This window comes from Marmota monax, unplaced genomic scaffold (genome assembly GCF_021218885.2).
Source record: "Marmota monax isolate L192 unplaced genomic scaffold, Marmota_monax_Labrador192_F-V1.1 WCK01_AAM20220418_F8-fsc00095, whole genome shotgun sequence".
Classification (NCBI taxonomy): Eukaryota; Metazoa; Chordata; class Mammalia; order Rodentia; family Sciuridae; genus Marmota; species Marmota monax.
Window position 1 is genome coordinate 172,895 of NW_026695244.1, and position 113,283 is coordinate 286,177.

Sequence of the window (113,283 nt, forward strand, 5' to 3'; positions counted from 1 at the left end):
GTTTGATAAGAGAAGCCGGGTCCAGAGAAGGTGATTTTAGGGACTAATCCTATTTTTACCGTTTCTCTAGTAGGGTGAATGAGGACACAGAGGGAGACAACTAAGGTACTGAAAATAAAAACATGAGGCCACATCTTGGAAATGTTGTGCATAGAGTTGTGTGTGCAGGGCTTTTCATAGGCACTGTGTTATCTGATCATTCCCTGGTCCCTGAAGATACATCCCATGACTGATACGCAAAGTATGGTTCCTAGACCCGCAGTACCCACAGAACAGAGAAAGTGTTAGAAAGGCACATTCTTGGGTTCCACATCAAACCCATGGAATCTGAAATTGCAGACATGGGACCCCCGCAATCAATTTTAACAAGTCCTCCAGGGGATTTTAATGCTAAGTCCTGACATCCATTACACGCAGGCGACAACGATAGAGACCACGGTAAGACGTGGCGGCCTCAATCGGTGGGCAGAATTTCGATTCTGAAGCCTATGCCTAGGTCTTCCATTTCTGAGAGGAGCGGTGCACGACCCCAGGTAGCCAGCACTGCAGAGTAAAGTCACCCTACTTCAGGGTTGGCCTAACATACTAGACTGGGGCAGTGGAGAAGCTTAGCTCTCTTTATTCAACCCAAGCCCTTGTCCCGCCCCTGCTTCCGCCCACTCATGGCCCGAGCACCCCCACCCTCAGGCTCCAACTTCCGGCGCTGGAGAAGTGGTAGGCAGGGTTGGGACTGGGGAAGGATGTATCCAATTTCGGGACTGGCGGGGGACGCCTTCTTTCACTCAATACCCCTATTTGCTAAGAGGCCGGATGACGCGGCGGAGGAAGAAAGACAGGCTAGTCTAGGACAGGTATGTAGGCAGTCTGGGATCTAACAAGGGAATAAAGGAGTCTGAAACTCCTGCTCTCTTCCTTGCTTTACTTTCCCACCCCTCGCTTCCAGGAATGGAAAAGACGGAGGATTGCGGCTGTGATAGGGGCGGGGCGCGGGGTGGTGCAAGGAGGAGAAATCTCGCGAGAGCGGAGCGACCGGGGAGGGGGTGGCACCTCTTCCCTCCTCCTCTTCGCGTTAGTTCCGGTCGCAGAGGAGACACCGCTGCAGTTGCCGCCACATCGGGGATTTCTGGCTCTTTTCTCTTCGCCTTAAATTCGGTGAGGCCAGTCGCCCGACTCTTGCTGGGCCGAGATTGCGGCCCGTCGTCGCCGGGCAAAGGGCAAGGGAGGCAGCAGGTCGGGTGCGGCGAGGCTTGGTTGGGCCTAAGCGGAGGCCGCCGCATGATTCCAATCGGATCCGGGGCCTGGATTCGAGGGTCGGGTCCCTTTGGCTGGGAGGCCGAGAAGCCGGAGATCGAGCCAGAAGTAGGGCCCGGGAGCGTGCCGCGGCGCCGCAGGCGAGGCAGTGGCCGAAGCGGCCCACCTCTGGACGCTGCCCGGGCCTGGGTAACAAAGCCGCCGCGGCCTCTGTTGGGTGATGTACGCGTGAGGGGTTCCGGCGGGCGGGGCGGAGGAGCCGCCACCACCACTGAGGCCGCCTCCTCCGCCGCTGCTTTCGCTGGAGGGCGGGCGGATGTACGGGGCGGCGGGGCCCCCGGCGCGGAGCGCCTCGGCGCCTGTGGTCCGCTCGTTGCGGCGGCCGCCACCCCAGGCGACAGGGTCAGTGGAGAAGGGCCCACGGGACCCCACGGCACCCGACTGTAGTCGAGAGAGGGTTCCGGGACGGGGGCGGCTTATCTGCTGCTCTTGTGGGTGGCTAAGGAAGAGTGTGGGTTGGGAGGCACGTGCCCGGGGACGAGGCTCACTTAGACTGTAGGTTACAGGGCAAAGGAGGCTCGGCCGTCACAGCTAATTTTGCAGGCCGGAGTTGTGCAAGCTTCCGTTGCGATCACAGGCATGCCTTTGGGGTAGGGTGGTACTGCTCAGAAGAAGGGATTCCCCTTTTGACGGCGTCTCAGTATTGAAATACATATTTCGGTGACTAGTGGTAATTTCGGCGTTCTGTGGTGCTTAGAAGTAGTGGAAGATGTAGGCGAATTTAAAGAGGAATGTGGAAGAGACTTAACAATTATGTTTGTGATGGTGGATTTGTCACTGGTCACTGTGACACTGTAAAGTCATCCAAAGGTGTAGTTCCCAGGATTTCCTTAAAGTGCTTCTTATAGAGAGAAATGCAGATTTTGAAGTTAGATTTAATTCAAGTGAAGGTAATTCTTTGTGCCTGCACCTGGTATATTGTCAAGTTGAAAGTGTGTTCCATGTGTTTTATATGTGACTAGACTTAAGTTTTTTCTATGCTTCGTTTTTAAATGACTGTTACAATACAGATACTTTTAAGGCCATATTTCTGTTTTCCTAGGGTGTCTTTTATGAATAATCAAAAGCAGCAAAAGCCAACGCTATCAGGCCAGCGTTTTAAAACCAGAAAAAGAGGTAAATATTTATGTTTTAATATCTCTCTTCACACCAGATATCTTTTGTATCCTGGTTCCTCTGACAGTCATTGCATAGTACTAAAACCTCAAGAGAGAATACCAGAAAGGAACTTGAATTTCTAGGTAACTTCCATTTCAGATGTGCCCCTAATACTTCTACTGCTTTCTCAAATTTGTGCTTTTTAATTATCAGCATATCTCTAAGCAGGTTATTTAATGTTGTTTTTAGTGTAAAAATAAAATACCTTCTAGGACTGGGGTTGTGGCTCAGTGGTGGAGTGCTTGCCTACCATGTGTGAGGCACTGGGTTCAATTCTCAGCACCACATATAAATAAATAAATAAAGGTTCATCGACATCTTAAAAAAAAAACTTTCTAAAAAAGGACTTCACTAGCTAGCAGTTTCATTTAAACAAACTTTTGCTTGAGCAAAGAGGTTAATTTGTAAAAAGAAAATTCTTAATGTCATTAATTTCACCCAAGTTATGCCAAGTTGTGTGATAAGGATTGGGGTTGTAACTTAGTGGAACAGAGCTTGCCTTGGGTATGATCTGTAGCAGCACACACATCCCCCCCACCCCCCAAAAAAAGTGTAAAGAGAAAAGTAATAATTTACTCATAAAATGGAAGTAAATTATGGAGTAAGAGTCACATTGTAATGTGTAATGAAATTAAATATTGCTTACAGATTTAGTAAGAAACTAACTACTTTTTTTTTTTTTTTTGTATTGGTGTGTACTTAAATGAATGTTGACTTCAGTAGCAAGGAATTGTGCTAGTAGTACAGGAGCTAAATAAGATATGGTATCAGGTTTTTTATTAAGCTTAATATTTTCCCAAAACACTTTCAAGTATTCTTGCTTGAAAACACATAATCTGTTTTAAAAGAAGTTTAGAGAAATGGGTCAATTAATGGTAATAAGTTCTTTTTATTTTTCTTTTCTTTTTTTTTTCAAGAGTAAAAAATAAATTTAAGAAACAGAAAGGAGAAAGGGAGAGAAAGAGAGAGAGTGACTCTTCCAGAGAAGAGGGTCTCCAGAGCTGGCTCCCCAAGGAGTCGGGATGTCTTGCCCCTTTTTATAGATTTCAGGTTTCCTTTCTTCTCAGGCCTCCTCTTCCCACTCAGCCTATGTGACCAAAATGGCTGGAACAGAGCTTGGGGGAGGGGGCTACCATTCCCATGTGGGCCCAAAAAGGCTGGAAAGGAGCTACCCTGGTATATTCTTTAGCAGTTTCTTGCTAGATATATTCATTAGCAGCTCCATGCTGGGAGGAATAATTCCCTGGGGGCAGGTGACCTTGGCAACTGGTGGCCTTGGAGGGGGAGTACTCATTTCTTTTTGGATCAGCCACCATCTTCCTGACCCAATCATTCATTATCTATAGGGACTATGTAAACCCAGTCTCTTTCCCCCTTCTGATTAAGGGAAGTGAACAGTGAGAGCTCTGGCTGCTTCAAGCTGGAAAGGGCTGACATGGAGCAAGCAGTTTGGGTTTCCCTTTTAGGAATGTTTTGGGTCAGTCTAGGGGTCTGTGCTAAAAGTCTGGTTTGAAGTCTTCTGAGAGGTGGGTGCTATTTGGTGACAATTCCAGATGAGCCCCCATCTGAACCTGGTCTTGAAAATCAGGATCTGGTCCTTGTTCCCCCAGTGTTGAAGATTAAACACCTGAGAAATGCTAAGGCAAGAGCAAAAGGTAAATTTTATTTAAGAAACAGACTCCTCCAGAGAGGACGGGGTCCAGAGCTGGTGCCCCTGTTTTTCTTTTTCTATCTTGAGTAATACACAACTGAGATATGTTACAGTCTTTTATAATCTCTAGTATTCTGTTCCCTTGTAGAGGTGGTGAGGAGAGCAAAGTGTGATTTGATTCTAGTCTTTGCAGGTACATTTAGATTTAGCCAGTTAATTTTCTTAAGGAACAGGAGTTATAAACTAGAACAAATAATGCTGGTCAATAATATGCTTTCCAGCTGTGTGTTGTGGTGCACACCCATAATCCCAGCAAAGCAGGGGACTGAGGCAGGAGGGTCGAAAGTTCTAGGCCAGCCTCAGCAACTTAGCAGCAAAACCCCAAATTTTTTAAAAAGCATTCCTGTGTTCAATTTCCAGTAACTACCTCTCAAATAAACAAACAAAAAATTTAACCCTGGGAGCCAGCTGGGTGTGGTGACCTGCCCGAAATCCCAGTACCATTAAAAAAAAAATACATATACACACACTTTCCAAAGATTACTTTAATAAATACCAAATGAATGGTTAAATTAAAAACCAAATTGTTTGTGCATCTAAAGAACCAATACCCCAAGTATTTGGACAAATTTTCAAAGGGTCACTTAAGGTTTGAAGGATAGTCTAAACTCTGAAAAAGCCAAGATGCCTTAGAACATTCCAGTTGGAATTGTCTTGTGGCAGTAGGTACATGAAACATGAGTGCAATTTAGCTCACTTAATGAGATTTATTTGAAAGAGTGGCAGGAGAAAAGCCACATAATTTGTGTGACTAGGTCATCCTGACTTACATTTGCAGAGGGAAGCTTGCAAAGGATATGAATATAGTCTCTTTCCTCTTGTGTTTATTGCAAGTATTGGGTCATGTAGCTTGTGTTTGCTTTTTTCCCAGCTGTTGAAATAAATGAAATTAAGAGGAATTTGGTTAACATATTATAGTTTGATGGTACAATAAGTCTTTTGGTAAGACTTCAAATGATTTGGGTTTTTCCCCACAGATGAAAAAGAGAGGTTTGACCCTACTCAGTTTCAAGACTGTATTATTCAAGGCTTAACTGAAACTGGTACTGATTTGGAAGCAGTAGCTAAGTTTCTTGATGCTTCTGGAGCAAAACTTGACTATCGCCGATATGCAGAAACACTCTTTGACATTCTGGTGGCTGGTGGAATGCTGGGTAAGTGTCTGGGTTTTGTTGGTTTAGGAATTTAGGGAAGTGAATGTACAGAGATTATGGAGAATCCAGAATATAGACTATTGATGAACCTATTGGGTGGGGTGGTATTTTGGGCTGTGTTGTATTTATTTCGTTTCTGCCCCCATAAGTTTTTCCATTCTTTTTTTCTAATTCATAATAAGTTATCAGATTTCCCTGTTCTGTCAAGATTCATGTTTGAAGTCTAATTTCCTACAACATCCCCAATTGATGATTTTTCCAATATATGTTTTGAATACTACCATTTTATGGAGAAACTTCTACCCTTGTTTTGTTCTATGAATGCTCTAGTCCTGTGCTGCTCAGTACAGTAGCCATTTAGTCACATATGCCTATTAAGTACTTGGGATGAGGCTGGTGCAAATTAATATATGCAATAAGAATAAAGTACACATTGAATTTTAAAGATATAATAGAAAAGAGCCAGACATGATAGTGTAATCCCAGCTACTCAGTGAATCTAAGGCTGGATAATTAGCTTTAACGCCATCTTGGGCAATATAACAAGGCCCCATCTCCAAAAAGACTTATTTTAAAAAGATAACAGAAAAAAGAATGTAAGACAAGTTATTTCAAAATGTTTTTAGAGTGATACTGTATTGCCAGCCAAGCTATGAGGCTTACCTGACAGAGTGAATTACCCAGTAGTAGACCCAGGAACTTAGAACTCGTACCATTTTGGGGAGTGAAATTTGCCAAATTATATTGTTATGTTGTTTACATGTTTAAATATATATAACAACAAATCCCACCATAAACTATAATGCACCAATAAATGAGGGAAGAATTCATCCCTTTTAATGCCTAGTCAAGTGAGTATTTCTTTTCATTGCATTAGCCAATTTGTAGTAAAAAATATGAAAGATTTCTATTCATAATACTGTTACCAGTAAGGTTTTGGGGAGGGGGAAGATCTTTAAAAAATATTTACCAAGGAAGCCAGGTACATGTCTGTGATCCCAACTGTTAAGGAGGCTAAGGCAGAAGCATGGCAAGTTCAAAACTAGCTTAAACAGCCTAGGAAGACCCTGTCTCAATAAAAAGGGCTGGGGATGTGGCTCAGTGGTAGAGTGCCCTGGATTCAGTCCTGAGTACAGATTTTAATCAAAATTGTTTTTCTAAGGAACATTTAAAATACATCATAAAGAGAATAATATAATGAACACATCTGATCTTTTACCCAGCTTCAACAGTTATTAATATATCTGTGCTTTTTTCCTCCTTCCCCCGATTTTTTAAAGCATTAAGTTTTCATAACAGAATTTGTTTTTATAACAGAAGCTTGAAGGATTACTTTCTTCATGGAAAATTACATGTAATCAGAGCCATCTGTGAACATCTCCATTTGACAGATTTGGCACTACTGAATGGTTATAGTTACTTTAGGGTGCTAAGATTGTTCTATGTATTCCTGTGTACATTTTTACTCTTCATTCTTATATACTGAACCCACCAAACACACTGGTTGATTAATTTTGCTTTTAAATTTGTCTTTTAGGATGTTACCATCTTATTTTCTATTGAAAATTCTTCTAAAAAATATTTTTTAAAAAAATGGGGCTTGGGCTGTGGCTCAGCAGTAGTGCACTTGCCTGGCATGTGTTGGGTACTGGGTTCAATTCTCGGTACCACATATAAATAAATAGAATAAAGGTCTATCAACAACTAAAAAATATTTTAAAAATAATAAAATAAAATTGCAAAATTTGAGACTGGGATATAGCACAGTGGTAGTGCCCTTGGTTCAATCCCCAGTGCTGAAAATAACTAAAATAAGCAAAATTCTTTGTAAAATATTCTTTAGCCCCAGGTGGTACACTGGCAGATGACATGATGCGTACACATGTCTGCGTGTTTGCAGCACAAGAAGACCTAGAGACCATGCAAGCATTTGCTCAGGTAAGTAAGATTTTACTTCATGTTTTCAGTTAGCTAATGTTTAAGGAACATTTTGCTTTAAAGGGAGGGACATGTAGTTGGGTGTGGTGTTGCAGGCCTATAATACCAGCCACTCAGGAGGCTGAGGTAGAAGGGTTTCAAGTTCAAGGCCAGCCTCAGCATTTTAGCAAGACTTATCTCAAAAAATAAAAAGGACTAAGGTGTAGCTCAGTGGTTAAATCTCCTATACCACAAGCGTGCTCATGCACACACCCAGCAATACAAATCTATAGAGAAGTTGCAATTAAAGCATTAGTAGTACTGGTATATTTAGGATTGAGGAGCTGATAAAACTCTTCCCAAGTTGATATAAAGTGTAAGCTTTTGCCTTTAGTGTTAGGACTTCCTTCTTTGCTGTTCTGGAAATAACTTTGGTGTTCTTCATAGGTTTTTAACAAGTTAATCAGGCGCTACAAATACCTGGAGAAAGGTTTTGAAGATGAAGTAAAAAAGGTATGAGGAGGGATTGGGTGTAGCTCAAAGGTAGAACAAGAATAGGGTCAGGAAGAGAATGTTAAATTCTAATTCCCACAGATTTGATGTAATTTTAAATACTTAAGTGAGCTGTAATTGAAATCTAATTTTGGAGTATATTATATAGTTTGTTAAAATAGTTCTAACTTGTGCACTGTTGCTTAGCTGTGTCCAAACAAATGGCAAAGTTAAAAGGCTAAGTGGAGTTGTTCAAAATATGGAGGGCAAAGGATCAGAGCCTAAAAAATTGAATAACAAATTTAGCTTAGCTTACTTGATATTTGAGTCCCAGTGTGAAATATTTTATAAACAGGTGCAAAGAAAATCTGATAACATTAATATTTATTGAGTGCCAGGTTTTGTTCTAATTATATCAACTTATTTAATATTCATTGAAGACCCTGGGAGCCAGGTGTAATAAGATGCCTGTAATCCTAATGACTTGAAAGGCTGAGGCAGGAGGATTGCCAGTTTGAGACCAGCCTCAGCAATTTAATAAGGCCCTAGCAACTTAGCGAGGCCGTGTCTCAAGATTTAAAAAAAAATAAAAAGGGCTGCAGATGTAGCTCAGTGTAAAGCACTCCTGTGTTCAGTTCCCAGTTAACCCCCATCCCCTAACAAACCTGGGGAGGTTGAGGCAGGAGGATCACAAGTTTGAGACCAGACTCAGCAATTTAGCAAGATCCTATCTCGGGCTGGGGCTATAGCTCAGTGGCAGAGTGCTTGCCTAGCAAGCGTGAGGCACTGGGTTCAATCCTCAGCACCACATGAAAATAAAATGAAAATATTGTCTCCACCTATAACTAAAAAATAAATATTAAAAAAAGGCAAAAAAAAAAAAAATAAAGGCATTCTGTCTATCTACAACTACAAAAAAAAAAGGATCCTATCTCAGAATAAAAAGGACTAGAGGTGTAGCTCAGTGGTAAAGTACCCCTGGATTCAGTCCCAAATACAACCCTGGTAGGCAAATTTTATTATCCACATAAAGTGTGAGGAAACTGAAGCACAGAGATTAAATACTTTGCCCAAGATTATTTAGCTAATCAGTTATTATAGCTAAGATATAAACTTAAGTGGTTAGGTCCCAGAGCCCACCCTTTCAATCAATAGAGTGAGTGTACCTTGCTGTTTGTCTTAGTGTAAAGCAATTGCTTTTCTGACTCTAAACTATTTACTTTTACAGCTGCTGTTGTTCTTAAAGGGTTTTTCAGAGTCGGAGAGGAACAAGCTGGCTATGTTGACTGGTGTTCTTCTGGCTAATGGAACACTTAATGCATCCATTCTTAATAGCCTTTATAATGAGAATTTGGTTAAAGAAGGTAATTAACCTTTAGAATAGGGTAGTTTTTGAATGGATTAGAGTGGAGTAGGTGTAATTAAAGTAAAAAGAAATGCTTTGGGAACCCAGAAAGATTGGTACCAATTGGGAGACTTGGGACATCTTTAATGGAGATGACACACCAGAAAGATGTCAAGCTGAAAGGAATAATTAGTTCCCACTTGTGGCTTCTGTATTCTGACAGTGATTTTTTTTTTTTTTTTTTTTTTTAAGCTAACTTGGGCTGGGGATATAGCTCAGTTGGTAGTGTGCTTGCCTCACATGCACAAGGCCCTGGGTTCAATCCCCAGTGCTATAAAAAAAAAGCTAAATTTTTTTCTTCCCTTATATGGGGTACTAAGTATTTAAGGGCCTTTTAAATTCCTGTTATTGTAGGAACTGTTACCCTTAACTTACATTACAAAACACTAAGTATAAAGTTGGCCAAAAATATGCAACTAGCAAAGGATGAAATAGGTGGGGCTGGGATTGTGGCTCAGTGGTAGAGCACCTGGCGGTCGGGGTGGGACCCGGTTCCATTCTCAGCACCATATAAAAATAAAGGCATTGTGTTGTGTCCATCTACACCTGAAAAATAAACATTTTTAAAAAAGGATGAAAATAGAGACATTGGAGTGAAAATGTAAGCAGTGGTAAAGGAAAACTGAGGGTTCAGTTTAGAAAGAGAATGAATAATCCTGTGTGGTTGAACTGTGGAGGGGGGAGCACACGGAGATAACAAGATTAAAATCTGAGAAGGTATTTCTGTTAGATGAGCTTTTTCTCCCCCCTTTCCCCTTTCACAGGAGTTTCAGCAGCTTTTGCTGTAAAACTCTTTAAATCATGGATAAATGAAAAAGACATCAATGCAGTAGCTGCAAGTCTTAGGAAAGTCAGCATGGATAACAGACTGATGGTTTGTAACTTTTTTTTCTTTCTTCCCATTCCTACCAACCCTGGAGGTATATGTAAGAGAAATTTTATTTTGAAATCTGAAAGGGGACAATATTTTAATTCTCCTTTCAGGAACTTTTTCCTGCCAACAAGCAAAGCGTTGAACACTTCACAAAGTATTTTACTGAGGCAGGCTTGAAAGAGCTTTCAGAGTATGTTCGGAATCAACAGACCATAGGAGCTCGCAAGGAGCTCCAGAAAGAACTTCAAGAACAGATGTCCCGTGGCGATCCATTTAAGGATGTAAGCAGTTTTTCTTTGAAGCATCTTTTTATGGCTAAACTTCTGGCACTTTCATGCATTTGAGAAACTTCAGAAATATTTCACCAGAGTGAGTGAATTAATACTTAGAGAATTGTACTTCATCTTAGCCATTTTCATATAATTAATTATTCAGTACCTTACTGATGTCCCAAAATGATGAAACTTGGGTATTTTGTGCAGTCCATTTGACAGACCTAATTCTGTTTCCTTCTCAGTCCCTACTAGCTGGTTTGTGTGTAAAGTGAGGCTGAAATTCACGACCACTTCCAATTCCAAAGGTTCTATCTATATGTGGTACATATGTGATTGTTGCTAATTGCATGAAAAGGTATTTTTATGCTTTCATAAAATGTCTAAGTTTGATGTGTGAAGTATATATATCAAACTGACTTCCTTTACTAAATTTGGATTGTTTTGCAGATAATTTTATATGTCAAGGAAGAGATGAAAAGAAACAACATCCCAGAACCAGTTGTCATTGGGATAGTCTGGTCAAGTGTAATGAGCACCGTGGAGTGGAACAAAAAAGAGGAGCTTGTAGCAGAGCAAGCCATCAAGCACTTGAAGGTATTAGAACTGTGCCTGACAAACTTTTCTGCTTTTAAGTGGGGATAAGTGAACTGTCACTGTACTTTTCTAAGCGGATATATCACATCTTTGGTTCCTGGGGATGACCCTCCAGTAAGTAGACAAGTAACATATTAACTACTGATAACACTTTTAAGTCTGACTTAGGCTTTATTTGGTTCACAGGTTAAAAAACAAAGAGTTTAAAAGTAATTTAAGCCTGCAATTTGATGTTTGTTTTTGAGAGAATATTGGAAAATACCCCCCACCCATATTAACTGTTCAACAGTTGCCTGACATGCTTACAGAATTATTTGATTTTGATGCTTAGTAGGTTTATGGGAGTTTGTTTTGCTTTAATATTCTTGCTTTTAATTTCCAATAAATATATTTCACAGTGATTTTAAAATATGGGTTGTGTTCTGTGTTGTAAGAGTTTTGTAATGGTTGGTTATTGTATTGAATGACTAAATAGTCTCTTCCTTTAAAAGCAATACAGCCCTCTACTTGCTGCCTTTACTACTCAAGGTCAGTCTGAGCTGACTCTGTTACTGAAGATTCAGGAGTATTGCTATGACAACATTCATTTCATGAAAGCCTTCCAGAAAATAGTGGTGCTTTTTTATAAAGGTAATATAAATTTTGAATGTTGTGAATGTGTTTTTTTATATTCTTGAACTAGAGGAGCCAGGTGTGATGGCACATGCCTGTAATTCCATCTACTCAGGAGGCCAAGGCAGGAGGACCACAAGTTTGATTCCAGCCAAACTTCACAAGATCCTGTCTCAAAATGAAAAGGAGGATTGGAGGGTGGCAAGTCCTTGAATAGTCCATTGTTTTCAAAATGAGTATCTGAACTTGGGCTCCTTGAACTGTTTTACATCTAGGCATCTTTGATTAAGTTGGGTGCTTTTTAGAATTTTCTGTCAGAATATCTTCCTATTCACAAGTTAAAATCCAAAGCCATTGTGATGGAGTCTGAGAGTTGACTCTTAACACTTCTAACCACACCACATCAAATTCCCCCAGGTCGGGGGCTGGGGATGTGGCTCAAGTGGTAGCGCGCTTGATCCTCAGCACCACATACAAAGAAAGATGTTGTGTCCACCGAAAACTAAAATAAATAAATAAATATTTTTTAAAATTCTCTCTCAAAAAAAAATTTCCCCTGGTCCCTTCTCCAGACATACTTCCTACCTCTAGTCTTCTGCCTGTGGGAAGCCCATCACTCAATGTTGATTTTCATTTGTGCTTTAAGACTAGTTTAGAATGCTTCTGTAACTCCCCTATTGCAGTTTTTGCTTCTTTCCTGAGATCTGAGTTATAGAAACATGCTGTAAATTTAGTAGTAAATGCAGGCCTCTGTTGGGAGAGAACCCATGCAGGCAGTTAATTTATTAGTTGGTGATAGCACTTTACAGTTCCCCATTTATTTATCAGAGCAGCCTGAGTCCCAGTAGATGTAGATGGTGTGTACATGTGTTCTCTCTCTAGTTCTCAATGATGATCTTTTTAGTTCTGTGTATTCTAAACTTAAGAACAGGAATCAACCCTGGTCTCTAAAAAATGTTTAAAAGGAAAGTATGGAAAATGGGTAGTACCTATGCTTCAGTGATTGTCATCTTGTATTTAGGTTTATTGAAAGCATTTATTCAAATCCCTACAGTTTGGGTAGTTTCATACATGGGCAGCAAGTTGAGAAAAGTCTTTTAAAAATAATGATCCTTTCATCTTTTTAACTTCTTGAAATTGTGAAGAAACCAGTGTTTTGAATAGATTTATCTTACAACCAACAAAAATAATGTTTTTACTTTCTGTAAAAATGTTGTTGCCAAGTAGGCATTGATAGTTGATAATTTTGAACCACCTTAGGTAGTTGTAATTCTGCCTCATGTGGAGAAATACATTAAAACTCCTAATGAAATGATTTATTGCTCTCTATAGCTGAAGTCCTGAGTGAAGAGCCGATTCTGAAATGGTATAAAGATGCACATGTTGCAAAGGGGAAAAGTGTCTTCCTTGAACAAATGAAAAAGTTTGTTGAATGGCTCAAAAATGCTGAAGAAGGTAAGTCTTTCCCTTTGTGCAGATGGTTTGGAAACTGATTTTAATATTTAGGCTATATGTCCACATTTGCATTCTTCTCATTCTCTTGCTGCTTTGTACCTAGGGAGTACATACTTTGTTTACTTATGACAAACTTGCAAATAGTCATTTGATTTAAGCCAGTTGGGGAAATTAGGCTATAATTATTAAAGTATTTCGATGGCACAGCTATAATACTAAAGATTCTTAGAAGGGATATTGATTTTTTGTTTGGTACTGGGGATTAAACCCATGGGTGCTATACCACTGAGCTACATATATACCCCCTGTCCCTTTTTTTTTTCATTTTGGGATGGGTTCTTGCTAAGCTGCTGAGGCTGGCCTCAAACTTGGAATCCTCCCTGCCTCAGCCTCCTGAGGAGCTGAAATCACAGGTGTATATCATCATGCCTGGCAGGAAATTGATAAGTTTGAGAATATTTATTTATTTTGAGATTTATGAATGAATACTTTTTAATGTCTTCATATAAGTAAGATATTACTAGTGGAATTCTTCTTTATAATTTTAAGTGTTTTAAAGTAGAAAATGGGAAATTTTGCTTTCTGACATATAATGTTTGACTACATTTTCCCCCTTTCTAGAATCTGAGTCTGAAGCTGAAGAAGGTGACTGAATTTTGAAACTACATCCTCAGTAAAGCAAACAGGAATTGTAGATAAAATGTCATGTCTCATGTGTCCTGGTTCTTACATCTTCCTACCTCCCTATATCAAGCATGATATAAGGGCTTTCATGGCAAATTTTATTTTAACTGTTTCTATGGTTACTGGAAATGTTGGGTTTAGTTTCTAAAACCATGTTTTAAGTAGCTGCAGGAGCTATAGATTTGAATCTAATGTTGCATTAGTCTTTTCAGTTATCTTCTACCTCCTGTATTTTCTACTGTAATAATGTAATTTAAGGCCTTCCACAATGAACAGTTCACTTTATTCCCTGGGTTTTCTATATATAAACAGTTTTCAAGATATGATTTGGTTAAAAATAATTTGTTATAAAAATTCTGTTTGCAAATTAAACTGTAAAAGTATCCAAAGTCTCAAAAGGCAATGGTTTGTGTGATAATTTGGTATGCCTAGAGCCCTATTCATCAATGAAAGTCTCATACACAGTAATTGAACTCATTAACATGATCCTGAGTATTTGGACCATTGCTTGCATGTTAACATTTACTTGTATTTTTAATCCCAGATGTCCTTAAGTTCAATTGTTTGCTCTCTGTTTTTCATCATTAGTGAAGCTATGGAGAACAAACTTGAAGTTTGAGGAATCTCATATGTCAGAGATGGTAGGAAGAAGAAAATTGAACTTTTTCCCATTGAGAAACTTCTGCATTCAGTTTGTATCTTTCTAGGCAAAACAAATGGATACTCTTTTCATATGAACATTTTCAAATGTACCATAGAAGTCTTATTTTGTGCTCAGAATACCCTTAGATTGATATGAAAGGACTTCTAAAAAAGTGTGAATAGAGGAAATGACTGTTATAGACCCCCATAAAATTGTTGAGAATGTTAAGAGTCAGCATGTTCTAATTGGGGATCTGAATTTAACATATTTCCTTTTGGCTTAGTGCATTTGTTCCAAAGAATGGAGTTCAATAATTATATATTCTCATTTGGTCGTACTGGACTGGCTTCATTCTCTTAGTACATTCAGTAATGACTCAAGCATCTGGCTGTTAATGTACCCTAGTTGCCAATTCTTAATTGCCATGAGCCAAATATTTCTTCTATGTGATTAATCCATTTATTTTAATGGCTGCCTTTTAATTTTTCATCTTTTTATTGCTGCTGCCCATCCATGTATGTAGTCATTAATGGGAAAATATTACAACATTGGGTGGAAAGCCATTGTTATAAGTGAATGTTTTGAAGGATTTTTTAATAGAAAGAAACTAGCCTGGAATAATGCCACCAGAGATTGAGTGGAAATTACCCCTTTTGAAGGTGCCATTCTTATTAGCCAAGAAGTTGGTATTTAAACATTCATCTTGAGGGAATAACATGTAATATAATTTGAAATAAAGTTATAGTGACCTTAAGAAGAGCATTATAACAGATAACATTGTGGGAATGGGGTGATTTTGTTAAATGAATAACTTTGATAAAGTTTTCATGTGCAGGCAAAATGTATTCACTAGATTTCTACATAGTGATCTGCTTTTACTTTGCAATTTGTAGTCCGCAAAATACTTTTTTTTTTTTAAATAAAGTCCATCCTTACACTTAGGTTTTATAGATTAGCCTTTTTCTTTGTTTATAAATTTCATTTTAATACCTAGTAGTGTACTGTATGTTGTGTGTTTAGATGTCTTTACTGTATAAGCATTAAATAATTCCTCCTTTCATCCTTAAAACTCCCAAATTGTAAACACCTACACAGAATTATGATGTAGCTAAAACTACATTGACATTTTTACGACCAAATCATTGCATGTTATTGCCGTACAAAGTGTACCCTGTTCTATTATATACTGTGTATAGTGAAAGAGTGTGTAGTCTTCCAGAACTACATTATGATCTTTGATCATAGTTTTTTTCTTCATAATGACACAGTAGTGTTTACTTACTACAGTATTTAGTAAATGGATAAGTCATCTGTGAGTATGATATGAAGAAAGGGAATGCTTTATAAAACAATTGCAGATTTTCATTTTGAATTTTAAAACGCAGCTGCCAGTGCCAACCTATGGCCTCAAATATGTAATTCTTAATAAAGATGTTAAACTTGTACTTTTAATTTTATGATTGGATAAATGTTAAGTTGATTTTCCTAGTTTGGTGTCAGTTTCTAAGGTTAAGTTTCTACTTGGATGCTATAATTAAATGTGTGTTTAGAGCTGATAAATTTCTTAGTCTTCCTCTAGGATTATTGTCCTAGAAATTCTTTTTGTTCTCATAAATATTCATTCCAGATACCAAAACGGCCACGGGGTTTTTTAACATGATTATGATGGTGATGAGGGGAAAATGCACATTTAAGAGATTAACCTCTGGTTCAGTGTTTCTTCTACGTTTCCCCCCAAGAAATTTATTTTTTTCCTAGTGGCATCCCCAATAAATTTTAATATCATAGATATGGTGTGTATGTACTGTGTCTGTGCTTTATATATGAAAGGAGTAAGACTTTTTGGTTCCCCCTTGGGGTGAAGTCACCTCCATAGAGAATGTACACTTATATACCTTATTTAAAAAGGAGTGAAAGCTGGGTACAGTAGCTTATGCCTGTAATCCCAGGTACTTGGGAGGCTGAGTCAGGAGGAATGAAAGCTGGAGATACCAGTTGAACAATTTAGACTGTCTCAAAAGTTGGGATTGGATGTTGCTCAGTGGTCAAGGCTTACCTAGTGTGTGTGAGGCACCAGTTTGATTTCTAGTGCTGTGGGGGCGGGTGTTGGTTTTTTTTAAAAGAGGAGTCCTAAGGATATGTGTTTATGCATGTCCTTGGTGAGAAGCAGTATTTTTTTTTTCTTTTTTCCTGTCAGGATCACTAGGAAATGAAAGGAATTCCCATAAGTCATCTTTCAACAGTTTCCTTTGTACCTTAGCCCACCAGGCAAGGCATTTCCTATTGGCTTTTGGAGATTCTTACTTGGTTGTAAATGTATCAATAAATAGAATCATTTGGACTTCTAATATGTAAAAATGTTTGAAAATCTTACAGATGACTGATTTATCTCAAGGTTGTGGGGACAATGCTAATGAATTTTTACTGTTCACTGAAGTAGGCTGCTTATAGAAAATAACGCACCACCACTGTGGGTTGACTTTAAATGTAGATGCCAACGTTGGCATATGTACATTAGAGTATAAAATTTGCTTTGTAAAAATTCCTCGGTTGCTATTCACAGTTGCCATGTAAAGTAGATTAATAAGCATTTCTGTGAGAAATCTGTTAAATTGCCTTACCATGATTTTTTTAATATGCAATATTAGTCCTTTAGTATCAATATGAGGTATTTCTATTCACCAGCCTACTGAAGACTAAAGATTTAAAATATTGGGAATAAAAAGGGTTTTCAGTAGGCTTGATTTTAAATGGAAACTGAAAAATCTGATAAGTACTATGGTCTTGACTTTTGTCTTAGAAGTTGAATTCCAGTGGATTATAATCTGAACACAAACTTAGATATAATTGAAAACTGGATGAGAAAAGCTTCCCAACTCTTCTCCCCACCCTATCCCTATTTAACTATGGGCAGTTTAGGAATCTGGCAAATCAGCCATTTTCATTCTCCAGTGCACTTATTAATGAAGTGAAAGAATGAGAGCACTTTACAAATGTACTTAAATCACTGTCACTTTAGTCCCTCTTAATCAGAAATTTAAAGCTCCACTGATGTATTATCTAGATGAGAGTGGTAAAAAGCTGCAGATTCCTTGCTTTTGTAGACTGCTCAGAGACCCATTTTGTAAAACAATCAAAAGTTGGGTGGGTGTGTGTGTGTGTAGATTTATACAGCTCAGTGGCAGAGTACTTCCCTAACATACACAAGGCCCTCGGTTTGATCCCTAAGACTACAAAGAAAAAAATAATGAGCTAGGAGCCAATTCATGCTAAAATACTAAGGACAAAAGAATTGAAGGGACAAAAATTGTTTAAACTATTTCTTAAAATATTGAAGGTTGTGCTTAAAATTAAGTTCACTTAAATAAATTAGTTGGAAATAAGTGACCTGGTTATAGACTGAAGCTTTTATTACTTAAAAAGATGTTCTACATTCTATTTTAAGGATAAAATATTTTCTCTGTAAATACACCTCATTTCTATTCTAGTTAGGCATAATGGAGCCGGGCACAGCAAACAGTTGAAGAATGGAGGAAACCGGATAGCTGGTAACCCAGATAGCTCTTGGCACTCTGTGAACAACCTCAAGTACAGCCATCTAAGCCAGTGATATTGCTGCATTCATTATTTGTGTTTAACTGTGAAACTTGCATCTTGTCTGTACTCTTGAAATTGAATAAAATTTCATGAGACTTGTTAATGTAGAGAAAAGCAATGACTGTTCAGTTGGTTGTACACTAAAGCCTCAGACCTTGACCTTATTTCATGGTTTAATTAGGAACCAAAGGGCTTTCTCAGACATGCTTTTCTTCTAGATGGCACCTTTGCATTTGTATGGCTTACATATTTCAAACTTGAGTGTGGTGGTGTATACCTATAATCCCAGCAATTTGGGAGGCTAAAACAGAATTACAAGTTTGAGGCCAGCCTGGGCCACCTGGCAAGAACCTGTCTCAAAAATAACTGGGGGTGCAGCTCAGTAGTAAAGGGCTCTGGGTTCAATCCAAAGACCCCAGCCAGTGTTTGGTTTTCAAAGATACCAATTCCATTTATTCTCTCCAGAGTAGGCTGTAGGTCCCTATCAGCCCGCATGTCTAGTGGATCAAACTCTGTCCACTCCAGCTCCAAAATAACCTATCAAATACTGTCACCTTAATTCAAGCCACCAGTATCTTAAATGGAGAAGTGACCTCTGCATACACTTCGTACACATCATCTGTTAGCACAGTAGCTAGAACATTCTTTAAGTACACTTTAAGTTCAAAAGCTTGGCTTCCCCTAGAAAGCTCTACATGATCACTTCAGTTGAATCTGCGTTTCCCTCTTACTATATGCCCAATATTCCTAATGTCTGTGGAAAGTTATGAACTCTACCTAACAAACTGTATAAGGAGGACTCCCGTATTTACGATCAATGTCCATCATACAAGGCTGGATTCCCAGTGGATAAAATACGTAAGGCCCATGGGAACATTAAGTGTAAACACAGTGGCCTCATCACTCCAGCAGCCTTGGGACACTTCTGGATGAAAGGTGGTTCTAAGCATAGGACAGACACTTCACCACCAGGGTCCACAGTAAGGATTACACTAAACCTAAAGCTACAATTGCTGCCTGATTATTTAGGGCTTTTTTTTTTTTTTTTAAAAGGTTGGCCACCAGCCAAAAAAAAGGTGTCAGTATATTAGCAGCAAAATTGGCCTGGTTATTATGAAAGAGGGTTTGTAGTACAAGGCAGGATATTCAGGGCTTTGGGGTCTCCCTTGGGCATTTCTTAGGATAACAGTTTCTTGACTATTAAAAGTGGATAATTACCACACTCATCACCTTACAAGGGCATAGTAAGCAGTGACTCAACTCAATTTCCCCACAAGGGATGAAGAAGCCTGGCACAATGGTGCATGCCTGTAATCCCAGCCACTTGGGAAGCTGAGGTGGAAGGATCATGAGTTCAAACCCAGCCTCAGCAACTTAGCAAGTCCCTATCTCTAATAAAATATTTTAAAAGGGCTGGGGATATTGCTCAGTGGTTAATTGCCCCTGGGTTCAATCCCTGGCACCAAAAGGGGGGGTGGAGGATGAAGATGTTGATACTATGAGGAAAACAAAATTCAATTAATAATTCTAATTTCCACATGTGTGGGGTTTTCCCAAACTCAGTTCTCTGGGTGTTGTCATGGCCACAGCCCAATTATGCCAGGTCAGTGTGGTAGGTTGTTGGAAAGCCAAAGTGCCTGGACTCAGTGAGGGAGACATGACATTGGGGCAGATCAGTGACTTCCAAGAAGAGTTCAGTAGCAACAGGCTGAGCAGATGGCACCTTCAACCTTCATGGTGTTTCACCAAGCACTGCCTCCTCTAATGGTGTTAGTTGGGTAGTGGCCAGCTAGATACGTGGCACATACCCTTTTTCACAGTGCCCTCCATTCCACATCAGGCCCCAAAGAAGGGTTTTACATTAGGCTGCAGAAGCAGTGACTTCATCAGCATTAGCTTGCTTGTATGACCAACATTCCAAGGAGTAACTGTCCAGATGTACATGCAGTAAAACAGCTTTCTTCAGATGACACTAACTTGCTCTGGTTTTCAGCATGTACAAAAGAAAGCCAGTGTCTTTCAAGGTAATATGTATCTGCCATGTGGTGACACAGAGCATAGCTGTAATCACAGCCATTTGGAGGCTGAGGCAGTAGGATCACAATTTCAAAGTCAATCTGGGTAATTTAGTGAGACCAATCTCCAGTATTTGCATACGTATCTAGACTTTCTGGTCTAGGTTTGCTCTCATTTTCCCTTTGGCTAGGGTTTTTTTGGCAAAAAGGGGCACTCAAGGACATTTTTTCCCCTTTTTAACTTATTGTCTCCCTCTTTAGAATTGAGACAGGTGTTCTAAAACTCAAAATACAATCCTTATACTACCTGGAGTTAGCATCAGATCTCCACAGGTTAGTTAAGGATTCAGTCTCACAAGACTCAGTCCCCACTCAAATGACAATCACACATCTTTGTTGTTTTGGGTTTATGTGTGATTGATAGGCATCAAATCCCCTTATATGTATGCCAGGCAAGTGCCCTACCACTGACCTATCCAGCAGTTTTTAAATTGTATTATGAGAAGGTCCCAAACTACATTGCCTAGGCTGGCCTCCAACTTGAGGTCTTCCTATCTCAGCCTCCCAAACACCTGGATTACAGGTCTGTACCACCAACACTAGCTGGCGTCTGGTTATTTATTTAGTGGTGTTGGGGATTGAACCCAGGGCCTTATGCATGCAAGGCAAGCACTCTACCAACTGAGCTACATTCCCAGTCCTTTCTCAGATTATTTTTAACTGACCAGTTAAACATGTCATTTATTGGCTTGTAGTTCTCATATCTCCCTCTTCAAGTTTGATAATTTTGTAGAGCAGCACACAGGATTCAGGAAAACTGTTAGGGTCTGTAAACAAGTCAGGATGGCGCCTGGCATTTTGCCAGAGGGAGTAGTTTGTGAAGTAACACCAGCGAGCCATTAAGTGTGGAGATTCCTTATTGGTTGACTGCTCTATCTAGTTTATGTTAATTAAGATAAGCTGTGTGGAATGTATATATATATTGCTCCTGTCCTACAATAAACGGCTCCCACTGGCTCCAGAGGCTGGGGCAAAATTCAAAGCCAGCCTCAGCAACTCAGCCAGGCTTGTCTCTAAAAGGACTGGGGATGTGACTCAGTGGTTAAGCACCCCTGGGTTTAATCTGCTATACCAAAACAAACAAACAAAAAACCCCTAAACAAAGCAGATGCTCTAATGATGAGATGGAAGAACTACATAGAGCAAGATCACATGGAAGGGACACGATTCATTCAATAATTGGCCATTGGTAAGTCAATCCCAGCCCCTTCTTATATATAACCTCAGAGATGGGGAAGTGGTGTGAAATTTCCACCCTCTTACATGGGTGGGTTTCCTGGTAAATAGCTCCTATACTGAGAGGCTTTTTAAGTCACCCTTACACTAACATAAAACTCCAGTGTGGTTCAAAGGTGCTTGTGATGAACAAAAAATGCTTGTTTCACCTGTTATCTCCCTTATTCCTCTTCACCTAGGAAATCTAAAGGGTCCAGTACCTGGCACAGAACTCGAGACAGACAAATAAATCTTTTTGTCATTGTAATGCAATACCACAGTATCCCATTAGGGACAAGCATTCTAGACCAGTAGGGTGAGAATCAGTATTAGCCTCAAACCATTTACATCAGTAGGGATGTTCCACCTCGATGTATTCATCTTCTTGTTTGTGGTACTTGGGATTGAACCCAGGGGTGCTCTACCACCAAGCTACACTCCCAGGCCATTTTGGGACAGGCTCTTGGTAAACAGCATTATGTATAAGATCTTGGGATATGTAAGACTGAAATGCCTCTGATATCATGACTTTACCTTCTAGAAAAGCATAAACAAGTAAAGTATGTAGTGTTGTGCACTTGAAATATTCAAAGTCGTTTCTTGGCTTGGTGCTTACTGGATGGTGATAGAACCTTTTAGAGGTAGGGCCCAGTAGACTTTAGGGCACTAGGGCTAGGCTCTCAAAAGGATTCTAAGGCAGGGTGATGGTGCATGCCTATAATTATAGAGGCTCAGGAGGCTGAGGCAGGAGGATCAAGGCCAATCTCAGCAACTTGAACCTGTCTCAAAACTTAAAAGGGCAGGAAATGTAGCTCAGCGGTAAGGTTCCCATACCAAAAAAAAAAAAAAAAAAATTAAGTTTTTTTGAGGGGGGTGAGAGTGGGAGTGAGTAAAGGGTTTGGGATTGGGCACAGGGCCTTACATTTTAGGCAACTACCCAACCCCCCACCTTTTCCCACAATACCTTTATTTTTTTGTGTGGTTCTGAGGATTGCACCTAGTGCCTCACACAGGCAAGGCAAGCACTCTGGTGCTGAGCCACAACCCCAGGCCCTCCAATCATCCCTTTTTAACATTGTTTTGAGACAGGGTTTCGGTTATCCAGCCTTAAATTCGCAATCTTCCTTCTTCATCCTAAGTAGCTAAAAGCTAGGATTACAGCTGTGTAGTACCACTGCCCAGTTCCAACTGTTTTTCACATAAAATAATTTATACTTATTATTGAGACATAAAGAAAAGCATAGAAATGTTCTATGGCTGAGGATATGTCAGTGTGATAGTGCTTGACTAATATGCAAGGCCCTGGATTTGATCGCTAGTACCACATGAACACACATGGATCAAGCATAAATAAAACCATAGACAAAATTCTGCTGTATTATAGTTACTTGATAATTCAGAGACCTGGCTGCAAAGGATCCTCAGGTTTCTTCTGTAATTCATTATTAGTTCTGAAGGAAGTCAAGGGTCTGAAGTTATTTGTGAAATCCTAAACTTGAACATGAAGGGAGAATGAACCCTCTTGGGTAATCATTGTGTCCTTTAATTTTGTTTCATGTGTAGTAAGAGAAGGAGGGCCTAAGTCCCAATTTTTACAATCCGTAAAAATGAAAATAAAGCTAAGTATTTCCAAAGACTCAAGGAAATAGCCAAGAAGAGAAATATTCATTCTTTAAAGTGACAAAGGTAGGAAGAAAAACAGTGCTAATAACAAACTCTAGATTCATGTGAATTTCATTTAGCAGTTTATTCTGAATAAATCACTTTATAATTACTGGAAAATGTTACTTTACTTAGCTATGTAATTAACAAATCAAATTATCGAAACAAAATGTCAATACAAAAAACTTAAGAAATTTACAAAGCTGTACAAAATAATTTAATAAACTAGACTGATACAGTCTATAAGATCTCTTTGAGAGAGAGATAAATTCATGTACTTTTTTTAAGTGAGTAAAAGAATGGGTGTTTTAAGGCTTCTTTGAGAGTAATTCTTTTGGCTGGATCATACTCCAACATTTTATGAATAAGGTCAAAGAGAAGCTCATGTTCAGCATCCTGAGAGAGCATGAATTCCTGAAAGGAAAAGAAAAATATATTCAACAGCCTTTTCCACTACCATTTATTTCATTTTTCCACCAAGAACCGGAGAGTGGAACACAAGGCCCTGGATATTCAGTACTAGCATCAAAATAAATCTGTAACAAAAAGGAGGGGGAACGTCAACTTTTGGATCATTTAAGCAACATCCCAAACTTACCTTCAGAGGTTTGCAGCGCCTTGAAACGTATCTGCCAGCAGAACTATGTTCATCCCAGTCTAATCGGTCATGATGGAAATATTTACGTTTCCTAAAAACGAGTCAAGATCAATTTATTATTTATGTTGATATTGAAACTTTAAAAAACATCTAGCAAAGGTGATTGGTTCTACCATTTACTACACTTTAGAAAGATTAATGCTTTTAAGAGATTTAAAATGTAGCTAAGGTACAGCGTTATCCACTCCCCACGAAAGTCATCTATTACTTAACTGAAAATGCATTAGTGTGATTCGTTTACTAAAGTTCTCATCCAAACAATTAACCAAGTTAAGTTATAAAAAGGATGGCACTCCTTTTTTTTTTTTAGGTACTGGGGAACTCATGGCCTTGTGCATACAAGATAAACACCTACCAACTGAGCTATATCCTCAGCCCCACAACCTCTTAATTAACTAAAACATACCTGGTTTTCTGTATCATATGTTTTGGTAGGGGTCCAAGAATCCTTTCCATCATTGCCAAGTGCTCCTTACTATCATGTGTCTTTAAAACAAAACAAAATATTGTTAACTATCTTTGCTTACACATTGTGCACTATTCTCATTTAACATCAGTGTTAATTTTCTAAGTCAGGACATGAGTAGAAGGTTCAACAAAGATGAGCACCTAAAAATACTTTTCAGTGACTACATGGTGTGTTTTGTGTGTGTGTGTGTGTGTGTGTGTGTGAAAAACAACCTTGAATAACCACTTCCAATAGCTTGGCAATGACTTCCTCAAATGGACAGGGATAATCACTTATAAGAAGATGATATAAATCACAAAATTATATATAAACCTTAAATTATTCTTATAAATAGGCACTCTTCTAGTGTAAAACTGCTGAAAAATCATTATAACTTACTGGAAATACTGTAAACCCAAGATAGTATTCAATAAGAATACATCCTATACTCCAGACATCACACGGTTGGGACCATCCTAGGGCTGCAAAACAAAGCACAATGTTAGGGGAGAAAAAACCTATTTCTTAAAGACATTAAAAGTCAATTAATGAAGAATTGGTGTAAAATACAATGTATACAATGAGAAATATGAAAAATTGTGCTCTAATTGTGTAATAAGAATTATAATGGGGCTGGAGATTTGGCTCAAGCGGTAGCGCGCTCGCCTGGCATGCCTGCGGCCCAGGTTCGTTCCTCAGCACCACATACAAAGATGTTGTGTCTGCCAAGAACTGAAAAATAAATATTAAAATTCTCTCTCTCTCTCTCTCTCAAAAAAGAAAGAAAAAAATAGAATTATAATGCATTCTACTATCATATATGCAATATAAAAAGTATTATTGGGAATTAAAATTTGCCTTCCTGTTTTTTTTGAGAAATATATAAAGGACTTCCATTATTCTGGGGGAAAAAAAGGTCAATTAATAACTGGGCATGGTGGCACATGCCTGTAATCCCATTGCTGAAATGGGAGAATCACAATTTCAAAGCCAGCTTCAGCAATGGCGAGGTGCTAAGCAACTCAGTGAGACCCCATCTCTAAACATAAAATAGGGCTGGGGATGTGGCTCAGTAGTCGAATGCCCAGGTTCAGTCCCTGGTACCCAGTACCCCCACCCAAAAAAGTTATTAACAAGTTCAATACTCTCTTGAAAAAGAACACATACTGTGAACTAGAAGGAATCATCTAATATAAGGTTGGGCTTTGGAGACACCTGGGTTCAAGTCAAGTGTTTTAACTTTGGGACCATTAAATTTATCAAATTTTTTTCTGGGCCTCAACGCCCTAACCTGTACAACAGGAGCTAACTGGACCACGCAAAGAGACTAAACATACTGATTCTCTGGGATATAATGTGCAGTAAAGAAACACATTTTTTAAAATTAATTTTTAAAGAAACACACTTTTAAACCCTACCACATAGTCCATGCACTGAATGATGATTCTGGTCAACAGTAAGCTGCAAAGATACTGGATTATAATGAAGATGGAAAATTCCTACCACTTAATAACGTACCTGTTCTAACATCAAGGCACAACTTGCATTGCTCAAGTGTTATATAATTCTGGTGGAAACATTCATGTGCTGGCAGCTTTTTAAAAGTGTAGCAAATTTATGATTCAATACTTGGCAATGTTAACAACTATGTTACTGATTTATGTGTTTAGCAACACCACAAAAACACATATTTGCTGTAAAGCAGTATGCAGTGTTTTGCTGACAGTAGCCTCATACACTTCCTGTTTACTAAATCTCTTGATTGCATCATATTTTTTGTGCTTGATAATATACAGTTTAGGTGTGTAGAGTTCACCAACACATTTCTCAGAACATATTCTCATCATTTAGCAACACATGAATTCACTACAAATGTGTAACCAATTCCAAAAGAGTTAAGCTACTTGTGCAAGTCTGAGAGCTACTGAGTCACAGAGCTTAAAATCCTTAGTGTATTTTGTAATACTGATTCTTTAAAAAAAAAAAAAAAAAAAAAAAAAGATTTTTTTTGAAAGTTCTATATTGGGGCTGGGGATGTGGCTCAAGCGGTAGCACGCTCGCCTGGCATGCGTGCGGCCCAGGTTTGATCCTCAGCACCACATACAAAGATGTTGTGTCCGCTGAGAACTAAAAAATAAATATTAAAAAATTCTCTCTCTCTTAAAAAAAAGAAAGTTCTATATTGAATAAGACCTAAAACTGAATTTTTACAACAGCTTCAAAATATACACGTTTTCAGAGCATAATTAACAAGTACTAACCTAAAATAACTTCAGGTGCTCTATAATGTCTTGTAGATACCAATGTACTGTGATGTTCATCATCATAGGTTGCACTGCCAAAATCTACAACTTTAATATCTGGATTTATTAAGGTACGTTCATCACGTTTCTGAAAATCATAAAAATGATAGTTATGAAGACAAAATAAAAAACAAAAAAAAATTCACCCTAAACTATGAAGATTATACATTGAAAACTTACCATTTTGGGATTATATACCTCTGTGTAGTCAGACTGCACAAATAAGATGTTTTCAGGCTTTAAATCTGTGTGAGTCAATTTATTGCTGTGCAAAACTGAAATGAAACAAAGTTTTACTGTAACCTGATAATAAAATGAAAAAAAAAAAAAAACCTTGACCTCCCCAACTCTATAGTAAAAATCAGATGCATTTCCCACATACTCAAATAATCAATCAGTAAAATTTTAATCAGCTAGAAAAATTACCAGACTCTAAAAGGTACTACCCTTCTTAAAAAGTACCAACAGCACAAGGTTAATATTTTTAGGAAACAGTTAAATCAGTGTTCAATATAAACTATGTTAGATAATATCATATGTCAAATTAAACACATGCTATAGACTAACATAATCAAGTAAATCTTTACTACCTACCTACCCAATTTGCCCTCTCCTATTTGATAGGATCTCATCTTACCCAAGCTGCCCCAAACTCCTGGACTCAAGCTGACCTCCTGCCTCTCTATCTCCCTACTTTACCCAGCTCTCCTTTTATTTTTAATTGACAAAAAACTGTACATGTTTAGGTCTCGTTTTTTAAAAATCCAGACCAGTCTGGCATTGGTTTCAAACTCACAGCTTTTGGAAGACAGGTCAAGAACTTACAATTCACAGACTTGCATATCTGATATGCCATCTTCCTGATATGATCCAGTCGAAATGGCAGAAAACCATTTTCCTTAATGAAATCATAAGTACTAAGTCCCAGTAGTTCAAACACAATGCAAATGTGACCATGATGCTCAAACCACTCCAACATCTGGACACAGCGGCTGTAACATATGAAAAAACGCCTGAGTATACCTTGCAGTTCAAATCTGCCTTAGGCCATTTTCCAAGTTTTACTTTACTACTTACAAAGTACTGTTGGGGTCTGTTGTATTTAAGTGTTCCAGAACTTGAATTTCTGAGCGAGCAGCTTCACAATATCTATCCACATTTTTAACTATTTTTACTGCTACATGTCTACCTCCCCTGTTAAGAGAAAATAAATCTAAGTTAAAAAATGATAGACATGCTTCAAACCTCAAAGGGCACCAAAAAGGAAATAATAAAAGATACATGTGATGTTCAATTTCAGTTTTCTATTATTCTCTTTTAACTAGTTTTAATCTGACCTATTAAATTTTATTTTCTTGAACCTGTTGTTTAAGTACTCTATGATATGATTCAATATAAGCAACTATGGTCTTTGAACATAGTAGAATTAGTAATGCCAGTACATACTAAATGACACAAACTTCTTTCACGAGATCACCATTCAGGACCAACTAACAATAAGAAAAGCTCTAATTTAACAAGTAAGCGGTGATAATGCCACCTTAACTTGCATTCCAACTAAGACTCAAAACAAAAGTATATAAAGCAGTTTCTTCCTAAAGAAACTCACTCCAGTCTGTCAAATTTTGATTTGGCTAGGTTATCAATAAGTTAGGATAAGGTGGCATAGCAAAGAATGCTAGGTCTCAGAACATTATCAAGTCTCCTTAAACTCAAAAGCTCTGCCATTTAGAAGGGGGAAAATAAACCAAATAGGAAAAAGAAAAGCCAAAAGGAGGAGGAGGGGGAATATCACTGAGATGCTGGAAACTGAGCTCAGGCCTTGTGCATGCTAGGCAGGCACTCTACCATTAAGTTACAATCCAGATGCCAAGAAAATAAATTTTAATCAGCAGTTTGAAGGACATACATATAATAATTAAATAATTATGATCCTAATACAGAAGAGTTATCAGCTCAGTCCTGGCTGTTATCATAATGAATCATGGCACTTTCTAAAAATGGAGGCTCCTAGTAAACCAAATACCTTGAAAAGATTTGAGACAAAAAAAGCTCCAAAATTCTAATGTAAAACCAAGGCTGAGAAACACTACTATAAAAAGAGAAAAGGAGCAAGGAGGGGGAGCCATAACTATGCCTGGTAGGACAAATACACGAACACTTTTCAAAAACAAACTATGATCTCAGCCTGAACTGGAACCAAAAGCTGCATATATCCTTTTTTATTTTTAGTTGTTGATGGACCTTTATTTTATTCCTTTATATATGGTGATGAGAATCAAACCCAGTGCCTCACACATGTAAGGCAAGTGCTCTACCACTGAGCCACAACCCCAGCTCTGCATATACCCTTTTTTTTTCTGGTGCTGAGGACTAAATCTAGGAACGATACGCCAGCCCAGAAGCTGGATATAATACTAGCTACTTAAATACAACATAAATACAGTATCTTTAGAAGTTTCTCATAAACAAGCCAAGATACCCCAGCCCAAACAGCTTAATGATATAAAGTACTTTTCTATACTGGCAAGATTCTCCAGTATAATCCCAGCAAAGGAAACTTACGCTTTATGATCGATACATTCCACAACTTTTCCAAAAGCCCCTTCACCTAAAGTATCAACAATTTCATCTAGGAGAGAGAAATGAATCTCAGTTACACCAAAAAGTGGAAACAAAGTACTTATCATAATAAATGCTATCAATGAAGATTATTCTAGTTCATGTTACTAATTTCCTTATTGCTAGATATTTATTTTATTGGTCAACACCACCAAAAAAATACAACTAGTTTTAGGTCTAATTTCATTGTTAGGCTAACTTCATTAACTTGATTTACTGCTCTGGAAGTTCTGCATAACATTAACTTTCTAAAGAAAGCAAAAACACAATCCCCCCCCACCAAAAGAAATGGAAAAACAAAATAAAAACAAGAAAATAGAGAAAGAAAAAAAAAAGATCTCCAAATCCCTGAAATCTTAATCTATATAGATTATGCTATCTGAAAAGTTAATAAGTGTTGAAAAATATTCTATACATCTTGCACTTAGTACGTCTCCACTCTGACAGATCAGGTGACCCTCCTCATCATCCTCTACACTCCTGGTTCTTTTCCTTCGGTGACTCTTCTGGAAACGTCAAGTGGGCGGCACCAAGATCATCCAGCCAATCAATATACCCGAGTGAATTCAGGGCAGAATACGAAATTCATTCAGCGGGGAGATATTCAGGCATTCAGATACACGCCAGGCCACAAACGGTTGGCAGGAGCAATTTCAAATTCAGTCCCCAGAAATTCACAGGGCACATAGTTTATGTTAACAGGAGAAAAACATGGCAAGGAACAGATTTTCAGATAAGATACTCAAAGTGGTAAGGCAACAAAACATAAATACAATTGTTTTTCTTTAAAAAAAAAAAAAAAAATGCTTAGTTGTAGCATTTACTGAAACACTGAAACATAATTTTAAGTTTCTAGTGTCCTAATTTAATGTTCCAAAATTGTAGGATGTAATATTTACTTGTTAAAGTAGACTGTGGCCAAATTAAGATTTCCTAGCTAATCTAATAAAACAAATATCAGAACAGTAAATAAAACCAAAGTCCTAGTTTTGGGAAGAAAAAAGAATTGGTATACAAGGATAACACTACAGTATTTTAAATGTCATCTGAGCTATCACCAAATTAATACATAACCCATAAAATTCAAATCTTTTATAGTTTGTTTAATGAAAGATTACAGAACATGCTTTGTTAGGACAAAAAAGTACATCTAATTATCAATCATACAAAAATGTCTATTTTTTTGTGATGTTTGAACTTATCAAGTCAAAGCAGAATTCTTGAAGTACTATAAAAAACCTTTCAGAATGTCTTGTTATTGCTTTTATGTTACCTTCACTATTTTCATTGAAATGACAATTAGAAGCCAACTAGTAAGTAAAATCTATTACAGAATTAAACATATTGCTTTTCTGGAATTTTATCCAATGTACAAATAGAAATAATCCTCCAAGTTAAAGCTGAGATGGCTTTATCTTAAACAGAATTTTCTCAAACACAAATTCAAGTTTTCCTGTTCCACATGGGAAATAAAATTTCCAAATGTTTTAAAACAGCTCATACCCCATGTGAGCGATGATGTGAAGTACTGTGCTGAATCCTGTGTTTACTTTTATAACTACTTCTTCCACTTCTACCAGAAGACTTGCTACTATGGTTCTGATATCTGCTTTCATGATCTCGATGGCGATGTCCAAGTTCACATCCTTGACTGTAGTCATTTCTGTACTCATCAATATAGCGTCGGCTATGATAATCTTTCTCATTTATAGATCTGCTTTCCATGTAATAGCTAGAAAAAAAATATATTTTCTATTTTCTGCCAATACTAACCTTTGTTGAACTCGACCACTAGTTACAGCCCCAGACCTACATTTACCTCCCCCTCCAAACACGCAACTTTACACATTAGAAGCCATCAAAAATCTCACTGGAAGCAGGAATGGTAACCACAAAATAACACTAGTTTTATCACCATAAAAATGTAGTTTTTATATTCAGACACCCTTCTTACCTATCAGATGTTTTAGAGTGATTGTATTTGCAATGTTTGTTCTCTCGACCACTGCTATATGATCTCTTCTTTCTCTTATGACTGCTACTGCTTCTCCATTTTCCATAATCCCAGTCCTTTTCATCCCAGTCAGGACAGTAAGGTCTCTTCGAGTGTCTCATCTACATAAAAGACAAAATCATCCCAGTTAGATTGTATCTAACACTGTAACTTTTTTTAAAAGAATATTTTTGGTTGTAATGGACACAGTGTATTTTATTTATTTATGTGGTGTTTGTTGAGAATGGAACCCAGGGCCTCAAACATGCTAGGCAAGCGCTATTACTGAGTCACAACCCCAGTCCTAACATCGTAACTTTTAACAGTATATAACTCTTTACAAATTCACTGTTACAACCTTTTAATCAGAAATTGCTAATAAATTATTGCACTGTCCCATATTTTGAAGTTTGTGAACTTTACTCACAAGCATTCTGCATTGTCCATGTCATGCCCAGATTTATTTAAAGTTTGTGTATGGGAGGAGGCGTAGTAAGGGAATTTGAGGAACCCCAATTTAACTTTGCTAAAATTTTACTCGTTGTCTCCAGTACAAGTACACATGCAAGCCAAGTGCGGTGGCCCGTTTGAGCCCCCGCCAAAGTGTCTGAACACATACACACACACAAAAACCACATGTGTACATACACATAGTAACAGAAACATGTACATATAAACACGTTTGCACATAAATACACAAACTGTGCATTCTATGCTCTTTCCTCCCTCGGGCTCCTAGTTCGGTTTCTCGGGCACCACTAAGGGTAGAGCGCCTTCTAAACTCGTACTGCCTTATTCCACAAGGAGTCAACTATTTTTTTCCCTCCATTTGCTATGGACACTTCCGCCCACAGCGGGGCGACCTAGGAACATTCCAGAATCTCAAGCGGCACCTCCCAGGGACAGTGCTAGGCCTGGCCTCCACCCCGCCGCCATCTTAGGACTCGGGCATAGGCACCGCAGGCCTGAGCTCGGCGGGCCGCCGCCCTACCGAGCGGACCCTGACAGGGCGCGCGGCAGGCAAACACCATCGCTACTCCCCGCAAACAGAAACTGGCAGCAAAGGGCTCGGTAGAGGGTACGAGCGCGCTGCCTTTATGGAGCTCTGGGGTGCGGGTATAGGAGGCAGCGAGCCGGAGAACCGGCAAACAAAAAGAGGGCAGCCCCCGACATAGAAGGAGGACGCCTAGTACACTCCCTCCACCGCCTCGGGTCTTACTGTTCTGCTGGAGACTCTAAGCCGAAGGAGACGAAGCTTGCAACAAGACCTCCGGAAGACACAGCTGATTGCGACGGGCACCGACCACAAAATGGAGCTGACAATCCCAGCGGCAGCCCTTGACCCAAAAACACCGATGACGTGGCAAAGGCGTCGTGGCCGCGGAGCAGGGCACGCATGCGCGAAAGGCGGGGCACGCGCGCGGCACTATGCGCAGGCGCCAGGTGGTCCCTCGGATTCCAAGGAAAGGGGGTTAGAACCGGAGAGAAATCCAGTCCAAGCTCATTAAACACTGGGTTTTTGAACGCTAGTAAAGTGAGGGAAGCTGGATACAAAATAGCTCTGTTCCTTAACTGCAGCCATTAAAAGAACGCTTTACCACCAGCGTCAAATTAGCTCTGAATTAGTAATTGGCTTGGTTTGGGCTTTTGCTAAGATTCTAAGACCTGTTTAAAATAGGTTTCCTTAGTTGGGTCCCAGCATCGCAAACAACAGTTTTTAGTGGCTAGGCATCGCACGCACTGAAATTGGGTTGGAACGATTTTCCTAAAAATTTAAAAGAAAGAATTGAGTGAGCAAGATCTTGTAGGAAAAGACTATAAACATTCAAGCATTTCAGCGTTACACCAGGCTTCTGTATTGTTAAAGACCAAGTGAACTGAAAAAAGGTATAAAAGAAAAATTATGAGAAAATATGAAGTGTAATTGGTGTCACTTTTAGGAATATTTAAAAACCCAGTCAAGGTGACCAAGCTGTAGGTGTGTAGCAGTTGCTGCTCAGCTACTGCAATTTATTGTTAAAATGGATGTTTCTCTTCCTGCTTCTCCCTAATCTCTTATCTCCTCTCTAACCTCAAAGGGAAAGGGGATTACCTTTCATCCCCACCCCGGGCTGTTTTTTTGTTCTAGAGCACAAACACCCCCCCCCCCCCCCCCCCCCCGCCATAGGAAGGAAGTAATTCAGACTTTGGCATGGCACTTGAAGACCTCAGAAATTATTATCTCCTAAATTAATAAGTGAATTACAACTCCTAAAGGGAAATACCTGGAATGTACCCTTTGAATCACCTGTTTAAAAAGCCTCCTGTCCCAGATGATGGACAGAATTACAGTCTCTGGGACAGGAGTCCCTGCTTCTCCTTTGCTAGCAAAGTGATAAAACTTCTTTTTCATTTTTCTCAAAACCATGGCCTCATTATTGGATTGACATCTGGTACAAGGACCAAGCTTTTAATAACGGAATGTGGTTCTTGACAAAATCAACAGAGCCTGGTAAATGGCTTGAATAGGTAAAAGCCCTATGGTATACCTGAATGTTAGTTAGGAAAGCAGTTACCTGGTACAAACACTTAGTACCTGCCAAGAGCTTTACACCAATTATTTCACTTAATTCTCACAATGGTCTCAGGAAATATAACTTGTGGATGAGAAAACTAAACTAAATAAACCTGGAGATGTTAACTTGTCTACAAGCACACAGTACTAGGACCAGCTATGTTGCAAACCCAGACCAGGACTCATGACTGGTGCTTTTAACCAGTTCGTGGCATTTTTCAATGTTTTTAAAGATCCGCTTTTAAAAAATGTCCCAGGAGCAAATCAGTTGAAAAATGTTGAGCTTACTGTATTCTATGTGAAGGACATGGAAAATAAACTCCAGGACACTTCCCCTTTCTACAGCTGTTCCCCCACCTGCCTTCCTGCCATGTGTGTAGGGAGATGTCTGTGGGAGCTTTTGACATTCAGAAACCCAGACCTCTGCTGAAAGGAAGGCAGGAAGGGAAAATGGGAAAAAGGAAAGGGCACCTGACCCCAATCAGACAGAACTGGCTGTCTCCAGTACAATAGCCCCAGGGAACTTCCCTACCAGTCCTCCTGTCCCACCCTAAATGAGCCCATCAAAAGTAATTGACCAACTCATCCCAGGGCCAGGCTCTGCTAAACCCTGTAAAACTCAGACCCTTGTTGTAGTCTGTCACCATTTTCTCTCCTGAAAATGTGCCCCTCGGCTGCTTAATAAAAAGCATTGCTGATCCCCATTTTGGTTATTTTTGCTTCCACCAAGAGCTTTCCTGTAAATCTAACGGCCAGAGAAAAATAGCAAATAGATTGGCTTGTCTTTCTAGACCATCTCTTTACCTTGTTCCTCTCTTTCTAACAACGTAAAGTAAAAAGTTCATGGAAGACAATATTTGTAGGTTATGGATTAATTACGGTACTAGTTTGTACTTAGGGTGTTCAAAAATGGTTGCATTTAATATAAGCTCAACATTTAAATTGAATATCTACATGGAATAAAAAATTAAACAAGGCAATATTTTATATTAAATTTAAAAAATATATTGGATAATAGTAGAAAAGAATATGCTCCAAGAATAGGGGTAAAAGCTGTTGGGTTCCCCCTTGGTACCAAAGGCTCATAGATGATCTTTGCTATAAGCCAACAGAATGACAAAATCTCTGACATAATTAAAAGTGGGCAAACCACAATGCGTATGTTTCAGCAATTTGCCAAGTATTTGTCCAGGTCTATTAGAGTTACTGAGCAAATGGGTTGGCATGAATAGTTATATCCTTAATGTGCACATCGTTAAGAGGCCGATATGTCTTCTCATTTACTGGTAACTTCTCCAATTCATCTAGGGTCTCCAGACCATCTATTACCCTGAAACAGAAATAATGTAATATATGAAAATTTCCTCAAATTGAAACATAATATTCAAATATCTGTAGCACTATAATCTCCTTAAGAGGAAAGGATCATGTTTTATAGTTCTCTGAATTCTCTAGTTGAATGTACAAAAAAATATTGATTATTTTTATGCTATACATATGGATTAAAATTCAGAAATAAAAATTCATTTTATGCCTCAGTCAACAAGAGAAATGGGTAGGAATATTCTGATCAGAGTGCCTAAAATCATCTGCTGCATTAGTAGCAATCACATAGAATATCAGCCAATGGTGCCAGTATAAACAGTTAAAGGGATAACAAATTTACTCTCCCAACATTTAATACCAAATGTGTTGGTTTTCCCAATCCTCCACTTCCCTGGGTGCCCCTTAATTTAATTCTGACATTTCATGGTTAGTGCAGGCCTCACAGCTTAGTCCCAAAGACTGTCCTGCCACATTAGATGCCAGATTAAAGTCCCAGGTGGCAATCTGTACTTCTGACTAACCAGCTACAAGTTAGATGTTCCCTTGGCCACTCCTTGGGGTTGGTAATTCGCTAGAATGGTTCACAGAACTCAGGAGAATGCTTTACATACTATTACAGTTTATTATAAAGGATATGACTCAGGAACATCAAATGGAAGAAATTCAAAATGCAAGGTATGAGGGAGGGGCAGAGCTTCCATGCTCTCCCTCCAGGCCCTCTTCCCAGCACAGGCACGCGTCCACCAACCTGGAGGCTCTCTGAACCCCATTTAGGGTTTGTTTTGTTTTGGGGTATTGGGGAATTGAACCCAGTGGCACTCTAGTTGTAAGCTACATCCCCAGTCTTGCTCACTTTTCAGACAGGGTCTTAAGTAAGTTTCCCAGGCTGGGCTCTTGTTTGTGACTGTCAACCTCAGACTCCTTAGTAGGTGGAATTACAGGCTGCTCCCCATACCTGACTCATTTAGCATTTTTGTTTTGTTTTGTTTTTTAGTACTGGGGACTTACCCAGGAGCACTTTGCCTCTGTTTTAGTCTACTTTTTTGCTGCTGTGACTGAATGACCCAACCAGCACAATTGTAGAGGAGAAAAGTTTTATTCAGAGGCTCACAGTTTCAGAGGTCTCCATCCATAGACAGTAGGCTCCATTCCTTGGGGCTGGAGGTGAGGCTGAACATTACAGTAGAATGTGTGGCAGAAGGAAGCAGCTCACACTGGCCAGATACAAATATATATATATATATATATATATATATATATATATATATATATCTATATCTATATATATATATATATATCCCATAACCATACCTCCCCAATGAACCACTTCCTTCAGCCACAGTTACCACTCAGTTAATCCCAACAGGGATTAATTCACAGATTAGGTTAAAGCTATAACCCAATCATTTCTCCTCCAAGCCTTCTTGCATTGTCTCACACATGAGCTTCACGGGAGGGACACCACATCTAAACCATAACAACCACTGAGCTATACTCCTAGCCCTTTTTATTTTGAGACAGGATCTTGCTAAATTGCTAAGGGCCTAAACTTGTGATCCTCCTAACTCAGCCTCTCAAATTGCTGAGATTATAGACATTTAGGGGTTTTATGAAGGTTCCGTTACATAGGCATGATGGATTTTAAATCATTGGTCATTGGTGACTGAACTCAATTTCCCATCCTCTCTCCTTCCTGGAAGTTCAGGGTGGAGGAATAATAAGGGGGTTAGGATTTAAAGTGCTAACTCTAATCACATGGCTGGTTCCTCAGGCAACCAGTTCTCATCCAGAAACTCTCTACAGGCCAACCAGGCATCACTTCATGGTATAAACTCAAGTATGATTGAAAGGAGTTTATTATAAATAACAAAATATTTGTTTCATTCCTATCACTCAGGAAATTCCAAGGGTTTTAGCTCTGATACAGGAACAAAGGATGAAGACCAAATATGTTTTTCTCATTACATCACAATATTATACCAGTCATAGGGATTTCTTTGCATATAGGAAATATACATAGAAAGTATATAAGGACTGTCCTACATTAAGGGTCCTACATGCATGACCACTTTGCATTTTATTGTTTAAATTTTGTGTTTCTCCTTTTGTTTCTAGACAAGAAAGCAAGATTGACAGTTAAGCTCCACCAAGCCCACTTCATATTTCCACCAAAAAACAAAAAACAAAACAAAACAAAAAAAACAACAACTCAGATTTATATTGAAATACCTGTTTTGGAAATCTGAGTATTTGCTGATATAAAGTGGCTTTTTAAAATTATTCCTCTTTGTGCAATTCAATTCAATTCCCAAGATTTACATATGTACTTATAAAAAATAACTGATTTACATTTCCACTAAAATGGTACTTTAAAAAAGAATATAGGAAAGAATGCCTGAAAGTGGCTTCAGTGACAATAACTACTATTACCGAAACCTTTTGACCTTACTCCTAAATGTAAAACAATTATGTTCTTAAACTATCATCTGGGCTAAAAGAAAAACAGGAAACAGAGGAAATAATGAGGTCTGGCAACAAAAGGGCAGGTAGGCTGAGAGTGGTGGCATAGGCCTATAATCCCAGCTACCTGGAGGCTGAGGCAGAAGAACTGTAAGTTCCAGGTCAGCCTAGGCACTTAATGAGACCTTGTCTCAAAAAATAATAAGGGCTGGGGATACAGCTCAGTGGTACAGTGCCCCTGTGTTCAATCCCCAGTTACCCCCCACCCCCAACACACGAAACACAGATTTGAAGCAGATGAAGTCTAATAAAGTATCTAGGACATGGGGCCCTTAGAGAACCAGAGGAAGGCTATGGATCATTTTCCCAGAAAAATGTATATGAAAATCCAGCTGTAAGAAGTTAATGAACCTAAGGTTACACTTCATTGTTTCATTTCAAATCCAGTAAGATAAATACTGGTAATTCCTGATGAATAATTCTGAATGACCAGTTAGGGAGAAAATGAAGAAAACCTACATTACCTATATACATATACAAAGATAACTGGATGCTCTAATATTTCATTAAGTTGATTGACTATTAACAAAGTATAAATTAGCCAGATGCAGTGACACACGCTGTAATCTCAGTGATCTGGGAGCCTGAGGCCAGGAGGATGACAAGTTCAATTTTAGTAAGACCCTAAGTAACTTAATAAAAATAAAAAGGACTGGGGATGCAGCTCAGTGGCAAGCAGTCTGGGTTCAATCCCCAGTACCAAAAAAAAAAAAAAAAAAAGAAGATATAAATTAGATTTAATTATATGGAATTTTTTTAAAAAGCTGTAGTCCTGTATTTTTATTTAACGTAACTTAGCATATAAACCGATAAATATAACAGATTATAGGATTATGCCTTGGATTATTGAGCTTGGTAAATATTTTTTGAGGGCTGGGGCTGTAATTCAATGGCAGAGTACTTGCCTAGCATGTGTGAGGCACTGGGTTCGATTCTCAGCACCAAAAAATAAAATAAAATACAGACATTCTGTCCATCTACAACTACAAAAAAGTTAAAAAAAATTTTGTTGAATGAATTTAAGTCATATATAATTTAAGAATTTAATTTATATAAAAGAAACTCTTGGAAATGTGGTAGAAACTGCTAAATACACTCCCAGGATCTATTTTCCCTTCTTATTCTGAGAAACCTATTTTACTGAGGTTTCTCTGTGTCCTATCTCTCCCTTATAGGTAAAGTATGGCCACATTACAAGTTCTGGTCTCCCTGGAAAGTTCTTTAAGAAGAAGCTGACTCTGCTGGCAAGAATCCTTTGTCTTTTTATCACAAAGTGATCTTGAAATGAAAGCTAGAGATGGTGAAAAAACAAGAGGCACCTCAAAAATTGGTGGCAAAGTAGAACCATCAAATCAGTCCACCATTTTTAAGCAAATATTTTCAGATCTGTTGCGGCTAAATGCTATTTTTTTATTTTTTAGTACTAGGGATTGAACCCAGGGGCGCTTAACCAATGAGCCACATCCTCAGCCCTTTTTTTTTTTTAGACACAGGGTCTCACTAAGTTGCTTACTGCCTTGCTAAATCGTCGAGGCTGGCTTTGAACTCATGATCCCCCTGACTCAGCCTCCGGAGCCATTGAGATTATAGGCATGTGCCAACAAATGCTATTTTTAATGAAAAGGGATATATTACTATTCATTTACATAACAATCCTGAAAAAAATTACCGATACCTCTTTTATAAAAAAAGGATAACAAGTCTAGAGAAGTTATAACTTTCTTTCCACTTGGCTCTTTCCAATATTAGTTATACTACTCTCACAGTCATGTTTATGCACTGAGATATCAAATTAAAACATAATGAGGGCTGGGGTTGTGGCTCAGTGGTAGAATGCTTGCATAGCATATGAGGCATCACATAAAAATAAATAAATAAAATAAAGATATTGTGTCCATCTACGACTAAAAAAAAATGTTTAAAAGAAACATAATGAGAATACTTACTTTCCAAATACTGTATATTTCATGTCTAAATGTGGCTGCTTGCCATAGGTGATAAAAAACTGAGATCCATTGGTATTTGGGCCATTATTAGCCATAGATACAACACCTCTAACGTTGTGCTGAAAAAAAGAACAAAGCATTAATCTGTGTTTTTAACTATTCCAAATATAAAACTGAAATAAGACATGCACAAACCTTCCAATGTTTAACAAACCAAGAAAACATTAAATAGCTCTATTAGGTTAATCCAAATGTTCAGTTTCTATATATCTGTATCACTATAAAGCCTGTATAAATTATATAACAAATCAAATTCTCAATAATTTCATTTTCACTTTGGAGAATATAGCCACAAACACTTTTAGCAATGATAGAAATAATCCTTACATTTATATTAAGGAATACTGTGCTGGTATGAAACAATCAGGCAACAAAACAAATTCCCCATAATCTCTTCTCATATACAGGACTCTTGCTAGTTTCTTTATCTGCAAAACAAGGGAAGTTGGACTAGTTCAGGGGTCTATTCAGAATTCAGATGCTCACAAGGATGAAGTAGATAGTAAACTGAATGTAAACATTAGGGAAAGATGGAGTCTTATAGTGAATAGTTTCTCTCACTTTATGGCATTAAAACAATTTATTTTATACTGATGGCCATAGGGAATGTTATCTATGGTTCTTTTACCCATGGACAGCTATAACCCTAAGACTGGATGATCTAAAGAAGATTCATTTAGCACTAATATCATGACACTATTTGTTTACAAGGGAGTATGTGCAGGAGTTAAAAGGACCTTATTGATAAAGCTGAAGACATGACCGAGCTATGCTATAGGGAGGTGCCCCCAAATAAAATACACTACAAGTAACTCCACTGATTAGTGTTAACAACTCATAGGTATATAGACAAGCTATATAGGTGTAGTTACATCAATATAATAATGCTTTATCTCCCTAAAAGGTGACTACCAAATATATTACTAGATCCATAAACAAGAATACATGTACCATCGAAGAATTAATTTTAATAAAAGCATCTATTAATTTTTTTTCCCAGCTTGAAGAGTAACATTTACCAAACTGTTGCAGATGATTATGTGCTCTGCTCCATCTATTGATCTGCCTCCCTGGGAGGTAACCATTATTCTAATAGGTTTACACAGGCCCAGACTATGTTTTGTTTCCTTTGGCTACTTTCTAAACTCCACAAAACTGTATACAACTTTAATCTTTTCGAAAATGCTTTTACATTTAGCACTGCTATGTTTCTAAGATTCATACATGTGTACACACTTGTAGTTCATTGATGTTTTTTCCTACTGTAGTGTGATATTTCACTAGTGAATAGACTAAACTGTACCCATTTTATTACCAATGGACATGTGGCTTTTTTCCAGACTTTTTATAAACAGTGTGCCAGGAGCACTCCTGTTGTCCCTTGGTGCACATGTACAAGAGTTTTTCTTGGGTAAGCATTTGGGAATGGACTTGCTGGAAGAGAATATATGCAAATTTAATCCCCATCCTCTATCCTGGTGTATAACATATTGGTTTTTAACCTGCCTACAATGGAATCACTGGGGAACCTGAAAATAAAGCTGATGTCCTAACCTGTCCTACTGACGGTTTTTCTCAAAATTTTAGTAGTGTTAAGACCCTTATCTTTTACAGTTCTAAAACTTCCATAGATGATTATGCCACAGCCAATCTCTGGTTTTCAACTGATATAGGACGCAGTCATTAATTCACATCTAAAAAACGGTTTAGTTTCTAATTCAGGATAAGTCTGACTTTTCAAAAAGTTTATCAACTCTAAACAGTTCAAACAATAATTTGTTTTTTAGAATTTTTGTGGGTATATTTTATTTTTGTGGGTATATTTTTTTTGTGGGTATATTTTATTTCTGTGTGTGTAACATATACATATGTTATAGAAATATATTAAATATAGAAATAAATATATAAATATTAAATATAGAAAGTTTTCCCTATTTCATAAGTTAATTTACATATATACATGTAATATGTAAATTAACATGAAATAGAGAAAACTTTCTATATTTTACATTGATACTGCAGAAACTTTGCAGGTAGTTTTTATATATATATATATATATATATATATATATATATATATATATACACACACACACACACACACACACACAGAGAACTAAATGAAATTTTAAAAAGCTATACCAATTCTATTACTAAATAGTTTTATTAAACTTTTATAATAGATATATTTTAATATAATTAAAATATACCAAATTGCATGTTCTAGTTGAAAACTAATCACTTTTCTCTAATTCTAAAATATCACTCTATATAGATATGAAGTTTGAAAAGATTGCACAATAAATTGTTAACTGAAGTTATCTCTGTGAAGTAGAACTGATTTTCTAAAACTGGCAAGCACTATATTTTCTCTCCCCCACCCTGGTACTGGGGATTGAACCCAAGGCCTTGCATAAGCCAGGCAAGTACTCTACCCCTGAGCTACATCCCCATTTCCCGCCTTTTCTTTTGGTACCAGGCATTGAACCCAGATATGCTTAATCATTGAGCCATATCCCCAGCCCTTTTAATTTTTTATTTTGAGACAGGGTCTTGCTAAGTTGCTTCAGGCCTTGCTAAATTGCTGAGACTGGCCTTGTGATCTACCTGCCTCAGCCTCCTGAACTACTGGGATTACAGAAGTGTAGCACTATCCCAGCTCCTCCCTATCCCTTTTTATTTTGAGACAAGATCTTTCTAAATTGCCCAGGCTACCCTAGAACTTGCACCCTCCTGCCTCAGCCTCCCAAGAAGCTAGGAGTACAAGCATCTGCCACCATGCCTCACTAGATTTTCTTAATTTCAGGAAAAACAAATTCTTTAAAGCTTGAAAAATACAGAAAAAAGTTAACAAAGAAAATAAAAAATCCCTAATTTTATCATTTTTATATTTAAAATACTTGAGATCTACCCCAAGATCTCTGGTTTTCAACTGGTATAAGACGCGGTCATTAATTCTTTAAAATACTTGAGATCTTTAAAATACTTGAGATCTACCCCAAGTGTTAAGTTATATTACTACATGAATGTTCAATCATCTAACAAGATGATAAAAGATGGGGGTTGATAATAAGCAATTGATTAGCTAAGAGACAATATTTCCTTCCCCTCTCAAAAAAAGTCAGTGATTCATGACATTCAACAGGAACTTTATGGTGAGACATTAAGCTTCTTCGGTATACTGCAAGTTAAACATTTCAGGTTGGACTCAAAAGATGAGCTCACTATCAAGATCAATGAGGTGGTGGGACTCCAGTACATGTGTCAGGCTAGAATTGCCATTTATATTTTCTCCCTAACTTCATTTATCAAACACTAAAAAGTAGTTAGTAATAATATCAACTTGTGTTACTACAACACATCTGTCAATGTCTCCAAGTGTAACCAGAGAGAAAATAAAATTCTGAAGCACTGGGATATACCTTCAGATATTCACTATATTCATCCTCAAACTTCTTGCCCCAGATACTGTTACCTCCTCTTCCAGTACCTATATTACAAGACAAGAAAATCAAAAGATATATATTTTTTAAAAATTTGTTTGTAGTTATAGATGGACAACATGACTTTATTTTGTTTATTTTTATGTGGTGCTGAGGATTGAACCTAGTGCCTCATGCATGCTAGGCAAGTGCTCTGCCACTAAGCTACAGCCCCAGCCCCCAAAAGATATATTTAAAGTTAAAAAAAAAAACATTCAATTTCTAAAACTTAGGGGAACTTTAGAGCATAACACTTTAAATACAAATAAAATTTTATATTGTAGTTCCCCAGCTTTCACTTTACAAACCAGAAAAATAAAATACATCTATCGAAAAAAGAAAGAAAACCCTCCTTAATAATATCAGTCAGAATTTATGGGCAAGTGTGAATACCATCTGCTTCAAAGTTTCTTGCTGTTATAAGGAGCCCATTATACAGACACCACATGCTTTGTTTTTCCATTATTCTTTTCACCCTCTTCTTCATATTATACATCTAATTCCTCTGATGTTAGTTAATGGAAAAATTTACCTGTTGGATCTCCTGTTTGAACCATGAAACCCTTGATATTTCTATGAAATATACAGCCGTTGTAGTAATTACTGGCACAAAGAGCCAAGAAATTCTGAAGAGAAAAAAAAAAATGATGATTGAGAAATAGTACAGCAGAAATGAGATAAAGAACCAATCATATTTACTGAAAAAACATGATAGCAGTGATATTAAATATGGTTTTTAGGTATTACTTTGGTAATGTCACTTCCCTGCCAAAAACCCTTTAGAAAGCTTCCCTTTGCTCTCAGAATAAAATAAAATATAAAGTCTTAGTCCTTATTAGCAGGGCTTAACAAGGCCTACATGATCTGGCTCCCCTCTGCATTTCATATGATAATAATCCTTTCTCTGTTGCTTACTATGCTGAGCCTATTAGCATTTTGGCAATTCATCCAAAAGGGTAAGGTTTTCCTTGGGGACTCTGTACCTGCTACTTCTATATGTAGAATTTTTTGGTTTGGTTTTTGGGGTGCTGGGATTTGAATTCAGAACCTCACACATGCTAGACAATGGCTCTATCACTGAGCTACACTCTCAGTACCTAAAATGTTCTTTTCACATCTCTTTCCATTGAGATGATTTCATACCTTCTGCACTCAAGTTTGATTATTAGTTTCTTGGGTAGATCTGTCCATACCTTAATTAGCTTCTTTCCTATTGTATTTTTCTGTACCTCAATACTCTACTTTACCTTTTAGAATCATTTAGTCTTCATGTCCTATCTATTTTCCCAGCTAGATTAGCTCCACAAGAGCAAGGAGTGTCTCTTGTTCACCACTGTATTCCCAGATCCTGGCAAGATAACCTTTCACCAGTAACGGAATGAATACACACAGCTTTCTCTCTCTCTTTTTCCCTTAACCACATCCCCAGCCCTTTTTTATATTTTATTGAGATAGGTCTCACTAAGTTGCTTAGGGCCTCACTAAGTTAGTTGGTAGGGCTGGCTTTGTACTCACAATCCTCCTGCCTCAGCCTCCTGAGTCACTGGGATTATTGGCGTGTGCCACATTGCCCAGCTTGCATTATTGATTTTTTATTTGTTCTTTTTGGTTGTACATAACAGTAGAATGTATTTTGGCATATCATGGAATATGGAATATAATTTCCCATTTTTTAGACCTTTATTTTATTTATTTATTTTATGTGGTGCTGAGGATCAAAACCAGTGCCTTGCACATGCTAGGCGAATGCTCTACTGCTGAACCACATGCCAACCCCTGCCCATTTTTTTAAAAAAAAATTTTATTAGTTGTTGATGGACCTTTATTTATTTATATGTGGTGCTGAGAATCGAACCCAATGCCTCACACATGCTAGGCAAGCGCTCTACCACTGAGCCACAACCCCAGCCCCATTTTTTTTTAATATTTATTTTTTAGTTGTAGTTGGACACAATACCTTTATTTTATTTATTTATTTTTATGTTGTGCTGAGGATCGAACCCAGCGCCTTGCATGCGCTAGACGAGAGCTTTCTAACACCGAGCCACAACCCCACCCCTAACTTCCCATTTTTGTGGTAGTACATGATATACAGTTACACTGGTCGTGTTATTCATATATGAACATAGGAAAGTTATGCCTGATTGCATTATTTTTAATATGTACATACAGTACTCACCTCACATGTTTTGGGAGTCCTCTCACAGAAGACTTCTATTTTAATGTCACCTACATCTGTATGCAATGTCACAGACTAAAAAGGAGAGAGAATATTGAACAAATGAGATTTCTTTATGTGACTACAGATACTGTATTATTTCCCTGACTAGATTCAAGATGATAATCTAATTAAAAACAGAAATACTGCTTAGAAGATGACCCAACTACATATCAGCTCTGAGATGAGTTGTACTTCTTACCCCAAATTTATTTCAACAGCAGGGAAAAACTCCAAAAGACAAACATTAATGTTAGTGCAAAGTGGTATCTCTGCTAAAAAAAAATTGGAAGCAAATATTGTGATGAGAATAATTTTTGAGGGGTTGGGATTGTGGCTCAGCGGTGGAGTGTTCGCCTCGCACGGGAGGGACCTGGGTTCGATCCTCAGCACCACATAAAAATAAAAGCATTATGTTATGTCCATCTACACCTAAAAAATAAATATCAAAAAAAGAGAATAATTTTTTGAACTTTTTAGTTGTATATGGACACAATACCTTTTTTTCATTTATTTATTTTTATGCAGTGCTGAAGATCGAACCCAGTACCTCACAAGTGCTAGGCAAACACTCTACCACTGAGCCACAACCCCAGCCCAAGAATAATTATTTAGGTTTGAATTTTTCATGAATAAAAATAAAAATAATTGGGCTGGGGCTATAGCTGAGTGGTAGAGCGCCCGCCTCACACGTGTGAGGCACTGGGTTCGATCCTCAGCACCACATAAAAATAAATAAAAATATTGTGTCTAACTACAACTAAAAAAATAAAAAAGAATGCTGTTTTAAAAAATAAAAATAATTGTCATATATTATTGCTTTATGTCACAAACATCATTTTTTTAATATTTATTTTTCAGTTTTAGGTGGACTCAATATCTTTATTTTACATTTATGTGGTGCTGAGGATCAAACCCAGTTCCTTGTGCATGCTAGGAGAGCATTCTACCACTGAGCCACAACTCCAGCCCCACCAACATCACTTTTGTTGGAAAATGGTAAGTAAGAAATTATTTCCTCAAAACATAGTATCCATTATTTCCTGTAGGTAGTTTAATTCTAATAGAATTTTAAAAAATTCCTTTCTTGACTATACATAACAAAAGCTAAAAAGTTGTCAATGTTTCTATATCCTTTGCAGAGGTAACCATAGTGCTCTTTAATTGCTTTTTATTTATTTTATATTCTGTAGTATTTGTTGTTTTGGTTTGTGTATACCTTTGCCATCCTGTTATCCTATTTTAGAGAGGGTAAAAAACATTTGGAAAAGGCTTTCTTTTTCATTTATTTATTTATCTATTTATTTATATATTTGGCAGGGGTGCTTAACCCTGAGGCACATTCTCAGCCTTTTTTATTTTTTATTATGAGACAGAGTCTCACTAAATTGCTTAGGGCCTCACTAAGTTGTTGCAGCTGGTCTCAAATTTGTAATCCTCTGGCCTCAGCCTCTTGAGTCGCTGGGACTACAGGTGTGCTTCATGGCACTGGGCTCACTTATCTTCTTAAAATAGTATCTAATAGAATAGAATTATGTTGAAGATGGTGATAGGAATATATGTTGGGGGAAGAAAAGGGCACTTTTATTGCTTTTCTTCTTCTTTGAGTTCTAGTTGCTCTCCTTAGACTGAGAGCAAAGGAATTCAATTTAAATGATTATACTTACTATTGTCTTCTGATAATCCAACTCATCTTTTTCATTATCAATTTTTTTCCATAAAAAATAAATTCTGTGTATTTTAAGTGAAAGTATGAAAAATTTGCCAGGTGTAGTGGCAAACACCTACGGTCATAGTTACTAGGTACACTGAGACAGGAGAACAAGTTGGAGGCCAGCCTCAGAACTTAAGTTTTTTTGTTTTGTTTTTTGAGACAGGGTCTCAAAATTATAATTCACCAACAAAATTTTTAAAAAATCATTCTACATTGTATGCTTTGATAATCTATCATTTGTTTATCTTGTCACTGAAATTTCCATGTATTTTTATTTTCCTTGGCCAAATTTCCAAAAATTACTTATAATGAAAGAATTTAAAAGAATTCTGTAAAGCTTACCATTTTTCTTCGTGATGGTTTCAGGAAGTACGATTTAATTTCTCAGTCTTTCAGAGAAAATCTTGAAAATAAGTTTCTATTCCTAAAAGAAAAAAGAATCAGTTCATTTTTTTCCTATCTCGTTCACTCACACACGATTATATTTACTGTTTTAAAGAAAAAGTCTTAAATTGCATCATAGAAGTAAAGAGAATAGCCTACTCAACTCAAGCCCCCAATCTCCTACTTCCCCTGACCTTCCCGACCCTCTTTGTAGGACAAACCTGTTATACGCGGACTTTAGAGTCTAGGCACTGGGTATTTCCTTTATTTGGAAGACTTACATTCAAACATTTGAAAGGGCCAATTTCCTCATTTCCAAGTCTGCGTTCAAATATCAGGTCTTACTGACCCTATTTAAAATTGTTTTAACCCTAAGACCTGCCCTATTTCTTTCTCCCATAATATTGATCACTAATATACTACATATTTTCCCATTGACTTGACAATAACACTCTCGCCGAACAGAATGTTCACTAGAGTATCCGGAAAACTAAAACAGTGCCAACACAGAGCTCACCAAACATCTGAATAAGTAAATGAAAAAATAAATGATATTCCATACTTACCACTTCGGTTAGCACAGTCGTTGTTAAAACAGGAAAGATACAATCGCCTTAAACCGCAGGTCTGTTGACTGGAAATTGTAGTTTCTTTGGGCCACCAGAAGTCAAGCGTGGGGCCCCTTATGTGAATTCCTTTTATCTCCCCTCTCCTCCTACAGCAAACCAAAACGAATAGAACTAGAGGGATAATGTTACTTATCCTACACCTGAATTTGACAGTGAAAGAGATCTTTATTAATAATCACAAACAGAGAAACAACATAATCCGGAACTACCTGGCCAAACAAAGCAATGCTTTAGACTCGGAAGTAAAATGGTCTGGACCACTTCCGCCCGGCGCCGCGTGGAGGAAAATAAGCTCAGTACCGGAAGTGACGTACAGGAGAGTTTCCGGAACCGGTGAGTAGTGGGCGATTTCAAAACTTACTGGGGTAGTTGTGCTCTTTGCCTCAAGTCGTGGTTAGGGTTGGTTGTGATTGTTTTGGAGTGCTGCCGAGAAAGAACATTAGGGAAGAAAACTGTTTCGGCATACGAGAGACACTTGCTGGTCCTGACTCAAGAACGGCTGCCCTACCTGGCTCTTGTCCTGGAAAGGGCTTGAGGTGGCACTGAAATGAAAGTAGATGAAGTGATGTAGAGGGAACATTTTGTAGTTTGTAGCGCCCTACTAATGTTACTAACAATAGCAAACAAGGCTTACGCTTACACTATCCCCTGCTTTATGTTTTGTTCGTTTCGTGGTACTGGGGATTGAACCCAGTAGGACTCTACCACTGAGCTACATCCCCAGATTTTTTTTATGTTTTATTTTGAGGCAGTATCTCTAAGTTGCCCAGACTGGCTTTAATTTTGTGATCTGCCATCCTCCTGCCTCAGAATCTCGAGGAACTGGGATTGCTGATGCCTGATGATACTGAGATTTATTAAAGATAGTTCCTATTTTCCAGTAGCTTTAGCATAGAAGCTAAAAGAATTATAACAGTATGTCAATGTTATGTTGGAGGGAGAAAGGCTTTATTTAGGAAGTTAAAGAGAGTTCGGAAGGGTAATACTTAAGAGTAATGGAGAGGTGATGAGGGTCGTTGAAGCAAGGTTGGGGAGAATAAAAATAAGGATATGAGCCAGTCCTGGTGGGGCATGTTTTTGGTCCCAGCAAATTGGTAGACTGAGGCAGGAGAGCAAGTTCAAAACAAACTTAGTAATACCCTGTCCCCAAATAAAAGGGACTGGCAATGTAATTTAGCGGGAAAATGAAACTGTGTAGTATCCCCAGTATCCAAAACTTAAACAAATCACCAAGGTATGGGGAGAGTGGAGGAGGAAGAAATGTATATTAGTATATTATATGTGAGGTTTTGCTAGGTGACATATTAATCTATTTGCTTGTCCAGATGGCCTGCAGTGTAGGTTGGGTCTCCATTTTGTACATGAGAAAAAAGCTGTCAGACGTTAATGACTTACTTAGGCTACATTATGCTGGAAAGGGGCAGAGCCACTACTTGAAACCAGGTCTGTATAATGACATATTTTCCCCACATGCTTTGATGCCTTTTAGGTCCAGACCTAAAGTGTTCTGGAGTACCATTTCCTGTATTTTGACTTCGGATACTCAGTTTTACCTGATTTCTGTATGTTATCATCTTGTGTACGCTTGGTTCCCGCAACAGTCCAGCTTGTCCAGTCCGGTATCTGCATTACTTCCCGTTCCTTCATGGATTTGAAGGCTCTTCTTTCCTCCTTGAATGACTTTGCATCCCTCTCATTTGCTGAGAGTTGGGACAATGTTGGATTACTGGTGGAACCAAGTCCACCACATACTGTAAACATTCTCTTCCTGACCAATGACTTGACGGAAGAGGTAATGGAGGAGGCTCTGCAAAAGAAGGCAGATCTCATCCTCTCCTACCATCCACCTATCTTCCGACCCTTGAAGCAGATAACCTGGAAAAGCTGGAAGGAACGCCTGGTGATCCGGGCTCTGGAGAATAGGGTTGGCATCTATTCTCCTCACACAGCCTATGATGCTGCACCCCAGGGAGTCAACAACTGGTTGGCCAAAGGGCTTGGTGAGAAGCCTCTTGTTCTTTCATATTTAACATTTTCCTACAAATACTTAGAAATTTTAAAATGTCTTTCCAGTAAAGTTTTAACTGTTTTAGGGGTGAGGGGACATCATTTGATTTTTATATGTCTAAAATAATGTTGCTGAAGTCTGGCCGTTAAATTGCATTTGAAAAACCAAACATTGTTATCCTTAATGAATAAGGAAAGCATAAGAACTCATCATTGTTAGGCAACTTCACAATTCTTCATTCATGTGATGCAGTGACTAGAACCCAGGCATTCAAACAATGCTTGAATTGAAATTGAAAGCTGAGGCCTGTCCAGGATATACTTGGTATGTTAGTGACCGAGACATCGGAGTTTAATAATGTCCAGTGTAATGAAGGAATTCAGCATATGTGTTTTAGCTTTATTTTTGTAAGTTATTTTAAGATAATACTTTCTAATAAGCTTTTCTTGAGTGACTTTTTTTTAATACTTATTTTTTAGGTGTAGATGGACACAACACAATGCCTTTCTTTTTATGTGGTGCTGAGGATCGAACCCAGGTCCCACCTGTGCAAAGCGAGCGCTCTCCCGCTGAGCCACAATCCCAGCCCCTTGGGTGACTTTTGATAAGTCATTGTGGGCTAAAGCTTTTATGATGAAACATCTCTAGTAATGTGTTCAACAGATTATGAACATTTGTCACCTGGAAAAAATGGGTACATTTTACATGGATAGATTTACCAAGCAGTAGATAGATAATCTGTATCACCTAAAAAAAAAAAAAAAAAAAAAAAAAAAATTCCACAAGTCAGTCTTTCTTGTCCAGATTTTTCTGAAATTTAAAATACGGGAATATAATTCAATAATGTTTCTCTCTCTCTCTCTTTGTGGTGCAAGAGATTGAACCCAGGACACTCTACCCCAGAACTGTATATATTCCCAGCCATTTTTATTTTTTATTTTGAGATAGTTCTTCTTTGGCTAAGTTGCCCAGGCTGCCCCTGAACTTGCAATCTTCATACCATGTAGCTAGAATTAAAAGTGTGCACCGCTGTGCTTGGTTTGATTTTTTTTTTTTTTTTTTTTGGAATGAATTTGATTTTGTATGTCCATACCAAATCCTTAGACTATAGGGGTATATATGTGCGTGTGTATTACAAAAACATGAAAGTGTATTTTTTTTGTGGTGCTGATGGTAGAACTAAGGGCCTTGTGTATGTCAGACAAGCTCTCTATCACTGAGCCACATCCCCAGTCCAAATCTTAAAAAATACATTTATTTTGCCTAGAATAGTTTATCTTACTTTTTAATTTTAAAAGAAAAACAAACAAGAACTTTAGTTTTCCACAATTTTTTTTCTAGGAGCTTGCACCTCCAGTCCTATACATCCTTCCAAAGCTCCCAACTACCCTACAGAAGGAACTCATCGAATAGAATTTAGTGTTAACCACACCCAAGACCTGGAAAAAGTCATGTCTGTAGTGAAAGGAATTGGAGATGTTTCGGTCACTTCTTTTTCTGCTAGGTACAATGTATTTTTCTCTTTTTTCTGTGTATTTATTGGTAAGTGTATTTATTGGTAAGTGCTTTCTTTGTTTTAATTTACTTTTTATTCTGATTTGTTATATATGACAGCAGAATGCATTACAATTCATATTACACATATAGAGCACAATTTTTCACATCTTTGGTTGTATAAAATTCACACATTTTGTGTCTTTATATATGTACTTAGGGTAATGGTGTCCATCTCATTCCTCCATCTTTTTTACCCTTATGCCACCCGCCCTTCCGCTCCCACCCCTTTGCTCTATCTAGAGGTAAGTACTTTCTTACAAAGTCTGTAATTCTGTCTTAGCTTTCTATTGCTATGACAATATAACTAAGAGAAATCAAAGAAAGAAAGAGATTAATTTTGGTTCATGGTTTCAGAAGTTTCAGTCCATAATTTCTGGGCTCCGTTGTTTCTGGGCCTATGGTGAGGCAGAACATCATGGTGGAGAGAGTAGTGGAACAGTGCTGCTCCCCTCATGGCAACAGCAAAGCAGAGAGAAAGAGGAAGGAGCCAGGGCCATGGCCAAAATATACCCTTCAAGGATACCACCCCAGTGATCCATTTCTTCCAAGTAGGCCCCGCCTCCTAATATTTTTACCACTTCCCAATAGCCCATTGAGTTATGAATCCATAAATGAATTAATCTATTGATAAAGTCAGAGCCCTCATGATCCAGTCATCTCCCAAAGGTCCCCACTGCTCCATTGTGGACTAATCCTTCAACACATGAGCCTCTGGAAGAGTCTTCAGGTACAAACCATTATACTCTGATACTTAGGTTTGAAACAAATTATATTTTCCTGGCATTGGTTTACAAGCTGTGTATTTCTCATGTGCCTGTGGATTCCAGACAAGGTGAACTGTGGAATCTTTTCAAAATAATTAAAATGGTAATATTTATTGAATATTTTCCACTTGGGAGGGATCATACCATACATTTTACATGTAGTATTTCTAATCCTCCTGGTAATGTTTAGGGGTAATTCTTTTTACTTTAGAGAATGCAGACAGACCCTAATTATGTAGTAATAATATAAGGCTTGCTTTTCTCAGTTCTTGGCAAATTAGTGATCCTTAAACACTTGAACAGAAAAATACATTGAAGTTCCTCTTATAAGGTCAATTATTTAGTTATTTAGGGCAGAGAGGGGTGATTTTCTTTTAGTCTGATACCTGTGGAAGTACCAGAAAAGGTGGTAGGATCTGGGGGTTTAGCTCAGTGGTAGAGCACTTGGCTAGCATGGGCAAGGCCCTAGGTTCAGAATTACAACCCCTCCCAAAAAAGACAAAGAAAAAGCAAGGTATACAGAGTGAGGGTTGAACAGTTGTTTAAAAAATAATGATAAATATGACTCTTTATTAAAATTGAAATCATTATATGAGGTTACACCAAAAAATGATCTCTGTAATGAGTGATTATTATTATTATTATTATTTTTTTGTATTTTATTTAGAGATGGAGTCTCACTAAGTTGCTTTAGGGCCTTGCTAAGTTGCTGAGGCTGGCTTTGAACTCACAATCCTCCTGCCTCAGCCTCCTGAGCCTTTGGGATTGTAGGCGTGTGCCAGTGTGCCTGGCTTAATGAGTGATTTTTTAAAAAGTATTGATTCCTTATTGTAAAGTCATCGAAAATATCTTGGAGTATTTCCAGAGAATTTTAAGAATCTCCAGAAAAATTATTCCTGGGACTTTGCAAAGATTTCAGCTGTGAATATCTTCTGCGATTTTTAAATACTGTATAAATACTTAAATTAAAAGAAAAGTTAATTCTACAAAGGAGGTATGAAAAATTGAAACAATACAATAGTCCCCTCTTCCTTCTACTCAATTCCAGTATCTTTAATTCAAGTTGTCTTTTCATTTGTTTATAGAGAAGTGGGTATCTTTTCAAACAGATGCAAGGACATGAAGAAATATATAGTTTTATTTTACATTGTTTTCTTAGTTAAATAGTATGCTCTTTTTGTCTTTCTTAACAGCATGTCTTAAAAGATCTTTTCATTTATGTCTATACCATTCTTTTTAATTAATCTTTTTTTAATTGCTGTATAATGTCGCTTATTATGATGTATTGCAGTTTCATTAAGCATTCTTTCTCTTACTGATGGACTTTTTAGTTCAGTTCAATTTTTCCATATTACAGTTCATATCTAGATTTTACTATTTAATTGGGGCCCGGCTATTGTTTGTCCTTTTGAAGCACCACAGTTGATTCCAATGTTGGCAGCTATGCTTCCGGGTTATGTTTTCTTTTCTTTCTTTTTTTGGTGGTGCTGAGGATTGAACTTCACACATGCTAGGCAAGCACTTCAACACTGAGCCACATCCTTAGCCCCCAGATTATATTTTAAGGTGTCCTTTAGTTTTAGAATTCTGTGATTATCAAAACATTTTGGTGCCATTTTTTGGGAGGAGGGAGGCTCTAGGGCATTACTGAGGGGGGAGGAAGGGAGAGTGAGAGAGAGAGAAAGAAAGGGGCCAGAGACAAAATATACCCTTTAAGGCTATGCCCTCAGTGACCCACTTCCTTCAACAAGCCCCACCTCCTAAATTTTGAGGACATTTTGTTAGATAAATTCACAGCACCTCATCTAGATCTAACTGAATCAGAAACTTGGAAATAGGGCCCAGTACTCTGTTTTAATTATTCCTCCAGGTGATTCTGATGCATGTTACAGTTTGAGAAACACAATTTTAGAACAAGGATTGGTTTGAGATGAAATGAGTTTTGTTGGTCATATCCTTAGTTTCATATAATTATGCTCTATCATAGCTAATTTGTCAACTGTGGAATTTTAAAAATATATTATTTTTTTCTATCCCAAACCAATGAGTGATTTTTTTTCTAGGATTGACAATGAAGAACAAACACGCATCAGTCTAAATTGTACTCAGAAGGCTTTGATGCAGGTTGTGGCTTTTCTCTCCCAGAACAGACAGCTTTATCAAAAGACTGAAATTCTGTCACTGGAGAAGGTAATAAAAGCATTTTATGGGACCGGGATTGTTGCTCAGTAGTAGAAAGCTTACCTAGCAGAATGAGGCACTGATTTCGATTCTATAAATAAAGGTCCATCAACATTTATACAAATATTTAAGAAAAAGTATTTTATATTTGATTTTACATTATGTGCATTTGTTCACAGCTTTATTGAGGCCAAATCAATTAAAGAACTGCACTTATTTAATGTGTACCATTTGATGAATTTCATTTTTCTGTATTTTTGTTGAACAAATTTATTTTTATACTGTTGGATCAACAGTCCAGAAACAATTACTAAAAGAAGTACAAAGGGAGGAGCTGGGGGTATAGCTCAGTGGTAGAGAGCTTGCCTAGCATGTGTGAGGCCCTGGGCCCTGGGTTTCATTTCTAGTACCACATATACAGACACACACACACACACACACACACACACAAAGAAGAACAAAAAGTGCAAAGTCGTGATGAGGATTTAATTTGAGAAAGGGAGATATTCCAAGAATAGGAAAACATTGGTATTTCCTCTGGGGCACAGACTTACTTAGAGGGGTATAGGTTTTGTGTTTTTGTTATTACCTTCTTTAAACCATTTCATTTACTCTGTTAACTTGGCAGATATACATATAATATTGATTCCTTTATCTTTACTGTCTGACTCAGAATGCTTTCTTTTTTTTTTTTTTTTGTACCTGGGATTGAACCCAGGGGTGCTTAACCACTGAGCATATCCCCAGCCCTTTTTTATATTTTATTTACAGACAGGGTCTCACTAAATTGTTTAGGACCTTGCTAAATTGCTAAGGCTGGCCTTAAATCTGCAGTCCTTCTGCCTCAGCCTTTGGAACTGCTGGGATTACCTGCGTGTGCCACCATGCCTGGCTTCTCACAAGTATTTCAGATCTAATATATATAGTTTTGTATGTGTATGTGTGTGTGGGTATATTGGATTGAATCCAGGGCCTTGTGGAAGTGCTGTTACATCTTCAGTCTTTTTTTCTATTTTTTTAAAATGTTTTTAATACAATAATAGGGTTCATTTTGACATAATCATAAATACATGTAACATTGTTTTTTCATTCTCAGTTTCCAGGACTTCTCCTTTCCCTTTCCTTCTTCCCATTGATCTCCTTTCTCTACTCTACTTGTCTTATTTGTTTATTGTTTTTATTTAATTGGTGTATTGTAGATATACATAAAAAGGGAGTTCATTGAGATATATTCATATATGCATATAAGTGGGTCAGTTTCATTCTGCAGCTGCTCCTCTTTCCCAGCCTTCTTCCCTTTCCCTTGATCACCTTCGTCCATTCCATTGTTTGCCTTTTTATTTTCATATCTCCGACCTCCTTTTTTTCTCTTATTTGTCTCTAACTTCCACAAACGAGAAAACATTCAGTCTCTTAATTTTCTGAGTATGATTTATTTCCTGAAGCATGATGTTCTCAAGTGTCATTCATTTACTAGAAAATTATATAATTTCATTCTTCATGGCTGAGTAGAATTCCATTGTATAATATTACATATTTTCTTTATCCATTTATCTGTTTACAGGCACCTACATTGGTTCTAGAACTTACCCAACCCTTTTTAAATTATATTTTGAGACAAGGGTTCAGTAAGTTGCCGAGGCTGGCCTTGAACTTGTGGTCCTCCTGCGGCAGCCTCCCAAGTCACTGGGATTACAGGCATGCACCTGACATCAGGCTCCACTATATGAAAATATTGACCTTATTTCTGTCTCACCCCTTTATATCCTTTTTTTTTAAAAATTATTTTCAAGTTTCCACAACTTCTCCCTTTGTCCTGTAAATCCAAGCTCTGCAGATTCTATCCCCATATTTATAAAATGTTTCTCCTCTTTATAAGCTCTATCAGCTGAGAGCTTCTACAGCTAAACTCTCATCTGCCTCCTTTGGGATATTAGTAGTCTCCTCACTGGGTACCTGCTATGGCCTAAGAAGACTTCTTAGCACAACACAGGAAGACCTTACTGCTCCAGCCTCCTCTGCTTCCCCAGCATCTGCTGTGCACATCAGCTATACTTTCTGTTGTTGGATCTGCCCTCACAATGTGCTGCTGTCTTACACCTTTGATGCCTTGTACATGTTCTTTCAGTTTAGAATGCCCTTCCCCATCTCATTCTACTCCTCTGTTACCACACTTCACTTGACATCACCCCTTTTGAACTCCTTTCTAGTTTTTCTGTAGGACCCAATTCTGTGTTAGACCTTCTTAAATTAAAATTTCACCCCAAGACTCAGTGGATCCTCTTGTCTCAACCAAGAAGCTGAGACTAAAGTGCAACTAGTGAAAATGGTTCCTCTTACTCAGCCCCATAGCTAGTCAGCAAGTCCTATCAGTTCAACTGCCAAAGTCTTTCTAGAACCTTTTTCCTTTTTTCTAGGCATCATCTGCTACCTGATATACTGTCTCAAGCCTTTAATCTTATCTTCCTATGCTCCACCCCCAATTCTTTTTTATGATTTATTTATTATTTATTTTGGTACCAGGGATTGAACCCAGAGGTGCTTAATAACTGAGCCACATCCCTGGTTCTTTTTATTTTTATTTAATTAAGTTGTCATTTCTTTGTGGTTCCCTAACAATAGCACCTACCTTGTACTTAACCCACTTTTATTATGATTATTTAATTAAATATATGCCCTCTTGGAAGGCTCTAAACTCCTAGTAGTCAGAATGTTTTTGCCTCCCCTGACTTTATCCTGGAGTGTGCTACAGTAAGTTCATAAAGTGCATATTTTTTTTAAATTTCAGTTAGTATTTACTATTCTGTAAGTTTATTTTTTAGGACTGATATTGGCTAGTCTTTGGGGGGTTTTTTTGAGGCAAGTTCTCTCTATGATGCTGAGGCTGGCCTCAAACTTGTGATCCTCCTGCCTCAACCTCTCAAGTTGCTGGGATTATAGGTGTGAGCCATCAAACCTGGCTTGATGGAAAGTGCTTCTAATTTGTGTTTCTCTTCAGCCTTTGCTTCTACAAACTGGAATGGGGCGATTATGCACACTGGATGAATCTGTCTCCCTGGCAACCATGATTGAACGTATCAAAAGACACCTAAAACTGTCTCATCTTCGCTTAGCTCTTGGTGTAGGGAGGACTTTAGGTAAATATGTCTCCTTCATTTATTCAATACACTATTGGTGACCATGGACAAAGGTTAAAACTCTTGGTTTTATTAATAAGTGATAAAGAACATGTTAGCAGCTTATGGGAAATGATTGGCTTACTTTGTTGATCAGTGTGGGCTAGGTTACTGTGGAATACAACTCACTGGCTTAAACAGTGAGATTTCTTAGTCCTACCATGTTCATCACAAGTCAGCAGGGGAAGTCTGTTCATTATAGGACCAATTGCTGTTGCACAGAGAGAAAGAGAGAAGGGTGTTAAGTCATTATTTAAGAATAACAGGTTGGAAATGTTATGTGTTAGGTCTGCTCAGTCCAGTGTCCAGAATTAGTAACACTATCCAATAAAACCCAGAGAGGACATAAAGTGCAGTCCCATCATATGCCAGGATGAGAGCTGGACTCATGACTGCTACAATAACAATATAAATTTTGACACTTTGCAAGAAGGGTGATATTTTATATTTAAATTTTAAAATTGATCTAGTGACGTTCAGTTACTGATTCTGTAGCTAATGCCTTCTCTTCTATCTTTTCCCAGTACTTTGGGAACAAATATAATGATGAGACATTTATGGGATAGCTGCAGTGAGGGGCAGCACTATAATGAGTGTCTGTTCTAAGTATGTGAGCTCCCACTGCAAAAACAGGTGCACAGTGGTTATGGGTGTGGATCTTGATGTCAGACAACCTGGGTTCCAGTTTCTTCTATTTGCTTTGTGACTTTTTTTTTTTTTTAAAGAGAGAGAGAGAGCATTTTAATATTTATTTCTTAGTTTTCGGTGGACACAACATCTTTGTTTGTATTGGTACTTAGGATCGAACCCGGGCCGCACGCATGCCAGGCGAGCGCGCTACCGCTTGAGCCACATCCCCAGCCCCTGCTTTGTGACTTTTGACAAGTTATTTGACTCTTCTGTGCCCTGGTGGCCTCAGCTATAAAGACTGCATTAATGATGAAATAACTTATGTTTTAGTGTAATCCATGTGACATGGCACAGTGTGACTTGCACACTTTAGAGTAAATGGTAGTGGTGTTGACTGTGAGGAAGGTATTATTACTCCCATTTTGTAGGAGTAATAATAGAGGCTCAGAGAGATAAGTAACTTACCTAAAGGCACAGTTAAATCAAATGACTCCTGAGAATAAGTTCCAAAGAAAATGAATGATGGATGGAGTATGGTTTCTATCCAACCTCACAGCCCTACTTTGATACCATACGTTAACCTGGGGTGAGTGCTCATAGGAACCTAAGAGGATTTTGGCTTGAAAATGTCTGTCATTTCACTTTTCAGAAGCTGATCTTTGAGGCTAAATACTGTATTAAACATATTTTCCAAATCCACTGATAGCAATCCTCTTTCCAGCTGACCCTTTTAGTTTCTTAGCTTCGAAAGAAACTGAAAGGAGAGCTAGTGCTGCCATCTTTTTCACTGTTGATCCAGGTGAAATTACTTGACCTGACAGCATTGCAACAAAGCCTAGAGCTGCACCATTAGTACTATTCAGAGTTTTGTAGGCTTGTGAAGCCACATCCAAAGCTATGATTTGGGTTCATTAAGGATTAGTTGCCTATATTAAAAATGTTTTTAAGCTGGGCATGGTGGTGAATGTCTGTAAACCCAGCAGCTGGGAGGCTGAGACAGGAGGATTGCAAGTTCAAAGCCATCCTCAGCAAAAGTGAGGCACTAAGCAACTCAGTGAGACCCTGTCTTTAAATAAAACCAAAATAGGCCTGTGCATGTGGCTTAGTGGCTGAGTGCCCCTGAGTTCAATCCCTGGTAACCGCCCTCCCCCCAAATGTTTTTAATTCAGCAGGCATGATTCATATACTGATGATGATAACAGGAATGTAATCTGCATTACATTGGGTAATTATAATATTATAAATGATAATATTAATGTATATTATACAAATATATAAATATTATATATTTATATAATACAAATATATAAATTGTAATATTTAAATTATAATATTAAAGTGAAAGGGTTTTATGAAATATTGATCTCTCTTTCCAATTTTCTTTAAGAATCCGAAATCAAAGTCGTGGCCCTGTGTGCTGGATCTGGGAGCAGCGTTCTGCAGGGGATAGAGGCTGACCTTTACCTCACAGGTAGGACAGCCTTAAGCTCTCTTTCTCAACCTTGCTTTATTTTTTTACAAATTCAGAAATAGCAGATTTTAGAACAGTACTGAATACAAATGTCTAATATTTTTTGAACTTGAACTACATAGGAACTATACAAGAATTGGGGGCACACTGTATTCTTGGTGTAGGATAGAAGTAATTTAATCATTTATTATTAGTTTATCAAAAATTGATAGAGCATTTTTGTAGTATACTTTCTTCCTCAACTTGATTTCTCTCCAATATCATGTCAGTTAATAGAACACTTTGTTACCTTGACAATGGCTCCTCCCTTTTTTAAAAAAGAATTTATTTTGGCTGGGTGTAGTGATGCACACCTGTAATCCCCGTAGCTCAGGAGGCTGAGGCAGGAGGATTGTGAGTTCAAAGCTAGCCTCAGCAACTGTGAGGCACTAGCAACTCAGTGAGACCCTGTCTCTAAATAAAATACAAAATAGGGCTGGAGATGTGGCTCAGTGGTCAAGTTTCCCTGAGTTCAATCCCCAGTACCAAAAAAAAAAAAAAAAAAAAAATTTTGTTTTCCAGGGATAGATCTCCTTCTGGTGCCTAGGCTGGCCTTGAACTCTTAGGCTCAGTGGATCCTCTTGTCTCAACCAAGAAGCTGAGACTAAAGTGCAACTAGTGAAAATGGTTCCTCTTACTCAGCCCCATAGCTAGTCAGCAAGTCCTATCAGTTCAACTGCCAAAGTCTTTCTAGAACCTTTTTCCTTTTTTCTAGGCATCATCTGCTACCTGATATACTGTCTCAAGCCTTTAATCTTATCTTCCTATGCTCCACCCCCAATTCTTTTTTATGATTTATTTATTATTTATTTTGGTACCAGGGATTGAACCCAGAGGTGCTTAATAACTGAGCCACATCCCTGGTTCTTTTTATTTTTATTTATTTATTTTTTTTTTAAGAATTTTTTTTAGTTGGACACAATAACTTTATTTATTTATTTTTATGTGTTGCTGAGGATCAAACCCAGAGCCTCACATGTGCTGGGCGAGCATTTTACCACTGAGCCACAACCCCAGCTCCAAGTTCTTTTTATTTTTTATTTTGAGACAGGGTATAGCTAAATTACTTAGGGACTCTCTAAATTGTTGAGGCTGGCTTTGGATTTGCAATCCTCCTGCCTCACCCTCCTGAGCCTCAGGGATTACAGGAGTGCATTACCATGCCCAGCTCAAAATTAACTTGAAAGGACAAATTTGATAGTGTTATTATCCAGGTTTTAAGGCCTTTGATGATTTCCTTTTTTTTTGGACCAGGGATTGAACTCGGGGGCACTGAGCCACATCTCCAGCCCTATTTTGTATTTTATTTAGAGACAGGGTCTCACTGAGTTACTAAGTACCTCACCATTGCTGAGGCTGGCTTTGAACTCGAAATCCTCCTGCCTTAGTCTCTCAAGATGCTGGGATTACAGGCATGCGCCATCACAGCTGGCTTGATGATTTTATTCATCTGTCTTAGTGAAGACTAAGACATTGCATCCTTTGCCATATATCCTTTTCTTATGCTCTTTTCTCTGCCTAGAATACCTTTTCCTTGTCCTTTTCTTTGTACTTGTGATGATAAACCCAGAGATCTCCTCTGTAAAGCTTTTGCTGACATTGTTTTGCTCCTGCCCCTCTTGGAGTCCTAATCCTTTGTTCTTGACCTCTAATGTACATTTCAGTTGGACAGTACATGATTATTTGTCTGACTTCTAGGCTTTCTACTCTGTCCTTGAGATACAACCTAAAAGATACTGGTTACTTTTTTTTTTTTTTTTTGTGGTGCTGGGGATTGAACCCAGGGCCTTGTGCATGCAAGGCAAGCACTCTACCAACTGAACTATATCCCTAGCCCCGGGTTAATTTTTATTGAAAGAATTTTTTGACCTAGTTACTACTAAGGAATATGACCAAACTTAGCCTATCATTCCTTCAAAGGATTTGGAGGTGTTTGGAGGCCACGCTTTGTACACTTGTTGCTACCAACTGTATTTTCACCTCTGCTCCTCCTTGAATTTAGCATAAAGTAAGTCAAAGAATTGTTTTCCTACTTCTGGAGCTGGATTGTATGGTCTTCACCCTCTGACCATTCCTGTGGCTTCTTCTATGCCTGTCCTGCCCCAAATCCAGGCCGTATTACCTAGTGCACTGTTTCACAAAGGGTGCTGCACTCCAGTGTCATGACATCCAGATGTAGAGAGGTGCAGTGTCTGAGCAAGTCTGATGTGATTGCTCTGAGACAATAAATTGAAAATGTATTTGACCATTACCCTATTTACTATTCTTCTAAAAATATAAGATTTTTAGAACCTTCATTTTCACACATATTCATGCCAGATTGAAATAAACTTTCAATATATAGGCGATTTAACTGATTATCTTATAGTATGACATGTGCCTATTTAAAAAATTAATTTTGGGCTGGGGCTGTAGCTCAGTGGAAGAGCGCTTGCCTAGCATGCACATAAAAAAAAAACAAAAAGCCAGTAAATTAAAGGCACTATGCCCATCTACAACTACAAAAGTAATAATAATAATAATAATAATTTTAACTTTTTACTTGAAGGCATTTCAGACCCATAGAAAAGGTACAAAATAGTGTAATAAACTCCTGTATGCCCTCCACCTAGATTACTAATGGTTACACATTTTGTCATATTTTTACATTCGGTTTTTTTTCGGGGGTGGGTACTAGGGATTGATCTCAGGGGCACTCAACCACTGACCCACATCCCCAGCCCTATTTTGTATTTTATTTAGAGACAGCATCTCACTGAGTTACTTAGAGTCTTGCTTTTGCTAAGCCTGGCTTTGAACTCATGATCCTCCTGCCTCAGCTGGGATTAGAGACATGTGCCACCACACCTGGCACAGTTTTACATTCTTTATGTATACATTATGTACATATTACATTCATGTGTGTGAATATGTATATACAGGGTAAGTATCCAAACTGCTTGAAATAAGAAGTGTTTTGGAATTTTGGAATATTTTGGATTTTGGAATTTTGCATATACTTAATGAGTTGATATCTTAGGGATGGAACACAGAATTTTTTTTTTTTTTTGGTGGTACTGGGGTTTGAACCCATGGCCTTGTGCATTTGAGGTAAGCACTCTACCAATTGAGCTATTTCCCCAGCCCTGGAACACAGAATTTATTCATGTTTCATATGCATTTTATCAACATGGTCTGAAGGTAATTTTATACATTATTCTTAGTATATCTCCATATTGATTACAACCATTATTTGAGGTCAGGTGTGGAATCATCTACTTGTGGCATCATGTTGGCAGCATTGAAAAAAGTTACACATTTTCAAATTAGTGATGCTCACCCTGTATATGTATGTATAATGTGTTAGTATGATAAAATATGTATCCACATATATATTTATGTATTTCCTTCCAAACCATTTTATAGTAAATCAAAGATGTGATACCACTTTACCCTTCAATAAATAATCTAAGAACAAAGATATTTTTTTATATAACTATGAAAAATTATTGAGTTTGTCAATTTAATATTGTTAAAACATATATTATATGCAGTCATATTAAAATTTTCTGGTTGATCAAAATTTATAGAATTTCTTTTTTTAGTGGGGGGGTGGGGACCGGGATTGGGGAGGACAGGGATTGAACTACCACTGAGCTACATCGTCAGCCCTTTTTATTTATTTTGAGACAGGGTCTCACTAAGTTTTGAGGTTGACTTTAAACTTGTGATCCTTCTTCCTCAGCCTCTTGAGCCCCTGGGATTACACCGCCATCATGCACGATAGCTTTTTTTTTTTTTTTTTTTTTTTTGCTGATCCATGTTCTTCAGTCTGGAATAGTTCCTCAGCTTTGTCCTTATAGCATTGTGTTAGGTCTTTATGGGTAAAATACTGTAAAGATCAGCAAATGGAAGCTGTCATGTTACAAACCAAATTATTTCTCGTTTGTCTCTTTTACTCTCCTTTTGCTTATTCTTTCCCACTGTGCCAGGCTTTTCTTTCCTTTGGCCTCTATTCTTAATACAGGGTCCTCCTTATTTTCCCACTTTTGTGCTTTCTCTAGCCTGTGAGTTCATGATATTCTGGGCAGCCAGGCTGTCTTCCCCTAAAACATGGCTTCCAACCCTGTCACTTTAGTGTCTTTTTCTACTTTTACTTTATTTTCACTTTTATAGAGTAAGATTTTTAAAAAGGTTCTTGAAAACAAACTACATCTAATAGTGAAATGATACATATTGGTAGAGAATTGAAAATCATTGTAAATAAAACCACTCATTTTCTCCCTAAAAAAACTTTCTTCTTAATTTATGGCTATGTAAATATAGTTTAAAATTATGTTTTTATAAGCATCCCAAATTGTGTACACTATATTTTTGCTATCAAATTTAAAGTCATCATTTGCTCACAAATATCCTGATGAGATAGCACATGCGTATACATCATAGGTACTTGGAAGCCTGAGGCAGAAGGATCACAGCAAGTTAAAGGCAAGCCCTCAGCAACTTATCAAGGCTGGGTCTCAAAATGAAAGGGACTCAGGATGTAGCTTAGTGGTAGGGTACCCCTGTGTTCAATCCTCCCAGAAGATCACAAAGTGGTATTTTAATAGTTCATTAAAACATTAGATGTGATAATTTTATAAAAGATCTTCTACCAATAACATCAGAACTTCTAGGAATTTTGCATTAGTCAAGGAAAAATACATGTTGAGTATCCCCAATTTAAAAATCCAAAGTGCCCCCAAATATAAAACTTTTTGAGCACCACTGACATGATGCCAAAATGGAAACTTCCACACTTAGCTTCATGTAACAGGTCACAGTCAAAACACAGTTGTATTAAAATATTATATAAAACTACTTTCATGCCATGTGTATAAGGTATGTGAAATATTTCTTATTTAGTCTTGGGTTCCATCCTTAAGATATCTTACATATTTATGTAAATATTTCCATATTGAAAATCCCAAATCTAAAACACTTCAACATTTCTGGTCCCCTGGTTTTGTTTTTTTTGTTGTTGTTGTTTTGGTACTGGGCATTGGACTCAGAAGCACTTAACCACTGAAGCACATCCCTAGCCCTTTTTGGTATTTTATTTAGAGACTGGGTCTCATTGAATTGCTTAGCACCTTGCTAAGTTGCTTAGACTGTCTTGAACCGGCAATCCTCCTGCCTTACCCACCCAAGCTGCTGGAATTACAGGTGTGTGCTATTGTACCACACCCAGCCCAGCATTTTGTATAAAGGATACTATGCTTGTTTTTTTTTTTTTTTTTTTTTTTTAATAAATCTAGAAATATCTTTAAACTTGTTTCATCCTTATGATTAGACTGGGGTTGATTGTGAAAATATTGGTGCTCATAACTCATAAGAGGAACTTGGGGGAAGTATACCTGTGATTTTCCCTTTAGGTGTTTATTGCTTTTCTAAGAAGGGGACTTCCTGAAAGTGTTGTTTTACTTAGCAGTGGTCATTTATTTTATTGTGAAAACACTTTCAGTGTGTGTTCTTACAGATATGGTTTTGGTTGGATATACTAGATTAGAGATTTACTGCTATGATTTAATGTGCTTTATGTGCTCCCAAAGGTTCGTGTGTTAGGATCTTGGTCCTGAGAGTGGTATTATTGGGAGGTGAAGGAACCTTTGGGAAGTGGGGCCTAGCAGGTCTTTGGGTCATTGGAGGTGTGGTCTTAGAAGGTAGTTCTTGTGTGATCCCTTGAGTTCTCTTGTGAGGATTGTTGTAAAATGAGGAAGCCTGGTGCCCGAGATGTCTTCCCTGCTCTAAGTTTGAGGTGTGACCACTTTTTTGATCCCACATAAGCTCCTACCATTACCATCCACACCAGGAGATGATGCATCCAAGGGATGGCCCTCACTATAGAGCCTGCACTAAGCCATTTGGCCTGAATCTCCAAAATTTTGAAATAAATAAACCTCTTCCTAAATAGGCTGTGTCAGTTATTTTATTATATTGATATAAAGCTGACTGACTTGCTTGGGGTCTTCCCAGAGGAAGTAAGAGAATTTTCAGTGGGATGGCCTCTTTTCACACTGAGGGTCATGTAAGAAAACTATAGTTTTCTATATTTATATGTAGTTACATGTATTACATTTACTTCATACAGAATTTCATGTCTAATATTTAAGTATTTGTTTTTTCCTTTTTGTTAGGTGAAATGTCTCATCATGATGTTTTGCATGCTACTTCCCAAGGAATAAATGTCATCCTTTGTGAACACAGCAACACTGAACGAGGCTTTCTTTCTGACCTTCAAGATATGCTGCGTGTGCACTTGGAGAATAAGGTTGATATTATCCTCTCAGAGACAGACAGGGACCCACTTTGTGTTGTATAACACATACAGGAACATAAGGATGACACAATCTAAAAATCATTTGGATCGAAACTCAGATGTATAACTTAAGTTAGTGGTATTGGGATACTTCCAAAGGAGAATCTTAGAATGTATTATCATCTTTGATTTGTTAATCTGGTTCACCAAATGTTTTATAGCTCATAAGGTAAAAACTGAAATGTAACTACCATATTAAAGAACTCTATAAAAAAATTACTAAATTATGTTTACTTAACATTCTTGGGAATTAGCTCAAGTAATCATTGTATTAAACTGTAGATAGGATATGCCAATCTAGAAATTTCTGCCTTTGCAGAGCTTTAAAAATACAAAGATTTTTGTAAATATTACCATCCCACACCAATGGGTTGCTCTCTCCCCCCTCTGGTGATAGTCCACATTCTTCCTTGAGTGCATATTTCTCACTTTACTCCAAAGGCATCACATTGCCCCTACTCTCCCTTAAATATGTATCTGCTTTCTTAAATAAACCACTGTTTATGCCTTTGAAAAAATATATTTACATAAGCTTTAAAAACTTGGGTTTGAATATTTATTTATAGGAAGCAGCCTCTTTGTGGTGGTAAGGTCTACTTATGTGTAACTATTCCTAGATCCACCTAGATTCAAATCTCCCAAATGCGTGTCAGGATTTGTTTTGCCTTTTTTGTTGTTAAAGTGAACATTTTTCAATTTATTGCTTCTCCAGGTGACTTATGTGTAATTTTATTAGTATACAAAATGATGCTTGTCTCTCAAAATAATATTGATGATACCGTATTAATTTTATGCCAGGTGCTCTGCTGAGTCCTTTGTAAATATTAACTTTCAATCTTTATAAACAAGCATATAGGTATTATACTCATTTTAAAGTTGAGGAAACTGACACAGGTTAAGTAATTTTCCCAAGGCTGCTTAGCTAGGAAATGGTGGAGTTAATGCAGGCAGTCTGGCACCAAACCCTCTGGCTTAATCACTTCTTAAACACATTTACAATGAAATTGATAGAAGCAGCCTGGAAGAAACCCATTTTTGCTGTGATTTTTCTTTGGATAGTATGTTGAAAAGTATTTACAATTTTTCTTCTGAGCAAGTTGCTTTGATAATGATAAAAGCAGATCTTTTATTAAAGTATTGTCCAACACATTGGATTTTACATTCCTTTTGTAGGTTACTTTTTCTAACCAATCTATCTCCCCAAGCACTTAGGATCCTAACTTAGAAATTGTTCAGTGGCTCTCCTCTAACTCTGATCCATTGAAGAAATAATGTTAGGCCTGAGTCTTGTGAAGTGCCCCAATTATAAATGGAGGAGGAGCCAAGAAAAGAGGGTGAGGAAAGAATGGGTAGTGTCAGAACCAAGGAGAAAGCTTCAAAGGGATGATCAACACTATCAAAATGGAGAGAATTAGTTAGTAGACCACCTTTGAGGGATTATCTAATGGTATTTGATCCAGTCAGTCATCATTTGCCTTCTATATGGTGGGCCTAAAACACATGGGGGTAGCACAGATCAGAAATTTGGATGGTAATTATAAGCTAGGGAAGGTTTCCTGGGAGTAGATTAGAATTCAGTCACTAGGAACAGCTTGAACAAATGTACATGGGAGAGAAATATCACCATATACTGGAAAGCCCAAGTAATTAGTTCATTATTAATTACTTAGAAAGCAAGAGGCACTGCCTCAGGAAGCTGAGACGGAAGGATTACAAATTCAAGGCCAGCCTCCGCGACTCTGAAGCTCTAAGTAACTTAGTGAGACCCTGTCTCAAAAAAATAAAAGGAACAGCCATGCACAGTGGCACAAACCTGGTTAATACCTGTGGCTCAGAGGCTGAGGCAGGAGGATGGAGGGTTCAAAGCCAGCCTCAGCAACTCAGCAAGACCCTGTCTCTAAATATTAAAAAGGCTGGGGATGTGGCTCAGTGACTAAGCGCTCCTGGGTTCAATCCTCAGTATAAGTAAATAAAATTAAAAGCACTAGGAATGTAGATAAGTGATAAAATGTCCCTGGGGCAGGGTAAGGGGTGAGCAGGAGGCAGGAAGGTATAGCCATGTAGCTACAGAAGAAGAAAGCCTGGAACCAGACAAAATGGTGCACACCTGTAATCCCAGCAACTCAGCAAGCTGACAGGGTGATTCCATGTTTGATGCCAGCCTCAGCAGCTTAGTGAGACCCTGTCTGTCTCAAAATAAAAAGGGCTGGGGATGTGGCTCAGTGGGTAAGCATTCCTGGGTTGCCCTGTGTCAAAAAAAAAGCAAGCTTGGGTTCAGTGACTCTTAAACCCTTTTTTCTTTTGAGCACACAAAAATGATGTGATTTCATCTGTGATGATGGCAATATCTCATTTAGTTGGAGGTTTTGGTAATTTTCTTGGATAGAGCTCTAGAAATGGTTAATGGGTCAAAGAATGTGTTTATGATTGGATATTCTTTAAAAATTTTTTTTTTTAGTTGTAGTTGGACACAGTATCTTTATTTTATTTATTTATTTTTATGTAGTACTGAGGATTAAACCCAGCACCTTGCACATGCTAGGCGAGCACTCTACCGCTGAGCCCCAATCACCATCAGTGGGGAAGAGGGAGAGTAGCCAGGACATAACTGCTGGACCTTAAGGAACCAATGATGCTGACACAAGTTAATGATGAACATATGATGTTTCTGCCAAGATCATCAGTGTTTTGTCAGATGAACTCAAAAAATTTTTTGACACTACTTTGAGATATTTTAGTAAGAAAACAGCACTATAAATTTAAAAAGGTGATTCTATCCAAATTGGATTTTTATTAATAGTAAATTCTATTGACACATACTGCTTGCAAATAGTATAAACACAAAAATTACAAAAATAAACCAGTAGATATTTAAAGGCAAATGCAAAAATTTGCACATTAGATTATTAAAGGTTTTATATAGTTTTTATACTGTTAACAGTTGTCAAAACTAGATATTAAGCAAAAAAGCAAGGTGCAAACCAGCAAGTACATTAGTTACCATTATGTTTTTGAAAGAGAAAGACATATTGTTACATGTGCATAGATTACCTCTGGAAGAATACTTAAGAAACTGCTATCAGTGGTTACCTAAAGGACCAGGGATTAGGAAATGGGAAAGAAATTCATTTTCATTGAATATCCTTTGGTACTATTAAATTATTTAATCTCATATTCAGGTATAAATTTGTTCACATATTTTGGTTAGTAGTTATATATGAGACTAAATCCTTAATAAGTGGACTTAACATGAAATTAATTATATGAAAAAACTTCCAAATATTTCTTGAAATATTTTCATGAAAAAGGTTTACAGGATAAGAAACAAGAAAAACTGATGCACTGAAGACTTTATTACAATGATATTTAAATGAATTTCATTTTCAGGTGTGACAAATTTCAGGGTGTTTGTGTAATCTATAAGCTAAGCTTGACCACTGTTGTCAGCTTATAGATAATAAGAAAAGCTTTTGTAAATATCCAGGAGGCTTGAAATTGTCACTTTAACAAAAAATTGAAGTATCTTACAATGAGATCAATGTCTGCTTGACAGAGAAACCAACATTTTCAGCCAACTACTAATACACTATTGTGAATATACAAGAATAATGAAATGTTTTATTTTGTGTTCTGAAAACAATAACTAAAATGTAAGTCAGGATTCAGTTTCTTTAGCCTGGCTTCTCACTTGTATCATAAAGGTCAAGGTCATGGCTAAGATAATGACTTTTCCAAATATGATCTATAGTTGATGTGTTTTCTAAGTTGGGTATATACCCTATACCGTCCTTATGCTTATCCCACTTTCCCAACTGAATAGTATTACCCCCCTACCAAGTATGTAGCCTAAATTCAAAAGGAGAAAGGCAGATCACCTACTTCTTCTCCCCCAGACCTTTTCTTAAATTATTTCACAAACAGCAAGAAATGATCTATTGTCTCCACTCATCTGTTCCGAAACAAAGAACACACTTCTGTGATGCCTGTCTTTGTACTTCTGTGCTCTGGAACAAGCACACTTACAATCAGCTCCAGGAGTGTTAAAAGGCCCTCAAAAAATTAGGAATAATATCTTTAGTAGAAAAGAATTCAAAAGCATCCAGTTCCAAATAGTCCCTGAGCACACTGATCATTCCAGCAAGAAGTCTCCAGAGAGGTAATGAGTGAAAGGCACATTTTCTGCAACTCAAGGACCACTTGCATAGTACTAGAGATGGTACACCAGCCAGGCTAATCAAAAGATCTAATTGATGACATATCCTCTCCTAACGTTGAATCTTATTATATGCTGGAAAAATAATCTAATGTTGGATGTAAACACAACACTTTTGACTAGAGTGGCAGCTGGGTACGACAACCCTTCCAATGGAAGATTCAAGAGCAAAAGATAGCTTCAAGCCTCCTCTTCTTCCTTTTCCAAGAAATCAATCAATGTTCCATTGTCAACAGGAATTAACAAATATTCTACTCCATCAGTTCCCTAAAAGACACAAGAACACCATTAATGAAATGGATTTGACTCTTTGATATAGTGTTTTAAGAAATACCAAAATATAAAAAGGCAAAAGGACAAACAGGCATATTTATGTATTTTAAAACATTGAGTTATAGTTAAACCATTTTACCAGGAAAGAAAAACTAAATAGAGTGGAGTAGGTGGGTAGATATTTTCTTCACTGAGCTTTAGATCCTTTATCCTCCTGCCTTCTCCATAACCTGATTCCTGATTTCTCTGTTCTTTTTTCCTCTTTCAATAAGATTCTTTCCACGGGCTTTTAAACACATTCAGGTATCTCTCTTTTAAAATAGATTTCATTAGGTTCCTTCATTCCTCTCCAACTATTGCCCTACTCTGTTATCTTTCCAGAGAGAGCACTGTCTATATATGTGTATATATATAATCTGTTTCTTCACTTATCACTCCACATAGTCCAACCTAGCTACTGCTCCTGTTATATGTCATTCTGCTAAGGAATTCCATATTCCTAAATCCCACAGATATTTTCAATCTTCATCTTTTTGGCCTCTCAGCAACATTTGACACAGCAGACTATTATTCTTTCTTCCTTAAAAATACGCTACTCTTGGATTCTCTGACACCTTGGTTTTTTTTTTTTTTTTTTTCTCTCTGGCTGTTTTCCTTATTACCTCTGGAGGTTTTATCCTTGGCCATTAAAATTAAGACTTCTTGGCTTAGTCACTGTCCCTCTATTCTCATTAAATGTCCTCATTCTAGTAGTCCCACCAATGCCTGGTTTCAATTATAACAGGAATAAATTGGAATCATAATCTTGTATGTCTAGCCTAGGTTTTTCCTCTGGTTTCTTGCTCTAGGTATCCAACTACCTAATTCACACTCCACTTTGGAATCACAAAGAAAAAAACAGAGTTAAAGTCTAAACTTACTAAGTTCATTAGCTCATGATCTGTATTCCACAAACATTACTTTTCCAGTTTCTCATCAAATGGTCCCACTATCTTTGGCTATGCAAACCAGAAACCAGGAATCACTCTTGACATTTTCCACATCCAATTTTTCATCAATTCTTGTCAATTCTGCTTGCCAAGTATATCTTGAATCTAACCACTTTAAGCTCCATCAGAAAAGCAGTTAGGATTTTGCTTATTACTTTAACTTCATACTTAATCTAATATTTGATGTATAGTTAGTGCTTACTAACTATATCAAATAGTTATATTAATATATCAAATATATAATATACTGAACTAATTAGAAAAGAATTATTTGATTCATATTATATTTCTAATGGCCTATTACTTTGGACTAGAACTTATACACAGTATTCTTTGTAGTGAAGCAGAGTACTTCTTTTTTTTTCTTAACGAGAGAGAATGAGAGAATTTTTTTAATGTTTATTTTTTAGTTCTTGGCGGACACAACATCCTTGTTTTGTATGTGGTGCTGAGGATCGAACCCGGGCCGCACGCATGCCAGGCGAGCGCGCCACCGCTTGAGCCACATCCCCAGCCCAAGCAGAATACTTCTACATGTCTCTTTTTACAGAACTAAGATGGCACATACACTAAAGGAATCCTTGTGGCCCACCATGGAAACTGTTTCATACTCAGGTCTGAGTCAAAGATATACTTACCCAAAGTAAATGATATGTACTTCTCCTGGTACATAATCCTAAAACAGCAGAATCTTACCTTCTTTGTTCTTATAAGTTTGTGGTCCCTGAATTCAGTTAACTGGGCTCGGAGTGTCAAATCACTATTAACAAGGAATGCTTCCCGACACTGCTGGTAAAAATCTTGAAAAGAAAGTCCTAAAGAAATCAAAAGGAGATGTGAACATAAGTCTGCATTTAAGATGTAACCCTTAAACAGATACCCATATCAAAGAATAGATACCAAAAGTGTTGCCAACATATTATGCCAAAGCCATCAATAAAGATTGATTTTTAAAAAAAGAAAAAAAACAAGCCAGGTGTGATGCTGCATGTCTCTGATTCCAGCTACTGGAGAGGTTGAGGCAGGAGGATCATAAATTTGAGGCCAGCCTGGTTAACATAGCAAGACCCTGTCTCAAAGTAAAATCAAAGAGCTGATAGGTATGTAGCTCACTGGTAGATGTCCCCTGAGTTCAATCCCCAGTACCTGGCAAAAACAAACAAAAAACAACCCATGGAAGAAGCAACCTTACCCGAGAGAAAACATTTTAGGTTTTCACCTGTGGCCTATACTTTTTAAAGAGAACTGAATGCTGAAAGTAGTCAATTATGACCAAACAGAACATAAGCCTGTGGACATTCTATTTTTGCCTCCCGCTCCTACCAATGGAGATTGGACCCAAGACCCCCTGCATGCTTTGAGGCAGGGTCTCAATAAATTAATTATCCAGCTGGCCTTGTATTTACCATCCTTTTGCCTCAGCCTTTTGAATAGCTGGGATTACAGGTCTTTGGTACTAGGCCCAGCTATTGCAGCAGTTTTAAACAGGGTGAATAAAGTGACTTTAAAAAGGGAACTAATAAGTCATGAGAGCTGAACAATTAAATCTACTGTGTGAAGGACATACCCATCACAGAGCAACCACTTATTCACTACTTTGGGAAACTGCAGTTCTTTCACTAGATTCCACAAAAAAAAAAAGGAATTTTAAGTTAGGGTTAAACAAAAGTTACACAACGTAGTAGTATCAAATATTGGATACCAATGTATGAAGGGTTATCCTGGTTATCCAGCTGATACTTTATTAGTAGCCTGAAAATCCCCCTAAAGAAAAAGAAAACAAACAGGAAGTCACATCTAGAATTATAGTAAGAAATAACATCTAGTAGTAAGATACACAAAGAGAACATCAAATATCTGGCCTGTCTGCATTATCTTCTTTCTATTCTTTTCTCTAAGGAGTATCATTCTTTTTGACTCATAGAAAAGAAGCTTTTTTTTAATATAAGAGCATTTTCTTTTCTGACTGCAGATTAGTTCTCCTTATAGAAAATTTGGAATATATACCAACAACTAAAGAGGAAAATATCCTCCTAATCCTAAGATAATAGCCACTAACATTAGGTGTAGAGATCATATTGCATATGCTGCTACATCAAATCTTTCTGGATTGAGGCACCGTGGAAATATATAAATCCATACATTTATATACTGTATGCACCATTTTATCCTTCACCTTTTCAATTACTGATTTTTCCCATGTCTTTAAAAACTCTTCTTAAAAAGTTTTGTTTTCTTTTTTGCAGTACTGGGGATTTAACCCAGGGCATAGTACACACCTTACCACTGAACCACATCTCCAGCCCTTTTTATTTTGAGACAGGGTCTCACTGACTTTTTGAAGTTGACCTTGAATTTGCAATCCTTCTGCCACAGCCTTCTAGGTAGCTGGTATTACAGGGTCTGGGCCACTGCTTCTGGCTTCTTTCTTTCTCTTAATCTATTCAGGTTTTACATATCTGTTCTCAGGAAGGTTTGTTATTTTTCAACAACTTGTCTTACGAGACAGATCTAGAATTTTATGCTTTTGAGAGGGATCATAATGCTCAATATATAATTAAACATAGCCATAAAGTTTAAGTAAAATCCAAGCCGAGTGTCACACTGCCCACCTATGTACCAATTACTCATGAGGCAGGAGGATTGCTTGAGACCAGCCTGGCAACAAGATAAAACTAAACCTTGAAAGGGGAAAAAAAAAAGTAAAATCTACCAAAATTCTGCTTTTTCTCATAATGACCATTTAGGTGCTCTCATTCAGAAATATAAAAATTTATTAAAGAAAAAATATTAGTACTCTTTTGTTTATTACTGGGCAATTTGATAGTCTAGAACTGAGTATTTTGCCTACTGTATAACCCAATACTATAACTGTTTTTATTACTATCTCTCGTAATCCTTTAAATAGGGACTTTAGTATAGCACCAATAAACTTCGTAGTATAAACATTCAAATATATAGAGGGTTTTTCTTTGTTTTTTGTAAAACTGGGATCAAACCAGCACTTTGTACATACTAGTGCTCTACCACTGACTACATCTCCAACCCTCACCTGTATAGTTTTTAAAAAAAGAATTAGAGTTGACATTCTTACCTTGCATTAGGGGTAAGGCTTCGTAACACATGTGTCAGGGAACTAAGTGGCAGAGATCCAGATTGTTTAACCAGAAGAGAATTCTCATAGGAGGTTTCTTCAGTATAAGGACTATATGTAGTAGTTTCATACCAGAGCCAATTATAAAGACTTTGCTTTGCATGATCCCACACTACAGGACATGTCCAAAGGAAAGAATTACAAATTATTTTCGTGTTACTAGATTCCATTCCAGGAAAAAAATGAGAAAATATTAAATAGAACAAAATGAATCCTGATTTTTTTGGGGGGTAGGGGGTTGGGGAAGTACTGAGGATTGACCCAAGGTCTTGCACATGCTAGGCAAGTGCTCTACCACTGAGCTACACCCCTATCCCTTTTCATACTTAAAATTGAGATATGATCTCTCCAAGTTGCCCAGGCTGATGTAAAATTTTTTTTCTCCCAGTACTAGGGATTGAACCCAGGGCCTCAGACATGCTAGGCAAGCACTCTTCCACTGAGCTACATACATTACCAGCCCTTTTTATTTTGAGACAAGAGTTTCACTAAATTGCCCAGGATATCCTTGAACTTGTGATTCCCCGGCCTCAGCCTCCAGAGTAGGTAGGATTACAGGCCTATACCAATGCAACCAACTCTGAAATTTTCCATTTTTATCACTTCTCCATCCAAACCAGTAACTCACAACCTAAATTTCTTGTCAGGCAATATCTCAATTTTTATTTGTACACTAAATACAAATTAAATATGCCTCTTAAGCAAGTGAATTTTTATTTTCTAGAACTATGCTCTAAATCAAATTGAGAATACCTAAATTTTTTGCAACTTGTGTCTTTAAATATCTTACACAGGAAACATACTGGAAAACAATAAGAAAACTTTGTAAGATGGATATCTCAAGAAAGAAAAAGTAACTTTTAACTTACTGAGAGGTGCGTTGAGGTGATCAATAGATGCTATAAGGTATATGTTATGCAAAGATGACAACTGTCCAATAATTTGCTGGCTCTTATCTCCTCTCAACATCTGGCTATCCAGATTGTGGATAAGAAGGAAGAGTTTCAAGGAAGAATCTGAAAGGAAGGAAATCCAATTATTATTCTGAGTGCATATTTGTGAAGTCCCTACCAAACACAGAGTCAAGGTATTAAAGAATATATTAAAATATTAGAGGACAAAATAAAGGTTGCTAGTTGGGTGTGGTAGCCCACACCTATAGTCCCAGCAACTCAGGAAGCTGAGGCAAGAGGATGTTGAGCCCTTGAGTTTGAGATCAGACTAGGCAATATAGCATGACCCCATCTTAACAATACCTTAAAAAACAAGAAAAACAAAACCCCAAAATCCAAACAACCCCACAAAACAAAACAAAACAAAAACCTACAATAACAACAACAACAACAAAGATTTCTTAGGGACATGCAATTTATTTGAAAAGATAGGTCATTTACTTAGAAAATAGGCAGGTTATTATGGTTAGCACTTGAGCCAGGCCCTAAAAAAATGCAGTTTTAACAGCAAGATTCATGTAGCAGACTGGAAATGAATCTCTGCATGTGACATTGCAAGGTGGATTAAGTGACAACAAAAAGAGTTCCCATTAAGCAGTAAGAGATTATACTGAAAATCCTGATTATCACAAAAGCCAAAGTAGACAAAAAACGGGGGAGAGCTTTAGGATACTGGTCAAGTATCTGGAAGTTCAGAGAAATATATAAATGACGAGCTGGCATATAACTCAGTGATAGAATGCTTGCTTAGTATTTGAGTGGCCCTTGGTTCAATATACAGTACCACACACAAAAAGTCAATGAAGAGCAGGATGCGATGGTCAACACCTATAATTCCAGCTTCCCAGAAGGGCAAGGCATGATTACAAATTCAAGGCCAAACTGGGCAACTTAGTGAGACCTTGTCTCAAAAAAACAAAACAACCCCCCCCCCCCCAAAGGATAGAGACGTTGCTCAGTGGTAGAGCCCCAATGGGTTTAATCTCCAGTACTACCAGGAATAAAATGTTGTGATGGAAGAACTAAAGGATGGAGCTGTCAACATCATGGACTATATCAGAGCAAAAGAATAAGCCAAGGTCAATGGGTTTAAGAAGGAAAAAAATTACATGTAGGCACGGTGGTGTACACTGCTATCCTAGTGACTTAGGAAGCTGAATCAGGAAGATTGTAAGTCTGAATACTGTCTGGGCAACTTAGTAAGACCCTATCTCAAAAAGGGAAATGTCTTCAAAAATCTCTGAAATGATATGAAAATAGAAAAACAATCATGTGGAAGGTCAGCAGAATTGGGTAAACTACTTTTTTTCCATTAAAACTCAATGGTGCTGGGCGCAGTGGTGCACGTCTGTAATCCCAGCATTTTGGGAGGCTGAGGCAGGAGGATTAAGAGTTCAAAGCCAACCTGCCTCAGCAACTGCAAGGCGCTAAGCAATTCCCTGAGACCCTGTCTCTAATAAAATACAAATTAGGGCTAGGGATGTGGCTCAGTTTTGAGTACCCAAGTTCAATCATCAGTACCAAAACAAAACAAACAAACAAACAAACACAAAACCAACTCAATGGTAGTAGTAATGTCTCCGGAGACCTAGTAAGAAACAGGAACACCTTGTGTATATGATGGAAAACAATCCTTTCAGAAACAGTAAACAAATTTTTCTTCTACCAGAGGTAGAAAGAATAAGAGGCAAAAGGGTTGAGAATATAAGTCAGTGGGAAAAATCCCAGTGGCTTAGCAGACTGAGACAGGAGGATTGCAAGTTCAAAACCAGTCTAAACAATGGGGAGGTGCTAAGCAACTGAGACCCTATTTCTAAATTATATATAAAATAGGGCTGTAGATGTGGCTCAGTGGTTGCATGCCCCTGAGTTCAATCTTCTGTACCAAAAAAAAGAGGAAAGAAAGAAAGAAATGCATGGTTTGTTCACTTTATTTTTGCGCCAGGCATAGTGGCCCATGCCAGTAATCCCAGCAACTTGGGAAACTAAGGCAAGAGGATCACAAGTTTGATTCGAGCCTCGAAAACTTAGCAAGACCCTATCTCAAAATAAAAAAATTTAAAAAAGGGCTGAGGATATAGCTTGGTGGTAGAGTGTCCCTGGGTTTGACCCCCAGAATCGCAAATTAAAAAAAAAAAAAAAATTGTTTTTTGCAGTGCTGGAGATTGAACCCAGGGGGCCTTGTGAATGTTAGGCAAGCACTTTATCACTGAGCTATATGCTTTAAGCCCCAGAAATAAAAATGTTTTACAAAATATTAAACAAAAAAATCTGTCAAAGATGTACCAATCAACTAGAGGCATAAAACCTGAACATTTATAAGTAAGAAGCTATACAAATTTAAGACAGTAGGAGAAATTCTTTCAGTTAGATGAAGTCTACAGAACAAATTCATTAAAAAGAAAAAAAAGGACATTATTTGAGAGAAATCTACATCAGCATTATCTTAATATGGATGATATGGAAAAAAATTTTTTCCCCAGGACTAGGGATTAAACCCAGGGGTGTTCCATCAATAAGCCACATACCCCCCCCCACCCCCCTTTTTCCTTAATGTTTTGAGATAGAGCTAAGTTGCACAGGCTGGACTTAAATTAGTGATCCTCTTGCCTTTTGAGTAGCTGAGATTAAGATATGTGCCATGGCAGCTAATAATCCTCATTTTTGTGTATACAAATACATAAATATGTAAAAGTGTATGTTTAACTCCATCCAAAAACTGCAGATCATCTACTTCATGTTACCTTCTTTAAATTTGTTTATTATCCAGTCTAGTTGGTCCAGTACACTTCGGAAAGTACCCATATGATCAAGGACTTCTTCTGTTATAGAATTCAAGATCTATATCATAAAAGTGCAAAAGGTACAATATCAATTATAATTTATTGTTATGTAGGATAAATACAACTAGTAAATCAATCCTTTTATATAAATTAAAAATTATTTTTCACTTAAAACTTGAAAAATTACTTCAAAAAATTCTACTAGGTATTTAAGTATTTCTAATTCATTTTTCCCATAAATTATGACTAAAAAGAAACAGGGAAGTACAGCAAAAGTATAAAAATAATAGAGTAGCAAAAACAAAAAACTGAACAGTGAAAAACATTAGAAAAGTATAAACTTATCAAGGGAAACATGATATAAGCACAAAGGACACTAAAGGAATGCTATGGTGGTTCATATTCAGCATCTAAAAGCTTTAAAGAAATTCTCAAAGCATGAAGAGACGAGTATTTTAAATAAAAATACTCTACGATATACACATAAAACTACAGACTATTATTTATATTATTATATTTAGAGTACCAAATTACATAAAGATATAATAAAATTTCAGACCCCATAATCCTATCCTGCAGAGAATTTCCATATATATTTGATATAGTAACAAGCTATTATTTCTTTAAGGTTTAATACATATCAGTTATAAAAGCAGGAAAAAAGTGGGGTTTTTAAAGCCACCCTCTGATTCTAAATACATAATCTTAAGTACCATGCAATCTAACTAGTTTAAAGGCTAAAACAACAACAACAACAAAACCCTTTAAATATTGTTTTCTTTAGTCTTTTTTAAACTTACTGATTTCACACTGATTCCAGGAAAGAAGCCATTGATGACAACATGAATGGAATCTTGCAGCATGGTGGTTCGAAACCTTTCTAGTAAATCTCTCTTAGAACCCAAACCATAAAGCACAATGTTGAAGCCAAGGCTGTTAGGAAAGATAGCATTCATGTAATGTTTAAAACCTCTTATTGCCAATTTCATTATTAACTGATTACTTTTAGCTTATAAAGAGTACAGGAAGATCTGAGATGTCTAAATTGATTCCCAACTTGTGCAAAGTAAGGGAACCATTCTATTAGCCATTTGAAACCTTATGGTTTCAACTTCTTTAGTAATTTTCTCTCTAATGCCATTACCTTTCAGAGACAAAAGAGACCATGGTCAGTAAAGATACTAAAAAGTTTAATAGCTTAAAGCAGAGTTGAAATTGATAGATTAAATTGGAAAGATAAGCAGAGAAGTAATAAATAAGTCTTGTTAAATCATAAAAGACATTAATTGACTTTATTGCAAGGACAATGAGCACTTAGAAGTAACCAAAAAAGTTCAGAAGGAAAGTAACATGATCTTTTTAGAAAGATCACACTGTTGTGTCAGGGGAATGGATAGGAAGGAGGAGCAAAACTCCCAAAGATGAAAGACCTGAATTAGAAGTCATGAAGAAAAATATACTATTAAGAGTTTTATATGGGGTGAAATCAATAGGATTTGGAGAGATTAATGTGAGGAAGAGGAAAAGGGAATATCAGTTTTCTTTAGATATGAATTTACCATGCTGGATGAGGGCAGGTAGGTGTGATGGATTTCAAATGAGCTCAATTTTATGTATGTTGAATTATTCACACAGCATCCAACCTACATTCAGATATTCACATCTGCTACAACTGAATGAGGTCTAAGTTAGAGGTAACAATTTTGACAGTTATTCACATACAAACAGTATTAGAAGTCAAAAGAGTGAAGGAGACCCTCCAAACACTAAAGCTAAATCCAGCTCCATGACTGTTTATGGAGGTCAGTCAGACAAAGAGTATTTATGTGATGCCCTATGGCAATGACACTACAGCCTAGAAATAAACAGAGAGAGGTAACACTAGAAGATGGAGATGAGCAAGTTCAAAGAAACAGAAAAAAAGGGATAAAGGAATTCAGTTAGTAATTCCACTGGAATAGCTGACCACAAGGTCTAGAATGGGAAGCAAAGTAAATCAAGCAATCTGAATTAACAGGCAAAAGGAAGAATTGGTAAGTAAGGGAACAGGATTTGAGTAAAGAGTTGCTGTACAAATTTGTACTCCTCATATCCACAGTTACTGAGAAAAGCTGAGGTCCTTGCAAGAAAGATAATCATTTTCTTCCCAGCATAACCTCTGTATATACTATTGCCAACATAAAACTAGGATCAATTAAGGATAATTATGATAATTTCTATGGTCTTACTGTTTGATGGACCTGTCCCATTTAGTTGGCCCAATTGACTATGCAACTATGAATGTGCAGGTATATTTACATTAGCATACATTTTAAGCACTATTTTATGTTAAGGTCCTTTTAAATACAAGTAAAGAAGAAAATATTTTTATTTTATTTTAATCACTCTTCTATGTATTTTAATAGAAATTTAAAGTTTAACTGAGGCATCTGAAAAATAGTAAAATTGAAAAAGTTATTCTAAGAAATAATTTTAAAATGCTAAAATGTTCAAGTAACAAACCTTATGAAATTCTTAAAGTATATGTAAATAGAATTATATTAAAAGACAATAAATATACATTCTTTCATTTTAGGAACTTTACTATGGAAAACTAGATTAAAATATTGATATTTATCTTCATATTACAAATTTTTTAAAAATGTAGAATTTTTACAGTCATTCAATAAAATGACATCCCTCTTTTTGAGTCATAAAATTGGGAAAATACCTACTTTTAATTAATTTATATATATATAAGTACATTAAGTTATTTATAAAAATAAAATTAAATATATTATTTTAACAAAAACAAAAATATATTCTTTATTTGGCAAGGGTTTGTTATGATAATAATACTTACTGTAACTGCAGCATCCATTTATGAAATAATTTCTCATATTGTTGATTTAATTGTTTAAGTTCAGCAGAAAAGGAAGGAGAAACCTTGCTCAATAAGTTACGCAGAGTTTGCTTAAAAAAAATTTAAAAATTTTTTAAAATGGAAGAAAATAATTCTTAAACCACATACTGATAATCAGTCCAACTAAAAATATTTCCTTAGAGGTTGAGGTTAGAAGAGGCCATCAATAGAAATATTACTTTATCAGGTTTAGAAATGAATACATCAACTGAATACACATAATACTGCAAATATGACTTAAATATTTTGTTTTCTTAAAAACCTTTAACATTTTTAAGTACAAATATGTAATAACAGTATAAAATATCTGCTAAGTTTTAAAGAGATGATCAAGTCTGCCTCCCAGCATGGACAAGTCCAGACAGACTTTAAAAAACCCTTGAATCAAAAAAACAAAAAACAAAAAAACAGTGCATTTAGCTCAGAGGTATAACACCTGTTTGACAGCATATGTAATGTCCTGGGTTAGACCCCCAATATCACAAAAGCAAAAACAAAAAGCAAAAAAGCACCAACTTATGGATTTGAAAAAATGTAAACACTTAAGGTAACTTTTCAACACTTAATTCTCAGAAAACATTAAAGGTTCCTTATAATTTACCATTATCACTAGTAAATCTGAATCACTGCAATTTTACAAAAAGCTATTTTCTAACAAATCCTTATCATTGACAAGTATGGCAAATAGTTATCTATCTATATATCTACTTGTATTTTTGTTTTGTTTTGTTTTATTTGTTACTGGGGATTGAAGCCAGGGGTACTTTACAGTACTGAGCTACATTCCCAGTCCTTTTTTTAAAATTTTGAGACACTTAACTAAGTTGCTTATGTGTTTTGCTAATTTGCTGAGGCTGGCCTCAAACTTTGTGATATTCCTGCCTCAGCCTACCAAGGAGGTACTGAGCTATATCCTTATTCCATTTTGTTTTAACTTTATTTTGAGACAGGGTCTCACTAAGTTTCTGAGGGTCTCACTATATTTTATTTTTGGAGACTGGCTTTTACATTTTTAATCCTTTTGACTCAGCCTTACAAGTCAATAGGATTAAAAGTGTGTATCACCATGCCTGGCTAAATATGGCAAAATGTTAAAAACAGTGATATAAAAAAATGAGGAAGACTGGGCATACTCCCAGAGACTTGGGAGACTGAGACAGGCGGGTCCCAACTTTGAGGCCAGCCTTGGAAAACTTAGTGAAGTCCTGTCTCAAAATAAAGTATTTTTCAAAGTGAGGAGAGGTCTGGGTGGGGATGTAGCTCAATGGTAGAGTGCCCTAGGGTTTAGTCCTTAGTACAACAAAATTAAAACTGCTGGAGATGCACTCCCTACACCCAAAGTTTGTAAATTCATGCTGGTGAATCAAACATAATTTTTGTTTGAAATGAAAACTCTAGCAAAAACCTGTATATGCATCTTTATCCTGGTAATATCATATTTTCATGACTTTACCTTAAATGTATATGTTCTTTTAATCCTGCAGATTAGAATTATAATCAATATTCCAGGTGTTCTGGCCTATGTAATTATTTTTCCACATAATTAAAGAACAGGACTACTTTTTAGTATAACTGTGAAGTTTTTAAAAATCTCTCTCACCCCTTCTGGTGTCAAGAGTCCTGAAAAAATAGAGAAAGCATTCCCCATAAATCTTTTTTTTTTTTTTAAGTTTTAGATGGATACAATACCTTTATTTTATTTTTATGTGATGTTGAGGATCGAACCTAGTCCCTCACATGTGCTAGACAAGTGCTCTACCACTGAGCTACGACCCCAGCCCTACTTCCTGTAATTCTTTATGCTGGAATATCTAAGTATGTTTCTGAGTATTTGTATTCAGGGTATGAACAACTCTAGAATGCTGATTCTCATCTTTGCACTTTGATTTCAAACTTTAATATCAATGGAGAACTGGATTACAGGCCCCAGCACTTAACCCCTCCTGTATCTGCACCCTTTCCTACATGACTTTGCTGTCCCTCCCACTAAATAGGTGGAGTGTGGTTCAGCCACATGATTTGTTTGCTGTGGCCACTAGAATGAGACACAAGTGACAAGATCATGTGTTTTACCACTTCTCTTAAACCTCTGCCATTCTCATTAGAAGAACATGCTTCAGCTAGCCCACTGATCCCATGAGGAAGAGAGACATGGAGCAAACACTAGATTATCGAATCTCTTGTTAATAGGTGGACACGAGAAATAAATACTTACTGTCACATACTTCTGAGATTATACTGGTTAGCTATACTATTTCTACAATCAAAGAAAGGTCTTCCCTTCCTTCATTATCTGTAACAAGTTGTTTGTTTCATCCTTGTAGATATCTTTTTGCCTCTAGGTCCTACTTTGATCCTAGATCCACTTATCCTTCTCCTATGTTACTTATATGAAAATATATGCTCTAAGCAAACATTACTATTATCTCTTCCTTGGAACAACTTAGCTTCTTTTTTTTTTTTTTTTAAACACAAGTGTTTTTATTTTTTTTTTAAATATTTATTTCGTTTTAGTTTTCAGCAGACACGCTTGTATGTGGTGCTGAGGATCGAACCCAGGCCACACGCATGCCAGGCGAGCGCGCTACCGCTTGAGCCACATCCCCAGCCCAACAACTTAGCTTCTTGACATTTACTTTATTTATTTTTTTTACCAGATCCACTTTATTTTTATTTTTTAAGTATTTATTTTTTTTAGAAGTAGTTGGACACAATACTTTTATTTTGTTTATTTACTTTTATGTGGTGCTTAGGATGGAACCCAAGCCCTCACACGTGCTAGATGAGCACTCTACCACTGAGCCTTTTTTATCTAGTCTCTAATCTGACTCTCAATACCAATCAGCCAGGTGATAAAAATCTAAAAATCCCCCAAACTGCACAGCACCAGGTTATTCAGGCTATTCCCTTATCCTTTTTCTATGTCTCAAACACTCTGTCAAAAGCTCCATGCACCTTAGAAAATTCATTAAATCCTAGTTTGCAGAGTATAGGTCTCATATCCCTAATCCAGAAATGAAAATTTCCAAAATCCGAAACTTTTTGAGTACTGACTCTATGTGAAAGGTCATGGTCAAAACAGAGTTCTTTAAAATATTGCATAAAATTATATTCAGGCTATGTGTGTATAAGAAACAACAATAAATTTGGGGGTTAAGAGTTGGGTCTTACCACCAAGATATCTCATGTATTAATAAACATTTGAAATCCCAAAATATCAAAATCTGAAACACTTTGTCCAAAGCATTTTGGACAAGGAACTAAACCTGTGTAAGTCAAGAAGACTTAGATTATCGACCCTCTTTCTAGTAAAAATTTTTCTCCTCTTTGGGGAGGTATCAGCCAAAAATTCTACAAGTATAGCTATATGGTATTTTTTGAAAAATGAGCTATACAACAAACTGTTACCTTACTGCACTGGGAAAGTCTTCTATAACATCATCAAGCATTTGATGAGTTTTGCCAGGTTTGTAAATGAGAAAGTCAGGTCAAAGTCTGTTTTATGACCAGTGTGAGGTATAATGAACATGTTAGTTAAATAAATATCAGAGTCTAATGGTACATGGATATCAAGGATGATGTTTATTATAAATCCATAAGAAAAGAAAAATGACAAAAAAAGTATACTTACGTTGCGTCAAACAGAATTCTAAACCAGTGAATTACTTACTGTTTATATGATAAATATGTAATAATTACAACACATTACTTTTGTGTTTTATTTTATCAGGACAATAATTTTGCTTGTGTACACTTCAAATTTATCAACTAATGTAGTAAAATTTTCAGGTCATAATAAGAAAAATTTGGGACTAACATACTTTACAACATACCTGGTCCAGTTTTGCTTTCTTTAACTTCTGCAGTGTTCTATCAGAGGTTAAAACTTTTGAACTGCTGTGAGCTTCAAAATATTCTTCTACTAAGTCATTCTGAAATCGGACAGAGTAAAGTCAGTTCTAAATAGTCTTAGACATTTGCATTCTACCAAAACTAACTTTTTTTTTTAGTATTTTTTTTAGTTGTAGATGGACACATACCTTTTTTATTTTTATGTGGTGTCAGGATTGAACCCAATGCCTCATGCATGTTCTATACTGAACCACAACCCCAGCCCCCAAAACTAACTTTGATTTTTTTTTTTTTTTTGTGGTGCTGGGGATTGAATTCAGGGCTTTGTGCATGCAAGGCAAGCATTCTATCAACTGAGCTATATCTCCAGCCCCCCGCCCCCCGCCGTTTTTTTAGATGGACACAACACCTTTATTTATTTATTTGTTTTGTGATGCTGAGGATTGAGTCCATTGCCTCACACATGCTAGGCAAGAGCTCTACCACTGGGTTACAACCCCAGTACCAAAACTAACAGTTTGATTAGTCTAAAATAGGACTAGGACACGTGAAATCATTATTTTTTTTCTTTTTTGAGACAAGGTCTTACTGTATCCCCCAGCTGTCTTAAGCTTGTGGGCTCAAGTAATCATCCTGTGTCAGCCTTCCAATTAGCTAGAACTATAGGTGTCCATCACCAATAAAATTCTTTATTTGTGTGTGTGTATATAAAATATATATGTATAAAATATGTATATATTGTGTATTATGTGTGTGTATATATACATATTTAATTTTCAGACAAGATCTCACTAGATTGCCCAAGCTGGCTTTGAAATTGTGATCCTCTTGTTTCAGCCTCCAAAGTAGTTGGGATTATAGGCAGATGCCACAGTGCCCAGCCATATCACTATCATTTACACAGACTTCAACACATCAACAATGGTTACAAAAACAAGATTATATAATTTTTTTTTTTTATGGCGCTGGAGACCGAATCCAGTGCCTTGTGCATGAGAGGCAAGCACTCTATCAACTGAACTATATCCCCAGCTCCTATAAGTTCATTGTTATACAAATGAATTGAGCAATCACCTTCTGCCTATAGTGTAGTAATGGTTCAAAGAGTCCAGAAGAGAAAGCTCAAAAATAGAAACAAATACATGTAGGAATTTACATGTAAGGTTGAGAAAAATATAGAAAAGTGAAGAATAAAACTGTTGACCCCTCCCCTCTCCTATGGATCTTTTCTGTTAGGGGAGTTGCCTTTGAAGGATCGTATTTAATTTTTTCTTAAGGCTAACGTCTCTCTTCACTTACTCTTTTATCTCTTTTCATTTTCTTAGAAGGTGTTCCTTTGCAAACAGAAGCCGAAACTACTGTATTCTGAGCTTCAATCTTTTGGCTGAATGTGACTGCATTAGTGGTCTCTTCATACTCCTGTGCAACCCCTTCATCATCCTCTGAGTTGGAAGCAGAATATTCACTTTCACTGTCAGAATGAGACCTTGGCACTATGGGGGGAAAGAGTAATTGGGAAAGTTTAAATAATAGAGTCATTGTAGGTTAATGAAAAGAGTATAGGCTTTTGAGTAAGAGACTCTGAATTCTTGTTTTGTCATTACTTGCTCATTATTTCATCAAAGTTAGTTACATAAATTCTCTGAGTACCAGCTTCCTCATTTATCAGATTCAGCTAGTAGTATCTAATTTAATAAACCATTGAGAAGATCATGTTGAAATGTATCTAAAGCAACTAATAATGCCCAACATATAGGAACTGGTAAAACTGTGAACCACACCTAATACCTTTCTTCTTCCTTGCTAAAAGAACTCCATTTTTTTGGGCTGGGGATGTGGCTCAGGCGGTAGCGCGCTCGCCTGGCATGCGTGCGGCCCGGGTTCGATCCTCAGCACCACATACCAACAAAGATGTTGTGTCTGCCGAGAACTAAAAAATAAATATTAAAACAAAAAAAAGACTGACAAATTAAAAAACAAAAACAAAAACAAAAAAAAACTCCATTTTCATAAAATGTAGTAATGTGTTCTAATCGAGGGGATGAATCCTGGTAATCATCTTTTCCCTCTGTTAAATACTTGCTTTCCCAGCTTCCCTTGCATCTAGGGTTGGCTACATAACCCTTTGACCAGTGAGACTTGAGGAAAAAACTGCTGGAAGCTTCAGGAAAAGATATTCCTCATTTGTGGAAGAAAAGCCCCTATTTACACCCATAACTTAAAATTATAGAAGCTATTCATCAGTTAAAGTATCAAACCAAAAAACGAAAAATGCTGATGGCAGAGTAAATAGATAAGAACAACCTGGGCCATTAATGACACTGTAGACCTAATTACACCTCTAGACCTCATATGCTACTAAGATTTTTAAATGTCTATAGCTTATACCAGTACTGCAGAATTTTCTGTTGCTTCCCACTAAAAATACCATCCTGATATAGCTAGCACTCAATAAATGACAACTACTGTTATCACCACTGATCTATATATCATTGCATCCCAGAACTGATTCAAGAATTTAATAAATATAAATAAAATTTTTATACAAATATATATATATTTTTTTAACCCAGAGGTAACCTGCCACTGAGCTACATCCCCAGTCTTTTGTATTTTTTATTTTTGAGACAGATTCTCGCTAAGTTGCTGAAGCCGGCCTCTATCTAACTTCACAATCCTCCTACCTCAGACTCCCAAGTCACTGGGATTGCAGGTATGTGCCACTGCATCTGGTGAGGAAATAACTTTAAGCAAAACAGTATGTTTATTTTGAACAACAGATCTACCTCAGAAGATTGTCCAGAATAAGCATATCATAAATAGACACATTAAAAAGAAAAAGGGGAAAAAAGACCTATTTTCCAGGCATAAATAGTTTAATAGATTCAGATTTGTACTGACTGTTGCTCATGACACATGCATAAGTTAGAAGTGACAGAGGTGCCAGAAAACATCTGTTTTATTTACATGTAGGAATATATGAGTGGTGATGACTGAGAAGGAAAAGTTTACTTTCTGTCTAAAAAGAGGATTCTTCTTTGGAGTAAGGAGAAAATATAGGACATGGAATGTATTTGACATGACATAATACAATGCATATATTACCTTTTACTACTTCAAATAGACAATCATTTAGCATTGCCATTTTTTAGACTGACTATAAATGTAGTATTAATAGTTCTATGAAATCCATACCTCGACAGGGAAAGACTAAACATGAAGCCCTGAGTTTTGACTAGATCTGATAGTGTTAGCCAATATAACTATTGTCAAGAGGTTAACATCTTTCAGAGACATAAAGGCCAACAGCCATTTGTCCCAAAACCAAATATTTCAACATCTAAAACCATTTTTAACTTCCGAATAAACTTATTTCATTAATATTTAGAATTAACCTTTAAAATAGTTCTATACTTATTTTGTTTATTTAGCTTTCAATAGCATTTGGTACAAGTATGAATATTTAAGGTTATTTCATTATAAAACTTCTCCATAAATCAACAGAACCACTTCCAGACTGTCTCAAAACAAACTCAAAGGCATATTACTTTAATGGACTTCAATGTTCTCTGACCATAATGTGGAAGGTATAGTACTAAGATTAGATACAGTCCTCTAGTTTTTGACCTTAAGGAATCTCCAGTTTGAAAACATGAGCGTATCCTTCTTTCATGAAAAGAAACAGCAATAATAAAAAGTAATAGCTAACACTTGGTAAGCTTGTACCAAGGTCAAATACAATGAGTATGTCTATTTCAATTAATTCTCATCATGTCTATTTTACAAATGAAAATATCGAGTCACAGAGATCCAAGCAACTGATGAGCCAAAGATTAAAACCCCAAGCAAAGTCTACAACCTTTATACTTAACCATTATTGACCCTTACTTAGATTTTATTTTTTATAAAAACTTCATGTAAAAGGTAAAACATACCTATTAATCTTTTTCTTAGACTACGAGGTGGTGTTGACAGAAATTCATTTTGGTCATTGTTCTGTTTAAAAATAAAAAAGCATGATGGTTAATAAAATGGAAGTTAATGACCGATTAGAGGGGGAAATGCTAGGAAAAAACATTATGCTTTCAATAGACTATATTACAACTAGATGATAATGAAAAATTATTTTGTTGAAAGAAAAAACAAAGAGTATATTGAAAGCAATATAAAAAATTCCAAAGGACTACTAATTTCTAGAAAATGAATTCCAGACATTTGTAAACAATGCATGTACTTCTCTTATTATATAAAGAAAAAACATAAGTTTTTGAACCATATGTATAAGGTTAGCAAGATATAGTTTTAAAAAGGCAATAATATGTAGTGTTGATGACCATGAAAGGAAATAGTATATGTTATGTATATGGCAATGGATCTTTTAATGCACTAGAAATTTACTAATGTTTAAGTATTACATCAATGGTAAGAGTGTATGACTAGCATTCCTGAGGCCCTGGGTTCAATTGCCAGTCCTGCCAAAAAGAAAAATACTGTAATAATCACAATAACCTCGTTGATCATTTACCAATGGGCTTATGAAGTATAATGCAGTATGTTTCAAATGTTTTGATCAAAATCATTAAAATTCTTTTTTACCTTTTTCCATCTTGACTCAACACATGTGTGTATAATTGAAAAGTTATGACAAAATACTTATGAAATAGAAATTTTTATTTTATATGTCTTACTAAAGTGGTTTCAAGATTGAAAATGAGAAAATTTCATCTAGATGGCTTAATTATCAAGTCTGAGAACTAGAACACTCATGTTAAAATAACCATTTTAGAAAATGCTTTCCAAAAAGATAAGACTAATTTATAACTTCTCTGTTACATGAATTTCTGCAAACTAATCTATCTTTACAGTTTGTCCATTAGGACAAACTATTCTCCATGAGGACAAAAAATTACTCCATAGAGCAAACACCATGTTCCTCTTATCAAACAAGATCAATTGTCAAGACATACTTCAAGACCTTCTCTTTACTATGTCAATCAATCCTAAAATACGGTGTCCCCAGCTTTGCCCAATCCCAATCAGTTCTTCATCTTGAAAGACATGCCTTAAAAAAACTTGAGCTAAATCCTCAAGCTTGATATATTTAATTCTCTTAAACTTCCTCTTTTAAGACAGCTATTAGGACTCCGTCATGGTGCTGTCTCTTATTGTGGTAGGGAATGCTCAAATACTCATTGATGGGTTTTCTAATGGTCTTTTGGGAGAATTGACAAGATCTACTAATGTACTGTGATATATTAACTTGAAAAATAATGCTCTAATGTATCTCAATTTTTGCTTGGTTTCTAGCTTTTTTTTTTAAATAGTGATATAACAGAAGATACAACAAAGGAAAAAAAGCACCATTAAAGTTGAAGGAATGCCAGGCACAGTGGTTAACACCTGTCATACCAGCTACTCTAGAGGCTGAGGAAGGAGGATCTCAAGTTCAAGGCTAATCTGGGTTGTATAGTGAGACCCTATTTCAAAAACAAAAACAAAAACAAACAAAGGAGACTCTGACATAACCATGGTCTTGAATGTCTATACTTAATTTTTATCTAAGGGATTCTCTACCTAAGCCTGTACATAGCCCAGGCATGTATAAACCTATAGATAGAAAGACCTGGAAACACTCCCACTTATATATTCAATGTCCTATATTCCTTCATAACCATTTGAGTTTGCCCAAATCCAGGCAGGACCATACTGAAAAAACAAAACCACCAAAACATAAAGTAGGAGATAAAAACTGTCAATTCTTTTTAGTTATCCTGTAATGAATATAATTAAACCAACTTTCAAATGTATAATTAAATTATGGTTAATAGATTTAGTGGATCTTGAGATCAACCTCTCCAAGTAACATCAGAGAATTATATATAATAACCAAGGAAAAACACATAAAATTCCCAGGTCAGCTCTAAGTTGAAAATACCCAGGAACAGTTCTGACACAGCAGAAAGAGAACAGTTCAGAAGACCAGGCTCATTTTCTAACTTTACCCATTCTGAGTTAGATGCATTCAGACTTTACCACTCTGAACATCAATCTCTTCATCTATAAGTTAAATACTGTGCTGGGGATGTAGCTCAATGGTAGAGTGATTGCCTAGAATGTGAGCCCCTGGGTTTGATCCCTAATACCACACACACACAAATAAATAACAGCCAGGCATGGGGGCACATGCCTGCAACCCCAGCAGCTTGGGAGGCTAACGTCATGAATTCAAAGCCAGCCTCAGTAAAAGCAAGGTACGTACTTAAGCAACTCAGTGAGACTCTGTCACTAAATACAAAACAGGGCTGGAGATGTGGCTCAGTGGTCAAGTGCCCCTGAGTTCAATCCTTAGTACCCCCCAAATAAGTAAATAAATAAATACAATTAAAAACTCAGTATTTAACTGATAAATACCTATAAATCACACTATATAAACTAAGATAAAAGATGAAATGCTTATTGTTCACGACTTAATTAGTAACACTAAGTTATTTGCTTGTTTTTTTGGTTTTTTTTTTTTAAAGAGAGACAGAGAGAGAGAGAGAGAGAGAATTTATTTTTTTTTCCTGGCGGACACAACATCTTTGTTTGTATGTGGTGCTGAGGATTGAACCCGGGGCCGCACGCATGCCAGGCGAGCATGCTACCGCTTGAGCCACATCCCCAGCCCCTATTTGCTTGTTTTTAGTCAATTGCTTACCTTCAGCTGGACTTTGTCTGAAGCAGAATGCCCTAAATGAAACAAAAAACATGATTTACTACAGACACTTAGCTTTTCATCATGGTCTAGTTTTGTTTAAAGCAAATTTGTAGTTTTTACACAGAAGCCACTACATACTATTGAATCTCAATTAACTACCATTCCAATAGAAGTTAAATTATCACTATTAATGTCATGACTACTCCCATTAGTAACAGCTACCTCCTGCATTTGCATAGCATTCTAACAAAAAAAAAGAAAGAAAATAGAGCCTTTTGAATGTTTGATTATTAAAAAGTAGCCTGTTTAACCTAGTTTGAATGGTTGTTCAAAAAAGCTTCTCCACAATTCTCCACAAATCATGACTTCTGAACTCTGAACTCCTTATTATACTTAGTAATTGTCAAAGCCAAGTCTTCCATGAACAACTGGCTAGCTAACTCAAGGAAATGACATAGGATATAAAGACCTTTCTTAGTTGACGCTGTCAATATGTACAACTTTAGTTAGGACAGAAAAACTGCTTTTATTGACTGATAAATATATGTATATAAAGACACACTGGAGTACTAACTGCATTTTTCTGAATGTTCCGAACAGAAGAAAATTCATGAAAATTCACTTGGATAAGAAAAAAAGTAACATACTCTTAACTTGAATCATCTATAAAAATTCTCTTCAAAGAACTTACCCTTGCTACTTTGAGGAATGTTTTTTGTATCTTCAGGATCATTCTTCAAACTGAATGAAACACATTTTCTTGTTGTTTTTGCTAGCTCTGAAGCTGTAACCAGAAAAATAAACATATAAAAAAATGTTTTAATGAACAACAGTAGAAAACAGCCTTATTTCATTTACCTAAAGTCTGAAGAAAAAAACCTGTCTGCTACTTTTATCAGTAAGAAAAACTTACCCATATTGAGTACTATTTTTACCTTTATTAATCTTTCTCCCCAGCATCTTCAAATCTTAAATCTTCTAATTATCCACAAATTTCTCAATAAATGAAATACAAATAACTTTGACCTTGCTGCTTTCCCAATTTTTTTTTTTTTTTTGGGGGGGGGGTACCAGGAATTGAACTCAGGGGCACTCAACCACTGAGCCATATCCCCAGTATTTTATTTAGAGACAGGGTCTCACTGAGCTGCTTAGCTCTTCGCCACTGCTGCGGCTGGCTTTGAACTCATGGCCTCAGCCTCCCATGCTGCTGGGATTACAGGTGTGTGCCACATACCTGGCTTCGATCATATTCTTTTCTCCATCAACAACTTAACACTCCTTCCATCTCTTACCATATATCCTGGAGGCATATCTTCACTAAGAGGCAGATGGGCCAGAAAATAGGATCTAAAGACAAGTGAAAACTGTGCACGCTCAAATTATGTTTAAAATCTCTTAAATCACCCACAAAGTGTGGTATTCTTTATTTTGTGTCTAAAACTCTATAATACATTGAATAACTTATAAAATAGAATATGGTGTTGAACAGATGACAGTCCCTTTAGTTGAACATCAAATAAAATAGATGGATTCTCTTAGGGGACATTTTAAATTTAAAAAATCCAATATTTATTTTCATGATGCTCACAACACATGCACTATAACAGGCACATGGAAAATGAGCCTAAATGAAGGAACAGATATACATTTCTCAAGTTACCACTCACACTGGGACATTGTTTACTGAGAACAAAGGTATAAACTAGTTAACTATCTCAGTCCTTTTCTTCCTGAAATAGAGAAGATATAGTTGAATTTGTATGTTAAGGCCATTTTATTGGCTCCACCATTCCTAACTGTTTGCACATGCACCCACAAATCTCAAAAATAAAAGATTCTATATAATATGTCAAGAACTTTGTAATGTTTTGAACAACTAATAAAAAAAAAAATAAAAGATTCTCATGACTCTCTACAAATGCACTGGCTTCTTTTTTCTTGATCTCCTTAGTCTTCCATAATTCAGTAGGGTTTTATAAAAAAACTTTCCTTGAAATCATTCCTCCATTTGGGTCCCATAGACATTACCCTGGTCCCCTGTTACATTTATTGTCCTCCTCCTTCTAAATAATCTAGGCATGCTTTATGACTCAGTCCTTGGCTCACTCTTTATACCAGAAAAAAGGTATCATTTTTTGGACTGTAAGATGCTGATCCACAGAAGGGGTGGGGAAATCCTCTTATCAAAAAGAAACACATAAACACAAAGCAACTTAGCTGAAATCATTTAGGTTTTACATTGAAACAAAAGCTCTCTGATTATGAATAATTATTAAACTACAAAGAAAACATGAGAATGAAAATAAAAGGTAGTACAAGATAGTCATCAATGGGTGACTATCTCTGATAGGCAAATACCTCTTGGGTGACTCAACAATACTTGAAATAATTACTGGCACAAGGTACAGTATAGTTATATTTCCCTGAAACCTCCTTTTCCTTCTATATTCCTTATCAAATTTCATAGTACCTTTATCTACCAAGACCTTAAGTCCAAAAATTCCAGGATCATCCTAGAACCTAGCTTTCTTACTGGTATTCCTTTATATCTCTACCTTTTATTTACTCATTTACACACACACACACACACACACACACACACACACACACTGAATCTAGGGGTGCTCTACCACTGAGCTACATCCCCAGCCCCCCTTTTTTTTTCCTTTCTTTTTTTGAGACAGGGTCTTGCTAAGTTGCCAGTGCTGGCCACAATCTTGAGATCCTCCTGCTTCAGCCTCCCAAGGTGGGATTAAGGCATGCACCACCATACACAGCCACCCTTCTCCCATTCTTGACTGAGTCTCTAGTTCATCCCCTGCCCCTATTCCCACAGCTCTCACTTTGTATGGACTCCAAGAGAAGCCAGTTCATATTGCCAACACGGGCTTTATAAGATACAGATCTGATTGGCAAACACCTTTACTTAAAACCATCTGATCACTTTTCCACACCTTATCAATAGAAGAAATATATACTCTTTTGCTTGATATACAGGCCCTCCCTTATCCAGTCCCTAAAACTTATTTTTACTACAGTCCATTTTGCAATTTGTGTTTCAGCCATACCTCATGACTTGCAGGTGTATGGATGAATCATGCATTTCTCTCTTACATCACTTTCTCCCTGTCTTCCTGACAAATTCTATTCATCCTTCAAAAACTGATATCACCACCTCTAAAATATTCCTTGGTATGTCTTAGAGAATGCCTTTGTACTTTAGCAGCCCCTGTAGCTTGTATACAACTCTATGGAGGTTGGGCAGTAATAGTGAAGAGTGTAGGTTTTAAAATTAAATAGGCTGAGATCTAAACCTGGCTCTGCTACCATCTGTGATTTTTTGTACACATTATAGGTTTTTCTAGACAGATGCATATATAAAGCACTGAGCACAGATTCTGGCATATAGTAAACACTCCATAATAACTGCTATAATTGTTACAGCATTCATTAAGGAGTAATTTTTATTTATGTATTTTTTTTGGAACTAGGGATTGAATTTAGGAGCACTCAACCACTGAGCTACATCCCCAGCCTTATTTTGTATTTTGGAGATAGGGTCTCACTGAGTTGCTTAGCACCTTGCCATTTAGACTGGCTTTGAACTCGTGATGGTCCTGTCTCAGCCTCCCAAGCTGCTGGGATTATAGGTACGTGCCATCTCGAGTAATTTTTGTTTGTCTGTATTTCTATTAATAGGTATAATCTCACCAATCTGTGAAGAACTGTCTTAATCATTTTGGTATCCTCAGTTCTCCATAATAGAAGGTTCACAAATGATTGCTGAATGGCAGCTTCATTATATGGACTATCAAATACTGCTCTTGAATTATTTAAAATAGTTTCAAGCACTACTAGAAACATGGATATCACTACTTGTCCCTTCATCAAGCCTTTCCTTTATTAAATTCATTTTTCCTGTTACTGTTTACCTTTTACTTATAAATTAAGAAGTATCTATGTATGTCCTGTCCAACCTGCTCACTTTCTAAACTCTTTTCAGTGGCAGTCTTCAAAGTATCTTCACCTTTCCACTATTATGATCAACATACCTCTACAGTTTCCTAATGAAGCCAGTACCTAAGAATCCTTCTCAATACAATGTTACATCAGCAGAGCTGGGTGGTCACAACAGAAACTTTCTAGCTCAAAGAGCTGGAAATATTTACTATCTGGACCTCTAATCAATAAATTCATTCCAGATGAAAGTAGTCAAGCCCTACTCTACCCAGATGTATATCATCACAACTTCACTTTGCCCAAAATTACATTTGTCTTATTCTCTTTTAAACAAATCTCCTTCTCAATTTTTCCATACCTGCTGAAACATGGGGATAGTTCTTTTTTTTTCCTGGGGTGAGGGGGTGGGGTGGGGAGAGGGGAGGCAGGTCTCTAATATGTTCCCATAAGCTGTTATTTCTTTCATAATATCCTTTTCACAACTGAAAGGAATACTCTTCATTACATTTCTAAAACTCTGGTCGAGGGCCAAAATTAAATAATGCAATAATGTAACTCTTTTTTCTAACTTCCTCATTCTAAGCTATACTATTTATTAGCACTCTCAAAGTATATGGTATATAGGCAAGCGCCAGTCTATAAACTTTCTAGTTCATAAGCCTAGGAATTAAGAATAAATATTTAGAAACTTTTATAATTATTTGATATTGCTGCAATATCCAAGCTTATGAACACACCAGGAAACCAGTTTGAGTACTGTTAAATGCATGTACATTTAACTTGACACACTGATTGCAACATAAGCTATTTTAAGGTTAATTTGTTAACCTCCACACAAAAGTACATAAAATCTGGACTCTCTTTGTTCACCAGAAGAATTTCAATCTACCCATAACTTTATAGGTTATATTGTTGGATCTGGCTTATTATCAAGGATTAAAGATGAATTTTGAGACTATATGTCAGTCCTAAATTTCCTGACACTGCTTAGAAATATGATCAATTTACTTCTGAAAACCTTTTTCCATATATGAGTGTAATTAAAATAAAATTTAGACATATTAAGCAAGAAAAAAGCTCATTTGTTAAATATAAAACTTTACTGATTATCTGTTAGGGCCAAATCCACTCTTCCATTTATTTTAAGTTTTATTGGAACATAGCTACATCATTCATTATATTGCACTGTAGTTGCTTTTGAATTATAATAGCAAAGTTGAATACTTACCCACAAAAGATAAAAATATTTACATTCTAGCCCTTTACAGAAAAAGTCTATTGACCTCTCTTCTATATTAATCATGAAAAATCATCACCTTTCAATAATTGTATACAGTTTATATAATTCTTTTCTTGTTCCTATTTTATCCTTATTCTGATCATATTAAACGAAATGTTAATTGTATGGTAATTAAAATAAAAATTAGGGCATATATTTGCTGTGTCTTTTAATTTTCATTTTTCTATCATATTTTACATAATAAACTGGTCTATAACATATTGAAAATTTAAAAATAAAAGTGCTAGGGCTTGAGTTGTAGATCAGTGGTAGAGCATTTACCTATGAAGTGCTAGGCCCTAGGTTTCATCCCCAGCCGACAAGTAAGTAAAGTAAATAAATGAATACTCTTCGGGCTCGCCTCTCATCAGTCTACTATAGGGTCCTACTTAAACATCTTTTTTTTTGGGGGGGGAGATATTATTTATTTTTAGCTTACATATTTGTGGAACACTTAAAATAATTTTGATGTATAGTTATAATCTTAGTAGCTAGAAATAAGAAAAAAATGTACCCCAGAATAAAAATAGGTAGAAAAATGCAGTATGGGTTCATATAGAAAATATATTTCTTAAAATAGTATAATGATGTTTGGAAAAGTAAAGCAAAGCTCAATCTAAGGATTTTTGCATTTTATCCTGTAAAGGGTAGCTATACAAGGTACTTGACCAGGGGAGATACATAATCTATTTATTTTGTTTTTCAAAGAAAATTATGACAAGCCAAGTCAATTACATAATTTGTGGTTCTCCTTATTCAAAATGAAAGAAAATGCATAACTAAAGGTACTTATAAGGCCTTTTCCTTTTTTTAAAGGCTGAATATTCCATCGTGTATATATGCCATACTTGGAGACTTGGGTTGATTCCATATCTTGGCTATTGTGAATAATATTCAATGAACATGGGAGTGCACATATCTTTCCAACATACTGATTCTATTTTTAATTTCCCAGAAGTTATCTCTTTCTTCAAACTGGCTGAACTCCTAACCTCTCTACTTGTACTTTTGTCTTTGCTCTTTTGTTTACATTTATTTTCTCACACTGGACACAGTTTTTACAAAACCTTCCTATCTAACTTTTAGTCTATAAGCCTTATATTTAAGTTAGCCCAATTAAATGAAATCATCATTTATACTCAGTAGTAAATGACAGATTATATTATCCATAAAATACTAATACATTCTATTCTATTGTTATATTTAGTATATAAGCAAGAATACTTACTGAGTCAAAGAAATTCTTTAAAGAATATCACAACTATAGGTCCTAACTAAGCTTAAGTAAAAGAGTAGAAGTTATCTGAGTGGATAACCAACATGCACATAACTTAGATTTATCTGTGTATATAAAAACGTTTAATTTCTTGATACGGATAATAAACAATAAAAAACACATCAGTTAGGTAAATTATTTTATGAACCATGTGATGTTCAAAATTAGTAATATATTCATCACATTTTTGAGAAAAAGTAAACAAACTGGTAAATGATCAAATTATGTTCAGAAGTACAGGTTTTATGATTTCTTCCTATAATTCTCTAATCCATGTCAACACTTAACAATTGTAATTTTTACTTTACCTTGAATGTTGACATGGGTCACTGGCTGCAGTGATTGAATAAAAAGACATCACTTAAAATTATACAGAGGTGCTAGGCATGGGGGCACACATCTGCAATCCCTGCAACTTGGGAAGTTGAGGCAGGGGGATCACAAGTTTGAGGCCAACCTCAGTTACTTAGTGAAATCCTGTCTCAAAAAACAAAACAAAACAAGACTGGGAGTGCAGCTCAGTAGTAAAGCACTCATGGTTTCCATCCCCAGTACCAAAAAAACAAAAAACAAAAACAATGGGGCTGGGGATGTGGCTCAAGCAGTAGCGCGCTAGCCTGGCACGTGTGCGGCCCGGGTTCGATCCTCAGCACCACGTACAAACAAAAGATGTTGTGTCCGCCGGAAAAAAAAACTAAAAAAGGAAATATACATAGGTTTATAATTATAAATCATAAGTGCTCTTAAAATGACTATTATATTTTACCAAATGGGTAATTATTATTCCCTTAATTTTGGTATTCCTATGCCTTTATATACTGATAAATCTTAATTCTCAAAGCGCTTTCATATATATTGTTTCCTTGCCTTAAAGCTTTCAAAAATGACGACCTCTCAAAAGATCTAAATACAGTACCAGAATGTTTTAAAATAAGTGACAGTTTAATGATAATGTTACATGTAATTTATTATAGTCCAGTTCTCTGAAAATCAGCAATTCATATAAACTCATATGGGTGGTAACTTGTTTTAAGAAAAAGGTTAGAAGAGACCATTCCTAACAATTTTATGTAAATATTTTTCTATAATACAAAAAAAATCTTCTAAGTACAGTATCAAAGTCTTAATAAAAAAATTATAAAATCTCTTTGTGTATATATGCACTGGGGATGAAATCTAGGTCCTTGCACAGGGTAGGCATGTGCCTCAGAACTGAGCTACATCCTAGTCCTTTTTACTTTTTTGGTACTGGGGATTGACCCAGGGGCACTCAACAACTGAGCCACATCCCCAGCCCTATTTTGTATTTTATTTAGAGACAGGGTCTCACTGAGTTGCTTAGCACCTCAGTTTGCTGAGGCTGGCTCTGAACTCACGATCCTCCTGTCTCAGCCTTCCGAGCTGCTGGGATTACAGGCGTGCACCATTGTACCCAGCCCCCCCACCCCTTTTTAAAAAAATTTTGAGATGATTCTTGCTAAGTTGCCCAGGCTGTTCCTGAATTTGTGACCCTCCTGTCTCAGACTCCCAAATACCTGGGATTACAAGCATGCACTTCCACATCCAACCCTGTGTGATTTGAGTCACTCATCACTTCCTAATTATTTATTAAGCACCTAAGATACATGTATAAATATTTCAAAATGAACCCCAATATTATGTATAACTATAATACACTATTAAAAAATAACCAGGACCCACTGCTGAACAATTAAAAAGAATATCTGGGAAAAGGATTTGAGATTTTAAAAATATCCCGAGATGGTTCTTATGAGAAACTAGAGTTGAAATGCAACTCTTTCTTTTACATGAGAACATTGCCAACCCAAGAGTTAAGTGACTTGTTCAATGTCAAGTAGCTTTTTGGGGAATTGTAGGATTATATTTGAGGGCTCTTAATTTTCCCACTTCTCTATACATTGTGCATTCTACACATTCACCACTTAACAGAAATATATCTGTTCTCTGTACCCCCTTCATTGCAGATAATTTAAGGGCTCAGAATATATTTGTGGACTGGTCAATTTATTTTGCTAAACATTTCTGACACTGCACAGCTGCCGTCTTGTTTCTCAGAAGTCATAAAATTCTGACAATCCTTAAATTGTATAGTATGATCAAGTAATAAAAATGGAAGTAGGGCTGGGGTTGTGGCTCAGTGATAGAGTGCTTGCCTAGTATGCGTGAGGCACTGGGTTCAATCCTCAGCAACACAAAGAAAACTAAATAAACAAAATAAAGATGTTGTGTCCACCTACAACTTAAAAAATATTTTTTTTAAAATGGAAGAATTAAGAATTCTGGGGAACATTCTAGTGATTTTTTGGGGCAACCCACCATTACCCAAGGCATTCACTGACTTTTTCTAAGCTTTTAATGTATATGTATTTTTAAAATAAACTTCATTATTATTGTTGGGGGCGGGGAGAAAGAACGAAAACACCTAGTCTACATGTTGTGGTACAAAGAACAAAAGAAAATAATTAAGACTGGGTTTCAGCTCAGAATAGAAGACATCTGAACATGAAAAAAACTAACTTAAGCGTGCTTAATATAACATGACATTATTCTTTTAGGAAATGCCTCATTCTCTAAATCTTAGGAAAAGTTTTGGTATCTTTTTTTTTCTTTTTTTAATATTTATTTTTTAGTTATAGGTGGACACAACATCTTCATTTTATTGTTATGTGATGCTGAGGATCAAACCCAGCACCCCATGCATGGTAGGTGAGGTCTACCTCTGAGCCGCAACCCCAGCCCCAAGCTTTGGTATCTTTTAGGGAATGTAATTGGATAATAACCAAGGGAAATGTCCTTAAATATAGCTTAGAAAAGACGAATGATGTAGAAATCAGAAAAGCAACATACCTAACTTAGCCATCTTTTCAGAATGTTTTCTACTCTGAAAAGAATAAACTTTATTTCCAACATCTGTAGCAGAGCCATTTTTCAAGGATTCTGAAAGAGAAAGTGTAACATGCATTTAGGAAAAAGGGACAAAATTAATTTATAAGAAAAAAAGAGAAAACTTTAACTAAAATCTTAAAGATTCATACCCCTCACTGCATTATAAAAGGATGTATCAATATGTATTTACAAATAAAATATTAAAAAATACATAAAGCAGACTAATCCTACTTATATAAATTTTAACACAAAAAAATGCTATTCACAAATACAATTTTTCTCCAGACTGGATAAATTAGTGAACTCTGAGATTTAAGTCAAGTATGTCAAGATGTGTATTGATTATAAGAGGGTCATACTTCAGGGGAAATAATTAATAATGTATTTAAAGGTTGTCTTAATCAGTTTTCTATTATTATTACAAAATACCCTAAGGCTGGGAACTTTCTAAATAAAAAATGTCACAGTTCTGGAGGTTGAAGGACATGGCCCCAGCAAGGACTCAGCTCTGATGAACATTCTCTTGGCTCTGTCACATGGTATATGGTATCATAGTGGAAGCCCAGGTGAGAAGTAGAAATTACATGGCAAGATAGGAAGCCTGAGAGCAACTCAAGAAACAGGCTCACTTGTTTATAAATGGCTCTTACAAGAACTAATTCAGGGTCTCACAAAAACTACATCCCTTCTGGGGCAGCACCCCCTTGATGAAAGTAACTTGCACTAGGCCCTACCTCTTGAAGAGCCTACAACTTCTCAGCATTGCCACACTGGGGATGATACTTCTAATACATGAACTCTTGGGGGGAACAAACCACATTTAAACCATAATGAAGGTCCCTGCTGAAAAGGCTTTTTGTTTTTAACTCTTTCTAAAGTTTCTGTGTCAAGTATTCCTGTCTTTTAAAAATTCTCTTCTTCTGAATATAATAAAATATTATGTAGAATCATATTATTTAGTATCTCAAATGAGGTAAAAGATGATAGGTGTAATTACCTCTTCCCTGTAGAAAACATAGAAAACTCACTACACTTTAGAACAGCATTCTCTACCCCTATGATTGCAAGCAACTAGAAACAAACAAAAATATCAGTTATATTGGTAAGACTGAACTATTCTGTTGTGCATGCCCACAGCCAAACAAAAGCTTCATTTGCTGGACTCAAGACTGTTACACTGGAGAGTTTGTAGCAGTACTGTTAATACCAGAATGTACTTGCTACTGTATTTCACAGGGAATAAAGAAAAACTCTTTAGAGATCTGGTTCTAGGTCTGCTGAAATTTGTTTTACTACAATCAAGAGAACCAAAAAGTACAATCTTATCCAGGAAACAGAAAAATATCTAATCCGAGGAGGCCTTTAAACAGGAATATATCAAACAATAACTCCTTTCATAGAACTCTATTATTGTAGGTTCTCTCAAATGAAGTAATAAAATATCATAATAAACTACAATTCAGTGAAAGTATTAAAAGACAATAAAGGAACAAAAACATGTATTCCAGTTACATAACTTTCTTTCTGGGACAGATTTTAAGAATTTGTACAAATAGCTGGACTATATCACCTACATGCAAACCACCCTAAATACTGTTTTGAACTAGATTTATGTGGACTCTAGCAACAGAGTTTGAAATTATGATACATGACAGGTAACTGATCTGAAGTGTTATTTTATATAAACCAAAAAACAACACAGAACCTATGATAAGAGTATTTGTCTGTACAACTGGCCAGTACTCTTCAGGTTAAAGAAAGCTAAGAGAACCCACACTAAGATTCTCATTCAGTGCATCTCCAATACAAACTCCTGTGACAGTTACTTGAATGGTAGAAAGTAGAATTGAAGGTACTTCATTGTTTTGTCTCCTCCATGCCCACGTGGGGTTCATTATTTTAAGAAAAAAAAAATTTTGAACAATAAGCATCTTCATTCCTCCCCATAAAAAATCAAAATAGGTTAAAACCAAATCTTTAGGAAAACATACTATGATTAAAGAGTGTAACTTATATAAACTTCAGGAGAATGAATACATGGCAATATATGTCAGAACTTAACAAAAAATGTTCATGCCCAATGGGTATGTGGAGCAAAATCCTTGCTAGCAAGTTCATTAAGGAAATAATAATAATGAATGTACCTAAAGGTTCAGTATAGCAATGTAGTAAAAAATTCAAAATAACCACAAAACCAACAAAAGGTGACCGTTAAATTATTTCATATCCATATAGTAGATCAGATTCTGCAGTCAATAAAAAAGTGTAAAAAAGAATGTCTAATGACAGAATCATGTATCTATGATACACTACTAATTGTAAAAAGCATGTTAGGTTACAAACTATTTTATTTAAAAAAATCCAAGTTTATGTGTGCCCAAGGATGTATAGACAGAAAATACACATCAAAATGTTAACAGTTCCATATTCTCTAAAGAACCCATTCTCAACAGGGACAATGACACTTCCTCTCCCAACAGGGTTAAAATTAGTTTTTACTGAGGGAGGAGTAGAGGGTAAAAAATCTTTGTTATTAAAGTGGTCTGTGGCCCTCCAAAGAGTCACAGTATATAAACAGATAAATAGCATATAAGTAGTTTATAAGTTCCATGAATCGAAATGATTAGGAGAAAAATAAAATATGAGGGATGACAAAAATTAAGGCAAGTCTTCCCAACAAGTATACAGCAATAAAAGATATTGTTTACGTATATGCAAGGTATTAATCCTCTCAGCCTTTTGAGAATGCCAGTCAGGGCTGGCAGTGAAGGGTAGATTAGGGCCCAGAGGCAACTTCTGGTCTGGAACATCCTCATCCATTTACTCTAGTATCCCTCTAAATACCACTTTTTGATGCTGCTATTTATTTTTATTTTTGGTACCAGGAATTGAACCTAAGGATGCTTAACCACTGAGCCATCACCCCAGCACTTAAAATTTTTTATTTAGAGATAGGGTCTTACTAAATTGCTGACGCTGGCTTCGAACCTGCAATCCTCCTGCCTCAGCCTCCCAAGCTGCTGGTATTATAGCTGTGTATGCACTACTGCACCCTGCCTGATGCTGTTATTATGTGGAGAAAGTTGAAAAAGAGTTGTTTCTTCAACTACCATTATAATAAGAAAGTTGAAAGAGTTGTTTCTTCAACTACCATTATAATAAGAAATGATTTTTAAGAAGTCAGAGGGTTGGGGCTGGGGTTGTGGCTGAGCGGTAGAGTGCTCACCTAGCATGTGTGAGGCCCTGGTTTCAATACTTAGCACCACATAAAAATAAATAAAGTTACTGTGTCCAACTACAACTTAAAAAAAAAAAAAAAAAAGAATTCAAAGGGATGGGGGTGCAGCAGTTCAGGAATCAAGCATGTGCTTAGTATGTGTGAGGCCCTGGACTCAATCCCCAACACCAAAAACAAACAAACAATAAAAACAAGTTTCTCTTTTGGAATACTGTTTTCAATCTTTTCTTACTTTAGCATAATAAGTAATTGAGAATCCAAAGTTCTCATCAGAATATGCCTCCCACAAAATACTGATTTTCAAATTAGGAACAAATAGGAGATTCTACCCTACCCACTAAGCCTAATGAAGGGCAGTGGCTCTTTAAGTTGAACTAAATCCACTCTTAAGAATATAGAATGGGGGAACTAAAACACACAAACAGTCATTTAACACTGGAAACTAAACAGGAGCACAACAGACTTAAGTGAGAGAAAGGTAAAAGGTAGTCATGATGGCAATTTATGTGAAATAGTGAAAAATACATGCATGCATGAAGTAGTTGGCATAGACAGAAGCACAGAGATGACCCAAGGGAAAACAGGAGACCTATGAGAGCAAAGTTCCTCCATTTTTAATATCGTCGAGCTAATGCATCATGACCAATGATATTGATATCTTTCCTTATGTTTATTTTTTTTAATTTAATTTTTTTGTAGTTGTAGATGAACAACATGCCTTTGTTTGTTTATATGTGGTGCTACGGATCAAACCCAGTGCCACACACATGATAAGCAAGTGCTCTGCCACTGAGCTACAGCCCCAGGCCCCTTATGTTTATTTTTTAAGTCAGCTTGTGTGGATCTGTGTTCCTTGTGCCCAGAAGAACCCTAACTAAATTATAATATAAGTCTAATTTAAGTATGATCTGACAGGAATTTAATTTAGGTGTTAAAAGAACCATAATATAAACATGTCTAAGTTGGAATAACACTAGTTCTTAGAATGTTCTTTCTGATTATTTCTGTAAAGGAAATCAAGGTAACAACAAAGTGACTTGCTTTATAAAATACTTTTAATAAGTTAAAAATGCATGGGCTGGGGTCACAAAATAAATATCTTAAGAATAACTTTAGAATGGTTGGTCTATGAATTGCTTTTTTCTAAAAATAAATATAAGGCTGGTTATTAAAAAAAAAACGGAACTGCAGAGAAAAAACTCTTTAAGGATATACTTTTCAAGAAATATAATTATAAACCACCTTTTAACTTGCTAAATTACTTCTGTGTATCCTGCAAAGCAATTTCTGCTGCTGGCAAAAATATGAGTGTGTATCTCCCCAAACAAATGCCTCTCCCCTTAAGCAAATACCTTGAACATTTCTTCCCAAAACTTCCACATAGTTCTGATCCTTTAAGACTTCTTCATCATTTTCCTCCAACTCATATTCTGGCTTCTTTATTATTTTTTGGGGGTTGACTAAAAGCTGAGCTCTCTCCTTCTTTAATTTAGTACCTATATAAATATACAAAGAATTTGAACATGACAGGTATAAATTCTTTCTAAATATTACATTTAAATAAGTAAATAAACTGTACTACTGAAATAATCATTACTTAAAAGCTGGGGGAAAAAATGTCATTCTTCCAGAATTTATAAAACTGAATTGAAAAAAAAAACCTTGAAAGTGTTTGAGGGGTCAAAATAACCTCATCTTTTAAATTACAAAGGGTAGTTATTATTTACTACCACTGAGCATCTCATTTTAGACATGGCCTTATTTATTTATTTATTTATTTAAAATTTAAATTAGAAGTCTGAAAGAAATAAACTAAAAATCAAAACAGTTTTTAACAGTCTTACTAGATTAAATACTTCATGTTATAAAATGTTAAAGTAGTTTTAAAATAAAATAATCCATAAGCATCTCTTCAACTGTACAATAATTCTGTACCTCCTTCCCTATCAAGAATGTGATTAAGAACATCATCATCTCCCACAAATTGAACCTCCAGCATCTTGTCTTCCTTTAATTCCAGTTTATTCATCATGGCCAACCTAAACAAAAGCAATAAATCAATATGACCAAAAATTCATGCCATCTGCCATATAAATTATACATTCATAGCCTGGCATTATATCACCTATAATCCCAGTGTCAGGAGGATGAGGCAGGAGGAATACAAGTTCAAGGCCAGTCTCGGCAACTAAGGAAGGCCCTAAGCAACTTAGTGAGACCCTATTTCAAAATACATTTTTTAAAAAGGGAAACATAGTTCAGTGGTAAAGCACCCCTGGGTTCAATGTCAGTTAAAAAAAAAATTCATGTAATGAACACATGTATAACATTTTTAAACTCTTCTAAAGTAAGGAGTCAGCCCTGCCATCCCTATAATCCCACCTCTTTAAGAGGTCAAGGCAGGAGGATCACTTGATACAATGAGTTCCAGACCAGCCTAAACAACACAGCAAGACCTCTTCTCAAAAGTAGAAAAAAGGCAAGATATTTTATGCATTATTTTCTATCATTATGTTTGTGATTGTAGGTAACTGAATTCTTTATCTGAAAAATAGGGGAAGAGGAGGAAAGATGTCTGCAATTTGAGAAGAACCAAAAATCTAACAAGGGTAACTAATATATAACCTCAGGAAAATATTCTGCTTGTAAAGAAAAGACCTAACCTATCTATATAACAACCATATTAACAGAAACGAGGCGATTAACACACAAGATTTTAGAAAAAAGAGTGGATTTTACTATCTGTTCACTAGAAAGGTAGAGTCCACTGGGGGAAATCTGATACTTCATTGGTACACCAATCCTTCGTCAAATAACCTTTACCTTTACCATTCCCCCAACCCTGCCCCCGGTATTGGGGATCACACTCAGGGCCTCATACATGCTGGTAAGTGCTCTACCACTGAGCCTCAGCCCATCCTTCTCTTTACTTTTACTACATGCTATCCAAGCAGGTTATGATCCCAACTATGGTTCTCTAGGCATCTTGCAAACTAAACAGTAAATATGAACCTCTCTAACAACTTATAGTCAATATTCACTGAACAAACTTCAGTGTGGCAAGCAAAAGCTTTATCAGCTCTGGCTATTCTGACAAAATTTAGTTTCAAAACTTGAATATTTTTCCTTTCCACTTTCTTAAAAATCCTATTTTTCCTTTTCATCTGAAAAAGTAACTACCGACTCTCTTTCATGACCTAGTTAGTTGCATGCAGACACCGAAATGTTCCTAAGCTTACCTTTGGCAAATGTCACACTTAAATGCCTTATGTCAGTGTCATTTACCTTTTAAGCTACTACATGTTCTGCAGCTGAAAAATGCAGACAGAGTCACCTGTAATTAGAAAAAGAACTCACTCAGGGTCAGGTAACAAGAAAACAAAAGCAATGGGGCAAAACACAGAAATCCTTGAGTTATAAGAAAAACAAGTAAATAGATAATGTTCTTCAAAGTTCTTTTGATGGCAGATAAATGTCAAAATGACTATTACTATTTTAGCTAAAGAGCTCTAGAGACTTGAGTGCATTTGGGTTGGAAAGGTGAGGAAACAAAATTTAAGCATTTATTCTTTGCTAGACATAGTTCTACATGCTTTACATGCATTCTCATTTGATCTTCATAACTCTATGGAGTTATAGTAAAGATCATAAATATTTCATCCATAATTCATATAATAACCACTGCTAGTAAAATATGTCCTCCTGGACAATTTTTTCTAGTAATGATACTGCTTCCTATTCTGGGGAATATGGGGGAATTAGAGAAAAAAGCTTAATGCATTTACATGATATTTGTGTAAGATAAACAGGTGTTTTTTTTTTTTTTGTTGTTGTTGTTTTTTGAGGAGCTGTATGTCAGGCACTGTATTAGGCACTTTTACATACACCAGTTCATTAAATCTGCATTCTTTCAGGTATAGATTGTATGTGTATAATTTCACCGTTCATAGATAAGTAAACTGAGGTAAGTATTAAATTTTCAACCAAATTCACACAGTACAAAAATATTTCAGGGATGAAACTCATCTCTAACCAATTCCTAAATTTCTGATTATCCTATTATACCACATACTTCTACTGCCATTGAATGAAAATCTGTTACCCTTATTCCTTGTTTGACCTCCAGAAACTATCCATAATACATGTAATCATTTTACCACTTTAGTGCTTCTAATATGCAAAAACTTCTATTGTTTTTCTAAGTTTCCAGATCATCAGGTTAAACAACAGTAGTTCTACGCTCAGTCCTCCAAAGCATAATCTACATTTTTAATTCAAACAACAGTGTTCTACAAAGGATTTTAATAAGTGACAATGAGCAAATACAATAAAGCAAATGAGTCTGATTAGGGAAAATACAAAAAACAAAAGCAAAAATAAAATCATGCAAAGAACTTTTAGCTCTGCCTTTCCTGGCAATCCAAGAAAAAATAAACAGTAAGGTCTGTTACATAATTCTTTATTAGCAAAATTTTAGTAGTTCTTTAGTGGGAGTGGGTTTTCTTTTTTCCTTTTTTTTTTTTTTTTTTTTTTAAAGACAAAGGTTTATTTAGCAAAGGTACATTCAAGGGAGAACATGGGCTATCTCAAAAGTACAAAGCGTTGGAGGTAAAGGAAGGAATACACATTTAAGGAAGAAGGTGGGCCATCTCCAGAGAGAGAAGGGGGGGAAGGTGAATTAAAAAAAAAAAAAAAATATATATATATATATATATATAATATATATATAAACAAATATGCTAAGCAATTTAGTAATGCCCTAGGCAATTTTCCTATGGTATGTAAATAAAAAATTACTCAACAGAGAAAGCCTCAGTATTGTTCACAGCCAAATGCATTTATAATTGCCTAATCTAGATTTAAGCCATTTTATGTAGTACTAAGTCACCCCAACTGAAATTTCTAGAGCTCTTTCTAACAGTTCCTGAAAAAACCACTACCTAATAATCACACAATAAAATGTAAATATGCTTGGAGGCCATCTATGACCCTTCAAGGCACTGCTTGGTATGTTTATAGGTCAATTTATACAATAGCACAAGTGGTAACAGCAATATACTCTCCTATGGAAGCAAATAAAGGACTTGTTACAATTTTTTAAAAATGTAATCCTTTTAAAGAAAATGTGGTTTAGATTAGCAATTAAGCAACAATTAACAAATTAATATCCAATAAATTCGGGTTCTAATCTCACCTCCACACTATGGCTCTATCATGAGATCACATGCCTAGTAAAGTGTTCATTAAACGTTCCCTATTATCAGTATTTTTAAGCTTCAACTTAAGCATGCAGGTCTTTTGCACGTCTCTATATTTCATTCCACAGAAAAAATGGTCAATAAGTGACGAATGATACGCATTCGGTGTTCAGAACCACTGCACAATATAATAGAGTAAAAGTAATATTTTTTTTCCAGATTGCAATTTAACTAGGGGAAGGTATAATGGTTCTATTATTATTTCAACAGTAAAATGAAAAATAATGTTTCAACATGATTTTAATTTAAAAAGCTCTACCAAAAGATCCTAGTTTATCAACATTTTACAACCCAGCACTGTCACAAGGTGACTGTTCAATTAGTTTGGTTATTCAAGCAGGGATAACATCGAAGGTTCTCCCTACAGTGGTGGTTTGGGAACACGATACATTCCTTCTCAACTGGCTTATCTCACGGGGCACTTTACTACTTTCCTTACAGATCTTTACAGTTTTCTTTCCAACCAGAGGGCTCCGTGAAACGGGAGAAGACTAATAGTCTTCCCAGTGCGAACCTCTCACCCCAGTGGGCCTGAACCTCCCGCCACTGACCAGTTGGCTGCGCTCCATCAGCCCCTGGTTCTAGTGCCCTAGGACGGTAAAGAGGGAGGTGCAACGATCCATCTCCGAGTGCTGAGGGGAATCCCCGGAGACCAGCTACTGCCACCCAGGACGCGGACGCCTCAGCTTGGCCGCGGGACTGGAAGCACCTGAACTTACCTCACAAGCTCCAAGCTAAGCAGAAAAGAGAGGCAGGCTACTCTGAAGCCCAAAGCCCCGCTTGGTCTCAAATAGGAGCGGCTCCCGCCGCTTCACGACGATGCACAGAATTCTGTTGAATCGTTGCCGCAGAAAAGGAGACTACCCACTGCACCAGAAGCCAACTTCTCTTAAACCGCGCGGGGGCAGGTAAATGCAAAGACCCCCGCAGGCCGTCTGGGGGATGGGAGACCTGCGCGCTGCACACCGAATCTCCCGCCCTGCTTAGGGGGCGGTGCCCTGCCAGACCAATAGGAAGCGGAGTTCTCCAAGAACGACGGGTATGTTAACCAGTCGGCGCCTACCAGTAGGCCTTACCCATCAGGAAATCTGAGGAAAACGAATCCCTAAGCACAATGTTCCGGGGCTTTCCTTTCATCTTTCCGTTTCCGGGGAAAGAAGGAAGTGTCCGTTGGGTCTGAGGAAGTTTGTGGAGGCTACCGGCTGCACGGTTCCTGTATGTCTTGTGGCAGTCTTAGTGATTTATTTAGCTATCTTTTTTTAATGAAAAGGATAATGAAATGGATTCTCTCTTTTTTTTTTTTAACTTTTTCTCATTTGGCCTAAAAGGTAGGATCTCGTTCATATCAATGGCTTGCGGTAGGGAGGAGGGGAGACGTCCTTTTTTCAAAGGTAAAAGAGTAGGGCCTGAGTACTGGAAAGGGAGATGGGCTCAGACAGTTAATAGGACGGTAAGGCGCGGAAAATAGAATGAACTGACAAAAAGAAAATGAGGGAGAAAGGGAACGAACCTGGCTAGGATACATACAATATTACTAACAGAACTATGTCGTTTGAACTCATTCATTATTCAAAACAACATTAGAGTTCCATGGTACCCAGAAGACGAGGATACAATATTGAGATAGACGAACGCGATTTCTCCCTTCACACTAGCTACTACACGGGGAGATGGTGGACGGATTATACTGAGAAACATGCTACAATATGGGAAGTACAGTGTTTATTGGAACACGTAGCAGCAGTGTCTAATTTAAATACGAAGGAGTCAGGAACAAATTCTTTGAAGAAAGAGATGCTTAAGCTACAACCTGATGGCTAAATAAAGGAAAGGTAACATTTTCCACGTAGAAGGTCCAAATCAACATAGCAAGTGTGTAAAGTGGTTAAGAGTTGGGTCTGTTATTATGGAGGGCTAATCGGTCCCTGTGGCACTGGTCAGATTTGTATTGAAACGTCATTATATATAGGGAATTTAAGAAGGCTAAGGAAGAGATGGAGTCACACTATTTGGCAGCTATGTAGGGAATTCAGCTGAGAAAAGTGATGGTAGCCTTGCCATCTCAATATTCCATTTTGGTTAGCTGGAGTGAACAACCAAAAAAAAAAAAAAAAAAAAAAAAGAAGAAAGAAAGAGCTGGACGTGTAACTCAGTGGTAGAGCACAGTGAATGTTCAAGGCTCTGGGTTCAATCCCAAGCACTACGGAAAAGAATGAGGTAATTTTCTGTGCATTAGAAATATAGTATTTGGTAACTGTCGTGGTGGCCACACACCTGTAATCCCAGCAACTTGGGTAGGCTCAGGCATGAAGATCAAAAGTTTGAAGACAGCCTGTGCAACTTAGTAAGACCATGTCTCAAAATAAATAAAGGCTAGGGATGTAGTTCAGTGGTAAAAGTACCCCTAAGTCCCCAGACAATAAGCAGCCTGTTCCTGGCAAACTGGAGGATTGGCTTAGTTTCTAGATCTTGTCATACTTAGTGGAGGAATTAGAGTTCACAAGGTGAACCTGAGAGGATCTAGACTGTACCACCAGTACAACTGAGAGTTAGGAATAAAAAATCATCCTAAAACAGTTGTGTTGGGGAGGGAGTTATGTGGAAAACTAGGAGCTTTAATTTGGCTCCCCAAATACTAGCAATTAGTCATATATGAAATGACCTACCATTTAGTACACACTTGATAAAGGATCAGTAGGTCATTACTTGTGATCTAGGAATAGAAGAATGTGGCCTCCAAAACCTACTTTCTAAGTATGTCCTATACCAGAAATAGTGAAACATTGAGCCTCCATACAGGACATGAAAGATGATTTCATCAAGTAAATAGTGAAAGATTAGGCATAGTGAGCCTTAAAAATAGGTAATTAAGAGGTAACTAGCTTTAGAAAATAATTCTCAATAGAGCTCTAGTGTGTATAAAAGCCACTGTTTAAAAACAGTTGTGTCAGTAGATTTCTTAAAATTCTGATTTACTTTGAAGAAATGAAGAATAGTACTTATCTGACACTATTGTATTAATACTGTATTTTCTTTAAATTGTTTAAAATGGTTCCTGGCACTCAGTAATTTGGTGTTTAATATGAAAAATCTTTGGACCGTAAAATATGTTGATCTACCTGGATGAGAGCTGGATGTGTGTGGAGGAATAATGCCTCCACTGTCTTATTAACGTCAGGATTGTACTACAGTACATTAAAAGAAAATGATGTTTACCATCATATTTTTTGTGAATATTCTAGAATTTTGAATGAGCAAGTATAACAACATTTCTAATAAAAAGGACACATTGAAACTGCCAACTGGTGAATCTCATTCTAACAAATGCAGATCCAGTCAAATTCACTTTCAGGCCTCAAGTTTTTTCTTTTGGAAGTGCTAGCTTTTGTATTGATGATGATGATGATGATGATAATGATAATAATAATACCAATGTGTTTTTGTGAAGCTTTGGTCCATAGCAAGGAATAAGAGTCATCAGGAAAAAAAGGCTGAGCAATTTTTCTAGAAAGTCCATATAAAGAAAGGGAAAGGAAAAGTGTGCATGGGCCTCAACCCTTGATTAAATTCATGTTGCAGAAGACGACTAAATAACTTACACACCATAGTCTATGTAAAAGGGTACTGTTAATAATGTTGGCTCTTCTTTATAAGGATCCATGTAAGAAAATTTTCTAATAAATATTTTCAGT

The 113,283-nt window shown here is 36.7% G+C and overlaps 5 protein-coding genes across 16 annotated transcripts; 2 read left to right on the top strand and 3 right to left on the bottom strand.

The window, feature by feature from the left end:
* Nucleotides 1–1,004: 1,004 nt before the first annotated feature.
* On the top strand, nt 1,005–16,074 carry Bzw1 (basic leucine zipper and W2 domains 1). 2 transcript variants are annotated; one of them, XM_046463080.2, is made up of 12 exons: nt 1,005–1,152; nt 2,354–2,427; nt 5,158–5,334; nt 7,178–7,272; nt 7,699–7,764; nt 8,972–9,107; nt 9,913–10,022; nt 10,133–10,303; nt 10,745–10,891; nt 11,383–11,521; nt 12,836–12,958; nt 13,580–16,074. In XM_046463080.2, the coding sequence occupies exons 2-12, from the start codon at nt 2,364–2,366 to the stop codon at nt 13,609–13,611; spliced, it is 1,260 nt and encodes a 419-aa protein (XP_046319036.2). In that variant the 5' UTR covers nt 1,005–1,152; nt 2,354–2,363; the 3' UTR covers nt 13,612–16,074. The 2 variants fall into 2 exon arrangements, with proteins under 2 accessions (XP_046319036.2, XP_046319037.1); XM_046463081.1 differs by lacking the exons at nt 1,005–1,152; nt 2,354–2,427; nt 7,178–7,272 and having other exon boundaries at nt 5,257–5,340.
* Nucleotides 16,075–22,900: 6,826 nt separating this feature from the next.
* Clk1 (CDC like kinase 1) lies at nt 22,901–32,235 on the bottom strand. 3 transcript variants are annotated; one of them, XM_046463082.2, is made up of 13 exons: nt 32,078–32,235; nt 30,820–30,980; nt 30,369–30,597; nt 29,281–29,371; nt 28,809–28,875; nt 27,321–27,437; nt 27,069–27,235; nt 26,424–26,518; nt 26,202–26,331; nt 24,340–24,422; nt 23,899–23,978; nt 23,433–23,523; nt 22,901–23,248 (listed from the first exon to the last, which is right to left on the bottom strand). In XM_046463082.2, exons 2-13 carry the CDS (start codon nt 30,978–30,980, stop codon nt 23,105–23,107), a joined length of 1,455 nt encoding a protein of 484 aa, XP_046319038.1. In that variant the 5' UTR covers nt 32,078–32,235; the 3' UTR covers nt 22,901–23,104. The 3 variants fall into 3 exon arrangements, with proteins under 3 accessions (XP_046319038.1, XP_046319039.2, XP_046319040.1); XM_046463083.2 differs by lacking the exons at nt 29,281–29,371; nt 30,369–30,597; nt 32,078–32,235 and having other exon boundaries at nt 30,820–30,951; XM_046463084.2 differs by lacking the exons at nt 29,281–29,371; nt 30,820–30,980; nt 32,078–32,235 and having other exon boundaries at nt 30,369–30,507.
* A 2,071-nt stretch (nt 32,236–34,306) lies between these two features.
* Nucleotides 34,307–47,937, bottom strand: Ppil3 (peptidylprolyl isomerase like 3). Of its 3 annotated transcripts, none has more exons than XM_046463085.2 (7): nt 47,629–47,937; nt 47,021–47,102; nt 44,926–45,000; nt 43,279–43,372; nt 42,687–42,754; nt 39,205–39,323; nt 34,307–34,742 (listed from the first exon to the last, which is right to left on the bottom strand). In XM_046463085.2, exons 2-7 carry the CDS (start codon nt 47,021–47,023, stop codon nt 34,616–34,618), a joined length of 486 nt encoding a protein of 161 aa, XP_046319041.1. In that variant the 5' UTR covers nt 47,024–47,102; nt 47,629–47,937; the 3' UTR covers nt 34,307–34,615. The 3 variants fall into 3 exon arrangements, with proteins under 3 accessions (XP_046319041.1, XP_058434226.1, XP_046319042.1); XM_058578243.1 differs by lacking the exon at nt 34,307–34,742 and adding an exon at nt 34,749–35,908; XM_046463086.2 differs by lacking the exon at nt 34,307–34,742 and adding an exon at nt 34,749–35,952.
* Nucleotides 47,938–47,990: 53 nt separating this feature from the next.
* Nucleotides 47,991–66,397, top strand: Nif3l1 (NGG1 interacting factor 3 like 1). 4 transcript variants are annotated; one of them, XM_046463089.2, is made up of 7 exons: nt 47,991–48,024; nt 49,181–49,691; nt 51,041–51,203; nt 54,084–54,210; nt 57,200–57,338; nt 59,395–59,478; nt 65,673–66,397. In XM_046463089.2, exons 2-7 carry the CDS (start codon nt 49,256–49,258, stop codon nt 65,855–65,857), a joined length of 1,134 nt encoding a protein of 377 aa, XP_046319045.1. In that variant the 5' UTR covers nt 47,991–48,024; nt 49,181–49,255; the 3' UTR covers nt 65,858–66,397. The 4 variants fall into 4 exon arrangements, with proteins under 4 accessions (XP_046319045.1, XP_046319046.1, XP_046319043.1 ...); XM_046463090.2 differs by lacking the exon at nt 47,991–48,024 and adding an exon at nt 48,038–48,244; XM_046463087.2 differs by lacking the exon at nt 47,991–48,024 and adding an exon at nt 48,038–48,227.
* A 2,215-nt stretch (nt 66,398–68,612) lies between these two features.
* Nucleotides 68,613–110,579, bottom strand: Orc2 (origin recognition complex subunit 2). 4 transcript variants are annotated; one of them, XM_046463037.1, is made up of 18 exons: nt 110,311–110,579; nt 107,619–107,667; nt 106,269–106,372; nt 105,686–105,829; nt 101,057–101,146; nt 92,362–92,454; nt 91,671–91,702; nt 88,909–88,969; nt 86,273–86,466; nt 84,955–85,053; nt 81,062–81,171; nt 79,020–79,152; nt 78,181–78,277; nt 75,353–75,499; nt 74,424–74,595; nt 73,032–73,093; nt 72,026–72,144; nt 68,613–70,334 (listed from the first exon to the last, which is right to left on the bottom strand). In XM_046463037.1, exons 3-18 carry the CDS (start codon nt 106,363–106,365, stop codon nt 70,248–70,250), a joined length of 1,737 nt encoding a protein of 578 aa, XP_046318993.1. In that variant the 5' UTR covers nt 106,366–106,372; nt 107,619–107,667; nt 110,311–110,579; the 3' UTR covers nt 68,613–70,247. The 4 variants fall into 4 exon arrangements, with proteins under 4 accessions (XP_046318993.1, XP_046318994.1, XP_046318995.1 ...); XM_046463038.1 differs by having other exon boundaries at nt 107,573–107,667; XM_046463039.2 differs by lacking the exons at nt 105,686–105,829; nt 106,269–106,372.
* Between the last annotated feature and the right edge of the window lie 2,704 nt (nt 110,580–113,283).

Coding starts and splice junctions, on each gene's coding strand:
- Bzw1 (XM_046463080.2), top strand. CDS start 2,364: ATGAATAATCAAAAGCAGCAAAAGCCAACGCTATCAGGCCAGCGTTTT. Junction 7,765..8,971: donor TTGAAGATGAAGTAAAAAAG/GTATGAGGAGGG, acceptor TTACTTTTACAG/CTGCTGTTGTTCTTAAAGGG. Junction 10,023..10,132: donor GCATGGATAACAGACTGATG/GTTTGTAACTTT, acceptor TTCTCCTTTCAG/GAACTTTTTCCTGCCAACAA.
- Clk1 (XM_046463082.2), bottom strand. CDS start 30,980: ATGAGACACTCGAAGAGACCTTACTGTCCTGACTGGGATGAAAAGGAC. Junction 24,423..26,201: donor AGCACCTGAAGTTATTTTAG/GTTAGTACTTGT, acceptor TTTGTTTTGCAG/CCCTAGGATGGTCCCAACCG. Junction 23,524..23,898: donor CATATGATACAGAAAACCAG/GTATGTTTTAGT, acceptor ACTCGTTTTTAG/GAAACGTAAATATTTCCATC.
- Ppil3 (XM_046463085.2), bottom strand. Junction 43,373..44,925: donor GGACTCCCAAAACATGTGAG/GTGAGTACTGTA, acceptor TTTTCTCTTCAG/AATTTCTTGGCTCTTTGTGC. Junction 39,324..42,686: donor AATATAGTGAATATCTGAAG/GTATATCCCAGT, acceptor TCTTTTTTTCAG/CACAACGTTAGAGGTGTTGT.
- Nif3l1 (XM_046463089.2), top strand. CDS start 49,256: ATGTTATCATCTTGTGTACGCTTGGTTCCCGCAACAGTCCAGCTTGTC. Junction 51,204..54,083: donor GTCACTTCTTTTTCTGCTAG/GTACAATGTATT, acceptor TTTTTTTTCTAG/GATTGACAATGAAGAACAAA. Junction 57,339..59,394: donor TGGTGTAGGGAGGACTTTAG/GTAAATATGTCT, acceptor ATTTTCTTTAAG/AATCCGAAATCAAAGTCGTG.
- Orc2 (XM_046463037.1), bottom strand. CDS start 106,365: ATGATGAATAAACTGGAATTAAAGGAAGACAAGATGCTGGAGGTTCAA. Junction 91,703..92,361: donor CATTCCTCAAAGTAGCAAGG/GTAAGTTCTTTG, acceptor TGTTTCATTTAG/GGCATTCTGCTTCAGACAAA. Junction 81,172..84,954: donor AGAAAGCAAAACTGGACCAG/GTATGTTGTAAA, acceptor ATTTTTTTTAAG/CAAACTCTGCGTAACTTATT.